Source organism: Schistocerca nitens, chromosome 2 (genome assembly GCF_023898315.1).
Source record: "Schistocerca nitens isolate TAMUIC-IGC-003100 chromosome 2, iqSchNite1.1, whole genome shotgun sequence".
Taxonomy (NCBI): Eukaryota; Metazoa; Arthropoda; class Insecta; order Orthoptera; family Acrididae; genus Schistocerca; species Schistocerca nitens.
The window spans coordinates 585,740,470-585,884,648 of record NC_064615.1 but is presented as its reverse complement, the minus strand read 5'-3'; positions in this window follow the sequence as shown (position 1 = coordinate 585,884,648).

Here is a 144,179-nt window from a genome sequence, read left to right as displayed (position 1 = left end):
CACTGCTGTTACATTCATAGGATACTATGCCTTTTCTGTGACGTGCACAATTTTACATTTTGGATCATTTAATGCGAGATGTCAGTTACTGAACTACTTTTATATCTTTTCAAAGTCTGACAGTATTGGTACAGCTTCCTTCAGACTATCGCGGTTCCGGACTGAAGCGCCTAGAACTACTCGGCCACAGCGGTTGGCTGTGGAGGAGGTCGTTCTGTTCGATTGGGTGAGGGTGAGGAAAGAGATTAGCCGTGTCCTGTCGAAAGGACCATTCTGAAATCACGGAAAATCTATAGCTCGACAGGGAGAGTGTGATTCGAGCAGAAAAAAAAGTGTGTGAATTCCTAAGGGACCAAACTGTCTAGGTTATCGGTCCCTAGACTTACACACTACTTAAACCAACGTAAACTAACCTATGCTAAGAACAACACACACACACCCATCCCCGAGCGGTAACTCGAACCTCCAGTGGGAGGGGCGCGAAATCCGCAACATGACGCCTCAAACCACGCGGCCACTCCTCGCGGCTTCGAACCGCCGTCATCCCGAATATGAGCCCAGTGCCTCACTACCGCACCAGCTCGTTCTGTTGCCAGAGGGGAGTAGGCATGAAGTTTCCTCCACCCCTGTACAGTAGCTAGAGGAATGAGTGTGTAATGTACTAGAAAATTCAGCTACAAATTTCTCCCGAGTATTTTCCGGTCCTCACTGCAGCGTCAAAGCCACTCGTCGCCGGGACGTATACGACAATACATAAATCGATAAGGGAGTGTTGGGAGTGAGTTGTCAGCGGCCAGACTGAACAATGTCGCTGGTGGCGGCACAGAGGGGAGCGGCGCCGCTTTCATCTGCGAGAGGCGGCAGTGAAGCAGGGCTGGCGGCAGAGGCAGACCGGGGCAGGCGGGGCGGCAGCCAGCCGTGAAACCGGCGCGCTCTACCCTGCTCTGCTCTGCTCTGCTCTGGTGTGGCGGCTGTGGCGGTCACGGAAAGAAAACTGCGGGATCGATGGCGGCCGCTCGCCGCTCCAGCCTCGTCTCAGCCAGAGCCGGCCCTCCTCCCGTTGCCTCGGAGACTGACCGAGCCACGCTCACAGGTCTGCGCGACACAAGCGTCCACACCAATACACTGCGTGCCGGTGATCTCCCACAGAGAAACGCTCGCCTAGTCCATGCGAAGTACCGTACACTGTATAGTGGTCACAGAGGGCAGAGCAGCCATTGCACGTGTTTTGCTCCAAACAGTGCTGCTGCGTGTCGACAAGTGGTTAGGACTCACTTCTTTATGTAGTATCATGTACTGATACGTCCAAAAATAAAATTATAGCAAAAATGTTGAACTATAGCTACAACATTATTTGTCTGTGCATTGTTAGGAACTGATTTGGCAAGGTTAGTGGAAAGGGGTGTCTGGATGACCTTCCTGCCGCCACCCCATACCCCCTCGGACGGAATTATTGTATCCCTGCTGTCTGCGTCGAGTGTAATTAATGGAATAGGGCCAGTGTGTTCATATGTCTCCGAGTCGTGCAACTGAGGTGAAACGTGGGGACCAGCCCGGTATTCACCTAGCGGGATGTGGAAAACCGCCTAAAAACCACATCCACGCTGGTCGGCACACCGACCGACGACGGTAATCCGCCGGACGGATTCGATCTGGGGCCGGTGCGTCTACCCGAGTCCAGGAAGCAGCGCATTAGCGCTCTCGGCTAACCTGGCGGGTATGTAATGATACACTTATCTCTTTGTACACCCCTTAAAACTTAACAATATTTTGAGAAGGGTATTTGCTACTTAACATATAGCAGACATGTTGAGTCGCAGACTTGCACAACAAAAAGACTGTCACCAAATAAGCTTTCGGCATGGGCATGGCAACATATTCGCGATATTTTTATGCTGAGAGTGAAGGGCGCAACGGCCTTGCCACAGTGGATACACCGGTTCCCGTGAGATCACCGAAGTTAAGCGCTGTCGGGCGTGGCCGGCGCTTGGATGGGTCACCATCCCGCCGCCACGTGCTGTTGCCATTTTTCGGGGTGCACTCAGCCTCGTGATGCCAATTGAGGAGCTACTCGACCGAATAGTAGCGGCTCCGGTCAAAGAAAACCGTCATAACGACCGGGAGGGCGGTGTGCTGACCCCATGCCCCTCCTATCCGCATCCTCACCTGAGGATGATACGGCGGTCGGATGGTCCCGATGGGTCGCTTGCGGCCTGTAGACGGAGTTAGTTAGTTAGTTAGAGAGTGAAGGGCAGTGGGAAAGAAACGGAAAAGTAATAAGTACTGGAAGATAGTAGACAGTACTTGTGGTATAGAACGGGCGAAGGAGATTCTGGCAGTGTGAGAGAAGGAGATGGACACAGCGGCAGAAGAAAATAGTTGACAGTGACAGAATAGTGAAGGAGACAGTGCCAGGGGGACAGGAATAAAGAGGAGAAAGTGGAAGCGGGTGAGAGCCAGTGATAATGATAGACAAGGTGTATGACAACCACAACGAGGTTAAAAAAAATGGTTCAAATGGCTCTGAGCACTATGGGACTCAACATCTGAGGTCATTAGTCCCCTAGAACTTAGGACTACTTAAACCTAACGAACCTAAGGACATCACACACATCTATTCCCGAGGCAGGATTAAAACCTGTGACTGTAGCAGCAGCTCGGTTCCGAACTGAAGCGCCTAGAACCGCGCGGCCACAACGGCCGACGGCTATGAGACAGGAAAAAGCGACAGTTAGATGGAGACAAAATGACTGAGTTGCGCTGAATGAATGAGTGAGTGAGAATGATTAGGATGATCATGTCGTTTGATTGGTGGGACACTGAACTGTGTGGGTGAGTGAGAATGAGGAAGTTTGAGTGAATGTGTGTGAGCGTCTTACAGCAGTGGACTAGCGATTGTGATCGATTTACAGTCAGTGGAGCTAGTGGGAGGGGGAGGCGTGTTGCATGTTAAAAAGAGCGCGAATACGTTCGAATGCCAAAATTTTGGGAGAAATCTTTAAATGTCCCGAGGAACGTAGAATGAGGTAGCTGCTAACCCGCTTTTCAATCCACCTTTAAACTGGAGTACAATCGCCTTTTTTTCTTTTTTTTCTCAGATAGGAGCATTCTCCGGCTTGTAACTTACTATTTGAAGTCCTCTCGTAGGATGTATGTTTGATGTGATGAATGGCAGCTTGCTCTAAAAGTGGAAAAATGTTAATTAATACAGATGAGTATGAAAAACAATCATAATGTTGGAATATCCTTAGCAGCATGGTGCTTGACACATTCACGGTGATTCAATACCTAGACGTAACGTTGCAAAGTGATATCAACTGGAAAGGGCATGTAACGTCGGCAGTAGGGAAAACGGTTTGCGATTTAGATATATTGGGAGAATTCTATGACAGTATAGCTTCTCTATAACCAGACTGCGTAGAGAATATTGGTGCGACCAACTCTTGAGTACTGCTCGAGTGTTTGGCATTCCCATCAGGATTAAAGCAAGACATGGAAGCAATTCAGAGACGTGCTGCTGAATTTGTTAATGATAGGTTGGATCAACATACGAGTATTACTGAAAGGCTAAGTGAAAAAGATTGAAAAAGTATGGACAGCCAGTATTCGCACATAATGAAGAAAGAAAGTAGTGTGACCAACATACATCTCGTGTAGCGACTGCCAATACAATGTAACAGAAGTAAGGATTCTGACGGAAGCATATTAACCGTCGGTTTTCCCTCGCATCATTTGAAAGTGGAACATAAAACGGATTAACTACCAGCAGTAGATCAGATGGGTGTTTGCGGAGTATCTATGTAGACGTAGATGAAATTTATAGGTGATTTAGGGGTATACAGAGCGCGGAATTGAGTTCACGGACCTGCCACCACTGGCAACAATAATGGCTCGAATCCGGCTGAGCATCGGTTCGAACTTGTCTCGGATGACACAGGTGGGTCCAGAATTCCATGCTGCTTGAATTCTGTGGCATAATTTATCATAGTGGCTGGCGATTGGTGGCGTGCCACCCTCTCGCAACACACGATCAAATGCTGTCGCTCGTAAGAGATCGGAGAACGTGCCACCTTGAACAACGGTCGGAAGCCTTCCACACTGAGGTATTTAAGTTCAACGAGGGCACCATGCGCCCTTGTGTTATCTGCTTGAAAGATAACTTCAGGGAGACTCCGCAGCTGGGACATAGCTACCAGCATTAATACGTCAAGAATGTAACGTCTGCTGTCCAAATGATCGGACACGGGAGCTCCACTGTTAGGCGCGTAATGGGGTCCCTTAGGGATATGGCGGCTAAGGAGGGGAAGAAATATAGTGTGCACTCCGTGTGCATTCCGGGTGGAATCATTCCTCATGTGGAAAGGGTCCTTCCGGATGCCATGAAGAGCACAGGGTGTAGCCAGCTGCAGGTGGTGGCACATGTCGGCACTAATGACGTGTGTCGCTTTGGATCTGAGGAAATTCTCTCTGGATTCCAGCGGCTATCTGATTTGCTGAAGGCTGCGGGTCTTGCTTACGAGATGAAGGCAGAGATCACCATCTGCAGCATCGCTGACAGAACCGACTGCGGATCTTTGGTGCAGAGCCGGGTGGAGGGTCTGAATCAGAGGATCAGACGGTTTTGCAACCGTGTTGGCTACAGATTCCGTACTTGGATCAAGGAACAGTCGGAATTGTAGTTGTAAACTGTTGTAGTTGTGCTGGGAAGGCCCTGAGCTTCAAGCGCTAATAGAAAGCACAGAAGCTGAAATCGTTATAGGTACAGAAAGCTGGCTAAAGCCTGAAATAAGTTGTGCAGAAATTCTTACGAAGTCTCAGACGGTGTTCAGGAAAGGTAGATTAGGCAGAATTGGTGGTGGAGTGTTTGTGTCTGTCAGTAGTGGTTTAATTTGTAGTGAAGTCGAAGTAGATACTCCGTGCGAATTGGTATGGGTGGAGGTTATACTTAACAGCCGAACTAAGTTAATAATTGGCTCCTTCTACGGACCCCCACACTCCGATGATATAGTTGCTGAACAGTTCAGAGAAAATTTGAGCCTCGTAACAAATAAATACCCCGCTCATACGGTTATTGTTGGTGGGGACTTCAAACTTACCTCGATATGTTGGTGAAAACACTTGTTCAAAACCGGTGGTAGGCAGAAAACATCTTCCGAGATTGTCCTAAATGCTTTCTCCGAAAATTATTTCCAGCAGTTAGTCCACGAACCCACGCAAATTGTAAATGGTTGCGAAAACGACCTCTTAGCCACAAACAATCCAGAGCCAATTGAGAGCATCATGACTGATACAGGGATTAGTGATCACAAGGTCGTTGTAGCTAGGCTTATTGCCATTTCCTCCAACTTCACCAGAAACAAACGCAAAATAATTTTATTTAAAAAAGCGGATAAAGTGTCACTAGAAGCCTTCCTAAGAGATAATCTCCATTCCTTTCGAACTGACTATGCAAATGTAGACGAGATGTGGCTCCAATTCAAAGATATAGTAGCAACAGCAATTGAGAGATTCAAACCTCATAAATTGGTAAGAGATGGAACTGATCCCCCGTGGTACACAAAACAGGTCCGAATGCTGTTGCAGAGGCAACGGAGAAAGCATGTGAAATTCAGAAGAACGCGAAATCCCGAAGATTGGCTAAAATTTACAGACGCGCGAAATTTGGCACGGAATTCAATGCGAGATGCCTTTAATAGGTTCCACAACGAAACATTGTCTCAAAATTTGGTAGAAAATCCGAAGAAATTCTGGTCGTATGTAAAGTACACAAGCGGCAAGACGCAGTCAATACCTTCGCTGCGCAGTGCCGATGGTACTGTTACCGACGACTGTGGCGCTAAAGCGGAGTTATTGAACGCAGTTTTCCGGAATTCCTTCACCAGGGAAGACGAATGGAATATTCCAGAATTTGAAACACGAACACCTGCTAGCATGAGTTTCTTAGAAGTAGATACCCTAGGGGTTGCGAAGCAACTGAAATCGCTTGATACGGGCAAGTATTCAGGTCCAGATTGTATACCGATTAGGTTCCTTTCAGATTACACTGATACAATAGCTCCCTAATTAGCAATCATATACAACCGCTCGCTCACCGATAGATCTGTACCTACAGACTGGAAAATTGCGCAGGTCGCAACAGTGTTTAAGAAGGGTAGTAGGAGTAATCCATCGAACTACAGACCTATATCATTGACGTCGGTTTGCAGTAGGGTTTTCGAGCATATACTGTATTCAAACATTATGAATCACCTCGAAGGGAACGATCTATTGATACGTAATCAGCATGGTTTCAGAAAACTTCGTTCCTGTGCAACGCAGCTAGCTCTTTATTCGCACGAAGTAATGGCCGCTATCGACAGGGGATCTCAAGTTAATTCCGTTTTTCTAGATTTCCGGAAAGCTTTTGACACCGTTCCTCAGAAGCGACTCCTAATCAAGCTGCGGGCCTATGACCATCAAAATAAAATAGGAGAAATGAGAGCTCGAACAGAAAGGTTTAGGTGTTCGTTTTTCCCGCACGCTGTTCGGGAGTGGAATGGTAGAGAGATAGTACGATTGTGGTTCGATGAACCCTCTGCCAAGCACTTAAATGTGAATTTCAGAGTAGTCATGTAGATGTAGAAATGTAAACTAGAGGTGTTCGTCTTATTTTTGCGGTGGTACCACTCCAGATGTATGGCCCTTATTACGATGAAGAATCCAAGTGGCATCGTCTGATGTCATCAGTCACGTATGGATGCGTCCCTAGCGATGCTGTGAGCAGAACCTTGACTTGTCTGTAAAGCGGACGTGGTGCTACCACTGACACGGCTTCCTCTCATCAGCGTCTACGAAAACCGCAACAGTGATCATCTTGCTGACTGTCCATCGTGCTTCAGACGACGTCGCGCTGGCTGTGTCTTACTGCATACAAACACATTTCCCCAAAAAAGATACGGGTCGTCGCTGTATGAGTATGCACGATCAAGTGAACAATATGTCTGCCCTGTCGGGCGCTAACTACGTGGGGCGTTTGGAATCGTGAAAGTCGTTGAGTACGCCCTCGTGAATCCATCTGATCCTGTATCTTTTCACGAAAAGCGTATTCTGATGCAGTTTCTGAATTTGAAACTATTCTTGTAATCTTTTCTTACATACAAAATATCTGTAATGTTTCTCCTGTGTACTTTCTACGATTACACTGAAATACAAAGCATTTCAGGTTTGTTGCGTGCGTTTATGACGGTGTTCTTTCATGAGTCTCCGTTCCAATCGAGTTCTAAGCACTAGAAGAATGCCATTGTACGTGCCGTAATTAGACTGACCTTCTGCACTGCAACCAGTCTAATTTTCGCTGTTATTACGGGAGCGATGGCTACGAAGCTGCAGTACATTCCTAAATCCCTTACTTGAAGGTAGTATTTGAATCTTTTCATGTACAATTTCTCGGAATAGTTGACGTCTATTCTAAAGCTCCCGCAAGTGCAGATTTTTCAACATTATCGTGACACTCTCCCGTGGATAAAATGAACTTTCAACGATTCATACTGCGCTTCTTTGTATACATCAAATATCCCCTGTTAGTTATGTTTGGTATGGGCTCCACACGCTTAAGCAACAGTTTAGGGCGGTTCGCGTGAGTGTTTTGTAAACCATCTCCTTTGTAAACTGTTTTTTCCACTGGTTAACGACTGAACCGAAGTCTGCCACCTGCTTTACCTACGGATGAGTCTCAGTGAACGTTTCATTCCATATTCCCACAAATGTTTACCCATATTTTGTGCGAGTTGATTAATTACATCTGTGATTCTTTAAAATATAGTCTTACGATACTATGCTTTTTAGTTATGTGAATAACATATGTTTATATTTCTTTACATTTACAGTGATTTAAAACCATTAATCACATCAAATCTCATCAAAATTTGGCAGTATAAATGTACAGCTTTTTTCAGATAGCACTCAATTAAAAATAACTGTATCAACTACAACAAATCTGAGATTACTGTTAATATTGCTCGCTACATCGTTAATATACAGCATGAAAATCAGTGATTCGAACACACTTCCATGGGGATTGTCTGATGTTATTTCTACATTCTCTGCATCCATGAGATCATGCTCCGTCCATCCTACTAAGACATCTTTAACGCATTCATCAACAATTTTTTGATATCTCATTTGATCATAATTTCATTGATAGGAGTTGCCTTTGTACTAAATTAAAAATTTTCCGGGCGAAACGAAAGGAAAGCGTTAGTTGGGTTTCGAATGGTCGTTCTACTCGGTGTTCGTTTGGGCCCATAATATTCTGTACGATTATGCAAGAAACATATGTCAGTGTCAGCAGATAGGAGTCAATGAAATTGGACGGTAGCTTTGTGAATAAGTTCTGCTACATTTCTTGTAGACAGATGTGACATGCGCTTTCTATCAACTACTGGTCAGTTTTTTTCTTCGAGGTATCTATTATATGTGTAATAATGAATACGGTAATAGGAATGCAGGTACTCTGCTATGAACACCAAAGTGGACGCGTTGTAGTTGAAAGGTAGACACGAAGTAGTACAAGCTTTAATGCCAATTAGCTTACAAAATGTTGAATGGATGTATTATGAGATAAAGGAGAGGGAAATTTGTGATATGGGATCGGAATTCAACAATTGGAAAAGGAAGCGAAGAAAAAATAGCAGAAGAATGTGGACTGGAATAAAACCGTCTGATATAATTTTGTACAGGACGTAATAGAATCATCGCTAACATATGATTGAACAATCATTTAAGAAGACTGTATACACGGAGGAGACCTGGAGGTATTGGAAGGTTTCCGATAAATTATAAAACGTTTACACAGAGATTTCTAAAGAAGATTTTGAACTCTAAGACGTTTCCAGGTGTGACGTTGACTTGAGCCATAATTTATTGGTTATGAACTACAGATTAAAACTGAAGACGTTACACAAACGTACGTAAATAAAGAGATGCGGTCTGCATAAATTGATGGAATCAGAGGTTGCTAAGAGTTTTAGAAGGGCCCCTAGACTGAAACAGGGGAAAACAACACGACAGTAACAGATGGGTAGCTTTTCAATGTAACCTGATGAAGGCAGCAGAGAATCACATACGCAAATCGATAAGGCGTAATACAAATTCCCGGATATATCAGAATAAACTTAATTTAAGTGAAGTAAGAATAAAACATCAAAACACAGAAATTCAAGCTGGTGAAAGGGAATACAGGGGTGTAAGTACCGAGAGTTACAGAAACTGCAAAATGGTTAGGCAGGACCGTCTAGGGACCAAAGACAAGGCTGTACAAGCATGTATCACTAGGGGAAGGAAATATAGTTTCCGGCTATAGCAAAATTCAAGAAACTTTTGAAGGAAAGAGAAGGAGCTGTGTGACTATCAAGAGTTCAGATGTCAAGCCAGTGCTAAGCAAAGAAGTGAAAGCTGAAAGGTGGAAGGAGCATATATGGGTTCTAAACAAGTGAAATGAACTTGAAGGCAATATTATAGAAAGGGAAGAGGAAATATATGAAAATGAAATCAGAGATACAATACTACGAGAAGAATTTAACAGAGCGTTGAAGGTCCTAAGTCGAAACAAGGCCACTGGAGTAGGAGACATCCCTTTAGAAGTGTTATGATCCTTGGGAGAGTCACTCGGAGAAACCTATTCCACCTGCTGGGCAAAACGTATAAGACAGGCGAAATATCCTCATACTTCAAGAGGAAGATAATAATTGCAACTCTGAAGGAGGCAGGTACTAACAGCAGTGAAGGTTACCAACATCAGTTTAATAAATGTTGGTTGCAAAATATTGACACGATTCTTTTACAGAAGAGTGAAAAAACTGGCGGATGCCGATCTTGGGACACATCAGCTTGACTTCGCGAGAAATGTGGGAAGACGTAAGGAAATTTTGCTCCTACGACATACGTTGAACACAGGTTAAAGAAAGTCAAATTTTCTTCGAATTTCTGAAGTTAGCAGGGATAAAATGTAAGAGGCAAAAGATTATTTTCAGTTTGTGTAGTAATCCAAAGGCAGTTACGAGAGTCGAAGAGCAAGAAAGGGAAGCAGTATTGGAGAAGGGAGTGAGGAAGGATTGTTACGTCTTCCTGGTAGTATCGTTACGCAACCGTTTTAACCAAACTGTTCTATAACTTGAATAAAACCAGTAAGAGAGGGTCAAATTAAATCAGAATAAATTAATCTTCATGAGGTGATGAAATATGAATTAGAACTAATAATTGCCAACACATAACTACTTAGACTTTGATGTCCTATGTTAAGTTTCGCGAGTAGCTTGAAACGTCCCCTTTTGAACAATTATACAAGACTGTGCTTAAACTGACACACAATATTTTTGGCGCAACGCAATCTGACTTTCAAAAATCCCTACAAAAGAATGGCCCTGACTATAACATTATCCTATACCTTTCACAAATCACTTACCTCACAATAACCTTCGTTACTCGAACTACTGCAATACAGCGAGCGCCACTACTGCCAGCTAAATAAAAGATTCAAACTACGGAAGGCACTAACTACTGATAGGCATAGTTAGCAAATGAAAGATTTAGATAGAGAACAAACAATGTATTTACCTTAATAGTCATCAAAAGTCGTAATATATATAGGAGTCCATAACATCCATTCTTACAAATATCAATACTCCGCCATTTCTCTCCCCACATCCACCACTGCTGGCGGCTCACCTCCAACTGCGGGAGCGACATTTGTCAACAATCTCAGCGTTGCCTTGGTGCTTCTCCAGAACTCGTTGACGACACCGCGGACGATTCTGAGCTCTTGTAACGACCGCATCTGTAGACTTGTTACAAGCTAAATGAGAAAACACTGAGGATACTGAACGCCACTCATAACAAGGGACACACTGCAGGCCATAAAACACCAGGGAGTCTGCCACCCGCGATGTTCGCAGAATCTCCGCTCACTTTCCTGCATGGTGGGAAACGTGAGGTGAGTAAAATTCGGCCGGGGCTATGAAGAGTTCCATAATAACTGCTATTGTGTAGGGAAACAGAGGGAAGTCAGCCTTCGCCGAAAAACCCGAGCTGTTGAGATAACATCTTAGGAAGTGTAAAAGTGTTCGAACAGAAACTTGGCAAAATGAATATGTGGACAGTGCCGGGTTTGTCAGCTAGTATGTTCTAACACATGTGAGACTGGTTCTGATCTATCGTCTTACCACAGTTGCACAAGGACGCTCTGTGAGTGTTTTAGGAATTTGGTGTTGAACCTACGGCCTGCAAGGTAGGAAGATACAATCTCACACATGCAGAGTTCAGAAGAGTGCAGCAGGACGGACAGTGACGTACTCAGACAATGATCTCAATGTGGGTTCCACTACACTCCCTGTAAAGGAAACGTCATCGATAACAGAAATTAGAGTACGAGATCAGGCGTACTACATGTTAGCAAAAATGAAAATCTTAGATTTTCGTTATTAAGGTTTATTTTTACTCTAAGTATGATTTCATTACATAGCAATGTTAGCAAAATTACTTATAGTATGGTAAAATATTGATACTGGTTGTTCACAACTATGAAGCGAAATTCCTAACTATTATAAGGTTCTTTAATGGTAAGATGGTTGATGATCATGTCTGGGGTTCGATAAAAATTTAAACAAGTTAAATACAATTGGGGACAGAGACATCAATTACGCTAAAATGCACAATGAAAGTAATCGAAATTGAATGGCGGTCAGTAAAGAGCAATCAAAAAGAACTACAAAGCTAAAACAATTCATAACTCTACAGTGGCTGATCAGTCATTTTCATTAGATCGGACATCTCGCGTTTCTGCATCAGTTAAGCCCGACAATCGTGAATATGTTTAACTACAGGTCATGGCTGCATGTACAAAAATTAGGAGAGGCAGAGACGACCGCAGTTCTGAGTGTCAGTTGAATATCACTTGCTGGTGTGACACAGGAGCTTCTGATTACCTTGCATCTGCGGCGGCAGTGGAAGCTGTTGGCGCAAGCTGTGAACCTGAGAATCTATTCTTAATCTCTCTCGACTGTTAAACACCAGTCGGATAAATTTCCTATATCTTCAGTGAAGCCGAGACTTCTAGTTATTTCCTAGCTAAGTTAAGTGGCATGGTACATGCTATTTGGCTTGAATAGTGTGTACGTCGTTGCCCTTAAAGTGTTTGCAAGCATTAACTGTGAGTGCTCGGTGCGATTCTCTGTACTAGGAGACTCTGCAGTTTAACTGCTTATGAGTTAAGACGAGACTATGAACTAGTGTTCACATAATGACTCTCGCAATCGTGCCAGCGCAGCATGAGTCGCCTTGCTCAAACACTCGATGATTTTTTGCAAGAGAAGAAGCCAATGACTTTGTCTGAAATTTGCCGATATCAAAGCTGGTGGTCACGCATTTTCTTTCAGAACAATCAGGAATTCAATGTAAGGTGTATTATAACTCCACCCAAAAGAGTTTTTGTGGCCTATTACAGACGTCGTTTCTTTCATAGGGCAGAGTTTAACTTCTGTTACGTAATACTGAGATAAAAAGCTTTTCCTTTCGTGCGAGTTTTAATGAAAGCGGGTACAGTGAGTCGCCAATGTTTTTAGTTCGGTTTCCCTGGATGTTTATCTGCGATGTCCGGACATGTTCCTGTAGACAGGCTTCCCGAAGGGTCGTCGTTAAAAGCAGGGACAAGGGCTGCTTTTGCCAGAGGCCTATGCAGTGGCTGGGGCACCTCATTGTGTTCGCTGGGCATCCCGTGTCGAGGGTTGCAGCCGCGCGGGGTGGCGTGCCGTCGTAAAATTCTCCTTTCCCTCAGAACTGCATCCTGTAGCTCGGCTCGGGGAAATTACTTCCGTGCAATTATTAGTGTGAGTGTTGGTGGTTTATATTCACGAAATGTCAGTTTGTTTATAGGCTTTCCTTTTCCTATTAATAAAATTCGTACAGTTTTGCCTACCTATGTCGTGTGACATATCGAGTTGGCCGGAATTGTTTCAGGAATTCAATGTAAGATGTGTTATTTGTTTGACACCTTACAATATGTATAAGGAAACATCAATTCTCTCGCGAAAGAGACAATAAAGTGACATCAAGACATGAAATAATGGCTGGTTTAGAGATTCTTTTCTTGTTTGGAACAAGAAAAAGCCATAGTACTAATGTAGTGGAACTGTGGGCAGCAGACGGAACAGGAATGCGCCTCCTTAGCGCTGCAATGACTAACAAAACGTTTCTACTTTTCTACATTGTGTGCATTTTGTTGACAAGCAAACGAGGAGTGACATGAGTTTGCTGCAATTTGTACTGTATTCAAAGCTTTTGTTGCTGACTGTGAAAGCTTCTACACTCTGAGTGAATTCACTGTAATAGATGAAATGTATCAACCTTTCAGAGCCTGCTCTGGATGGATTCAGTATAAGCCCAGCAAACCAGCTAAATAAGTGATGAAAAAACATTTTATTGAGTGATGAAGTTTATTGTGGATGTAACCAGAAGGGCAATATCGACTATGTAATGATTCTGAGGACATATTGAAGTCACTTGTGGTGCCTACAGAAAATTTTTAATGAATCGAACAACTGACGATTGGTCCACAAGTTACCTCCATTCTGAATATTTGCTGCAGAAGAAAATCATCTCTATTGGTACAACGAAGAAAAACAGACATCAAATTGACCCAGAATTTCTTCCAAACAAAGCAAGAGAATTTAGGAAAGCAACGTTTGGATTTCAGAAGGATTGGACCTAGTTTTCCTCATAAAAACCGGCCTGTCTACTTTATCTACGATTCATGACACGGCAGTATTTGATGAAAAAACAAACAAACCTGAAATAATAATTAACTTCAATGCTACAAAAGGTGGAGTTACTGTTGTAGATACAAAGTGTGCCTGTTAGTCCGTTTCTAGAATTACAAGGAGGTTGGCCACCGAATTTTTTTTCACTTTTTAAACATTGTTGGACTTAATTCACTAATATTGTTACCCTTTACAAAGCCAGTGATAACTTCAAGAAGACGTTTATCTCAAGAAGCTAGCAGACGGTCTTATGAAAGAACAACTCATATCTTCGGCTCAATTCAAATCGTTGCCAGCCGATATCACCATATTTATTAGATAGTTTCGTGCTGGATCATCTACTCCTGAAGGTCAGAACTCTGAGCTTCCAGGGAAGAAACTCGGAGTGTATATTCTCTGTGGATGTAAAAAATTCATCCTCTTAAACGTAATGTGATGGATGTAGTAACGTTGCTTGTATACGGCACTATAAAGGACAAATTGTCTGCGAAAGGTGTTATGAAAGTGCATGTGAATCAAGATGACTGACTAATATGTTCTAAAAAGCATTGAAAGAGCGAATGTTTTTGTTACAATAGGTGATGTTAGTGGATGTGAACAGTTGTCTTCAAAATATTTAATAATCTGTTCAGCGCAGGCTTGCGTTTACTTAAAAGTTTTCATGTTGTAAATTTTACAACGCGCGCCCTCTCATGTGACATTAGGCGCGCCTGCCGGAGGGTTAAGAACGAAACGTCAGCTGCGTTCGTATGAAGTCGCTACACCTACCAGTATCCATTCACTTACCACTGCTTCATTCCTCCGCAGCCTGACTACTTACGCAGATATAAGGATAGATAGCGGTAATGCGAAGGTGGATTAGGGATAACATAAATTATGTATACTGCATGTAGAACGCCGCCTTTATTCGGCACTGCATATTCTGACTATGTGTGTGCAAAATTCAGAGTACACTTACTTCCACCCCAGTAAATATGATAAACAATAATGTTCCGATATCGTCTGAGAACACTGATAAGGCTCTCTGACCTAATGCTAAATGTAATAAGGATATGGGTCTAACCACATTTTCTAGGCGCTTCAGTCTGGAACCGCGCGACAGCTACGGTCGTAGGTTCGAATCCTGCCTCGGGCATGGACGTGTGTGATGTCCTTAGGTTAGTTAGATTTAAGTAGTTCTAAGTTCTAGGGGACTGATTACCTCCGATGTTAAGTCCCATAGTGCTCAGAGCCATTTGAACCATTTTCTAACCACATTGTGTTGTTCATTCTGTAAATTGCGGGCGACCGCGAGGATGTATGAACGATTTGGCGTCTGAGCGATGACTACTGACTACCGTTCTCTCAAAAACAATTACAGTCCATAGTACTTCAGATTACATTCGTATACTTCGTATACATTCGTGTATTACCAGTTGACAGTGAGTCTCCATTAGTTTCTACTAGCTCCTCCATTTCGATGTCACTGAATCGTAGTGGCACTTTTGATTAATAAAGAGACTTTCACTGAGATATTAATTTCTGTTAGTTGTGTCGGCTATAATATAAATTTAAGTATACTTAGCTTGATGTCTACTACGCTAGGGGCAAACCGGGACGCGCATAGCGCGTGTGACGCATTTTTGTAACTTAACAGGTACAAAAAGTGCGACCTCACAGATGCGACGCGATGGTATGGCAACACGTGCCTGCGCCAAGTCGCGTGGAGTTGTGGTTGTGGCATTATTTTTCGCGTCGCGAGCCACGCTCGCCCTTCGGGAGAGATGAGACAGGGAAAGGGATAGCAGTTCTCCCATTTATGCTCTTTTCGGCACCGCACATGTTGGCAGTGGTACTGCTGACCGTCCAAAGAATATTGCCTTGCCACTGAACTGTCACTGAGCGGTGTTTCGTTTCCCGCCCTTTCAGCTTTCGATCTTTTCTCAGCAGCGGTGGCTGAGCGGTTCTAGGCGCTTGAGTCCGGAACCGCGCTACTGCTACGGTCGTAGGTTCGAATCCTGCCTCGGGCATGGATGTGTGTGATGTCGTTAGCTTAGTTAGGTTAAGTCTAGGGGACTGATGACCTCAGATGTTAAGTCACATAGTGCTCAGAGCCATTTGAGCCATTTGTCATTAGTACATATCATTTTTCTGTCATTTATATCTATATAGTTTTACTATTTTGTTTAGTTATTGTCTTCCCTTTGTCAAGAGAAACGCACAATTCGATGACTGCTGCGCCATTATCCACTGGGATTATGTTCTGCCTCCACAGTATCTTCGGATCACAATAAGGGACAGACGATTCATCGTGAGGGTAGTGAAGTAGGAAGTTGTTGTGGTCTTTAGTCCAAAAATTGGTTTGATGCAGCTCTCCACCCTACTCTATTCTGTGCAAGCCTCTTCATCTCTGAGTAACTACTGTTACCTATATCCTTGTGAATCAGTTTACTGTATTCGTCTCTTGGCCTACTTCTACGGTTTTTACCCACACGCTTCCCTCCAGTACTAAACTGGTGATCCCTTGATATCTCTGAACCGATCCCTTCTTCTAGTTAGGTTGTGCCACAAATTTCTTTTCTCCCCGATTCTAATCACTACCTCCTCATTAGTTACGTGATCTACCCACCTAATCTTGAGTATTCTTCTGTAGCACCGTATTTCAAAAGCTTCTATTCTTTTCTTGTTTAAACTCTTTATTGTCCATGTTTTACTGTCATACATGGCTACACCCCATAGAAATACTTTTAGAAACGACTTCCTGACACTTAAATATATACTAGATATTAAGAAATTTCACTTCTTCAGAAACTTTTTCTTGTCATTGCCAGTCTATATTTTATATCCTCTCAACTTTTCCATCATTACTTATTTTGCTTCCCATGTAGCAAAAATCATCTACTACTTCAAGTATCTCGTTTCCTAATCTAATTCCCTCTGCATCACCTGATTTAATTCGACTACATTCCATTACCCTCGTTTTAATTTTGTAGATGTTCATTTTATATCCTCCTTTCAAGACACTGTCTAATTCTTTCAACTGCTCTTCCAAGTCCTTTGCTGTCTCTGACAATTAAAATGTCATCAGCAAACCTCAAAGTTTGTGTTTCTTCTCCCCGGGCTTTAATCCCTACTCAATTTTTTCTTTTCTTTCCCTTACTGCTTGCTCAACATATAGATTGAATAACATGGAGGATAGGCTACAACCTGGTCTCACTCCCATCAGAAACACTGTTCCCTTTTGTGACCCTCAATTCTTATAACTGATATCTGGTTTCTATATAAATTGTAACTAGCCTTTCATTCCCTGTATTTACCCCTGCTACCTTCTGATTTTGAAAGAGAGCAGAAAGTCAATATTCTCGTAAGTTTTCTGTAAGTCTAAAAATGCTACGAACGTAGGTTTGCCTTTCCTTAACCTATCTTCTTCGAGAAGACGTATGTTCAGTACTGCCTCGCGTGTTCCTACGTTTCTCCTGAATCCAAACTCGTCTTCCTCGAGGTCAGCTTTACCTGCTTTCTTTGGAATTGGAATTACGATATTCTTGTTAATGACTGAGGATATTGCACCTGTCTCATACGTATTACTCACCAGATGGAAGAGTTTTGTTGCGGTTGGCTCGTCCAAGGCTATCAGTAGCCATAATGGAATGCTGTCAACTCCTGGGGCCTTGTTTCGACTTAAGTCTTTCAGTGCTTTGTTAAATTCTTCATGCAGTATCATATCTCCCTTCTAATCTTCATATTCGTCCTCTTCCATTTCCATACTACTGCCCTCAAGTACCTCTTCCTTGTACAGTCCCACTGTATACTCCTTCCACCTTTCTGCTTTCCCTGCTTTGCTTAGGACAGGCTTTCCATCTGAGCTCTTGACATTTGTACGGGTGGTTCTCTTTTCGCCAAAGCTCTCTTTAATTTTCTTGTAGGCAGCATATATCTTAGCCCTACTGATATATGTTTCTACATCCTTTCATTTGTCCTCTAGCCATTCCTGCTCATCCATTTCGCACTTCCTTCTAGCTAATGATGTGGTCCCACCAATAGCAACAGGGCCCACCCGGATAGCCGCGCGATCCAACGCGCTGCTTCCTTAGCGAGAAGGCATTCCGGTTCCTGGTACGAATCCGCCGGGCGAACTAGTGTGAAGGTCCAGTGTGCCGGCGAGCCTGTGGATGGTTTATAAGGCGGATTTCCACCTGCCTCACCGAATGCGGGCTGGTTCCTCTTATTCCGCATCAGTTACACTGTGTCTGCGATTGGTGCGCAAACACTGTCTCCAAGTATGCGTACAGTATAATTACTCTACCACGAAAACATTGGGGGGTAGAATCAACTGGTATGAAACATGAGACGTTCCCCGGGGGGAGGGGTCCACTGGGGGCAGAACCGCACAATAACTATCGGTTCGGTGTGGGCGGCCGTGGGGTGGCTGGACTGCTGTGGCCTGTTGTGGGGCTGTGAACCACTTAGGTCTATGGCAGGACGAAGCATCTCCATCGTTTCTAGGTCCCCGGTTCAATACACAATAGCAACAGGAGGAATTTTAACCAATCGCTCTTCTCCAGTATATGTGCAGGAAAAATCCCTTTCTAACGAATGACGATACCCCACCAATGGGAGCCTAAGAGTTTTACTCAATACACACACTTCTCCAGCACAAGTATGCCGAAAACTCACCTTTCTAATATTAAGGTGAAGGTATTCTCTGAAACTGCTTCATCAATAGTGGGAACCAGAATATCCTGAAGAACATTCCAGCAGAAGCATCGCACTGTCTATCACTTTCAGGTATATTACACACCTTAACAACATAGAAGATTTCAACTTCAGGCAGAAAATCATGGAGTCTGCCAAAATTGCAATAGAACTGGCGATTTATTTTTAAGTGAACTTGTTCACCTGTTCTTATTCGAAGAAGCATCATCATTTATGAGTAACGGCTACATTTCTCTTGTTAACAGGTTTAATTGCACTTCTTTGGCCAAAACACATTATAATTTGCACAAACTCACCTTCAGCTGCTATTTTCACAGAATTTTGAAACAGTTTCTCATTAAACAAGCAACTGGTGACCAGAGAGGTCAATAGCTTACGGAAAACTTCATTGTGTCGGGTTTTCAGTAGTATAAGAGGAGAAGTTTCATATATATTTTCATAGTAGGAAATTTTCTTTTCACTATCTGTCGATGACTCTTAAAAAATTACGGTACTGGATTGATAAAAAAAATTGCAACTTTTCCTATCTCCCCATTGATAAGTAAGTTCATTGTTTTAACATTTTGGCAATGTACTATCCTTCCTTGTGTGCTATCATTTACCAAAAGCTCTTTACGATGTCTCGGCAGGTATAGGAACAATGTTATGAATATCTCATTCTCGTGCGCGTGTGTTCGAGAGTGAACGCGGTACACATGATCAATTTTGTCGAGATTCACAAATAATAAAAAAAAATCAATATGTTGGTTAAATTTAGTATGCAGCAACACGTGGTGCAATATGCACCAAACGCAAAATCATAGCGACCCCTATCTGTAGTTGCAAACTTCCCGAATTTTGTACAGTGTCTTATATAAATGTGTACATCACAATGAGTATGACCATTAGCGAGATGATGGTCACTTCACCAGGAAGTTCACGTATAAAGATGAAAGTAACGTAAAAATCAATAAATTCTGTAAAATAATTTGAGAAAGATTACAGGGTGTGCACTTCGATTCTGTCAGCGCAGCGCAACTTCAACTGACGTGGGCGAATAAGTCTACACATATGCGCAAGACCTGTCGGCATGTGCGGAATGTGCACATCGCGCTTTCAATGTCGTGCCGATTCACATGTGCTTAGTCTTATATTTGTAAACTTCGTATATGTTCGTGAATTGTCAGTTGAAAGTTTAATATCCGCTAATTCTACTAACATGTCACATGTTCAGATGTTAAAATATGTGTGAATTCGTAAGGGATCAAACTGCTGAGGTCATCGGTCCCTAGACTTCACACTACTGAAACCAACTTAAACAAACTTACGCCAAGAACAACACACACACCCATGCCCGAGGAAGGACTCGAATCTCCGGCGGGAAGGGAAGCGCAATCCGTGACATGGCTCCTCAAACCGCATAGCCACTCCGCGCGGCTCCAAGTCACAGAATCATAGTGGCACTTATAATTAATGCAGAGCCTTTCACTGAGTTTGTGACTAATTTCTGTCAGCTTTTTAGTTTACTGTGTATGGCGACCGTATAGCCATTGTTAACGATTGTGTGTTGCAACGTCTGAACCAGCCATCTGACTCTGTAGTACACCAACAGCGCCTGCTCCGCCTGGTAGCATAGTTAACGTCTCACAGTTACCTACAGCATTTACCTTTGCGTGCCTTTAAATCTTTCCATTACGCTGCAGGCGAATTATACAAATTCAGAATAAATTAAATTCAGCAGCAGGTAAAGAAACTGCGAGTTCTGAAAGAAACTGGAAGGAACACAAAGAATGTTGTGGGGAAGGCTAACCAAAGACTGCATTTTACTGGCAGGACGCTTAGAAAATGTAACAGATCTACTAAGGAGACTGCCCACACTACGCTTGTCCGTCCTCTTTTAGAATACTATTGCGTGATGTTGGATCCTTACCAGATAGAACTGACGGAGTACATGGAAAAAGTTCAAAGAAAGTGTAACACCCCAAATATAGAAACCATAATGACCACCCTTTTATTGCAAAAGAAATAGCACAATTAGTCATCCTGAAAGTGACAGCAGCTACTGACAAAAAAATTTACCCTCTTGTTAGTTTGATTAACAGGGGTATCATATAAATACAAATGATTATCATAAAGAAAGGGCTGAATGAAAGAATACCATGTGATACAAAACAGAAACTTTAAAGAAATAATTCAAAAATTATTATTTACGAAGCTTAAAGCCCAGACCACTAATCGACCAAAGATTAACATTTATCCTAGAACAGAGTTGTAGCCGCATCGAGCTGTATGTTCGATGTGACTACAATGTAACTCGGCAATGGAGATGTTAACTTCACTTCTCTCTTGTACTCGGACAACAGTAGTACGGGTGTTAAGCGCTGCTAGATTGTTTTAAAACTGACTTGAAGTTTAAAGTTTTACGATATAGCCTGGAAATATTAGTCAGAAGTCGGACTAAACTAGGATCATCTGTACCGTGAGACAAATAACGGGACTTTGAGGAATGTAACGAATTGTGAATCGTGTGATTACTGATTCGTGGTACTTCACGAACATCAAAGGACACAGAAAGAAACTGATTGTCGACATAAACTCGATTATTGGACTTGAGTAGGCCACAACTAAACGTAATCATGAAGAGATTTCAATTCCGCCGTATTGTCAGAAGTTATCGTCAAAGTCAGGATTACTGATATTAACGGACATAGTTCCCTAAATGACATATCGATGTGTGTGCTCAGTATAGGGACAGACAATAATTACAAAGGACAATAAACCTTAATTAAACTTAATTCTCCGTGTCGCCTACATCATTACATGGACATTTAAAGTGTATCCGCGGAATTAACTGATTATTCTGATAACATAATAGTTCCAAGTGAATTAGTGTTAATTTAAATATGTACAGCAATAACTTTACACCAAAATTACGACGCATTCTCAACATTGCTCAAGGGTATGTTATCTCTGGAGTTACGTCGTGCAGTTCTTGAATACGCCTTGACGACGGAATAATAATTAACAACTTAATATTCTCGTAAAAGTCATAATGTGGCCTCGGTTTGGCTGTTGGAATGATGACTCAAGACGCTATTTGCTAACGTTTGAATAGCCATTCTCAAACCGGGCATAAGAACTATAGTCAGCAAGTTCGCGTAGACTGAAGGGTCTGCCGCGAACACGCAAGTGACTTTTGACTATTTCAGGTCAATAGAGCGATCACGTTGAGAGGCACCCACATGTCTTCCTCATACTGTGGCATCAAGCAGTCAGGCCTGCAAGATGAGTGGTCTGCCTAGCGAGTGGATTCATTCTTATCTGTCGAGTAACATGAACTCTAGTACTCACAATAAAGTTACAAATTATCCTCCTGTATGAATAATGCGCAACGGAAACGCATATCTGACTATCAGTGATTTACTGAACTCTGACTGTTCACTACGCACTGGCAATACCACATTTTCTTTTTGTCTTTTATTTAACGGCTTTTATCAACACGTGGCCACCGCACTGAATATGAATGGCGCACACATTATAAATTCGGGACATCATGACAACATACAATTAGAAGGAAAAGTCCACCAATCTTTTTCTTTTCACTATCTTATTTATTCCGATAAATTCTATAACCTAAACACACAAATTCTATAACCTACAACAATAACACATGAGAAATTCCGCCCAGTGGGCATGGCTTTACATTGGTGAATCTCTATATTATGGTCTCGTAATTATTTAACGCTACAGTGCACTTTCTGGATAGGATGGTGGATCTTTTATTATACCTCACACTTCGACTCTCACAATCATCATCACGAAACTTTCCTCCAGACCGAGCGGTACCGAAGGAACAAGCATAACCCACTAATCTTTTGAAACTACCTTGCTACTCTCCCATGAAAACCACACATACCCAAATTACATGACATACACCACACTACGACATGGAATACAAAACACTAAATAGTCACAACACTATCACTTTCAGCTTTCCCACTTCAATTAGTATTTATCCCAGTTTCACACGACACTGCCCCACTTTGTAATTCCACTTTCCTACTATGAACTCTGGAGATATTTGCACGTCTTCCTGTGCAATGCAAGCCAAGTGGCGTTGCTGGATAGACGGCCGACTCACCTTGATTCTCTCTCAGAGTTTAAATCTAGAGTCACACGGAATCATATCACGCAATTTAACATTAAGAACATAATCATCACACACGCGAGTCCTCAACTGATACCATGGACGAGTACTTCTCTTTATCCTTTGTCTCATACACAGATTGAGACTTACACAGTACTCACCACGTGGAAGTACTCGTCTCTAATTTCAAGTCCTGCACACGCCATTTCTTAAATATTTCAACTTATGGTACAAACGCTATTTCTTAAATATTTCAACTTATTGTACACACGCTAGTAATTCAGCTTAACTTTAGCACACGGAAGTATTTCAACTTATTGCTACACGTGGTTTCATTGCGACCGTTGGTCACTTCCGAAGATTACTACAATCCCATTAATATTACCTGTCTGACATTTAATTCTCCCCACAAAAGTTACTGAAATAGAGAAATTATTATTTCAAACTACTCTTAAGTATTCCACATGCATACCACGTCTCCACTCTTTTGTCATTACGGAGCACAACTAAAACAGGTCTTAACAGCACAAGATCCAGCGGCAGAGTGCTGAAACATGGCCGTTCTCGAGGTCCTCTCACACCTCTGCTGAAGTGGGGGAGCACCTTGTTACCGTATTGGTCAGCCACATTTCAGGCGCTCAAAGCTCAGGTAAATTTCATCTCTTTGGTCCCACCAAAGGTGGCCAAAGGATCGACTCAAAGATGATCATATATTCACATTCACTATCTGCGGTTAGCAGACGACCATGCATTCATTCATTTCACAGATCTCACCAAACTGGATGTAGGGATTTATTTTGTGGGAGTGCACATGTGATCAATTATTGTCATTCTTTCCCACACTGGTATCCGGCTTCGCTGTATTAATTGAAATTGAGTTATTTTACAAAAAAAATGTGTTGTTCTGACAAAAATAATGAAGTATGTTGTACCTATTTTCAATGTCGGGCGGTACTGTACCCTTTCAACGTTATCGAGTGATGCAGTCGCGACATTCATAAGCGAAGAAGATCGACAGACAACGAACACATTTGCTTTCATTACAAGCAATGGCGGCGCACACACACTGGCGTGCTGCTCCATCGAGACAGTGATATCATTTTCGAGATACAGCATCTGAAAGAAACCAAACCGCGCGAGGAGTTTCTTTTTTCTTAATAGTTACAAATGTTCAAATGTGTGTGAAATCTTATGGGACTTAACTGCTAAGGTCATCAGTCCCCAAGCTTACACACTATTTAACCTAAATTATCCTGAGGACAAACACACATACCCATGCCCGAGGGAGGACTCGAACCTCCGCCGGGACCAGTCGCACAAATAGTTACATATTGGTGTTGTCGTGATCGACGGACGGCGTTCCACGTCATCTCGACTGGGACACCCACCACCATCGAGCCGAGAGAGAACAGCGCCACAAACGTTCAAATGGCTCTGATCGCTATGGGACTTAAAATCTGAGGTCATCAGTCCCCTAGAACTTAGAACTACTTAAACCTAACTAACCTAACGACATCACACAAATTCATGCCCGAGGCAGGATTCGAACCTGCGACCGTAGCAGTCGCGCGGTTCCGGACTGAAGTGCCTGTGACCGTTCAGCCATAGCGGCCGGCGCACCACAAAGGGCAGCACGTTCTCTATTACCGCAAAATATGGGAGAGAGTGTAACAGAAATGATACGGGATTTGGGCTGTATATCATTAAAAGAAAGGCGTTTTTCGTTGCGACGGAATCTTCTCTTCAGAATGCGAAAATATTTTGTTGACACCGACCTAAATAGGGAGAAACAATCACCACGATGAAATAAGGGAAATCAGAGCTTGTACGGGAAGATGTATGTGTTCGTTCTTTCGGCGCGCAATATTGTACTGAGCAAGCAGTAAAGGAAACAAAAGAAAATTCGGAGTAGGTATTAAAATCCATGGAGAAGAAATAAAAACTTTGAGGTTCACCGATGACATTGTAATTCTGTCAGAGACAGCAAAGGACCTGGAAGAGCAGTTGAACGGAATGGACAGTGTCTTGAAAGGAGGATACAAGATGAACATCAACAAAAGCAAAACGAGGATAATGGAATGTCGTCGAATTAAATCGGGTGATGCTGCCGGAATTACATTAGGAAATGGGACACTTAAAGTAGTAAAGGAGTTTTGCTATTTAGGGAGTAAAATAACTGATGATGGTCGAAGTAGAGAGGATATAAAATGTAGACTGGCAATAGCAAGGAAAGTGTTTTTTGAAGAAGAAAAATTTATTAACATCGAGTATAGATTTAAGTGTCAGGAAGTCGTTTCTGAAAGCATTTGTATGTAGTGTGGCCATGTTGGAAGTGAAACGTGGACGATAAATGGTATGGACAAGAAGAGAATAGAAGCTTTCGAAATGTGGTGCTACAGAAGAATGCTGAAGATTAGGTGGGTAGAACACATAACTAATGACGAGGTATTGAATAGAATTGGGGAGAAGAGGGCCTGTCCAGAGTGGCCCGGCGGTTCTAGGCGCTACAGTCTGGAACCGCGGCACCGCTACGGTCGCAGGTTCCAATCCTACCTCGGGCATGGATGTGTGTGATGTCCTTAGGTTAGTTAGGTTTAAGTAGTTCTAAGTTCTAGGGGACTGCTGACCTCAGCAGTTAAGTCCCATAGTGCTCAGAGCCATTTGCACCATTTTGGGAGGAGTTTGTGGCACAGCTTGACTAGAAGAAGGGATCGGTTGGTAGGGCATATTCCTAGGCATCAAGGGATTACCAATTTAGTATTGGAGGGCAGCGTGGAGGGTAAAGATCGTAGAGGGAGACCAAGAGATGAATACACTAAACAGATTCAGAAGGATGTAGGTTGCTGTAGGTACTGGGAGATGAAGAGGCTTGCACAGGATAGGGTAGCATGGAGAGCTGCATCAAACCAGTCTCTGGACTGAAGATCACAACAACAACATACGAGATTGGAATAATAGAGAATTGTGAAGGTGGTTCGATGAACCCTCTGCCAGGCATTTAAATGTTATTTGCAGAGTATCCATGTGGATGTAGATGTAGATGTAGAAATGTCATACGCGTTTCCATCTTTCCGAGTCAGCGTTGGATGTCCCAACTGGAAGAGCATTACCGACTATACGCAAGTATTCGATTTAGAGTCAGGCTTGTGAACAGGCCTTCGCGCAAGCTTAGTGTCTGACTTGTTTACTGTCAGATTAGGAGTGCGTTCTGGAATGCATGAGACGAGGTCGGCGGATCCGTTTGATTCTTTGCAGAGCAACACAACTCGGCCAGCGAGAGTGGCAGCGCGACGAACAACAAATGCAAAGTATGGGGTCCGCCGGTTCACAGGGGCCGGACGGCCGCTAATGGAGCACGTATGAATAATGAAGGCGGCGCCACGCGTCGCTGCCCAGGCGCGCACAAACACACACACACACAAACACACGCAGTGCGCCCGCCGGAACATCCGCCCTCGTATCCGTAGCGTCTACTGTACTGCATGGTATTGTTAGCGCGCCGGGCTGCCTTGAGCGAAAACATACCGACATCCTAGTTCCCACATCAGCCAACTATCTCCGGTATGAATTTTCGCTCTGCAGAGGAGTGTGAGCTGTTCTGAAGCTTCAAGGCAGATTAAAACTGTGCCCCGGACCGGGACTAGAACTTTGAACCTTTGCAACGTTTCTGTGTTCCAGTACCACTCCGGCAGTCAGTTTTAATCTGTGCGAAAGTTTCGAATGACTATACGTTAACGTGGTCCTCAAGTTTAAGGTAGGGAATGAGTACTAAGACCGACAAGCTGTCGGCGTGGCATGGTTCCCGAGGGAACAATTGAGACTCTGTGAGAAAGAAAACTAAAAGTAAAAATTCGCTAGTCTGCCTTATACTGGTGTAATCTCCGGAAACATCGGTACACTCCAACGGAAACATGACATCCAAAGTGTTTCGCTCCTGTCGACAAAATTAAGTAATACTCTTTGTAATGGGTTGATTTGGGGAGGAGAACAAAGTCCGAGGTCATCAATGTCATCAGATTATGGAAGGATGGGAAAGGTAGTCGGCAGCGCCCTTTCAAAGGAACCATCCCGTCATTTGCCTGAAACGATTTAGGGAAATCATGTAAAACCTAAATCAGGACGGCCGGACGTGGGAGTAACTGTATAAACTTCTGACTACTCTTCCCAATCAGCAGACCTGCAGAACGCTGAGGGAACGTGCGTTTCACGTAATAATAATGGGATTTCTGAAAACCAGATGAGCGTTAAAGGGTGTGACAGATGTTGGGAATCAAACTCAGCTACAAACAGTGGCGGGACACCAACAATAGTTCACAGTCTGATTGGAGCCTGGACGACTGGGTCGCTTGTCGGAATGTTGTGCAAGAAAGCGGTCCGGAAATTCATCGGTAACTATAGACAACTGTCCAGAAGGAACAATTTTGCTGCTCTTATCCCTTAATCCTGTTCCAATCAAAAACAAAAACTTTCTGTGTAAAATTTCTGCTCTTGGAGTAACTGCCCGGCGACCCAAAAAATCTTGTACTTTGAACGCAGTAAAAGTATAGATTAATTTCGTTCAAAACTCGTATACTCTTTCCCTTCGCCATGATTTCCTTTTTTATTCTAAGAGAAATCTGTTGAGACACATCAAGGCCACCATAGTACTTACAGAACGTTATGATCCAAACATTCCATAAAAACATTTTCTAAAATTTCTTGGAAAATGCGACAACTTATGCTTTCGTAAATAACTCACACTACTTTTATATGAGAAACACGTTATTTGAAGCTTCTGCTGAACCCAAACACGACGTGTGAGAACAGACGTAGAATATTATTTTTGTTCTAAGGGGTTATGCTAACCGTTGTTGGATTTCCACACTTTCCAGTAACGTTTTGTAAATACAATTGTTTCACTATTTGTGAAAATGAAGTCGTAGATGAGTTTTATACCTCTTTCTGCACACAGTAAATGCCTTCTTATTTTTTACATTCTACTTCTGTAACGACGATCATCTTTCCACGTTGATGTGTCTTTCACGGAAAGTTCGAGCAGATAAAAATTCTGTCGCACAATGCGTTTTCTGTTGATAATTGCAAAAGACGAGAATTCAGTGTACCTCTTCGATTGATTTTATTCGGTTTTCTTTCCTTCACCGTCATATTCTTACAACTCCAATGAATGGAACATTTTGATTTGGTGGTTTAATTGCTTCTGATGACAGAAGTGAGGCTCGTACGTATACTCCAGCAAGATAAATAGATATTCCTCTTAAAGAACGAGGTAACTGCCATTGATCTTGAAAGAGGTATATTTTGAATAAAACAACTGCCTTTGTCGTCCATGTGGCATGACGTATAGTTTCTGATACGTTTGGAATGACGTTACCGAAAGTTCTCGGTAACGATCGAGCTATTGCTTTTGGGTGGAAAGGCTGTGTTAACAGAAATTCGATCTTAGAACAGATATCTTCAGGACTTAAATTGCCACCACACAACATCGTTGTCGAGTTGCATCCAGGTGTATCTGAATCTTTTGAAGGGTGTCACGTCTGTGTCAAGGTTCGCAACATTAGTGAGTAGAAACAGCTACAAAAAAGTAGCTGAAAATATGATAACGGCAAGCGAGGTACGACAGATCACTGTTTAACAATGTTTCCTTCGGTCTCTACAGGCACCATTTAGTTAACCTGTGTTGTATATAGCCGTATCACAACAAAGTGCACGTATTGTGTAGTTTGTACCTCAATGTAACACAAATTCTTGTCAGTCATTTAGTTTAATTGTGTCTCATTTCTGCGAGTTTCATTAATTTTTTTCTCAGACCCTGAAAAGAAAATTGTTTATCACAAAGTTTTAGGTATCATACTTCCGGTTAACAGTAAATTACGAGTAATTTTAAAGCGTGCTACTTGTATATGTCGAGATACAACAATCAAACAATAAGGCGCAAATGAAATCCCCCGCTAGCAGTGCCATCTCTTAAAATACTGACTATACTGTGCGCCTGACCACTGGGATGTCTCGCAGGCAGTCACATTTCTAGTGACTGGAGAACATGGGGGGTGTCACCAACATCTAACCAAGAACTTCATGTTTATGACGAAAACGAATTAGTAATTTTAAATAAAAAACAAGTCGGTGTGGTAATAAAGTCATTCGATGTCACTTAACCTGAACGAGTCAACAGCATTTTTATGAACAGACTGAACTGCTGAAGGCAGGTGTGTTTTCAAAAGTTTACATAGTACTGTGAAATAAATAAGTATATTCGTAAATCGTCTTCAGTTGAGTATATTTACAGAGATCTTAATCTGCATAAAAATACACGCATGCCAAGGCGACAAAGTATTTAAAAGTGTGAATACGGCCTAAACAATACCTAGTTATGTGGGCAGTTTGTGGGTTTGCTAACTTTCGAGTTGCAAACAAAAGATAAGAACTATGAATTTCCAGGAACAGCATGAGAATACAAGCGAAAATTAGTGGAGACAAAGAAAAAATGAAATAACTTCAAGGCGCGTTGTTTCTGTTTTAATATGACACATAAAATATTAAATTATTTTCCCATGAATTTTTAACTGGAACAAAATAATTTCAAAAATAACCGTCATTAAAACGAATATTTTATTGAAAGTGGTAATTTTCCTCTAAGATTCTGTTGGTGCACCGCACTTACTTTTATAGTGTTCGGTAGAAATTTTATACATAATGCATTTATTTCAGTATTTAGAAGACAAATTAACAAAAAAAACTATATATTTTGGTTTAAATGTGTTAATGGACGTATATTAACCTGTATCTTTTCATCGAACGCATAAATCAAATTACAGAAGAAATTGTACTGTTATTCTAATACAAAAAAGCAAGATCTGAACATTTGAGTGTCTATTACACAGAGACATGTACGACTGTTAACTTTCCATAAATTATAAATAGTTTAACTGCTAAAAATTTATGGTGTAAGAGAACAGTAAATGTTTTTTGGTGGTCATTCTAGTGCTTCGACGCATTTCCAAACTAATGGTCTCATCAACCTGAATGTCTGTTACAAACCCATAGTGCTTCAGCAAACATCTATCTATCTACATCTACATCTAGGTGATTACTCTGCTATTTACAATCAAGTGTGTGGCAGAAGGTTCAATGAACCACCTTCAAGCTGTCTCTCTACCGTTCCACTCTCGAACGGCGCGCGGGAAAAACGAGCACTTAAATTTTTCGGGGCGAGCCCTGATTTCTCTTATTTTATCGTGATGATGATTTCTCCCTATGTAGGTGGGTGCCAACAGAATGTTTTCACAATCGGAGGAGAAAATTGGTGATTGAAATTTCGTGAGAAGTTCCCGTCGCAACGAAAAACGCCTTTAATGACTGCCACTCCTATTCACGTATCATGTCTGTGGCACTGTCTCCCCTACTTCGCGATAATACAAAACGAGCTGCCCTTCTTTGTACTTTCTCAATGCCATCCGTCAGTCCCATGTGATGCAGATCCCACACCGCACAGCAATACTCCAGAATAAAGCGGACAAGTGTAGTGTAAGCAGTCTCTTTAATTGACCTGTTGCACCTTCTAAGTGTTCTGCCAATGAATCGCAATCTGTGGTTGGCTCTACCCACAATATTATCTGTGTGATCGTTCAAATTTAGGGTATTTGTAATTGTAATCGCTGAGTATTTAGTTGATTTGTGTGACTTCTCGTGTAATCGAAATTTAGCGGATTTCTTTTAGCACTCATGTGAATAACTTTACACTTTTCTTTATTCAGAGTCAAAAAAATGTTCAAATGTGTGTGAAATCTTATGGGAGTTATCTGCTAAGGTCCTCAGTCCCTAAGCTTACACACTACTTAACCTAAATTATCCTAAGGACAAACACAGACACCCATGCCCGAGGGAGGACTCGAACCTCCGCCGGGACCAGCCGCACTGTCCATGACTGCAGCGCCTGAGACCGCTCGGCTAATCCCGTATTAAGGGTCAACTGCCACTTTTCGCACCGTACAAATATCTCATCTAAATCATTTTGCAATTCGTTTTGGTCATCTGATGACTTTACAAGACGGTAAATGACACCATCGTCTGCAAACAATCTAAGTGGGCTACTGTGATTGTCTCCTATGTCGTTAATATAGATCAGGAACAACAGAGGGCCTACAACACTTCCTTGGGGAACGCCGGATATTATTTCTGTTTTATTCGATGACTTTCCGTCTATAAGTACGAACTGTGACCTTCCTGACAGAAAAATCACGAATACAGTCGCACAAATGAGGCGATATGCCATAGGCATGCAGTTTTCTCAGAAGACGCTTGTGAGGAACGATGTCTAAAGCCTTCTGAAAATCTAAAAATATGGAGTCAATCTGACATCTCCGGTCGATAGCACTCACTACTTCATGAGTATAAAGAGCTATTTGTGTTTCACAAGAACGGTATTTTCTGGATCCGTGCTGACTACGTGTCAAAAAATCGTTTTCTACGAGGTACTTCATAATGTTCGAATAATGTTCCAAAATCCTACTGCAAATCGACGTTAGTGATATGTATCGACTGCAGCATTCTTCCAATTTGTGAATTTACTTACCTGTCTGATTCATACGTGAAGTGCTTCGATATGAAATCGAAAGCACGGTATAATCTCTTTGCCTGTATAGCTAAACTATCTCAAACACTTGGGTGCCATGTCTGTTTCGCAAAGCTTTCAGCCGCAGCAGGGCGATGGCGCCTACTTGCCTGGGAGCATTGCTTGCTCCTGGACTCAGCCTGTGGTTTATTAGCAGGGGAACGTGAGACGGCCAGTGGGCAGGAGCTGCCGAGTTGTGTGGTCTGCGGAAGGGCTGTAGGGCTTCCTTGACCGCCAGGGCGGCCCTCGGTAGGGGTCCAATAGCAGCCAAGCAGCCTCCTCAGGGCCGCCCCTGCTCACCGCTCCTCTCCCAAGTTGGACGTCTCACTCTGTGGCTGCCCTGCTTGCTGCAATGACAGCGCAGTTTCAACAAACGTTCACCTCTGTAATGCAACGCCCTATGTCCACTCAGTGTCTCTTTGACATGAAGCTACATAAATAAAAAATAGCTCCAGATAACAGATATTTTATTAAATAATTGAAATTGTGGTGTCACCGCCAGACACCACACTTGCTAGGTGGTAGCTTAAATCGGCCGCGGTCCATTAGTACATGTCGGACCCGCGTGTCGCCACTGTCAGGATCGCAGACCGAGCGCCACCACAAGGCAGGTCTCGAGAGACGTACTAGCACTCGCCCCAGTTGTACGACGACGTTGCTAGCGACTACACTGACGAAGCCTTTCTCTCATTTGCCGAGAGACAGTTGGAATAGCCTTCAGCTAAGTTAATGGCTACGACCTAGCAAGGCGCCATTTGTACCATTGCATGTATCTCAAGATAGAGTCTCACTTGTATCATCCAGAATGCTGTATACCAAAGGACAATATAAAAGTTAAGTGTTCTAGTAGCTACGTTCTTTTCTTTATCACATTCATTACGAATCCTGTTCCAGACTTAACGCCAGACGGCGTGAGTTGACGCGTGCCCTTTCGGCTACTTCACAGTGGACTGGCTGCCTTAACAGTCCACCACAGAAATAATATGTGTGTCGTCGTTTGACTAGGGTCTCCCGTCGGCTAGACCGTTAGCCTGGTGCAAGTCTTTCGATTTCACGCTACTTCGGCGAATTCTGCGTCGATGGGGATGATGATGGTTAGGACAACACAACACCCAGTATCTGGGCGGAGAAAATCTCCGACCCAGCCGGGAATCGAACCCGGGCCCTTAGGATTGACATTCTCTAGCGCTGACCTCTCAGCTACCGGGGGCGGACATTGAAACAATTAAATGCAGTGAAATGAAGTCAATGAATCGATTCGGATGAAGATATTGAATAGTGCAATGATATGAAATAAGTCCAACTTCTCGATTGTCCCTATATATTCATTGTACAAAGGGCACTCACGTGGAATATTCCCGCTTCAGCTCCCAACATTTTCAGGAAGTTCCGACTGGTGGCGGCGCTATATGTAGCACTCAAAATGGCGTCTGTAACGGAGGAGCGTTCCAAGAGAGAGCTGTCACGCTCTTTTCCAGAGCATCGCAGACAATCATAGGCGCTTGCAGAATGTCTAAGGAGATCTAACAGCGAACAAAAGCACGGTGGGTCAATGTGTGAAGCGTCTGTCATCCCTGCAACAACGTCGCGCCAAACGGTCCGATCTCTCATGTGCCGGCGGTCACACACTGCTGTGGCTCCTGTAATGTTGGAACGTGCAGACTCATTTACGGTCATCCACCTTGCGGTAGCGTACGCCTTCGCCAGCACACCTGTCGGCAATAGGAAACGTTGTAAAGCAAGCGCTGAGCTAAGCGCGCCTATGACTACAGAAGACCAAGACACCCCCCCAGGCTACCCGCCCATAACATCCCCTGGGCAGCACGCATATAGGCCGCCACCGCCGACCGCCCTGTCTCAATCGCTCAATCGCCGTACCTCAGCACGTCGCATCGGGACTCAGTTCGCATTGCACCTCAACGAGTCGCACTGTCCTCTACTCTTCCACAGTGATAGTCGTCGCCTGGCATCTTAGCTAGCTGTGAGGGAACGTTAGTCCATGTAGTTTTGATATGGACACGTACAAGATTAAGAATTAGTACATGATGTTTGATTGCTATTAAACACAGAACTTCAGATTGGACATCATTGAAGATAAGTACTCAATTGGTTCCTGTAATAAAGTGTACAGGGTGATTCAAAAAGAATACCACAAATTTAGGAATTTAAAACTCTGCAACGACAAAAGGCAGAGCTAAGCACTATCTGTCGGCGAATTAAGGGAGCTATAAAGTTTCATTTAGTTGTACATTTGTTCGCTTGAGGCGCTGTTGACTAGGCGTCAGCGTCAGTTGATCCTAAGATGGCGACCGCTCAACAGAAAGCTTTTTGTGTTATTGAGTACGGCAGAAGTGAATCGACGACAGTTGTTCAGCGTGCATTTCGAACGAAGTATGGTGTTAAACCTTCTGATAGGTGGTGTATTAAACGTTGGTATAAACAGTTTACAGAGAATGGGTGTTTGTGCAAAGGGAAAAGTTCTGGACGGCCGAGAACGAGTGATGAAAATGTAGCACGCATCCAGCAAGCATTTGTTCGCAGCCCAGGAAAATCGACTTGCAGAGCTAGCAGAGAACTGCAAATTCCACAATCAACTGTATGGAGAGTCCTACGAAAAAGGTTAGTTATGAAACCTGAACGCCAACTACCCGAGGCGATGGATCGGCCGCCAGGCAGCCCGTGACAGAGCACTTCATCACTGGCCTCCAAGAAGCCCTGATCTTACCCCATGCGATTTTTTCTTATGGGGGTATGTTAAGGATATGGTGTTTCGGCCACCTCTCCCAGCCACCATTGATGATTTGAAACGAGAAATAACAGCAGCTATCCAAACTGTTACGCCTGATATGCTACAGAGAGTCTGGAACGAGTTGGAGTATCGGGTTGATATTGCTCGAGTGTCTGGAGGGGGCCATATTGAACATCTGTGAACTTGTTTTTGAGTGAAAAAAAACCTTTTTAAATACTCTTTGTAATGATGCATAACAGAAGGTTATATTATGTTTCTTTCATTAAATACACATTTTTAAAGTTGTGGTATTCTTTTTGAATCACCCTGTACTTTAACCACATGTGCATTTGTATTGTTGCAGAGGAGCTCGACCACCCACCCATCATACTAACCCCTCCTCATTCAGTGTGGAACCACAAAACGTTACAAGAAGGCACAGCCGCAATAGACGGATCACAGTCAAACACCTCGCTGCACAGCTGCACGTCTCTGTTGGTAGTGCTGACACACACCAGTTGTGATACTCAAGGCTGTGTGCCCGCTGAGTTCCTTATCGGCTAACAGAAGACCAAACTGAGCAACGAAGCATCATCTGTGCAGAGTTGCTTGCAAGCTACGAGACTGATCTCCACAATTTTTTTATCGAACATCGTGATACTCGATGAAACATGGCTTGATTACTGCAAACAGGAAACACAATGTGCAAATGCGTCATACCACCTCTCATCTGGAGTTCAAAGCTGCACTCTCACATGCTAGTCATGCCGACCGTCCCTGAGGGGGCTATTCTGTTTGATGTTCTCCCTCGTGGTGCAACGATCGACTTGGAAGTGTGCTGCACTACCCTCAGAAAACTGAAGAAACGGTTTCAGCGTGTTCGTCGCCACAAAAATGCAAACGAACATCGCTTTCGCCATGACAACGCAGGGCCTTACAAACGTCTGTGCACTCGAGAGGAGTTGAGAAGTCCTCGTAGGACTACTCGCAGCCCGGATCTCGCATCTTCCATCTGTCTGGTGCAATGAATTATGCACTCTACAGGAAGCAGCACGCGGATGATGGGCAGGTTATTGGTGCAGGAGATTGTTGGCGAGATGTTGGCTCCGACGTCGACCGGTAAAGTCCGCAGCTCGTGGTCTCGCGGTCGCGTCCTCGCTCCCCGAGCACGGGGTCCCGGGTTCGATTCCCAGTGGGGTCACGAATTTTCACCTGCCTCGAGATGACCAGATGTTTGTGTTGTCCTCATCATTTCATCCTCTTTCATGAAAGTAGCGAGATTAGGCTGAGCAAAGGTTGGGAATTTGTAAGGGGGCTGATAACCACGCAGGTGAGCGCCCCACAAACCAAACATCATCATCGACCAGTAAAGTGGTATCATCCGGGCCTACAAGCTCTCGCAGTGAGATGGCGCAGGGGCGGCGCACTGAACAGATATTATGTTGAAAAATAGCGTTTAGTAGCGAAAAGTGTGGGGGAATAACATGATGTATTGCAATACTGAATAAAACCAACTTGCTTTCAGAAAAAAAGTGTTGCTTTACTTATTGAATGCGTCTCGCAGGTTCGGCGTATCTGAATCGTTCACACTCATTTCACTTCAGTGATTTCATCCCCATCGATCCGTCAGTTTCATTTTCGTGCCTTATCTTTCTGTCTGACAAACAAAATGAAGCACCCAGAGGAGAAAGAGGAAATGAACTGAAACTTTGTGGGTTGAAACAAAATCGATTGATATTTTCAAAGAACTTGTCAGCATGACTGCACCACCTTTGGCTTGGATGCATCCAGTTATTCGGTTGTGAAGAGTACCATAATGGCATCGAAATCTCTCCTAAGGCGAGATGACCTACAACTGTTGTAACTAGTGCTTGATATCCTGAATCCTAGCACTGGGTTGTAGTTGACGCCACAGCTGGACACACCCATGTTCTGTCGATGACAAATCTGATGATCCTGCTGGCTGCAGAAGTACCTCATCATCACGCAAAATGTTCGTAGATAAATAGCATGCGTGTGGCCAAGCATTGTCCTGTTCATAAATGATACCTCGAGATTGTCATGCCGCAGATGACGATCGGGCTGCAGTGCTGGGACCGTTTACACTTTGTACACAAAAAGGCGTAACGGCTTACGCAAAATTTTATGCATAGTTGATCTTGCTTCCCACAGGTCGCGGGATACGCGATGGTATATCTTGGGAGGGTTGCGTTGAAATGCAGCTTGCACTGTGTTAACACGTGATTGAGACACAGGGGAGGTCCACGTCAAGGAATATATTTGACTCTGCGTATCTCTTTAAAGTTTTTGAACCTTCTCATTATGCTTGTTTCTGTTGGTGATGTCGTCCCATGCTGTCGTCGATAATTCCGCTGTACCGTTGTTGCAGATTCGGTTTCTGTATACCCGGAGAAAAATTTTTGCCTTCTCCTAGTCTCTCGCCCTTTTACTCTATCCAAGTTAAATCTGCAAAAAAGAACAAATGGAAAGAACTTTTAAAGGTGCTAAATATTTTACAACAAACCACAATTCTTTCCAGGTATACAGTATGTAGATGCTGCATGAAGGCTGTAAACTACCGTTTGTTAAGCAAGAGTTTCTTGTATTTACGTTAAATTATGGCCCTACAGACATCAGAAGGGTGGTGAAATAGTGAAACTGTAATGTAATTTTTTGTTACCAGGTGAGATATGTATGTAGTGAAAGTCAAAGTTACTATTAACGCTACATTGAGGCCCTACAGACTTCAAAAGGCTGGTGGAATAGTAATACTGTAACTAAATTTTGTTATCAGATGAGATACATATGCAGTGAAAGTCCAAGTTATCCTAAGTTCTACTGTTTGTTATAAATCCTCGAGCAAAACGAGTGCAGCGGTTGCACTGAAGTATAACACAAACATGCTTAATAACATCCTATTCAATGATAATTTTCACAAGTACATGGAACAGTTAGAAGTAAATAGTGGTGGTGCAAATTCAGGACAAGGAAGCGACAGGTAGGTGACTACATGAATAGCACACTGATCCGTTTCTGCAAGCGGATGACAGTGATTGCAAAATTTTGAGCTGGGAAAATTATGCATGCCAGAACGGCGTCTTCCGCCTATTCATTAACACTTCAACGTTTACTGAGTACATTGCGACCTTTACGTCCTGAAAACGATTGCAGGTCTTACTATTTTTGTAAAAGCATCGTTGTTTTGTTCGCCAGTGCTGCTGTTGGTGGGCACTGTGTTGGACAATGCCTGTGAATCCCTAAAAGCTACCTAAAACAAACTTTACATAAAGCTCTAGTTGGAGCTGCCAACTGAACTAACTAATTCTCACACCGAATTCTGCGAGCATAATTCGAAATGGTTCTCTCACTATCAGCAGACCTAGTGCCTCTGCCTTCCGTCGTAACATTCGCCCCTTCTTCAAGAGCCATTCGTAGCCTCTCACAAACAGTCATTCAGTGACGAGTGTCATTTCTCATATGGTGTCCTCCCACTTGTTGATCATTTTCCAAAAATACTACATCAAATCATGATGGCCAATGAAATTCCCACACTGTTGCGTCCGTAGGCCTACCGCTAAAGACGGGAATTTATTTTGGCTCTGTCCTGTCGGTGACTCAAAGAAGCGCGTTATTGTGTAACAGCATGTTTCCTATGACCGTCTTAATATTCCTACCTGCTTTACATACATGAGGGGCCACTTACAGGTATTTTTGGGATGAAAAAGATGATGTCTCACACTTAATAGGCTCCTCACATTTCGCCTGCCACGTTCAGCCATGAGCATACAGCCATAAATACCTGCAGCTTTCACGCAGCCTGCATAGTTTCCAGTGGTATATTGCTCTCCTATATGCAGACGGGCGCCGTTTTCCCCGCATTCTCCGTCCAAGACTCATTGTTGCCAGCCTTCCAGGACCTTTACTGTGCTTCACAATGCCCTTACTACAGGAAAGCTCTTTAGGATCATAGGGGCGGCGGTCTTATAATGCAGAATTCCACTGACTCCTCTGCCGCTTTCGGACAGGCGCAGCGTTACGTCCTATCGGCGTTGTGTCGACTCGTGGCGGGCGTCCCCTCGTGCTGTCCAGTACACACGCCAGCTTTCTGAAAACGCTGTCCTACGTGCTGCTGGCGTCAGTTTTTACGATCTGTGTGGTTCCTGCAGCCCGTCGGCCCGCTTTCATCTCCTGCCTGTCTGTGAAATTGCCAGCCCAGCCAAACGTAATTCTCAAGAAATAAAACGCCTACAAGTACTTCTTGTATTGGCAATCACTATTGGATAATCTTTAATAAAATTATGGAATACACTATTTTCAAATCGGATTAATTTCATCTACGTATCACTATATAATTTTCATCTCAAATATCGATCATGTGAAAGTCGACGAAACTGTCATTTTTGCAGCCTTTCAGTTTTAACAATACGTACATTGGACAGTTATGTATCATATGTGTGTAAAATTAACTTCCAGGTGCGCAGAAAGTACCAAAGATATGCAAGCACTGACCACAGGTGCCCTAAGAATTTAGTTGCTATTGACAGCTCAATGCACCATTTTAACTGTTTCTGAATGTTAAATAAATTACGATGACTTCAGAGAATTCAGCATGTATTTTTTACATCGTTATCCAGGCATCTGACTCGGTCGGCAACGCCTATATAAGACAAGTGTCTGGCGCAGTTGTTAGATCGGTTACCGCTGCCACCATAGCAGATTATCAAGATTTGACTCTTCATAGTCGGCGCACGAGCGATGGGACACAGCATCTCCGAAGTTGCTATGAAGTGGGGATTTTCCCATACGACTATTTCACGAGTGTACCGTGAATATCAGGATTACGGTAAAACATCTAGACATCGCTGCGGCCGGAAAAAGATCGTGCAAGAACAGGACCTATTACGACTGAAGAGAATCTTTCAAAGTGACAGAAGTGCAACCCTTCCGCATATTGTTGCACATTTCAATGCTGGGCCATCAACAATCGTCTGCGTTCGTATCATTCAATGATACTTCATCGATATGGGCTTTCGGAGCCGAAGGCCCACTTTTGTACCCTTGATGACTGCACGACACAAAGCTTTACACCTCGCCTGGGCCCATCAACACCGACGTTGGACTGTTGATGAATGGAAACATGTTATCTGGTCGGCCGAGTCTCGTTCCAGATTTTATCGAGTGGATGGATGTGTGTGGTTATGGAGACAACCTCATGAATCCGTGAACCCTGAATGTCATCAGGGGACTGTTCAAGCTTGTGGAGTCTCCGTAGTGGTGTGGAGCGTGTGCAGTTGGAGTGATGTGGCACCACTGATACGTCTAGGTACGACTCTGACAGGTGACACGTACTTAAGCATCCTGTCTGATCACCTGCATCCATTCATGTCCATTGTGCATTCCGTTAGCAGGACCAGAATTGCTACAGAGTGGCTCCAGGAACACTCTTCTGAGTTTAAACACCTCTGCTGCCACAAAATTCCCCAGACATGAACGTTATGGGCCATATGTGGTATGTCTTGCAACTTGCTGTTAAGAAGAGATCTCCATCCCTTCGTACCCTTATGGATTTATGAACAGCCCTGCAGTATTCATGATATCAGTTTCCTCCGGCACAGCTTCAGACATTAGTCGAGTGCATGCAACGCCGTGTTGCGGCACTTATGAGTTCTCGCGGGCGCCCTACACGGTATTAGGCAGGTTTACCAGTTTCTTTGCCTCTTCAGTCTGCATGATCCATTCTACAAATCACTTCAGTATTACGATAAGAGGATTCTTTATGCAGTCGTTGTTATTGAGATTTTCTTTCATTCTCTTCTCCCATGTAATCGACAATTTGGTAATTGCGGTCACCATCACTTGAAGAAACATGTTAGTACCATAATGCAAATTACATGAGTTATCAAGGCAGATTAAGTATTCAGTGGCTGGGCAAGTTCTTTAATCTTCAGCGCGTCTACCAGTCTCGTAAATTAATATACGAGGTATATTCAAGTGATAACACTCCCAGTTTATTTTTTCTGTTCTAGAAAGGTTTAGAAAGATGAGGTTTGTTTTAAAACACGCATGTATTTGTCGTGAATGCGTGACAAACATGGCAGCACTGCACAGCACACAGAACTTCAAAAATGGTTCAAATGGCTCTGAGCACTATGGGACTCAACTGCTGAGGTCATTAGTCCCCTAGAACTTAGAACTAGTTAAACCTAACTAACCTAAGGACATCACAAACATCCATGCCCGAGGCAGGATTCGAACCTGCGACCGTAGCGGTCTTGCGGTTCCAGACTGCAGCGGCTTTAACCGCACGGCCACTTCGGCCGGCCACAGAACTCTAGCGGCAACAGTGAGCACTGCTTTTTACTTAAAATGGCGCCGTTGCCACCAATACAAGAACAGAATGCAATCACTTGTTACCTTCATTTTCGTGGTGTGCCACCGACTGAAATTCATCGCCAATTGAGTGAGACGTATGGTGATGGTGTCATGGATGTGTCTAATGTGTGTTCGTAAGTGCGACAGTTCAAAGATAGCATAACATCGAGTGGCAACACACCAAGATAATCTCGGCCTCCCACCAGACGGTGTGACGACATAATCAACGAGTGGAGAAAGTTGTTTTGGAGGATTTCTTAATGAGTGTACAATACATTGCCTTCAGAGTTGGCATTTCCGTGACATCTGTGCATACAGTCCTGTATGAAGACCCTAAAATACGAGAAGTGTTCTCCAGGTGAGTGCTAATTATACCACCGGACGACCACAAGGCTGCGCGTGTGGCGTGTCACCAGGAAATGTTGACGCGTGCTGAAGCCATGAATGGGACTGTGACACTGGATGAGAGCTGGATGCCGTTTTTAAATCCTGAAACGAAGCTACAGTGAGCTCAATAGAAGCACGTACACTCATCACCACGTAAAATATTTCGGCTAAGCGCCAGTGCTCAAAAAAGATGGTGGCTGGCTACTGGGATTGCGATGGTGTAATGCTACTCATTGCATCCGAAAGAGCACTACGGTGTCAGATGTATCCAATCAAGATGCTACGAAGAACAAGATTCTTTCAGGATTACGCGAAAAATTCACATAGTCAAAGCACCAGCGCATCGGGTGAACGCGACGCTGCAGTTTCTTCCCGAGAACAAGTGATTTCTCAAGCTCTCTATTCACTTGACCTAGCTGTTTGCAACGATGAAAGGTTAGCCGCGCCGCTATTGCATCAGCGGTTATTCACTGGTCAAACCAAACTGCTAAGATCGTGCTCGCAAATGTCATGGAATCATGGTGTAGACGTTGTGAAAAATGTGCATGGCTGAAGGAAGACTAATCCAAAACGTGACATAAGTTTCACAGTTTTCGCTTGCTTAATTGTGATAAAAATATCGGAGGTGTTACAACTTGGATACACCTCGTAGGTGCTGACTACATTCGTTGCAAGCTAGAAGCATTCCACAATTCTTGCAACTTTTACTCGCTTTGCTGTACATTAAAAAAAGAAGTACAAATGTGCACTCATTCCAACAAATACTATTGTTATTGTATTGAAGAGTCTCTCTAGGATGACTGAAGAAACGCCCGAACAGTGATTCGGCGCCAGAGTCTTTTAGTTCATTCATACATTTTTATTCTAGTAGAAATTGTGCTGTCAAATTTTCTTTTACATTGGTTTGGTGCAGAAGTTCGTAGCGTTTTTTGGAACTTACAAACACAACAGAAACACGTATCAGAGATTTTAGTCATCAATAATATATTCTCCTTCACTATATACAACATTATACCAATGGTGGGGTAACTTTTCGATTTGCGACTGCAGAAACCACGTGGTTTTGAGGCGAAGAGCTCGTAGATCCATTACCGAAGTGGATTTTCACCAGGAAAGGAAATTCCTTGAAAGCTGTTTGATAGATGGAAAAGGTGAAAATCTAAGGGCGGGCGATCGGGTGAAAACGGTGGGTGGGGGATGACTTCCCAACGCATCTCCGGTGTGGTGTTTTTTGTCAGTCTAGCAGAAAGTGGACTGGCGTTATCATGGAGTAGCATCACTTCGCGCAATGTTCGTGCTCGTTGATCCTGGACTGTGTCTGCAAGACGTCTCAGTTCCTGACAATAAATGTCAATAATGACGGTAAAACTTCGGGGAAGCGATTAGTAGCACACCACACTGTCGCTGTTTCACCAGATGCCTAACATTATATGTTTATGGAGGCGTGAAGGTCTTCGTATTGGGAGTTGCTACTTTGTTTGGGCTCAGTCGTTTCTTTCCTTTCCTTATGTTAGCATAAAGACGTCATTTCTCGTCACCAGTAACGACACAGCTGTAGTTCACAAGCTATTTGATGACGAGCAAGCAAAGATGTACATATGGCCATTCGCTGATTTTTGTGGTTTTGGCTTAGAGCATGCGGTATAGATACACCAAATTTTTTGAACCTTCCTCATTACATGTAAATGTCTCATAATGGTGGAATGATGACAGTTCGTCATATTTTTCAGTTCTCGAGTACAATGACGTGGATCACTGTGGATTAATAGGTTAAAACGATCTTCAACTCCCGAAGGTCCTCATGAAAGTGGAGAGTCTCTAATGTGAAAACGATCCCACTTAAAATGAGAAAACTACTTTCTTGCCCTGCTCTAAAATGGTTCAAATGGCTCTGTTCGACAGAGTGGAAAGGGTAAAAATCTAAGGGCGCACGATCGGGTGAAAAGGTGGGTGCGGAATAACTTCCCAACCGATCTCCTGTGTGGTGTTTATTCTCAGTCTAGCAGAATCCCTATTAATGAGAACAAGTTAGTGAGTTCCCTAGAACTTGGTGTGTTGGTGTGGTCTTCAGTCCTAAGACTGGTTTGATGCAACTCTTCATGTTACTCTATCCTGTGCAAGCTTCTTCATCTCCCAGTACCTACTGCAGCTTACATCCTTCTGAATCTGCTTAGTGTACTCATCTCTTGGTCTCCCTCTACGATTTTTACCCTCCATGCCGCCCTCCAGTACTAAATTGGTGATCCCTTGATGCCTCGGAACATGTCCTACCAAGCGATCCCTTCTTCTAGTCAAATTGTGCCACAAAGTCCTCTTCACCCCAATTCTATTCAATACCGCCTCATTAGTTATGTGATCTACCCATCTAATCTTCAGCATTCTTCTGTAGCACCAAATTTCGAAAGCTTCTATTCTCCTCTTGTCTAAACTATTTATCGTCCAAGTTCCACTTACATACATGGCTACACTCCATACAAATACTTTCAGAAACGACTTCCTAACACTTAAATCTATACTCGATGTTAACAAATTTCTCTTCTTCAGAAACGTTTTCCTTGCCATTGCTAGTCTACATTTTATATCCTCTCTTCTTCGACCATCATCAGTTATTTTACTCCCCAAATAGCAAAACTCCTTTACTACTTTAAGTGTCTCATTTCCTAATCTAATTCCCTCAGCATTACCCGACTTAATTCGACTACATTCCATTATCCTTGTTTTGCTTTTGTTGATGTTCATCTTATACCCTCCTTTAAAGACACTGTCCATTCCATTCAACTGCGCTTCCAAGTCCTTTGCTGTTTCTGACAGAATTACAATGTCATCGGCGAACCTCGAAGTTATTATTTCTTCTCCATGGATTTTAATACCTACTCCGAAATTTTCTTTTGTTTCCTTTATTGCTTGCTCAATATACAGATTGAATAGCATCGGGGAAAGGCTACAACCCTGTCTCACTCCCTTCCCAACCACTGCTTCCCTTTCATGTCTCTCGACTCTTATAACTGCCATCTGGTTTCTGTACAAATTGTAAATAGCCTTTCGATCCCTTTATTTTACCCCTGCCACCTTCAGAATTTGAAAGAGAGTATTCCAGTCAACATTTTCAAAAGCTTTCTCTAAGTCTGCAAATACTAGAAACGTAGGTTTGCTTTTTCTTAATCTTTCTTCTAAGATAAGTCGTAGGGTCAGTATTGCCGTACGTGTTCCAGTATTTCTACGGAATCCAAACAGATCTTCCCCGAGGTCGGCTTCTACCAGTTTTTCCATTCGTCTGTAAAGAATTCGCGTTAGTATTTTGCAGCAGTGACTTATTAAACTGATAGTTCGGTAATTTTCACATCTGTCAACACCTGCTTTCTTTGGGATTGGAGTTATTATATTCTTCTTTAAGTCTGAGGGAATTTCGCTTGTCTCATACGTCTTGCTCACCAGATGGTAGAGTTTTGTCAGGACAGGCTCTCCCAAGACTGTCAGTAGTTCTAATAGAATGTTGTCTACTCCCAGAGCCTTGTTTCAACTTAGGTCTTTCAGTGCTCTGTCCAACTCTTCACGCAGTATCATAACTCTCATTTCATCTTCATCTACATCCTCTTCCATTTCCATGATATTGTCCTCAAGAACATCGCCCCTGTATAGACCCTCTATATACTCCTTCCACCTTTCTGCTTTCCCTTCTTTGCTTAGAACTGGGTTTCCATCTGAGCTCTTGATATTCATACAAGGGGCCCTCTTTTCTCCAAAGGTTTCTTTAATTTTCCTGTAGGTAGTATTTATCTTACCCCTCGTGAGATAAGCCTCTACATCCTTACGTTTGTCATCTAGCCATCCCTGCTTAGCCATTTTGCACTTCCTGTCGATCTCATTTTTGAGACGTTTGTATTCCTTTCTGCCTGCTCCACTTACTGCATTATTATATTTTCTCCTTTCATCAATTAAATTCAGTATCTCTTCTGTTACCCAAGGATTTCTACTAGCCCTCGTCTTTTTACCTACTTGATCCTCTGCTGCCTTCACTATTTCATTCCTCAAAGCTACCCACATTCCTGTCAATTGTTCCCTTATGCTCTCCCTGAAACTCTGTACAACCTCAGGTTCTTTCAGTCTATCCAGGTCCCATCTCCTTAAATTCCCACCTTTTTGCAGTTTCTTCAATTTCAATCTACAGTTCATAACCAATAGATTGTGGTCAGAGTCCACATCTGCCCCTGGAAATAACTTACAATTTAAAACCTGGTTCCTAAATCTCTGTCTTACAATTTTAGTATCTCCAGTGTTCTTGCATGTATACAACCTTCTTTCATGAATCTTGAACCAAGTGTTAGCTATGATTAAGTCATGCTCAGTGCAAAATTCTACCAGGCATCTTCCTCTTTCATTTCTTAGCCCCTATCCATATTCACCTACTACGTTTCCTTCTCTTCCTTTTCCTACTGTCGAATTCCAGTCACCCAAGAATATTAAATTTTCGTCTCCCTTCACTACCTGAATAATTTCTTTTATCTCATCATACATTTCATCAATTTCTTCATCATCTGCAGAGCTAGTTGGCATATAGACTTGTACTACTGTCGTAGGCATGGGCTTCGTGTCTATCTTGGCCACAATAATGCGTTCACTATGCTGTTTGTAGTAGCTTACCCACACTCCTATTTTTTATTCATTATTAAACCTACTCCTGCATTACCCCTATTTGATTTTGTATTTATAACCCTGTATTCACCTGACAAAAGTCTTGTTCCTCCTGCCACCGAACTTCACTAATTCCTACTATATCTAATTTTAAACTATCCATTTCCCTTTTTAAATTTCTAACCTACCTGCCCGATTAAGGGATCTGACATTCCACGCTCCGATCCGTAGAACGCCAGTTTTTTTCTCCTGATAACGACGTCCTCCTGAGTAGTCCCCGCCCGGAGATCCGAATGGGGGCTATTTTACCTCCGGAATATCTTACCCAAGAGGACGCCATCATCATTTAATCATACAGTAAAGCTGCATGCCCTCGGCTGTAGTTTCCCCTTGCTTTCAGCCTTTCGCAGTACCTGCACATCTAGGCTGATTTGGTTAGTGTTACAAGGCCAGATCAGTCAATCATCCAGACTGTTGCCCCTGCATCTACTCTAGAACTTAGAACTACTTAAACCTAACTACCCTAAGGACATCACGCACATCCATGCCCGAGTCATGATTCGCACTTGCGATCGCGCGGTTCCAGACTGAAACGCCTAGAACCTCTCGTCCACAGCGGCCGGCTTGCCGTGTTCTACCTAATGGCACAATCCTCATACACGACGCAAATATTTTTGGCTGCCTCCTCTGCTGTCACCCGTCTGCTGAACTCAAAGAGAAGAAACTGTCGGAAATGTTCTCAATTTTCCACTTGGCACCCCATTTTCTAGCGCTCACAGGTCCACTCACTATCTCCAAAAGACAGAATGACAATATGTAAACTCAAATGGTACCATTGAACTACAAATAAAAAATGACAATCGATAAACAAACCCAAAGCAATCAGGATACCAACATGCAAAAGGAAAACGCTGCGAACGTATGCACAAACCAAATATTTGGTGAAGACGAGGTATTTTTGTGAGTGAAGTGGAGTTTACAGCACGCAGCATTAGCAGGAATAGTTCACAAGAGAATCGTAAGCTAGACCGTTACTATGAAGCTGGTCGCAGACAGACAGACTTTCCGACCAGCCGCAGATCACTCGCAGACTCCACCCTGAGAGTCGCATTATCTCGAAACTCCGGCTCTGGGACAACGAGAAGTTCTGGGGGGATACATCCTCGGGCCCGTGACGTCACAATACTTAGGCGCAGAATAATTCCGCGTAAACGACCCAGCTTGAATCCCTGTTAATGAGAACAAGTTAATGAGCTGTCGTAGTCCGTGAAGAGCCAATTACGTAGCGTAATGATCCGGAGAGCGCCGTGCAGTCTGCAGAGGCGGAGCATTAATTCCGGCTCTGGCAGAGGCGGCTGAATATCGACGCAAAAAATTGCCGTCGCAGCATCACCTGATTATTTTCCTTGCAAGGGTGGCCGTCGTGGTACAGTAGCAGAATGCTGCCTTAATTCTGGTCATTACGAAATTATTCTTTTCGGTTATATTGTCTCCCATGGAACGTTATGCAGAATTTTCTTAGGAAACTGTTTGGAAGTTAATGCACTGCAATTCACTAGTATTCTCTCGAACTGAATGAAGAGCCTCGTTAATTAAGTGAGTGAATGAATGTGAATACCAAAACAACTGACGATAAGTCATGAAAGAATGTGTCTGTTGTAACAGCACAGAGATATAACTTAGCGTATGGTGGTTTGATCAGTATTCGCCCATACAGCTTCTAAAACGATTACTGCACTCTATCCTGAAAATCACTCGATGAACAATAAGGATTTGCTTTCCTGTTAAAAATCTTAATCATGGCTACGAAACAGCAACTGTATACATCTGGAGCCGGCAGCTGTGGCCGAACGGTTCTAGACGCTTCAGTCCGGAACCGCGTTGCTGCTGTGGGCGCAGGTCCGAATCCTGCTTCGGGCATGGATGTGTGAGATGTCCTTAGATTAGTTAGGTTTAAGTACTTCTAAGTCTAGGGGGACTGATGACCTCAGATGTTAAGTGCTTAGAGCCATTTGAACCATTTGTAAATCTGAAGAGATTTAAAAATCAGCCAAACAGTTGCAAATAAAGCTTTACTAGCCCTTGACCTAGGTTTCGATATTTGTAAAGATATCTTCTTTAGAAGTAGTAAGCTTCTTACATCACATGATGGTACATTAGATTAGATAAAGACGAGCAGTTAGCATTAGTCTGTGGCATGATGTACACATAACTTATCCAAATATTTTATCCTGTAATGCCTTTTACAATTTTATGTTGGCAAGAGCCTCTACTTATGCGCATTTACTAGTGAGCATTCATTCTAACATACGATACATGTAATTTGGCTGCTGTCTAAAGCGTTGGCTTGGAATAATTCTTGTTTTGTCAAGTTTTTATATGACACGAGCCGCTCTGCTTTATCGAATCAAATATACCATCATCTGATGTTACAAGGCCCACTACTTCTGAAGAAGATATTTTTACAAATATCGAATCCTAGGTCAACGGCTAATAAACCCTAATTTGCAACTGGTTGGCTGTTTTTTCAACCTCTTCTTTCCTATTATTTTTTAGACACGTGATAAATGAGAATTCTTTACAGCTATATTTCAATTCCTATTGTTCAACTGAAACCAAAACTTAAGACTCTGATGTCTACGAATGACATCCAGTTGTCGATTATTTCCTGATAATAAGCAGCTTCCAAATATGAGGGCTCAAATTCATTAAGATCGGTATTTTAAGCTGAGGTGACAAAAGTCATAGGATACCTCCTAATATCATCTAGGACCTCCTTTTTCTCGACCTAATGCAGCAGCTCGACGAGGCACGGACTGAACAAATCCGTGGAAGTCCACTGCAGAACTATTGAGCCATGGTGCCTCGATAGCCGTCCATAATTCCGAAAGTCTTGCCGGTGCAAAATTTTATCCAGTAAGTGACCTATCGGTTACGTCCCATAAATGTTTGATGTTACTCATGTCGGAAGATCTGAGTGGTCCAAGCATTCGCTCGAATCGTCCAGCAAGTTCTTCAGACCAGTTGTGAACAACTGTAGCTCTGTGACACGGTGCATTGTCATCCGTAAGATTCCCATAGTGTTTGGGAACATGACGTCCACGAATGGATGCAAATGGTCTCCAAGTAACCGAACATAATCATTTCCACTCAGTGATTGATTCAGGTGGACCAGAGGACTTATTGCATTCCATGTGAACACAGCCTACTGTATTATGGAGCCAGCACCAGCTTACACAGTGCTTTGTTACAACGTGGGTCTGTGCCACGATGAATCCTACCATCAGCTCGTACCAAATGAAATCGGGACTCATCTTACCCGATCACAGTTTTTCAGTTGTCTAGGGTCCGTCCAATCGACATGGTCAGGAGCCGAAGGAGGGGCGCTGCAGGCAATGTGGTGCAGTCAACAAAAGCACCCACTACGGTCGCCTACTGCCATAGCCCATTAACACCAAATTTCCCCGCACAGTCCTGACGGATACGCACGTCTTACGACCCACATCAGTTTCTACGTTTATTTCACGTAGTGTTGGTTGTCTGTTAGCGCTGAACTCTACGTAAACGCCGCTGCTCTCGGCTGTTAAGTGAAGTCCATCGGCCACCGCGTTGTCCGTAGTGAGAGGTAATGCCTGAAATTTGGTATTCTCGCCACACTCTTGACACTGTGGATCTCGTATTTGAGTGTGTGTGTGTGTGTGTGTGTGTGTGTGTGTGTGTGTGTGTGTCTGACTGAAGTCCGACCGTCGTTAATAGCCGTTTCTATTTCTAGGATGAAAAGTAAAAGAGATTTTCTCTTTCTTACAGCACTTTCAACGGCGACTGGACACTCAATGAATTCTTCTCACCTCTGAATTAGTAAATGTAAATTAATAAAACACTGACATTACAAGGGATACACAAGAAAAGAAAAAGAAGATGAGGGGTACCCTGGCCTAACGACCCAATTATGTTGCAACAGACACCTGCAGAAGTCCTTCAATGAGGCTCAGTACACTCGCAAGTTTTTGGTGGAGCAGGTGCAACAGGTTCGTAACATCAGGGAGAGCAAGCGTAATAGGTCCCATGAAAGAAATAAAAGCGTCGTCAGATTAAAGTTTGATTTCCTGTTAGTCACTCTGGTACGTGGCATTAATTACACGCCACCCTAACTAATTCAATCAAGGAACGGTGTTAATTTCAATAATATCCAATTAATTCGATGAGACCTTTTGTGCAAATGTAACTTGGCGTGGACGAGAGGTGCCACCACTTGCTGTACAGCTTTAGTTAGTTTAGGGTATAATGTATGAATGTGTTGTGTGCTTTGTGGAATGCTTGTGCTAAATTTTCTTCAATTTACAGTCAAATTTGTAACTTCATTCACACGGACTTATTAGCCCGTACTCTGGTGCACCACGTGTGTTTCTTTGCACACCATGAGGCTCCAGTTCGACATAAGCACCCCCCGGGTTCGAACTGAAGCCTCAGTTTCATGAAAGAATAGATGTGTTCTTCGTTTGTGAACTTACTTACAAAGTAACGGAATTGTACGGAATTTTAGAAGTGGACTTTGTTTTCTGAAATTGACCTTTAAGGGCAGTCGCGCTATGACTCAATGAGCTTACATGTGAAATAGGGAAGTTTCTTTTCTAAATTCTATCTTTCGTTGTGTGAGTGACCAATGTGAACGTGGTGTGTGTGATCTTGACAAATCGTATTCAGTAATTTAGCAGTCTTGCTCCACATGTGTCGGTCCAGATGCTGCGCTGTATAATGTGCCATGTGTCGATGCACGCGCTAGCATCCCAAGTAACTCTATTTTAACTCCTGTGTGTGTGTGTGTGTGTGTGTGTGTGTGTTACTGTTAGTGAGAACATAAATGTGTATTCTTGTTAAATTCTTTGCTATTACATCTCACAGCGCCATTCCGCTCCCTATTCAGGATCCTTAAAATCAGTCAGTTTGCATCTCCTCTTAGCAATGTTTCAATAAAATTTATCGTGACTATTGGGTTGGTATGTTATTAAATAGTCAAATGATCTGTGAGGTGGCGCCTTTTTTTCAGTTTAATCAATTAATATTTAAATAAATTTGGCCCACCAAACAGAAATTTTTTGTATGGTACCTGTTGCAGGCAAGGAAACAGCTTCTACTTGCAGAGTCATTCTTGGGAATTAGGGAATCGGTGAAGAGATATTTTGCGTAGCTGATCTTACCAGTACCTAGCAGTAGTAAACGAATAATTCAACGTACACGATTTGTTCCGATTGTAGCTTTAATTGCTCTAATGTTGTCTTGTACGTAAATATGTTGAAAATTTGCCTCAGTGAATTGTAAAATCACGCAACGAGAACAGAGAAGTGTAGAACGGTGCTAGCTGGCTTGAGATCGTAGGGCCCCATGCTCCTGAGAGACAGAAACTATAGTAAAGGTCGTTACATGTTGATATCCGTGTTATTCGACGCTAGGCATTCTAGGTGGACGCACACATGTTCCGCCCATAACAGACTGAGACTATAAGTTAACATTACGAACTCCGACAAAAGAAACTCCCTGGTAAAACGGCGGCTTATATGCTTCTGCTAGGTTATCAAGAAGCTGAAGAGATTAGTCTACCACAGCTGGAAGGAAGATTTTACGTTGCGCGCGCGCACACACACACACACACACACACACACACACACGACAGTACAAAGAATTCAAAATTTCACTCTGAAGAATCAATACAAACATTTTAGGATTGTTTTGAAGGGCAAAACATCTTGCTATCTTCGGCTTTTTGAAGTGCTTGAAATGAATGTTTGCTTCACAATATCGCAAAACGTTAAGTGTGAACTCATACTAACCTCATCAGCCACACACGGCAAGTGACGAAACGTTTTGTTTCTATTGTTATTATTATCTTTTTATCGTAAGCATCGATTTATTGTGCTGTGTTCCCTGCTTTATGCTCAGCGTGCATGACGGCAGCCGAGCGCCTTGCATCCGGAGCGATCTGCAGCCAACCTACGGAACTGGTTGCGTATCAAGTCTGCGATCGCAACTTGGAGTGTCGGCCGACTATGTCATTGGCGAAGATGTTACAACAATGAAAAATTTGAAAAGCTATTTGTATTTGAAATCAAATGTATTAACTGCGTTTGAGACGTTCTTGAGCTTGTAAGTTGTATGTTAACCGGGGACCTAAAAACGACAGAGAGACTCTGTCCCCACCGCAGCCACACTGGTCCACAACCCCAGGACGACTAGCGCAGTCCACCACTTCACCCCTCCGCCGCCCCACACCGAAACCAGGGTTACTGTGCGGTTCGGCCCCCGGTGGCTCCTGCCGTTGGAGGTTCGAGTCCTCCCTCGGGCATGGGTGTGTGTGTTGTTCCTAGCATAAGTTAGTTTAAGTTAGTTTAAAGCACCGGGTAAGTCTAGGAGGCGATAACCTCAGCAGTTTGTCCCCTTAGGAATTAAAACACAGTTGTCTAGGACTCAGTTTCCGTGGGCAACCAAATTTTGATTTTCATTGCTTCATATAAGTATTCCTCGGATATAAGAATTTAAAATACTGGCACAGTCCACTCATTAAGATGTTTAACCTCGTCTTAAAGTTAGAACACAAAAAGACAAATACTACATTTAGAAACTGTGTATAGCTTGAGCCATCGTATTTCATCATGTTCAAATACCGAGACTACACTTGTCCAGCGCTTGATAAAAAGAGCAATTAGTGACTTCCAACAAACTTTAAACCTTTCATAAACCTTTTCTCGCTTACATGCTTAGCATGAAATATATAACACATTAACTCATTTACAAAGTAATCAAAAGTTTGAAATTGTTTTATTCGTTTGAGTTCTAGTTTTTAAAGAAACTGGTGTGCTACTGTGTACTAAAACGGTGGAAGCCTGGAAATGGTTACAGTTTAATGCCCCAGCCATGTCTCCGCTGTTCGATAAAGAGTTGAGAGAGAAACTGCCCCTGAGTTTGATGAAGGAATCATAACCAGTATTCGCAAACTGGAAAAGTGCCATCAGCATCACCAGACACGGATTAAAAGCACGCACAACAGTGTCTCAGTCCCTATGCCATATCACTCCATAAGCTCATTATGATTTCGCCACAGCCAGTGCCATGGGATTTAGCGTCAGTAACGAGTTATCGTTGTAGCCATCTTCCTTTCTTTTTTAAGAAAATAGCGTGTCAAATGGCAAGGAAAATTGATTCCTCCCGTCTCATTTAGCCTGCACCATGGTTTACGGTAAAACGATTGCTTAGTTTTTATCAGTGTGCTATCGTTGTTATGATGCTACGTGTTAGCGTTCCAATCAGGATTAAGTTTTCAAGACATACAGACATCCATTCATAATAAGAAACACACACACACACACACACACACACACACACACACACACACTCATACACGCCCGTGCACACGCGCGCACCCACACACATTGTGTCATTAGCAAAATTTAAGGGCGAAGTTAACTTTCGAATGATGTTTCTCTGTCATGTAACATGGCTCGATAGAACGTATCTGAAAGAAATACGCAGTGAGACGATCAGAAATGTGATGGTTCCCCGGACATTACAGAAGGTGGGACATTGTCGTTAGGGTAACTTCCCTATGAATACCTGGAAAAATACTAACAATTTTCATAAAGATTACGTGGCTCTAAATAAAAACCTGAATTCTTAGTGGGATGACATTTTTATGCATTTTTGTAGTTCTCATATGGCCCTTATTACAACGTTTTTGTGAAGCTCAGTGAATTACATGTTCTGCTTCCCGATCAATACTCGGGATCTATGCAATGACTATCTTACTTACGTGCTTGAAACTTTACGTATGTATTAACAACATGTCATTTCAGTCAGAAATTTTTATTACAGAAATATTTACATCTTATAATAAAAGTTGAGGTTTGTGTTCTACAATTAGTCAGTATTTATTTTTCTTCCTGTTGGTAGTACGTTAGAGTCTATAGTCTAACTCACTACAAAGTGTATCCTGAAACATCTAAAAAAATTCAAATCTCTAGTGCAAACAAATTTTTTGTGGGTTAAATAAATATGTCAGAAAATGTAATCCTCAATAAATTCAATTCAGAGTTGTATTTCAAGTTTGGAACACCTCTGTAGTTCCTTGTAAATTCTAGCTGCATGATCTCTCTTCCTTTTCTTGTTTCTCCTTATTACTCGTGCCTGTTGAGTCGCCTCACGGACAACTTTTCTGCTTTGGCCACCCACATGAAATCATCTGCCACCAGTGATCACCTCACATTGAACCCAGAATATATTAATAGCAACTCTATAACCTCAAACCATTAACACAACAGCCTTTTGAAGGCATAATAATTTTCGAGAATCACTAAATATCAAATACGCAAACTGCAGGAATGTTTATAAGCTAAACAACTCTCGAAAACCAAAGACATACAATGGAAAACAAAAGACCATTGCAAAACCTACCTCCTATCAGCACTGTCAACTCGAGAAACAATTGTTTTAATGTACCTTTCTCGAATGGGACTGTAATGATATGTGAAAGCAGCGGAAACATGGGTGTGGCTGCAATGTTGAGATCCTTAACTTGGTTTTAAAGTACTCCCCGCTGTCCAATTAAATTCTTTTAATTACTATTTTGTTCAAAAAACTCCAAGCACAGTTTTAGCATGAGAAACAGAAATCGATTTTTTGAAACCGATTCACGAGCAAGTGACCTTAATCGGGTGTGTGATCACTATGGATGGCCGTGCATGCTGTGCAATACCCTCCCATGTTCGTCATGAACGACATTGTGCATTAAGTGTCACGATGACAGCGCATTAAATATAATGTGCTCTTATTGTCACTATTCAAACAACACTTAAGAGCTTCCGTAGTTTCGTATCCACATTTGTTTCTCTAAAATTTTGTAAAATAAGTATGTAACAAACTAATTCCTAAATCCCATTTATGTATCCGTATTTAACGCCCTACATTTAATGTAAAATCCGTCTCCAGTTTAACGTAACAGTAATCTACGCTTCCTTTACCAAAATTCCTTTTGTTTGTGTCATTGTATTGCAGTGTCTTCGTCACTCGTATAATTTGTAAACTCAGTGTTTGTTTCCACATGTTATGAGTCAAAAGACTTTGTGCGCATTGGAAAATAGTCTTGTGAGTAAACGAAGGAGTAGTTTAGTAATGAAAACTTTAGAATATTTTAAGCAATTTGTGGCTGGTTGCTGTACACCATCAACTTTAGAAACCTACCTTTCCAGCCGGTCGGAGTGGCCGTGCGGTTCTCGGTGCTACAGTCTGGAGCTGAGCAACCGCTACGGTCGCAGGTTCGAATGCTGCCTCGGGCATGGATGTATGTGATGTCCTTAGGTTAGTTAGGTTTAATTAGTTCTAACTTCTAGGCTACTGATGACCTCAGCAGTTAAGTCGCATAGTGCTCAGCGCCATTTCAACCATTTTGAACTACCTTTCCATCAAAGACAGCCTTGTTGCCTGTTGCCAGGGCCGCTAAACCCTCCCAGCATGGGCTGAATAGGCTGCAGCAATTGAGGCGTCTGTTTTTGGTCCCTTTTAATGCCTTACTGCGAAAAATTACTAAACTTTTCATAAAATTCTACGACGAAACATAATCGTTTCAATAAGTGAACATAGATATTAAAAAGCATCAAAGAGAAGTTCCTTTATCGTCATAAGCCAACATTTGTTGTTACTTTAACATTCTCTTTTCCGGCAGTGGAAATTTTGGACAAATACACTTACAAAGAAATTTTTAAAAAGTACAAGGTTCGCTAAGGGTTTTTTCCCCCTCAACAGTAATGTACGAGGGTCACTCCAAAAGAAATGCACACTATTTTTGTAAAAATACAGTTTTCATTCTGCATGTGTGAAAGTTTTACAGTGTGTAAATACATCATTCCCGCTTATTTTCAAACTTAGTTCAACCCGTTCCCGTGAGTGACGCCGTCACAGCATGTATTCAAGATGGCTGTTACACTTGACGTTCGTCAGAAGCACCGTGCGGTCATAGAATTCCTGCGCTGTGAAAACGAGACTGTGGGAAACATCGACAAGAGGTTGAAAAAGGTGTATGGAGATGCTGCTGTCGATCGCAGTACAGTTAGTATGTGGGCAAGCAGGTTACGTGATGAAAGCGGGCACGGCAGCATTGAGGATTGTCCTAGCAGCGGCAGGTCTCGTACTGCACACCCTCCGAACAATGTGCTTGTGGATATCATGCCAGGTGGAACCACCATAAATTCTGATGTATATGTGACGACACTGAAGAAACTTCAACCTCGACTGAATCGTGTTCGACCACATCGGCAAAAGGAGGACGTTTTGCTGTTGCAATACAATGCACGGCCACGTGTCAGTCAAAAAACAGCCGAACAGTGGCTCCAACAGGTTGGTTCAGAATTTTACCTTGCGGGGACACAGGCGCTGTTTCCAAGATGGCATAAGGCAGTTGAGAGGGATGGAACTTATGTGGAGAAATGAAAGTATTGTTCCTAAAGGATGTATCTACACACAGTAAAACTTTGAAACATGTAGACTAAAAGAAGTAATAGAAACCAGTACATCGTCCTCGATGGTGAGTGTTGATCATAGGTGGGGGTACCATCTGGAGTGCCCCAGGGAAGTGTGGTAGGTCCGCTGTTGTTTTGCATCTACATAAACGATCTTTTGGATAGGATGGATAGTAATGTCCGGCTGTTTGCTGATGATGCTGTGGTGTACTGGAAGGTGTCATCGTTGAGTGACTGTAGGAGGATACAAGATGACTTGGACAGGATTTGTGATTGGTGTATAGAATGGCAGCTAACTCTAAATATAGTTAAATGTAAATTAATGCAGATGAATAGGAAAAAGAACCCCGTAATGTTTGAATACTCCATTAGTAGTGTAGCGCTTGACACACTCACTTCGATTAAATATTTGGACGTAACATTGCAGAGCGATATGAAGTGGGACAAGTATGTAATGGCAGTTGTGGGGAAGGCGGATGGTCGTCTTCGGTTCATTGGTAGAATTTTGGGAAGATGTGGTTCATCTGCAAAGGAGACCGCTTATAAAATACTAATACGACCTATTCTTGACTACTGCTCGAGCGTTTGGGGTCCCTATCAGGTCGGATTGAGGGTGGACGTAGAAGCAATTCAGCTAGAAGCTGCTAGATTTGTTACTGGTAGGTTTGATCATCCCACGAGTGTTACGGAAATGCTTCAGGAACTCGGGTGGGAGTCTCTAGAGGAAAGGAGGCGTTCTTTTCGTGAATCGCTACTGAGAATATTTAGAGAACCAGCATTTGAGGCTGACTGCAGTACAATTTTACTGCCACCAACTTACATTTCGCGGAAAGACCACAAAGATAAGATAAGGGAGATTAGGGGTCGTACAGAGGCATATAGGCAGTCATTTTTCCCTCGTCCTGTTTGGGAGTGGAACAGGGAGAGAAGATGCTAGTTGTGGTACGAGGTACCCTCCGCCACGCACCGTATGGTGGATTGCGGAGTATGTATGTAGATGTAGATAGATTAAAAGAAAATAGTGTCCATTTCTTCTGGAGTGACCCTCGTTTATGTACTGTGGAGCCCACCCCGGCATGGGAGGTTTGTTGTTGCTGCAGGAGTGTGTTGTCGTGCGACGTCCGCCGGCCGCCTATCGAGCGCCCCGCTGCGGCTACGGCGGCGGCGCCGGGTCGCGAGCCGCGGGCCACGTGGACGGCCTGGCCTCGCCTCGCCTCGCTTCGGCGCCCACGCCGGACACCGCCGCTCGTGCGGTGCCGGGCAGCGCCGCCAGCCAACGACCTCTCACCTCACCTCACCTCACCTCGGCACACGTAAGCCGGCGCCTGTGGGGGGCCGTCCCGTCTCGGGTCGATTCGTCACCTGCGACCCGCGCCGCCTTACCGCTGCGTTTCTCGCCAGTGGAGCAACACGTGGCAACTCTGACGCCTTGTACCCCACCCCCACCCCCCCCCCATCCCAGTTTGGCGTACGACGGTCTACGAGGTAAAATTTCCTAAATTCCTTGCACATCGCTTAAAGACAATAAACTGAGACGACAAAAGTCATGGGATAGCGAAACACATACAGATGGTGGTAGTATCGCGTATCGCGTACACAGTGTACACTACTGGCCATTACAATTGCTACACCAAGAAGAATTGCAGATGATAAACGGGTATTCATTGGACAAATGTATTATACTAGAACTGACTTGTGATTACATTGTCAGGCAATTTGTATACATAGATCCTGAGAAATCAGTACCCAGAACAGCCGCCTCTGGCCGTAATAACGGCCTTGATACGTCTAGGCATAAAGTCAAATAGAGCTTGGATGGCGTGTACAGTTACAGCTGCCCACGCGGCTTCAACACGATACCATAGTTCATCAAGAGTAGTGACTGGCTTATTGTGTCGAGCCAGTTGCTCGGCCACCATTGACCAGACGTCTTCAATTAGTAAGAGATTTGGAGAATGTGCTAGCCAGGGCAGCAGTCAACCATTTTCTGTATCCAGAAAGGCCCGTACAGGACTTGCAACATGCGGTCGTGCATTATCTTGCTGAAATGTAGGGTTTCGCAGGGTACGAATGAAGGGTAGAGCCACGGGTCGTAACACATCTGAAATGTAGCGTCCACTGTTCAAAGTGCCGTCAATGTGAACAAGAGGTGACCGAGACGTGTAAGCAATGGCACCCCATACCATCACGCCGGGTGATACGTCAGTGTGGCGATGTCGAATACACGCTTCCAATGTGCGTTCACCGCGGTGTCGCCAAACACGGATGCGACCACCATGATGCTGTAAATAAAACCTGGATTCGTCCGAAAATATGATGTTTTGCCATTCGTGCACCCAGGTTCGTCGTTGAGTACACCATCGCAGGCACTCCTGTCTGTGATGTAGCGTCAATGGTAACCGCAGCCATGGTCTCCGAGCTGATAGTCCATACTGCTGCAAACGTCGTCGAACTGTTCGTGCAGTTGGTTGTTGTCTTGAAAACGTCCCCATCTGTTGACTCAGGGATCGAGATGTGGCTGCACGATCCACTACAGCCATTCGAATAAGATGCCTGTCATCTCGACTGCTAGTGATACAAGGCCGTTCTGATCCAGCACGGCGTTCCATATTACCCTCCTGAACCGACCGATTCCATACTCTGCTAACAGTCATAGGATCTCGACCAACGCGAGCAGCAATGTCGCGATACGATAAACCGCAATCGCGATTGGCTACATATCGACCTTCATCAAAGTCGGAAAAGTGATGGTACGCACTTCTCCTCCTTACACGAGGCATCACAACAACGTTTCACCAGGTAACGCCGGTCAACTGTTGTTTGTGTAAGAGAAATCGGTTGGAAACGTTCCTCATGTCAGCACGTTGTAGGTGTCGCCACCGGCGCCGCCAGCCTTGTGTGAATGCTCTGAAAAGCTAATCATTTGCATATCACAGCATCTTCTTCCTGTCGCTTAAATTTCGCGTCTGTAGCACGTCATCTTCGTGGTGTAGCAATTTCAATGGCCAGTAGTGTATAAAAGAACAGTGCAATGGCGGAGCTGTCATTCCTACTCATGTTGTCATGTAGAAAAATTTCCGACGTGATAATCGCCGCACAACGGGAATCAACAGACTTAGAATGCGAAATGGTAGTTGGAGCTAGACGCATCAGGTATTTCATCTCGGGAGTCGTTGAGGAATTCAAATTTCCGTAATGCACAGTCAAGAGTGTGCCGAGAAAACGCCGAGATTTCAGGTATCACCTCTTGCCACTCACAAAGGAACGGCCGACGGCGTGTAGGGAAGCAGCATACTCACGCCTTATAAAATTCACATCAGTCTTTCCATTGTGTGCCAGCTTAGTCCGCTGACGTCATAAATATTGCGCAATAGTTTAAAATGAAGTAAATAACCTGAAACGTTTCTAGCGTGTCAGGAGTAATACAAAATCAATATGTGTTGGATATCAGTTCAATAACTTTAACCATTTTCGAAATTTGGATGTTTTTCTGTAAAAATCATTAGCGCAACAGAAAAGAGCTAGAAACTTAAAAATTAATATTTAGATTCCTTTTGCATCATAATTTAGTAGAAACAGTATTCTGGATCTCACAAATTAAAATTTTAGTTGAAATTCATGATTTTCTGGTTTTTATCTTAAAAATTAAGGAAGCAAGATAGATTAAGTAGGCGAATAAATAAAGCTAGGATGTTTAAATTTAAGTAGAAGAAAGATCGGCTATAATCATAAAGATCTGAGAAGTTTCAACTGAATAACTATAAAACTACAGCGATAGCGTATCTCCAAAGGGCAAGTTCAGAGCTCGTCCATTGCGTGTAGTGTAATTAAATTAATTATCTCGCCAAAAATATTTGACTTAGCCACGTCAGACTTTTATTATGATTACTTACCTGTGTGCCGATTGCACATTTAAATTGAGAGCTTCATCGGCCATCAGTAAAGGAAGCAATGATTTATTCGATAACTTAAAGTGGTGCATTACTAGCCCAGCGGCTAGTCGGGAGAGCAGATTTGATCAGGCGTTCCCTCAGCCATCCGCACCGCGGTTTTATATGTAAGAATGCTGCGCGAGAAAGGAAGGCCCCAGTTTTCTCCAGACGCTGATTAGCGCACCGCCTGTGCCGGGAGTCGCGTCGCGTCGGTATCGTTGATATAAACAGCCTCAGATGCAGTAAGAAGTTACTCGGGATACGCAGAACCATGAAATCGTTTTCGAGTGAAGTGTTAATTTTGGGATGACGTTAATGATCTATCTTTAGTTTGCGTATGTCGTATTTTCACGTGCCGCCGCAGGACAGACATTCTACCATTATTAGTGTACGTTTGATGAACATTATCATCAAATTATGGCAAGCATTCACTTAAACATTTAATTTGAACAGTTATAGTTGCATAAGCATTAGACTCTGAACTGCTCTGGTAGTTGGATTGAGTAGATCCTTTTTGGTCTGTTACTTTCAGAATATAGTGATCATTTTAGAGAGAATGGTTTTTGATTATGAATCCCAGACAATCTCCTAATTCCTCAGAGCTATAAGCTGTAGTAGCTATAAATGTATTTCTCAGATGAAGTGGGCACTAGGAATTCTAATTACAGGCTTCATGTTTTGCTAATCACTTTCTGGTTGCTAATATTGTAGTTAGAGAGCCAGTGATAGAGAACGGCAAACAACAGCATAAATACAAAACATTTATTCTATAATTCCATCCGCCGCTTCACATATGTTGCCAATCGGCCAGGAAAGAAACTGAGTAAAAGTGAAAGTATTTTTAAATATTCGGATTCGGGAGTGAAATGCGACACGCAACTGAGTAATAGAACAGAGATAGTGTTATGTGTGCATGTGGACAACGCAATTGGATTAACAACGCATCTGGATTGACGGAGCTGGCACTGAGTCTAGCGGCGCTGCCGGCATCGCGAGAAGCCAGTTTCGCCTCACCGCAGTCGTCCGCCGGAGCAACCGGAGGCGCGCCTGCAGTTGCGGGCCACGCAAACACACAGCAGCTATCGAAGTGCCGTCTGCAGTTCAACACGCGGCGTCGCATCAGTAATCGTGGTACGCCGCACTGGCAACGCCATACGCCGTGCAGAAGGAACTAAGTTAAGTGAAAAGCTGTTAAAATTTTTACTAACCTGCACTAAAAGACTGTCGGCGATGGAACCGCCAGAAGAATCTGAGGTTAAACTTTAATCAGAACCTATGTCTGTTGAGGGAACTGTAAATCCAGACAACGGTTCAAGTGTAAATATGCATGAAAATAGTAATGTTAAAGTGAAATATGAAGTATTGTCTCCTGACAGTACTGTGAAAAGGGGCAATGATTCAATAATAGAGACCCCTGTAGTGAAACAGAAATCAGAAATTGTTAATTTATTGGATGATAGTTTATCTGATGAGTTAAAAACGAAACAGTCATCAGAGGTGGTAGAGTTTAAAAAGGATAAGTTAGATATGACTGGTCAATCATATGGTTCATTTCATTTTGATGATTCTGGTATTGGAGCTAGTATTTCGTCACCTGAGTGTGATAAAAAATCAGCTAGTGAGCAACCCAAATATACTGGGACTATTGATTTACATGTCATATCACAAGCAATAGCTACCAGTAATGCTAAAATGACAGCTGAAATAAAGTCTGAAATAACTGAGGTCAAAAGCAGTAATGCTGAATTAAAGTATGAGATTGTGGCCAGCCAAACTAATTTTAATAAACGATTGGAGGTAATGGACAATACCTTCAAGGCTGGTTGCAATAAGTTGAAAGAGGATCTGGACAGTTTGAATTATAAAATTGATTACAATCATGAGGATATTAAGAAAAAGGTTGCTCAACAATTTTCTGAAGTGTATTAAAACAGTAAAATCCGAAGTTGCTGAGGTTCGCAAAGACTTCCAAATGGAAGATGCGAAGCTGGAGCACAAGTTAAGAGAAAAGATCGAGGCGGAATCTGAACTGTGCTCAGATAGGTTTAAAGATGTTAATATAAAAGTAAATATATGCCAAGCAGAAGTAGATGCAATCAAAACTGATACTACTCATATTGTGCAAAGAGTAGATAATGTTGAAATGAGAGTAGAAAATATTAGTACTAACATTGCTAACATTGAGAGTAAAGTAGCTTCAGTAACTTCTGGTAATGGTAGTATAGAACAAGTTGTAGCTGCAAACGCCGCATTTATCTGATGTCGGCAGTTCTTGCGGTTCGATCCACATAAAAATATCCACCCGCTAGATTTCTGGAACGATTTTGAAGATGTGATTCCACCAACTTGGTCTGAACGAAAGAAAATCTCATTTATTAGAAGCTATTTAGCAGGTGACGCCATGCGTTGGTCAGCTGATGTTATGTTGAACTGTAAAACATTAGCGGAATTTAAAATAGCTTTCATGAATGAGTATTGGTCTAGCAATAAGCAAAACGAAGTGTTGAGAGAATTTTGGAGTGGAAAACGCTTCAATGCAGGCAAGGAATCTATTAAAGAGTTTGCTAGGTCATGGATCTCACGTTTATCACATTTGGCCGAAAAGCTGAAACCTGAAATGATAATATTAGGTCTTGAAGCCAAACTGCCATGGTATTGGCAAACTAGAATTATATCTGCCCCTAGAGACAATCTGGATCGTTTCATTGAATATTTGGAACGTGTAGAGCGTGTGGCTGCCAATGAGGAGCAAGCACGTAATAACAGAACTGGTAATAACACTAGTAGTAATTTTAAGAACGAGCAGAATGGCAATGTAAACATCAGAACAGTAGGTGTTCGCCATCCTAAGAGAGGTAGGAATTGGAGAAATAATTATCAGAACCAACAATGGCATCCAAATGATAGTAATTTTGTTCCGAACAAAATTATGCTGGTAAACAACAGTGCGGAAAGCAATGCTGTGCCAGTTAACTATAATGGAAATAAAGGAAACAGTAGTAGGCTGAGGCAGGAAAACTAGTTCCCGTCTATGAGGACACTGGCGCTCACCAGGGGGTTACTTTTCCTAAGCCAGTAATTACAGTAATTGGTAAGACAGATCAGAATACTCAGACTGAACATGTGGATGAGGGGTCGGTAGCATCTAAGGATACAGCAGAAATATTAGATCACTCATAGTATTTAATAGATACCATGTTAGAGACGCTTTCTAAGTGGGAAGAGAAAGAGAAAGCGAAGCAGTGTATCGGTAGGAAAGAGCTACAAAATACTGAATTGTCAGGTGAAGAAGCATAAGAAATTCATGCTTATATTTACGATAAGGATGATGTGCTCTTATCTAAAGTGCCTGTGCAGGATGTTGATACTGTACTAATAGATGTGGAGAATAGCCTGTTGTGGGTCGATGAACCCAATAGCTGTGACCAGTTGTCACTTGAGAAGGAACTCGACAATAATAGTGAAAGTGGTTTAGCTGTAACTAGTGTTATGCTCAGACTACAGTAATTTGGGTCATGTTCAGCAAACTAAATGTAATGAAGTCATGCGGTGTTTCGATTTAAAATTAATAGACAGGCAGCTAAAAATGTGATTCAGGAAACCCCTACACACTTTGACCTAAATGTAATGAAAACAGATGTCGATCACTTTAGTTGGAGACAAATCCAAAAGGAACTATTGTATGAGTTTGAGGAACCACCTGTACAACTTAGAATAAGCCACCCTATAATAATAGTGAATATGTTGGGTATCCATGTACGTTGTCTCTTAGACAGTGGAAGTGAGGTGAGTGCGATATCTCAGTCCTTCTTTGATGCATTACCTAGTAAAGACAAGCTTACCGTAATGAGGGTATCAGGACTAAGAATAATTGGTGCTACTGGCAAGGTGTCAAAAACGGTAAAACAAGAAGCTTTGCTGCCCTTTAACATTAATGGTAATTTAATTGATCATCCATGCTTAATTGTAAATAATCTCTGTATTGAGGTTTAAATTGGCATAGATTTCTTGTCAAAATATCAGAGTGTTGTTGACTTTGAGAGAAGCCAGTTGAAAATGGTCTTGCCGATAACCGGAGTAATTACAGTACCTTTTATTGATAAACATGTAGTAACTAATGATGAAACTTGGGAGCTGCCTATACGAGTTCTGAAAAATAGGAGATATTGGGACAAAGGTGTTAATCTTAGTAAAAGTAAGGTAAACACAGAAGAAGAAGCAATTATTTTGGACAAGATAGAGGCTAAATTGCAGGAGATCTATATAATTTCAGCTAATCAGAAGGAAGAACTGAGACAGGTTTTAAAAAGGCATCATAAGGTATTTTCAAATCGACCTGGCGTGGTCAAAGGTTATGAATGTCAATTAAAGGTGAAACCTGGCCAAGTGTTTTTCAGGAAGCCATACCAAATACATGTAGCTAGGAAGGAGGCGGTTCGAAAGGAGATACAGAGAATGCTAGAGTGGGGTGTGATTGAAAAAGCGGTCAGTGAGTACAATAATCCTCTTGTTGTTGTACCAAAAAGAGACGGGAGTGTCAGATTGGTCTTGGACGCTTGTTGGTTGAATGAAATAGTGTTTAGGGAAAGTGATAGACCGCAGAACATGGACGAGTTATTGCAAAAGTTCCGGGGGGTAAAATTCTTAACTTCTATGGACATCACGTGTGGATATTGGAATTTGCCACTGGCGGAAAGCTCAAGGAAGTACACAGCTTTCTTGTACGAAGGAGTTTGTTACCAATACCGTGTGGTACCTTTCGGACTTAATATCTCTGTTTGTGCCTTCGTACGTGTGATGTGCCATGTTTTAGGACCAGCCTTAATTAATAAAATCACAGTCTACGTAGATGATCTGTTAAAAGCAACTCCTACCTGGGAAGAACACATAGTTTTATTAGAGGAAGTGTTAGAGGCTATTGAGAGAGGTGGCATGAAACTAAAGATTGAAAAGACAGAGTGCATTAAAGAGGAAATAGGTTTCTTGGGATATATGATAAGTGGAAAACGTATTCTGCCTGACCCAGGCAAGCTAGCAGTCATTGAAAAATTTGAGGCTCCCAGAAACAAGAAGCAGTTGAGATCGATGTTCGGTCTTTTCGGCTTCTATAGGTCTCGGGCATGGATACGTGTGATGTCCTTAGGTTAGTTAGGTTTAAGTAGGTCTAAGTCTAGGGGACTGATGACCTCAGAAGTTAAGTCCCATAGTGCCCAGAGCCATTTGAACCAGAATAACACAGGGACTGCAGATTGATATTTATCTGCCGATACCGGAAAAGCGACTTTCAAGTGAAACGTCTGACCTGCACGGGAATATACGTAATGGATGTACCGGTACAGGTCGTAGACGCATGGTTGAGGACATATGGAAGTTTGTGTCTAGCCGTGAGTCTTTGCAAGTATAGCCAAATGGTGAGGCGAACTCTCGCAAGAAGAGGGAAATCTGGGTTTGGGTTCCAGTCCTACACAAATTTTCATTATCGTCATTCCACTGTACAGCTGATGGTTGTCTCTATTCACAATTGCGAATCCATTTAAAGTATTCGAGCGAATCGTTGGGTCACCCAGATCGCCCGACATGAATCCCCTCGAAAATTTATGGAACGTAATTGTGAGGTATGTTCGTCCACACAACACTCCACGTTCAACACTTTCGGACTTATTAGGGCCTATAGAGGTAGAGTGGTTCAGTATTGTTGCAGGGAACATCCAACGACTTGTTGTGTCCACGCCACGTCGAGTTTCTGAACTACGCCGCGCAAAAGGAGGTCCGACATGATATTAGGAGGTATCCCATGACTTCTGTCACATCTGTGTAAATGCCTGGTAATGAAATCTAACTTGTGCAAGAGACTCCGCCTTAACAAAAGACTGTCGGTATAGGCGTGGGGTTTTGTGTGGTCCAGTGAAGTGGAGGGATGAACCTGTTGTGCTCTAACTACCTGGATCCAGGCAAAGAATGTCTCACAGCTTCATGTCTCGTTATCCATTCCCTTTGCCCCCTCTGAATCTATGGCAGCAGGCAATGTCCGCTAATGTGGCTGCGGAAGGTCCTTGGTAGACAGGACAACTGTTATACACACAGGCGTTACTGTGGAGGGATGGTTAACGATTTGTAGTCGATGTGACGACAAGCTAATGGGTAAGTCGCAGATACAAAATCTTGGCAATTGTCCAGTACGTTATCTGGCAACCCCACCAGGACACTCGAGGTCTCTGAGCCGATAGCCCGCCCACCAAAAAATTGAATCACAGAGACTAACAACATTTGGTATAATCAAACTGGGGCACGACGTTCGCACATGTCTACGCTTACCACAGAAACACAGGACACTGCAGAGACGCTCCTCTTGGCCCGTCCACGGCGTCGACGCAGAACTCCAGCGGAAAGGAAAAACAGGAAAACTAGGGACCACCTGCAGATCGCAGATCTTGGCGACTGCATTCAGTATTTGACGTTTTAATCAACCTTTCCGTTTTGTGCTGGAGAAATTCTGTGTATTTAACAAGGACGTTTCTCTTCATACTTGCTTACTTTCTTTTTTATAATTGTATACGAGGTGCTACGATAAAGTAATGAGACTGACGTGAAATAACAAAATGTTGCTTACCGTTTTAATCAAGTTTAGTGTTGTCTCCTTCAAAGTAGTTCCCTTCTGATTGCACACACTTTTTCCAGCGCTTCTGTCATTGATCTAACATTTCTGGAACTCATCTTCTGTAATATCCTCCAAGTCCCTCATCACAGCTTTTTGGGCATCTTGTGTTGTTTGAAAATGGTGTCCCTTGACTGCCGTTTTGACTCTTGTAAATAGAAAAAAGTGGCACAGAGCGATATCCGGTGGATAAGGAGGCTGTGGTAGTACTGAAATTTGTTTTGAGGTTAAAAATTGCTGTACTGACAGAGCAGTATGGGATGTCGCATTATCTTGATGCAGAATCCAATTATCAACAATGTTGGCACGGACACGAAGAACTCTTTTACGAAGTCTTTCTAAAATTTCTTTGTAGTAATATCGGTTAACTGTTTGCCCAGGAGGCACCCACTCTTTACGAACAATTCCCTTGGAATCAAAGAAGCACACAAGCATACATTTCACTATTGACTTTGACATGCGAGCTTTTTTTGATTAGGTGATCCCTTTGAGCACCATTCCGAACTTTGGCGTTTTGTTTCTGGGTCGTACTGAAAAAACAACTTTCATCACTAGTGATAGCACTTCTAAACAATTCTGGATTGATTTCCGTTTGCTCTAACAGATCGGCTGCCACATTTTTCCGTGTTTCTCGCTGTTGTGCCGTCAGATTTTTGGGGACCATTATTGCACAAGCAAGATATTCAGTTATTACTAGACGAACCGTTTCTCGATTGATGTTCAGTTGTTCTGGAATCATTTTCATGGATAATCTCCGATCAGATCGCACGAGTTCACGCACCCTGGCCAAGTTGACAGCCGTCCGTGAGGTTGATGGTCGTCTACTGCGGTCTTCATCTTCAGTATTCGTTCTGCCTTCACTAAACATTTTATGCCAACGAAAAACTTGAGCTCTTGACATATCCTCCTCTCCAAAAGCCTTCTGAAGCTTACCGTAATTTGTCTTCGCATTTTCACCCATTTTAACGCAGAAAGAAATGGCATACCGTTGCGCAATATTATGCGGTTCCGCTTTCATGACGAGAGAGACAAACACTTAATAACTTATTACTGCACAACTCACGACTGAGCAGTTGCATCGATGTGCCGCTTGGACTAGAAGCAGCTTATAGACCAAGGTCAAAGATATTGTGCCTATGCAATCCTGCAGGGTTGTCACATCTTGCAAAGAAAATCAATCTCATTACTTTATTGTCGCACCTCGTATGTTACCTAATTAAAATAACGAACAAATGGTTTCTTTCGGTTTTTCCTTCGGGTGGTCTTGGTTATATTACTTTTAATGTTCTAAATTGTGGCTGATTACGTTCCAAAAAACGAAGAACATACTCGCACGCCACGTAACTGCATCTATAAGATAAAGCATATGAGACGACTCCGAAATTGATTTTAAATGACCACAAGTGATGACGACGTGAGGGCTAACTTTCGCAACATTATACTGGGTAAATTCTTATTTTTTCTCTTTGTCTTGCAGTTTTTAATATTATTAGAATTGCTTGTATTCATATAAATTTGCATTTTTGTCTCCTCTGTATTTTTAGTTCTGATTATTACTCATTAGAACCGAAACTGATTAATTATCATAAATCCACGAAACGGAACAGATACATTTCAGATTTAAAAAAAAAAAAAAACTCGTATGGGTTAATGTTGTCGACTCGAATTTCCACCACAGAAGTGGCGTATTAAATTATGTCGCGATAGCCCTGCCTGGTAGCCTGTTTGCGGCATCTGTTCGTAACAGGCGTGTACAAGTTTGTCAGTGCAGTACCTGCTAGTGCTGCAGGTCTGTAAGACTGCTGCTCGAATTATGTGTAGACACTATTTGCTGGCTGAAATGCCCTGGATGCCCTTAGTGTACGACGTTCTGTTAATGGATCCTTTAATGACATCATGTTGTTTATAGAGTGCGGCAAGAAATTTTAAATAGCAGCTCGACATCCAGACGATTTAAGGGATCCTTCTAAACCTGCTGTGTTTAATTTAAGGAATATTTTCGTACACCATATGCACTACAAAGATAATTTTTTGAAGTATTACAGTGAGTATGGTTGACATTTCTGCTTGGAAGTATCTTGGGCATGCAGCCGAACTCATTGATCCATGTAGAATGAATTTTCGACAGCGTAAGCGGCGGTCATCATCAGGTTACTCCTGTTGGCTGACAAGCTGGACCAATAGATAAGATATATATACCGGTCGCCTCTACCCTCCACTAACCCCATGTACGGATCTTGCGACGTTCTGGACGCATTTGTGGGTGTAGCTAACGCTCGGAAGTCGAATAGCGGTCCCGAGTCAGCAGTCCGCCTTCGCCGTGCTCGGTATTTCGTTTCCGCTACGTTTCGAGAATTTTCAGTGTCAGAGCTCATGCTTCGCTAAATACAAATCCCTTTTCCCTGTTGATGAGGTTCTCATACAGCCGGATTTCGATCGTCTCCCTGTACACGCAGTCCCAAGGCTCTAGCGACTGCCAAATTCGACGCAGCTCCAAGCAAAAGACCACATCACAGCCAGCATCCGATGAAGACCAACCGTAAAAGACAGTCTACATTCCATATGCGGGCAAGGTATCTGGAAAAATCCATAGAATTTTACGACGACAAAGTATCAGATGTGTGTACCGCACGCTGAAAGACTAAATCCCTTCTAGGGACAGTAAAAGACGATCTCAGTCTCAGGAAATGTGGAGTGTATTATATACCATGCGAGTATGGAAAAGCATATGTCTAACGAACCATTCGCACTGTGACCTCAAGCAGCCTACAAAATCAGCAGTTCCTGGATATTGCTTGGAACCAACCACAAAGTGAAGCACGAAGACACAAAAATTCTGCAAAACACATTCCACTGTTGGGACAGTGTATGCAGGGAGGCTATCGGAATCGGCAGTAGTAGAACCTCATCAACAAGGACAATGAATTTGAACTTAAAGTCAGATAGCAGGAGTAACCTGATGATGATGACCCGTTACGCCGTCGAAAATCCATTGTCCAATGATCAATCATCAATCACTCCAGCTGCATGCCTGAGAGACTTTCAAGTGGCTTATTCGCCGGTAAAACCAAGGAAAATAAATTTCAATAGATAAATAATTATGTTACAGATAAGAACTTTCTATTATCTGGAAAATTTCTGTTGGTATTGAGCTTTCATTTTTAACATACACTATGTGATCAAAAGTATACGGACACCTGGCTGATAATGGTTTGCTAGTTCGTGGCGCCCTCCGTCGGTAATGCTGGAAGTCGGTATGGTTTGGCCGTCCCTTAGCTTTGATGACAGCTTCCAGTCTCGCTAGCATACGTTCAATCAGATGCTGGAGGGTTTCTTGGGGAATGGCAGCCCATTCTTCACGGAGTACTGCAATGAGGAGAGGTATCGATGTAGGTCGGTGAGGTTTGGAACTAAGTCGGCCTTCCAAAACATCCCAAAGGTGTTCTTATGGTTCAAGTGAGGCCCCTGTACAGACCAGTCCATTTCAGGGATGTTATTGTCGTGTAACCACTCCGCCATAGGCCGTGCATTATGAACAGGTGCTCGATCATGTTGAAAGATGCAATAGCCATCCCTGAATTGCTATTCAACAGTGCGAAACAACAACGTGCTTAAAACATCAATGTAGGCCTCTGCTATGGTAGTGCAACGCAAAGCAATAAGCGGTGAAAGCCCCCTCGATGAAAAACACGACCACACAATAACACCACCGTTATTACTGTTGGCACTACACACGCTGATGACGTCCACCGGGCATCCGCCATACCCACTCCCTGCCATCGGATCGCCACATTGTGCACCGTGATTTGTCACTCCACACAACGTTTTACCACAGTTCAGTAGTCCAATGTTTACGCTCCTTACACCAAGCGAGGCGTCGTTTGTCATTTACGCGCCTGATGTGTGGCTTATGAGCAGCCGCTCGACCATGAAATCCAAGTTTTCTCACTTCTTTCTGTCATAGTACGTACAGTGGATCCGGATGCATTTGGAATTCCTGTGTGATGGTCTGTCTGTTACACATTACGACCCTCTTCAACAGACGAGGTTGGCCTGTACGCTTTTGTGCTGTACGTGTCCCTTCACGTTTCCACTTCACTATCACATCGGAAAAAGTGGACCTAGGGATGTTTCGGAGTGTGGAAATCTCGCATACAGACGTATGACACAAGTGACTCCCAATCACCCGATCACGTTGGAAGTCCGTGAGTTCGGCGGAGCGCCCCATTCTGCTCTCTCACGATGCCCAATGACTACTGAGGTCGCTGATATGGAGTACCTGGCAGTAGGTGGAGGCACAATGCTCCTAAATGTGCATAACGTATGTTTTTGCAGGTGTTCGGATACTTTTGATCACGTAACGTATTTTGAAAAGTTTATGAAAAATTTTATAAATTGATATGCTGAAGTAACACTGAAAAATCATGTGTCTTTATATCGAAAACTACTCTGTAAAATATTCCTTACATCGCAAAACCGTTTTGCGATGTCCGAGACTTAACAAAGAATTTATGAGTCGCTGGTAGACAACTCTCCATGCTTGTTTCTGCAGCTTTCGACTTTGTGTAACTACCCCTCCTAAATACTTTTGTTTTCTCTCAGCATTCTCCTTTCTTTCTTTGTATGTGAAAGACTTAGCACAAAATATGTACGTTTCAGCGAGCAGGACACTTCATAATATTACCTTTATTGTATATTACGGTGCTTGAAAATGTAGGGTATAACACAGTCTGCTCGCAGACCTTGAACCTTTACATGGATTATGTCTGAAGAGTCCAGACATTTGATGCACCACTTGGTAAACAGAATTGATATCAACGATCAGATCGTGTTTGTACACAAAACCACGTCAACCAAAAGCTGTCGTGGACAAATGCCAGTTCACAGAAATCTGCCTGGTATTGAGTAATGGGAGAAACGCTTTCATGGTCGTACACAGAACCAGAAAGACTGTGAGAACAATGATATTTGCTAGAGAGTTTTGGTTCCTACATTCACTACTGCTAGTAACATTGTGTTGATTATCACAAAAAATTGTCATTAATATTCTGTTTATGTGAGTTCCTGGCGTATTCTTCTTTGTAAAAACATTGCGAAAGACGCCGTGTTTCCACTGAACTCACAACACAATTCGCGATGCAGATATTAAGTAATTCGTGACACGAAAATAGTTGCCAGTGTCCGCCAACCGTAGGAATATGGTGTGTGAATGTATCGTCTGCAGAATTACTGAAAAGTTTGGAAGACTTTTTTTCATTAAAGAATAGTTCCGGATATTGCTGTGTTTGTTTGATCGTTCGTCTGAGGTACACGCAAATAGCTTCAATACTTGCAGCGAATCTGCATGTGTAGTGATAACCTTCTTGTAGTTATTGAACTACTTTCTTCCAATGCTATTGTTGCCGATTCTGTCTTTAAGACAATAAGAAGGTTCCATACAGGACCTACCTTACGCATTAAAATCTCAGGCTGCATGCTCTTGCAACCCATAGATCTCTTTCCCAGCTCTATCACTCTACGATTCTCAGCCTATTGAAATCACAAACACCAACGTCAACGTAAGAACATAATAATACGTGGTGCATCGTGGCTTGGGGCTAATGTATTTCATATTAAAGCTACTTGAGTGGTACCAGACTGAAGTATCTCGAACATGTTGAAACGCTGAACGAAATTCTTTGCTTTGAACTAAGTTTCGTGTCATGTCTGTATCATGTTGTTAGTTCACTTTCTGGTTACGATTTACAACATTTAATGCATAACATCTTAAGACATTTCTTGTGATGCGTCTCTGTTTTAAGGGAACTAGTGTAATTCAAGATTTTCGATGCGACATGCGAGATGTCCTGCTCACAGAAGCTGTGAGGGCTTTAGGTCTGACAGCGATCGCCAAGTTAAAGATTTCAGCATAGTGTATGATCTTCACAATCAGAGACTAAGTGTTGTGGCAGGAAAATAAAGAATACATGGATGTAACACAAAAGTGTTCTGATTATCGTACCGCGTCGTAATGCAAAAAACTATATTTATGGAGTATTTCGTCGGTTCTTAGAGGAACGTAGACATATTAATAATTTGAGTACTCAGTATTAGCCGGCCGGTGTGGCCGTGCGGTTCTAGGCGCTTCAGTCTGGAACGGCGTGACCGCTACAGTCGTAGGTTCGAATCCTGCCTCGGGCATGGATGTGCGTGATGTCCTTAGGTTAGTTAGGTTTAAGTAGTTATAAGTTCTAGGGGACTGATGACCATAATGCTCAGAGCCATTTGAACTCAGTATTAATGTTCCACAATAATACATCTTCGTTAATTCGTTGTGAACCAACTTTCGGCTTCTCAGGCCATCGGCAGATAACTTAATACCAAACAGATAGTCCACGGAACTTCAGCAGGAAATCATAGCTCTACAAAGGTTGTTGCACAAAGATACGAAACATTTTATGACTATATCGATGCAAAATAGACGTGTAATGTAATACCTAAGGAAGCTCGGACCAAGTAAATCTTACGTTACAGTATATTAAAATATTAAAACTACTTGAATATATTATCAGAAAATGTTGTACAAGTGAGTAATGTCACAGCCTATGGTTTCTTCTGCGTAGGTTTCTATATTGTGGCGCGGCACGTTATTCAACAAACCATTCTGTCAAGTAATTCTGGCCGCGGAAGCCTACGCAGTTATAAGAAATAGATGTCTACCCGGGAAATGTGTGTGTCCCCAGTGACTGCATGAAAGTTAATAAAGCTTAATCTGTGGTGGCGGAGCACCATGACGAACAATTTGTTGATCAGTCACATCCCGTACGTGTCCAATGGGTAACATGACATGCGAATGTAAGCCCAGAGAAGCAGTTACACAGGTCTCCTGTCAAAAGATAGCTTGCATGTGTCTCTCAACATGTGATCGGAAATTACTGAAATATGCCACGCAAAGTGGCTTGCAGAAACACTGCTGTTAGTACAAAGGAATCGAGACTGTGTGTTGTAAGCAGCACTGTCCCGTGCTATTGCACTTGGCCTTTGTTCTCTACGACACACAACAATGTCGGCAGATCCACTGTTTTTAAAGTGATAGGCTCCAAACCACCACTGCAAGTATGGTTGAAGGGTTCTGAGTACATATGTATTCCATATATGCAGCTTCAATTGTCTAGTCCTGGGAAACTGTTCTGCTTATCCCCAAAATTTTTGTTAATTTGGACTGATCATACTGGTACCTTTATTTACTTGTCTTCATTTCAAGTTGTAATTGATATTACTGGTTTCTATAGTTGTACAATCATTTTCAAATGCTAAAAGGATAAAAACGGATAATTTCTAATTGCGAACTCGTTTAAATACACATATACAGAATAAAGTGACGTGACCAGCACGGCACAGTTTAGTTTGTAGCTTGATAGGCACGTCATCGTTCAACTTCGATTTGCAGCGTTGCTGTCGTGCGAAACAATTGGGCAAAACAGAGCGCGATGGTGTCATTCGCTTTGCCCGAGGCGGATGGAGACGGGAGTTTTCTTCCGCAGGAGTTGGTGTGGATAGTAACCAGCAGGATGGGCTGCCACCCTGGACGTGACTGCGTTGGTACACTGATCTGAGACTGTGTACTTCGATGTGTCAGCGTTGCGGACGTAGACCGTTAGTGCGTTCCTTCTGTGACTGTTACATTTCGGGCTGTTTGCTCGAAATAGTCAGAGTAATTAACTCAGTTCCGGTGTGTCAACAGTCACCGGTTACAGTGTAACCCTAAGTGACGATTTTCATTTTAGTATGCTGTTGGTAGAATCTTTTTCATGTCTCTGCTAAGGTTTTTTTAATAGCATTTGTACCTAAGCTGTTGCTCTAGCGTGCCAACAGTATTTTTCTGGCGTAAATGTGTAAATTACCTTTCATAGAGTTTAATGTTTAATAAATCATATTTGGATTATTGTATAATATACTGCATGCAGTCAGCCTAATTCTCTCACTTCCCTCTTGCCCAGTATCAAATATAAATTAATTAAAAGTGAACATATAATTATAATCTTGGTTACACTAGTTAACGCGTCTTAACCATAGTATGACACATCATAACAACTGACGTGCGTGGCTTCTAATATTATTGGGCTTTCCGTCGTATGAATGCAGTGAGTACCCTTGAAAAGGCATTCACCTAGCTGTGTATTAAATGATCAACTTATGGGATGAGACCTATTCTTTGAGAGACATTTGTTTTATATAATTTACGTAACTGTAAAGATGCGCATCTAGCGCGAACGCTAATACATCGATTGCGCAGTCAAAGAAACATTTTAACAGAAGCTGAACTGAGCGTTCCGCTTTGATCTAAATAAATTACAACGGTAAAACTTTTGCAGTGCTTCAGATTTTATCGTACATCTTCTTGTAATGTGATAGCGTAAAAGAAGGTCGTCTTTCAGCCATAATAGTGAGCGGTCTTGCGAGGGTGCAGACAACAGTTATTAATTAATAAAATTCAAAAATGGTTCAGACCACTATGGGACTTCCCTTAGACTTAGAACTACTTAAACCTAACTAACCGAAGGACATTACACACATCCATGCGGGAGGCAGGATTCGAACCTGTGACTGTAGCAGCAGCGCGGTTCCGGACTGAAGCTCCTAGAACCGCTCTGCCACAACGGCCGGTTATAAAATTGTAGTAATTTATGTTCGATACTGTAAATCGGCATGTTATTGTTATGAAGGTGCTGAACGGTACAAGAATGGTCTCGCAGGAAGGAGAAAAGTAATGAGTCTAATTTGTAATAAAGACGTGAACCAAGAAGCGAGCACAGGACAGGCTGAAATCTGATCGCACCAACACAGTCAGAAAACTACTTATGTAAGTTATACTGTTTACAAATAAGCCGTAATTGCTTGTGAGAATTATTGAAATATATTTAGTGTTTACCAGAGTTCTTATTCTATTATTTTCCTTTTTTTAACTCCATGTCATATTATTTTTATAAATGTCAAACAGCCTTTACTACAGTGTAGAGTACTGCGGCATCCCGGTCGTAGACAGAAGGCCGCTCCTTGTTTTCTATACGACTCACAGCCGTCCCTTTTATTAATGATTTCATTTGAGAATGTAATTTTTTATTGTTCATTGATAAAGGTCCCTTAGATAATTATAAAATTCATACTGATTACGTAAAGGATCAGGGCTGTTCTTTTCCAAATAATGGAAGCCTTTGCGTAATCATAAACTAGCCTCCTTCTGACAAAGATCAGGAGCCGACCAGAAGACGGACGTCTTCGACCTCTTTCGTGTGTCCTGTGGCAAAGCTGTGCCAAACTGGGAGCACGACATGAAACGCAATACGTATATAATTATCAGATTAAAACTGAAAAAATTGAAATACATCTAATTTAATTTAGTTTTTATTTTATCATACTAGAGGCTCTCGTCATTCCCTATAAGACGTATAGATTGAAAAATGAGCATTTTGTAATTTTTACACTACTTCCTCCGACTTTAGCGTATCTGCTTTCGCTGGTATTGCTACTTCATAACATTTGTCGGTGTTTCTGCCAAATGATGTTAGTTTATTTGCTGCAACAGTGTCACACGCTTCCGCACTTTCTTCGGACTGTACTAATGAAATTAAGTCCTCCAGTAATAAGAGTGGAAGACACTTTCTACTAGTCTGACATAATTTGTTTCATTACAAGCCGCTTGCCACTAATGGCCTGCATCCTCTTCCGTCTTGAACGAATCTACAGCTTCCGCTGCTTCGGGGCGTTGAACAGCTGCCCGCCTACGCCGTTTGGAGTCTCTGCTCTGCTCTCCAGCGTCCTCTGGGAACGGACGTTGACTGTTCTCACCCCCGTGGATAATTCAGAACGGTTTGTCCGGTCAACGTACCGGAAACCTTGTTTAGCGATGGCAATTGTTTTTAAACTGTGTTTAAGAGTATTGGTTAAAAACAGTCTTGGTTGCAATTTTAGTTTTTTAGTTTTTAACTACGCGTTGCGCCTTTTTTAGGTAACTTCAGGTTATCTTAGTGTGGTATTTCTTAGAAGAATCCTTTAGTCAGTGTAACCAAAGGGCAGCGTCGAACATATCAGGCCAACATCGCCTTCGTTAAACTCAATAAAAACTTTTCTAGATGGACCCGAGTGACACCAAGATCTGCATAACGCGTTCTCCTTCACAGGAGCGAGCAACAGAATAAGATGGGGGCTCAGGTAGTAAGAATTTCTATTTCTATGTTTAAGAATTAATTTTAGATAAAGTTCAGCACAAGTCTCCTGATATAACTCCAAAATTTGGTTCACTTTCTACATCTTCCACATAAAAGTCAAACAACAGGGATGGAGTGATGTCAAGATTTCCAACAGAACTTGCCTTCTTCATGTCGATGCATCTGCTAATACAAACAAGAAATCGGACCTCCGAACTTGGTGTGATTTACTGTAGCTTTACATACCTTAAAAGATCAAGTTTGAAACTTGTAGTAGCCGTGAGGCGATTCACATTTAGTTATAAAACATTAAAATTGTGTACGTCTCTTCACTTGCTTTTAGTAGCACCAGGAAAATGATTTGCCTTCAGGAGAATGCACAGTACATATTGTAGACGATGGAATTCAAATCGAAATTACTGACGTGAGCTGAAAGTAGTTTTTAAATTCCCTCCTTTCGCAAGAGTATCCTGCTGTAGGGCAACAATTTTAGTGGACCGAAATTTCTGAGTCACGACCTGTAAAGTATCGAAACCACGAGTCACATCCAGTACGGAAGAAAGGCGGATTAGAACAAAAAACAGCTCAATATACTGCAACCTACAATTCATATCATGTACTTTTGCCCCATTGCGCTTAAAACGGGTTATCCGCAATAACATTTGAGAATAATGCGACATTTCATGTTTGTGATAAAGTGAATAGGTGGAACTGCAAAGATCATGAAAATTTAATCGCGTGTATCATGAGTGAATACTAACCTGTTATCCTAAGCCGGCCGGAGTGGCCGTGCGGTTCTAGGCGCTACAGTCTGGAACCGAGCGACCGCTACGGTCGCAGGTTCGAGTCCTGCCTCGGGCATGGATGTGTGTGATGTCCTTAGGTTAGTTAGATTTAAGTAGTTCTAAGTTCTAGGCGACTGATGACCTCAGAAGTTAAGTCGCATAGTGCTCAGACCCATTTGAACCATTTTGTTATCCTAAAGACTGACGTTCCTTACTGAAACTGGTCTCTGCAATTTATCAGATTCACTCAGAACTATATCACACGCTGTTCAAATACTTTATCTAGCTAGACTTTACCTCTTCACGCTACCACCGTATGTTAGGCATCTTTATTTATGAACATTTTTCTAACAGGATTTACGCCATAGACACCATAATTTCCATAATGGGTGGACTCATAAGATAGGGAATGAGGGGGTTCTCCGTAGAATTGGCATGGAAAGGAACAGATGGAAAATACTCACAAGAAGAAGGGAGAGAATGATAGGACATCCGTTAAGTGCACTGCACCCATATGGATTGTCGTTGAAGCTACGTGCGACTGTTATGGAAGGACTAGCCACATGAGTGATACTTCAGACTGTGTGGAAAGAAGTCCATTGTCACACATTCATAATCCGTCCAATGGAACTCACATCACTGTCAATTAAATGCATTTTCCAATCCCCATCAACCATAACGCGGTTATCGTGTGACTATGGGCCTCCCCTCGGGTAGACCGGTCGCCTGGTGCAAGTCTTTCGATTTGACGCCACTTCGGTGACTTACGCGTCGATGGGGATGAAATGATAATGATTAGGACAACACAACACGCATTCCCTGAACGGAGAAAATTTACGACTGAACCGGGAATCGAACCCGGGCCCTTAGGATTGACATTCTGTTGCGCTGACCACTTTTTTTTTTTTTTTTTTTTTTTTTTTTTTGAGGCCTGGCCACGGTGTCCCCGTCTCCTGACAGGATAAGGGAGAGGCAGCAGGAAGGAAACATTGATTTTGTATTTTTTTTTAGTAACAATAATATTTTATTTATTCATTTAATTTTAATGTCCCAAAAGAAAAATCATATATAAAAAGAAGGGAAGTAAATATAGGGCCGAAGTGACATCCTCGTCACTTCACTGGGAGTAAATCCCATCCCTCGAAACAACGTAAACATGGGACTCCCCACCGCTTCGGGGGGTTATGAAACATGCTGCCTAGAAAGTTCGCAAAATGCGTTTTATATTTAGAGTGGCGTCTGATGATTTCGTGTTGTTCTAGTAGATAATGCCAATAGTCCATGACCGATATCAAGGTCCGCGAGAGCACGTAGTGCGATGCGTGTCCTCCAATCCATCGGATTGCCGATGTTTTTTGTGAGGGGAAAAAGACAGGGTCAGGGAAAAATAAAGCGTCCGTCGTGATCGTTGATTCGTCGGTGTGTCGGAGGAGGGCCATGATGCGTTGCGTCAGCCGCCAAACATCCTTTGCCTCACCGCACTGCAGAGAGTGTTCGTCGGTGTCCTGCATGCCACATCTAAGGCAGAGCGGGGAATCCATCATGCGAATGTCGTACAATCGTTGGCGGTTGACCGTCTTTCGGTTGATTAATGTATACCATGACGATCGCGCTGCTGTGGTGAGGAGTGGTGTGTGGACAGTTCGCCAAATCTGTCGCCAGTTTCGTGTTGGGTATTTAAGTTCGACAACATTGCTGCCATGATGACGCCGCAAGTATCGATATATCTCACGGGTAGTGGGGATTCTGGTAGAAGGTATCTGTAACTGAACATAACTAAAATCAACAAAAAATCGCGCGACGTGAGAAAACGAGGGCGAGATGGTGCCTACTGCTACCGGTGGTTCAAAGGACGTTGGAAGAAGCACATCCAGGATAGCCGACGTGATGGCGTGTTGCCGCTGGTGCCAAGTTCGTAGCGTCGCTCGCAGGTATAGAGCTAGAGCCTTGTTCCGCACATCCGTGAGATTAAGTCCTCCAGAATGGTGTGGGAGAGTTAAAGTCTCGTATTTGATCTTAAACAACATTCCTTGGCTGACATAGTATCCAAAGGCCGCCATTAATCTGTCAGCGATACCATGTGGCATTGGCAGTACCTGTGCCAAGTGCGGCAGTCGCGAGGCCAGGTGAACATTAGTGTAGTCCACCCTTTGGAGCAGGTCATGCGTTCGGAGTGAATTGTTGCGTATGTGCAGTCGGACGTTCTGGAGGAGACGTCGATAGCTCGCCGCCGCTGATTGCCGTAGCGATCGGGTGAACAAGACACCTCCACTCAGCCACCGGGGGCGGACGTGAGCACAGTAGTATCAGAGCTACGGGTCCTTGGTTTTTCGCCACTTGATTTCAGGCACTCTGATCAAAACTATTCGCCTCTTTTTGAAGCTTGTATGCATTCTCGGCCGGATTTTTTACATTTTCTACAGTCTTCTTTAACAACACTGAATGTAATAGACGGGATAACGAAGTAGTTACCACTGCAGCTGTCATTGCCGCGTATGCGGACATAATACACTGAGCCAAAACACTATGATCACTAAACACAGGCAAAAAGGGCGTTCGTGGCCAACAGAAGTCTGCTAGTATCAAACACAGGTCACAATATGAGGAAGAAATTTCTGAGAATGTACTTTTGGAGCACAGCATTTTATAGTAGAGAGACATAGATTGCGGTAAAACGAAACAGCATTGAATGTAAGGCTTGAGATGTACTGCTACAGAACAATACTGAAAATTGGGTGGGCTCATAAGATAAGGAATGAGGGGGTTCTCCGCAGAATTCGCATGGAAAGGACAGATGGAAAATACTCACAAGAAGAAGGGAGAGAATGATAGGACATCTGTTAAGGCATCATTGAATAACTTCAGTGGTGCCAGAGGGAGATATAGAGGAAGACAGAGATTGGAATCCATCGAGAAAATAATTGAGGACGTAGCTTGTAAAAGCTACTCTGAGATGAAAAGGTTAGCGCAGGAGAGGAATTTGTAGTGGGCTGCGTCAAACCAATCAGAGGACTGATAACGGGAAAAAATGCTGAAAATGAGGGAAATCCATTCACATCTACTAATTCGACAAAGGGCATTTTGTTATGGCCAGCCGTCCGAAAACGAGTGTCTCGGAAATCCCGCAGTTTATCCATTGATAACGTGCCGCTGTCGTGAATATCTACGAAAAGGACTGACGGACGAGGAATCACTAGGGCACATAAGTGTCGGACGTCCCCGCCTCATCGCGGAATGTGCAGGTCGGAGGCTTGCCCGCTCTATAAAACACTGCAGGTGGCGGTAAATGAGAGACCTGACGACAGAGTACAAAGCTGCAGCATCCGCAAGTGTCCAGGAGCACGTCGTTCAGCACATACTGTTGAACACAGGGGGTCCGCAAGCAGATTACCCTTATATGTGCCCATGCCGACTAAGCGAGATCGTCAATAACGGTTGCAATTGGAGCGGGATCGTCGAATTGGATCGTGGACCAATGAAAATGTGTCCTGATGTCGGGTGACACCAGGTCAATGGTCATAAGGCGTCATCCAGGCTACCGGCTGCTCAGAAAATGCACCACGTCACAGGCACAGGAGGGGTGTTGTGTGATGTCCTTTGGTTAGTTAGGTTTAAGTAGTTCTGAGTTCTAGGGGACTGATGACCATAGATGTTAAGTCCCATAGTGCTCAGAGCCATTATTCTATAGGGAAAAGTCTCCTGCGCTTCCATAGCACCTGTAGGGTAACCGAAGCACAATGGTAGCTTTGTGGTAATTGAACATTATTGAGGACTACATGTGCCCCGTTATGCGTGATGTTTTCTCCAATGCCGGCTACGGCCTTGCCGCAGTGGATACACCGGTTCCCGTGAGATTACTGAAGTTAAGCGCTGTCGGGCGTGGTCAGCATATATATATCTATATATATATATATATATATATATATATATATATATATATATATATTCCCGGCAATCAGTTGCAACAATTATGCATATAATAAGTTGTTGAAAGTCGTTTGTCGTGGAAAAACTGGCGACTTCGAACATGATTATGTTTTCCGCAAAGTTGTATTTCACAAATGTTATTAATTATCTTCATAATGTTTACACGTGTAGTTAAAGGAAGACGTAGAAACGATATTCCGAAACGAATACGTATAGTGTAAGTCAAACGTTCGAATTAGAGACCCCAATATATATGTGTGAATTACAAATACTAAAAAAAAAGGTTGCATGGCGCGAGATTCGACCCGGCGACCTTCGGATTACGAACCCGAGCGCTTACCGCTGCGCCACGACGCTGTAGGAAATTATAAATCGTAGAGAGTATTTCACCGCAACGGTTTCTTTTAACTGTCGATTTTCTCGACAACGGCTGAGAAGTGCATCTTGGTGCTTTGCCACATTACACCTCTGGCCATGAGCTTTTATTATGCGCAGTATGAATCGAATCTGAATTTCACAATTGGCGGCCTCCCCTTGTAAGTATTTCTGCGGGGGCTTCCAACGTCTTGTTCAGTGTATGCCACGTCGATTTGCTGCACTACACCGGGCAAAAGGACTTCCGACACTGTGTTAGAAGGTATCCCACGACTTTAATACCGCGGTGTATGTGCTTCAGCGGTGTGAAAAAGTGGGAAAAATTATCGCTGTTCATTACTGCAAGCGAAATCTATTCCATTGGGCCGTCGCCATTGTTTTGAAGCCAGCTCAGTATCGTTCAGTGGACGTCTGAAGTGAACGCTTATCCTGCATGCACGGAGGATAGCCACGGGCTGATTGTCTCTCTCTCCCCTCCCTTTCTCTCTCTCTCTCTCTCTCTCTCTCTCTCTCTCTGTGTGTGTGTGTGTGTGTGTGTGTGTGTGTGCGTGTGTGTGTGTGTTTGCGCGCTGTGAAATCAGATGTGACAGCTGGCTAGTCAGGAGCAGGGTCCAGGCTATTCATCCCGTGACGTGTGGGCGGTACAGCCGCAGGAATCAATTCATTCTGCTCTCCTTCTTCAGCTGGCATACTCTTCCCAAGAGGGACTGACAAGCAACGTGAGCGCCGTATCAAACACTATGTCATTGGCTTTGTGTCTGGCAATCCACCAAAGAAACGACGTCCAGCTTGGATTAGCAACCTCCACTTCTCGAGTACTGCTTCTTCTATCTTCTCTTTTCACCCTTCACACTTCTACCTTTCTTCCTAAGAGCAGTATTTAAAGCGCGTACAATCTCCTTGCTCGTAAAACGGGCAATAACGCTCGCTTTTGTGGACGGGCAGTGTCTGTTACCGAACCCTGCGCGAACATGTTTGCCGGCAATAAAGGTCGCTTTCAATGAGCGCGCAGCCGTATATCTCTTGGCGCAGCCTAGCCGGCCTGCCGGGAAAATAAACTTTTTAATATTCATCGCGGCCGCCGCTAGTTACGCCCTCGCAGGAGGGACGGCTCCGGATTTATGCTTCCCCCAGCAGCTGCTGCTAAGAACAGCCTCCGCTGCTAGTGTATACAAATAGCAGGCCACAAAGGATTTTATCTCAGGCGTCTCCAACAAAAAAAGGATTTTAAGTGGGAGCTCGAGAGACTACGAACCTCCCGGCATTCGGCGTTTTCTCGCGTCCAGGACAGATCTTCCGGCGCCGATAGCCGACACGCGCGTTGCGCAGAAGCCTCCTGGAATGCGTCCCAACCCAAACTGGTATATCGGAGGAAGTTCCTGTGGAGCCCCACGAAAACACAATACGTTGAGGCACCTAACTTTAGGCGTTTATCGCTTGACATCAGTGTGTTGTAGAGTTGCGAAACATGTTCTGTGCTAAGGTGTTCTGACGTACATAAAGAACAAAAATCACTTCTATAAAAACGAACATTGATTCCTTAAACTGGGGTCTTGCGAAACACAGCTCCCTCTGTTCGTCCATGAAATTCAGAACGCCTCAAACGAAAGCGGCCAGGCTTACTCCGTGTTCCTTGACTATCGGAATTCATTCATACAGTTCCGCATTCTCGTTTAGAGAGCGCAAAACGGACTTGAGATAGAGCTTTATCCTTCATTGTTAACGGGATGAAATCGACAGATGTAGAGGTAATTTCTCGAGTACCTCAAGGAAGTGTTTGAGGGCATTTATTGTTACAATGTACAAAGGAAGATTAGGTTTAACGTCCCGTCGACATGGAGGTCATTAGAGATGGAGCATAATCTCGCACTGTGTCAAAGAGGGGGAAGGAAATCGGCTGTGCCCTTTCAAACAGACCTTCTCGGTATTCGCTTGGAGCGATTTAGGCAAATCACGGAAAAATGTCCAATACTTTGAGAAGTGGTAATACTCATCGAAACAAGAAAAATAACTCCAATGAAAATGGGTCCGGAAATGCATAGGTACTGCAGTAAACACGTGTTTTCACGAGCTGTTCAAAGTGGCGTCCGTTCATCACTGTCTACCCCTCTGCCCTCCGGCGCAAGGGTTGACGCACCCTTTAGAGTATACGTCGTTGTTGTTGTACCTGATGGCATGCATTGAAGACGCGACCCTCTTCAGTGTCCGCACATCGTTGATTGGCGTGGTATAGATCAATTCCTTCAAGTCTCCCCATAACCAAAAGTCTAGGGTACTGAGGTCTGGGGAACGAGCAGGCCAAGGTGAGGGGCATCCTGACCCATCCAGTGGTCCTGAAATGTTTGAGTCAGATGTTCACGCAAATTATGACTAAAGTGTGCGGGTGCGCCATCATACATAAAACACATTTGTATTCGTTGCTGTGGTGGTACAGCCTCTTGCAAGGTAGGAAATACGTTATTGAGAAAGTCCACATAATGCGCCCCAGTTAACCTTCGTGGTAGCACGTATGACTCTATTAATCTATCGTCAAGTACGCTTGGCCATATATTGATTGAGAATCGGTGTTTATGTCATCTTTCCTGAATTGCTTGGGGTTTCACATCTGTCTATACGTGCTGGCTATAAAAATTCACAACATTGTCTCTTGTGAACGCTGCCTTATCAGTAAAAGAAATCTTTGATAAGAACAGTGGATCTGCGGCAAACTTTTGGAACAGCAGTTGGCAGAGCCGTCGTCTGCCATGATGATCCTGTGCCGTGTGGCCTGTGGCTCTGTAGATGACATGGGTACAGCAATTGCTCATGAAGTATCTCCCAGATAAGAGAGTGAGACACGCCTTTGGCTGCTGCTAATCGTGACACACTGGTTCCTGGGTTCCTTCCACAGAGCGTAGCACGCGGTCCTCCGTGTCAGACTGGTCTTCCACTGCTAATCTTCCAAGGTGTAAGGGTACCTCCATCCCTCAGATGCTCGAAAAGTCTGCCGAACAGCTTTTCAGAGGGCACTGTGCACTATGGATGTTTTTCAGCGTAAAGGTCACGGGCTAGCAGACTACTTCCATTTGCTAAAGCATAGCAAGATATCATATCCGCCGTTTCACTTGTCGAGTAGAAGGCTTCCGCTGCTAACAAGCGGTGGAAGGGAGAATATGTAAAGGTACTACACCATCTGTACGTACGAACAGCGCAATAACAATAAACACATTACTAAATCCGCGTTAGGATTACCCATTAGAATAAGGCACACAAATACAACGAAAACTAACGTAGCTAACAACACGATTCGAATCACACAAGTGATTGCAATTCGCCTAATGGTAGGTACAGTACTATGAGTAAGACATCACAATCCCCTGACGATACATATGACGGAGCGGCAACTGTGCTAATATCCGCAGGCAAGCATCGCGCAGCCTTTCCTGTAAAAACGTGTTTATCTCGGAAAGTATGTGTTTCCTGACCCATGTTTATAGGACTTATTGTACTTGTTTCGATGAGTACTAGCACCTCTCAAAGAATTAACAACATTTTTAACATATATATTTATATATATATATATATATACAGGGTGGTCCCGAATTCATGGTACAAACTTTAATGGTAGGTGCAGGACATTGTAACAAGGATATATTGTATAGGAATGTATAGTCCCAGGTGACGCGGTGAGGCGTAAACAGGGGAAATAACGGCCGAAAGGAAAACGAAAGATTTTATTGAAATCGTTGTTGACAAGTGTCATGTTTACAGTAAGTGTTCAAAATTGCGTCCACCATGAGCGATACATGCTTGACAGCGTCGGTGCAGCGATTGGCGTACACGTTCAAAGATGCCTGGTATTTCACGCACACCTGCAGCAGCTACAGATATGCGAGCAACGAGATCCTCATCTGAGTCAACTGGAGTCTCATAAACAAGGCTCTTAAGATGGCCCCATAAAAAGTAATCGAGGCAAGAGAAATCAGGAGATCGGGGTGGCCAAGGGACTGGTCCACCACGCCCAATCCATCTAGCACCAAACGTGGCATTCAGGTAATTCCGTACAGCAGTGCTGAAGTGTGCTGGCGCTCCATCGTGCTGAAACCACATGCGGTTACGAATGGCGAGCGGAACATCTTGCAGCAGTTCTGGTAACACTTCTTGCAGAAAAATAAGATAGCTTTCGCCACAGAGTCGCGTGGGTAGTAAGTATGGCCCAATCAAAAAGTCGTTCACAATACCAGCCCACACATTAATACCGAAACGTTGTTGATACGCATGTGGACGCGTTGCATGTGGATTATCTGTTGCCCACACATGGGAATTGTGCGCATTAAAGACACCCTCGCGTGAAAATGTCGCTTCATCTGTAAATAGCACATGACCTACGAAATCCGGCTGCAACGCACATTGCTGCAACAACCACTGGCAGAAGTTCACGCGAAGAGGATAATCTGCCGGATTCAATGCTTGTACTTTTTGAAAATGGAAGGGGTGTAAGCGATTTTCATTTAACACTCTGCATACAGTCTGATGACTCACATGTACGTCACGCGCAACAGTTCTTGTGCTTGACTCGGGTCTATCAGCCACTATGTTCAAGATGCGTTCTTCCAGTCGTGGAGTGCGTACAGCTCTTAATCGACCAGCGTCATGTCTGTTGACGTCGAACGTACCTGTTTCACAAAGTTGACGATGTAACCGTTGAAAAATTCTATGATCCGGCATTCGTCGATTAGGATACTCCGCGCGATACATTCGTAACGCAGCTCTGGCGTTACCATTTGCACGGCCGTACATGTAATGCATGTCTGCTTTTTCTGCATACGTAAAGTCACCCATCGTCTACGGCAGCACAATTGTGAATGGCGCTTGTCCCTACTGCGATACATCATGTTCATCTACTGCCCTCTACCGGCAGTGACACCAACCGATCACTCCATTTCTCTTTCCCCTGTTTACGCCTCACCGCGTCACCTGCGACTATACATTCCTATACAATAAATCCTTGTTACAATGTCCTGTACCTACCATTAAAGTTTGTACCATGAATTCGGGACCACCCTGTATAGCGCTGTGATTAAAGAGGTATACAGTAGCCGTACTATATTTTTATCTGTTCTAGGACCTTTTTTGTACTTTTTTCAGATTTTAAGACAATAATGGCTGCTAATTTAAGCAATGACCAGTGGAAGTGGATAATTAAAAATTAATGAAAGACAGAGAATGATGAACTGGTCCGACGTAAATGGACAGAAGAATTCAATACACCAGCACCGAGCAAACTCTCAATCTACAGGCTGCGCGCCGAATTTTATCGAACAGGCTCTATCTGTAGCGCGCCAGTGAGTGGTCACCAGTGGGTGTTTCTGCCTATGAAAATGAAATGGTAGTTGCGCAGGCATTTATCCGAAGCCTACAGAAATCCAAAAGGAGAGTCTGTGTCAGCTGAACTATTTCCCATAAACCCTGAGGCTGTCTAATGTACCGTTTAAATTTGGAAGTGTATCGGTCAAGATTATCCCATAGATTAGTAGAGGATGATGCAGATCGCCGTTCAGAATTCTGCGAAATTCTTATGGATGAAGAAATGTAATGGGTGTTTTGTGATGTCCTTAGGTTAGTTAGGTTTAAGTAGTTCTAAGTTCTAGGGGACTGATGACCATAGATGTTAAGTCCCATAGTGCTCAGAGCCATTTGAACCATTTGAAGAAATGTAAGTTGACGTAGTTCGAATTTTAAGCTGTAGGGCGCTGTCAATGGACATAACTCTATTCTACAGGAAACACATGTACTGTAGTTCAAAAACAACTGAATCAACCTTGGGTAGTAATTTGGGAGTGCGTTTTATGTCAAGTAATCATTAGCCCTGTTTTTTCCCGTACACTTTTTTCCCACGACTCCTGTCTTAACATGCTGCGGGAGACTGGTATTTCACAACTACGTCTACAACAGGCTAATGAAGAGATCTACTTCCACGAAGATTGAGCTCTTCCGCACTATGCTTTAAATGTGTGTAGGTCTCTTGACAAATAGCTACCCAATACGTGGACAGGCCCAAGAGCACCAATTGAATGGCCTCCACGATCACAGGGGACATTTTCTTTTGTGATGTGATCAAAGATAAAATATTTGCAAGAAAGCCATGTACTGTTGATAACATGTGTCAGTTCTTCAGTCCTTAGGAGAAGTGTGCCAAGACATTCATAATAATAAAGAACTCTGTGCCGAAGTATGTATGAGTGCACAGACAAGACTACAGGCATGTGTAAATGTTAAGGACTGGTAAGTTGAGCATTGAAGACGTTGATTGCTAACGACGTTGCACTTAGTGTGACTTCATAAATCCATTTTCTGTAATTTTCTCTAATATATTTTTCATACATAGTGGACAATGTCGGAAGCTGTACGATCCCTTTGCAGGCGCGGAAGTTTTCTATAGGAAGGTTGTAAAGCCAGGAGACTGCAGAGAAATACAGGAAGACCTGCAGAGTATCGACGCTTTGCTACAGCGATTGGTAGTTGACCGTGAACGTAAATAAATGTGGCATATTGCGCGTAAATGGCTCTGAGGACTATGGAACTTAACTTCTGAGGTCAACAGTCCCCTAGAACTTAGAACTACTTAATCCTAACTAACCTAAGGACATCACACACATCCATACCCGAGGCAGGATTCGAACCTGCGACCGTAGCGGTCGCACGGCTCCAGAATGTAGCGCCTAGAACCGCTCGGCCACTCCGGCCGGCTGCGCGTAAATACTCGAAGATATCCAGTACTGCTCCATTAAGGTATTGGAGAAAGATCACTGGATACAGTGGCTACGTAAAATACATAGCAGTAAACATGCAAAGCGACCTACAGCTGAACGACCACGTAAAATAAATAAAGGCAAAACCAGATTCCAGGTTGACATTCATTCAATGGAACAATCACAAGGAAATTTAATTCATCCACAAAAAAGTGACTTACAAAACATATGTTCTACCTATTTTTGAGTAGACTACTAATCATCAGAAAAGGAGCAGGGGAAAAAAGGGAGGAAGAAGGAAGAAAGGGAGCCGCAACAGTGGTTGTTTGGGTATGAAGTGTCCCAAAATGTCAAGCTTTCGTTTACATGGTGGGAGAAAATATGGATCGACCATACTGCAAAATTTAGAAGTATAAATGATAATTTTCTGTTGCAACAGGACTATGCACGATAAAAGACGATTTGTCTGGGAGTCTTAGCACTTACGATTAACAGGACAGAGGAATATTCAGAGAGCTGCACCTTACGTCACGGGATCGTTCAGCAACCGTGAGAGCGTTACGGATATGCGCAACGAACGGCAGTGGCAGACGTTACAAGAGAGGCGTTGTGGATCACGAGAGCGTACGTTCGAAGAAGTATCGTGAAGTGACCACGACGAAAAAATCACATTAACTAGACTCGTACGGAAGTTCAGCGAGAGCGGATCTTCGCGCGCACCATTACGAATGGAACAGAGGAGGGGGAACCGGGTAGAGTTGCACGGTGGCCCCTCCGCCGCATACCGCGAGCTGGCAGCCAAAGTACACAGAGTTACAATTTCACACAGCTATCGGTGAGGGCCCAGTTGGCGGTTGCGAGCATCAGAGCCAATATGTGGTATCATGGCAGCACGAGAGTCATATGAAAACTTTTTCAAATACACTTACAGAAGACGTAGTCGACATATTGATGAAAACAGTTGAGCTTTAAGGAGTACCGTTGCCACAGGCTGTCGGAGCACTGCCTGTAAAGTAATTGCTGAGCTTAGTATTCATCCCTATAGAATCAAAACCAGTGCCGCAGGAACAACTACATAAACAAAACATACGTGATAGATCTTTTAGCGGTGAACCTTGAACATCTTGTGAATAAAATGAATGTAAAGAAAAACAGTGGTACAAGTAACACAAAATCAATTTAAACATGTCATACGCTCCGAAGACTTTTTCTCTAGAAACACACACACACACACACACACACACACACACATATATATATATATATATATATATATATATATATATATATATATATATATATATATATATTTTGTAACCTAAAGTTGACGCTTGAGTACCACTCCTCCGCTGTTCGATCGTGTGTATCGGAGAGCACCGAATTACGCAGGGATCCAAAGGGAACGGTGATGGACCTTAGGTACAGAAGAGACTGGAACAGCACATTACGTCCGCATGCTAACACCTTTTTATTGGTCATTTTCACTGACGCACATGTACATTACCATGAGGGATGAGGTACACGTACACACGTGGTTTCCGGTTTCAATTACAGAGTGGAATAGAGTGTGTCCCGACATGTCAGGCCAATAGATGTTCAATGTGGTGGCCATCATTTGCTGCACACAATTGCAATCTCTGGCGTAATGAATGTCGTACACGCCGCAGTACATCTGGTGTAATGTCGCCGCAGGCTGCCACAATACGTTGTTTCATATCCTCTGGGGTTGTAGGCACATCACGGTACACATTCTCCTTTAACATACCCCACAGAAAGAAGTCCAGAAGTGTAAGATCAGGAGAACGGTCTGGCCAATTTATGCGTCCTCCACGTCCTATGTAACGCCCGTCGAACATCCTGTCAAGGGCCAGTCTAGTGTTAATTGCGGAATGTGCAGGTGCACCATCATGCTGATACCACATACGTCGATGCGTTTCCAGTGGGATATTTTCGAGCAACGTTGGCAGATCATTCTGTAGAAACGCGATGTATGTTGCAGCTGTTTGGGTCCCTGCAATGAAGTGAGGACCAATGAGGTGGTCGCCAATGATTCCGCACCATACATTTACAGTCCACGGTCGCTGTCGCACTACCTGTCTGAGCCAGCGAGGATTGTCCACGGACCAGTAATGCATGTTCCGTAGATTCACTGCCCCGTGGTTTGTGAAACCCGCTTCATCGGTAAACAGGTAGAACTACAACTCTGTTAATGCCCATTGACAGAATAGCACTCGATGATTAAAGTCATCACCATGTAATTGCTGATGTAGCGACACATGAAACGGGTGAAAGCGGTGACGATGCAGTATGCGCATGACACTACTTTGACTCAGTCCACCGGCTCTCGCAGTGTCCCGTGTACTCATGTGTGGGTTCATGGCAACAGCAGCTAACACACCAACTGTACCCGCTTCTCCTGTGACGGGCCTGTTACGGACCCGTTTGCGTGCTACGACCATACCTGTTGCATACAGTTGACGGTAGATGTTTTGCAATGTGCGGCACGCTGGATGCTCTCTGTCCGGGTACCGTTCTGCATACACCCTGCAGGCTTCAGCTGCATTTCGTCGACATTCGCCATAGATGAGTATCATCTCCGACTTTTCAGAGTTCGAATACACCATGGTCACAGTTCCTAAAACAGACGTCTGGTAACACGGTGTACTACAGTTGGTCTGCGTGCGGAGACGAATGCAGAATAACAATAGCAGCAAGCGCTACATTCGGACACTGCGACAGCTAGACCAAACCACAACAGTGCACTACAGCCACACTCGTAAACACGGTCGTCATCGTAAACATGTCCCTGCAGATGCCGCTCGCCGACCGTGGCCCGTGTTTGTTACAACACGCAACTGAACGTCGGAGGTTTCAAGCGTCAACTTTAGGTTACAATATCTCCGGATGTAATTAACATTTTACAATGCAAGAAACGGCACTGATTACGTATTTGTCTATATGTTCAGATGTGCTAACAAAACTAACGTGGTTCCATTTAAAAAAACGTAGGTTTGTGTTAAAAAACATACTTCCGTTCATTTTTGTATGGTTTGTATTAAACAATTACACTAGCCCCTCACCTCACGTTCGGTCTGTGGAATCGGTTCATCAGTATTTGATGTGGTTTACGAAATATATCCAGCGGTAACGTTAGGTGACTCACCATATATATATATATATATATATATATATATATATATATATATATATATTGACCATTGGAAAACACAAGAAGGAGAAGTTTCGATGCCAGTTGTATTCTCTATTTCATGAAACGTTATAACATTATGCTAGAAGGCAGTGGATGCTGAACTGGTTCGACGTAAATGGATAGAAGAATTCAATACATCTGCACCAAGCAGGCTACAAGTTGCGTAGACATTTATCCAAAGTCCAAAGACATCGAAAAGTAGGGTCTGTGTTAGCTGGATCATTTCCCGTGGATCCCTGGATTGTCTAATGTAACGTTAAGGTTGGCATATGTATCAGGCAAGATTACTTCATGAGTAACTAGAATAAGTATGAAGAAGAGATCAGTGACATCGTCTCCGAACACGCCGTCTTCCGTGTGCCCGCAGCCCAGTCGTCACCTGAGTGAGTTGTCGGGTACACAAGTGTACTCGACTCGATCAGAAGGGAGAGCGAGTACAGGCGTTCGCGCTACATACGCTACCGTTTTGAAAGAAATTTCCGTCATTAAACTGTAAATTATTGTTTACTTATTTCACACAACCATGATTTCGCCTTTATAGCCATTCTCAAGTCCAAGTTGAAATGTCACAAAATGTACTACCTGCCTGAATGACACAAGCAAATTATATACCAATATAACCACTGATCGGTTAGCAGTGAATATTGTCCTATTTATACATACATATATATTGTTGAAACTCTTCCGAAGACTGCTGTAAATTTATTTTAATTTCTATTCAGAGAATGTCTAACAATGTCGTTGACGTACACGCACTTGCGAGGTGTTACAACATGTGTAACGACAGTGGCGGCAAACATTACATTAGGATGAAGTTCAATCTCTAAGTAGTGATTAATTATTAAAATAAGCTACAGAAATGAATGATAAGCTACAAAACTCGCTGTTAGCCCTTAAATGCATGTCGTCATGACCAAGCGATACAGGAATAGCGAGCTTCTTTGTCGCAGGGGTATAGCTGTGACGTTACTCTGCCCGCAGTTTTTGTTTGAAGCAGCACGTTCACTTATAGGCCAAAACACTATGACCATTGCTCATCGAGACGTCGGATATCGTCTGATGGCGTTGTGGGCACATGAGGCGTTAGATCCCGCTAGTGAAGATATGGGCTGAAAATGGGGAAATATCTTGAAATAAGCGACTTTGACTAAGGGTAGATTATTATCACGCAGAGCCTGTGAAAGAGTATCTCGAAAACGGCGAATCTGGTCGAATTTTCACGCGCTACTCTCGTGAGCAACTGCGGAAAGTGGTAGAAGGGCAGTGAAACTATTACTAGGCTCTAAATGGTTAGACTTCCAGGGCTCTTCACAGAACCTGGGGTTCGAAGGCTTGTCTGCTCTGTTACGTAGGATAGACGGTGATCTGAGGCATCTCTGCCGAAAGAGCACACAGCTGGTGCACGCACAAGTGTTTCGGAGACCATCGTTCATCGTACATTGTTGAACATGGTGCTCCGCAGCAGACCACCCCTACGTGTTCAGATGTTGACCCAACGACATCGTTAGTTACGATTGCAATGAACTCGGGACAATCGTGATTCGACCGTCGATCAATGGAAAAGAGCCGACTTCGGGTGAATCACATTTTTGCTAGGTCGATGGTCGCCTCAACGAAAGCCGTCATCAAAGTGAACGGCGGCTCGAAGCATGCAGTGCGCCACGGGCGCAGGCTGGTGGAATCAGTATTATGCTATGGGAGACGTTATGGTAGCATGGGACCAGTGGTGGAGATCGAAGACACGCTGACAGCTGCGAACCAACTGAATCCCTTCATGCTTAATGTTTTCCCCCTATGTCGATCTCATCTTTCAGTAGCATAATTGTCCGCGTCTCGGAGCCACAACCGTGGTACAGTGGATTGGGAAGCATTATAGTGAAATGGCGTTGATATGTCCGTGACCAAATTCGCCTGATGTAAATCCTATATTACCCATCTGGTTCGTTATCAAGCGGCATCACCTCGTACGCAAATCAGTGACCCGTTATTTACGCAAATTACATGACTTGTTTATAGCCGCGCGGGATTAGCCGAGCGGTCTTAGGCGCTGCAGTCATGGACTGTGCGGCTAGTCTCGGCAGAGGTTCGAGTCCTCCCTCGGGCATGGGTGCGTGTGTTTGTCCTTAGGATAATTTAGGTTAAGTCGTGTGTAAGCTTAGAAACTGATGACCTTAGCAGTTAAGTCCCAAGATTTCACACACATTTGAACTTGTGTAAAGACAACTAATATCACATACCTCCACAAACCTACCAACAAACTGTCGGATCCCTGATACGCAGAATCAGTTATGTATTTCATCTACATCTACATCTACATCTATACTCCGCGAGCCACCTTACGGTGTGTGGCGGAGGGTACTTATTGTACCACTATCTGATCCCCCCTTCCCTGTTCCATTCACGAATTGTGCGTGGGAAGAACGACTGCTTGTAAGTCTCCGTATTTGCTCTAATTTCTCGGATCTTTTCGTTGTGATCATTACGCGAGATATATGTGGGCGGTAGTAATATGTTGCCCATCTCTTCCCGGAATGTGCTCTCTCGTAATTTCGATAATAAACCTCTCCGTATTGCGTAACGCCTTTCTTGAAGTGTCCGCCACTGGAGCTTGTTCAGCATCTCCGTAACGCTCTCGCGCTGACTAAATGTCCCCATGACGAATCGCGCTGCTTTTCGCTGGATCATGTCTATCTCTTCTATTAATCCAACCTGGTAAGGGTCCCATACTGATGAGCAATACTCAAGAATCGGACGAACAAGCGTTTTGTAAGCTACTTCTTTCGTCGATGAGTCACATTTTCTTAGAATTCTTCCTATGAATCTCAACCTGGCGCCTGCTTTTCCCACTATTTGTTTTATGTGATCATTCCACTTCAGATCGCTCCGGATAGTAACTCCTAAGTATTTTACGGTCGTTACCGCTTCCAATGATTTACCACCTATGGCATAATCGTACTGGAATGGATTTCTGCCCCTATGTATGCGCATTATATTACATTTATCTACGTTTAGGGAAAGCTGCCAGCTGTCGCACCATTCATTAATCCTCTGCAGGTCTTCCTGGAGTACGTACGAGTCTTCTGATGTTGCTACTTTCTTGTAGACAACCGTGTCATCTGCAAATAGCCTCACGGAGCTACCGATGTTGTCAACTAAGTCATTTATGTATATTGTAAACAATAAAGGTCCTATCACGCTTCCTTGCGGTACTCCCGAAATTACCTCTACATCTGCAGATTTTGAACCGTTAAGAATGACATGTTGTGTTCTTTCTTCTAGGAAATTCTGAATCCAATCACAAACCTGGTCCGATATTCCGTAAGCACGTATTTTTTTCACTAAACGTAAGTGCGGAACCGTATCAAATGCCTTCCTGAAGTCCAGGAATACGGCATCAATCTGCTCGCCAGTGTCTACGGCACTGTGAATTTCTTGGGCAAATAGGGCGAGCTGGGTTTCACATGATCTCTGTTTGCGGAATCCATGTTGGTTATGATGAAGGAGATTTGTATTATCTAAGAACGTCATAATACGAGAACACAAAACATGTTCCATTATTTCGTTTTAAAGAGTGACAAACATACTACTCAGCAGGTAGTCATAACGTTTTGGCTCATCATTGTAAGTTTTCTCATGGCGGAGGTACAAAAAACAAGAATACAACCATATTGTTCCATTGGACGAAATCTGTACGCTTTTCGTTTGAATTATGGTCTACAGTGTGAAACTTATTCCAAATATCGCACCTGCTTAATGGAAGGCGTTTTTAAGTGTGTAGTTTGCATCAGTTAATTTTCGTGTCTCACCTTCCAAAATCTCACAAAACACAGCTTCGTTATAGGCCTTGTGATCCTGACAATCGATCATTTCGCCTTGTCAGTGTTACTCTACAACAGCAACATCATGAATTCATCTTCTGTACTAACAAGAAGTCGCGATTAGCGCTACACTGCTGCATGCCTCATTAAAGAGCGAACGAGTCGATGAGTACGAAGCGACCGCAGCGCCACAGTTCTCAGACTCGACATTTTCGTCCAACTACAGCGGGAGCCTGATATAACAGCGGCTCCTTGTTTTGAGAAGTATGCAGCCCGAAAGTCAGATTAGTAATCGCTCCGTTTTGATCTCTGCCATGGAGCATGTTTGGAATATAAAGATTTTTATAGTGTTTTGGGAGGTAATATCACATTTTGTGCGGGCCCTGCGGCTTTAACCCATTCAGAGTTGATTTTTTTCTGGAGGAAAGAGAATATTTATTTATGTGTTAATGCTTTTAGGTGACTTTTTAATGATTTTATGCACCCCTTTAGAAAATATACTTTGTACACTTGGCTTCATTTTATGGACTAAACTATTTACGAAATATTCTCTATTGTAATAAATAGTTAAGTGATAATTCAATAATTACAGTGCTAAATAACGGAAACAGTATTCAGTTATACAGTGTAATACTATAAGCAACCAACCATAGCGGTGTACTGTGGCGGTCACGAGCTGCAGCGCACTGTGCGCATTGCTATACTGCTATATTGACTTGCTGAATTTTCATAGTGATGCTCAACAGTTGGCAGTATCTGCGCATGAAAAAAAGGCTGGGGATTAATGGTACGGTCATTCAGCGGTACCATCAGGGGACGGATATATATCTCCACCCAGCAAGCTTGATATGTAAAAGATTCATTGATGAGTGTAACAGTTCAGTAAGACGCCTTCCCTTGTGAATATTTGAATGTCAACAACCCTTTAAACCAATGAAGAGCCCCTTGCTCTCCTGCAGCATTTCCCTTGGAACCTTGGATTGGAAGAGTTTCCCCGTTGTCATCCAAAGGTTGCATGTGCGTCAATTCCTTGGTCATGCCTGCTTCTTTCGGATAAAAACTAATTTCCTATCCCTGCCTTAGGTAGGCGTTGTTGTTATTTTGTCTGTGTTATCTTGCCTTTTAAGTGCACTGAATGACGTATTATCAGGTGTACAACTTTGCTCCCACCGTTTGCCGATAGGTGGTGACAATGGTAAGTAGAGGTCGAAATAAACAGATCGCAGACGTCAGGCAGTTAGCTTGGACCTCGGTCAACATAAACCTCATTCAAACATTAGCCGATTTGCGTTTGTATCATAAAGTTGTTCTTGATTGAAAATGTCAGATTACCATCCTAATTCTCGGCATTTGTGGGAGGTGTTACTGTTTTGTCTCAATATGAAGAAAACAGCGGCTGTCTCATCGAATGCTCTCAAGTACGTATGGTAAGGACGCTATTAGTGAAAGAAAGTGTCGTGAGTGGTTTCAAAGCTTCAAGAACGGTGATTTTAACGTCGTAGACCGGCATAGTGGTGGAAGAGACAATGTTTTCGAAGATACATAACTGCAGACATTTCTGACTGAAGACTCGCGTCAAACTCAAGAAGAATTGGCACGATTAGTGGGAGTGACACAGCAAGCCATTTCAAAACGTCTCAAAGCTATGGGCATGATTCAGGAAGATGAAACTTGTGTCCAGTGCGAGCTTAAACCAAGAGACGTTGAACGGCGTTTGCGTGTTTGTGAACAGTTGCTTCAGAGGCAAAAACGGAAGGGATTTCTGCATCGCATTGTGACCGGGGACGAAAAATGGGTTCATTACGATAACCCTAAACGCAAAAATTATGTGGATATCCGGGCCATGCTTCCACGTCGACGGCCAAACCAAATATTCGCGGATCCAAAATCATGCTCTGCGTTTGGTGGGACCAGCTCGGCGTCGTGTACTATGAGGTGTTGAAACCAAGTGAAATAATCACAGGTGCTCGTTATCGAACGCAACTAATGCATTTGAGCAGAGCATTGAAAGACAAATGGCCGCAATACAGCGAGATAAAGCACGATAATGTGATTTTGCAGCACGACAACGCTCGACCCTACGTTGCAAAAGAGGTCAAAACGTACTTGTGAACGTTAAAATGGGAAGTCCTACCCCACCGACCGTATTCTCCAGACATTGCTCCCTCTGACTATCACCTGTTTAGATCAATGTAGCATGGCCTCGCTGATAAACACTTTCGATCTCATGAATAAGTCACAAATTGGATCGATTCGTGGATCGTTTCAAAAGATGAACAATTTTTTCGACACAGTATTCGTACACTGCCCGAAAGATGGGAGAATGCAGCGGTCAGCTATGGAAAATACTTTGAATGATACATGTGTAACCAATTTGTTTCATTAAAGCCTCTAATGTTGGGGAGAAACGTCGGAAGCAAAGTTGTACACTTTGTAAAATGTTTCTTGAAAACGTACAACGACATATTTTCTAAAAGAGTCATTATCTGAAAGTTGCATCGTCAAGATCTGTGTGCATAGATGACTCAGTGTCGAATTACGCTTGTAAGATGTGTATATTTCTATTGTCTATTGTCAAACCACAATTTATGAAAGATGTTTATATTTTATTAATAGGATTAAGTAGGAATAATTAATATCTGTCATGTTGGAAATAATTGTGGTAGCAGGGAATGTCTGCACCAAAGTATTGTTGGCAAGAGAGACCCCAAATTGATATAATTTTAAAAAGGCAGGAGAGACCGCGTATGGATACATTTTAAGAAAAGAGCGGGAAAGACCACGCATTGATACATGTTGTAATGGTAGCAGGGATTTTCTGCGCCAGAAAGCATTGTTGGCAGAAGAGACCGCAGTTTAGCGTTTGTAGGAAGTCAGTAGTAAGCGAGATGTGAAGCAAGTTGGTAGCAGGTCTGAAGCGAGAGCGTGAGAGGAGCGGTGCGCCTGCCAGTCACCAGCTATGATTTACAAGAGATTATAAACGGATGTACAGAGACATCAACTAACTACTATCATAAGAGGAACAAATATTATTGAATTATTTTCCTTGCGAAACTCAACACTACTGAAGGTATGTTTGCGCAATGCTAGTTGTAAGATTATTGTAAAAAGTAAGTCCCATTTGAACGTTTGTAAAATCATTTCATTACCAGCAGTAAATATTTGAAGCGTTTTCAGAATATAATTAATTTTTGCCAGCAATGTTGCATTACTGATTATAATCCATCCCTAAAACCTTCAAGAAAAAGTGTAAATATGAATTACGTAACTTCAGTCAAATCAATTAAAGAATAACGTCAGCTTTGCTATTGAAGAATAACGTCAGCTTTGGTAATAAATACAGCCACTTATTATGACAGCCCACCAGCAGTTAATAGATTATAGCAAACCAGAGTAAGTATATTCATGTCGTAGTTCGATGTAGCAGTCAGATGGCGATCCAGTAACAGTAAAAAAGGTAAGGAACAGTTTTGGGTTATTGCAGATAACGACTGAGGGTCAGGACGACGACACATTCTATGTTTCGTCGAAATAATCAGAAAATCACTTTTAATAAGCTGCAATTAAATTTGTATGCGAAGATTGAGAAAGAGAATAAATTTCAAAGAGAAGATTTCATTTGTTATTATTAAGCAAGAGATAGAAATCCAAAGGAAAGGTTTCACAGGTTATTGTAGAAAGGAAGGTTGCGTAAAAAAAAAGAGATATAGAGGAGAAGGGAAGGTTTTACGCTATTCATTGGTACGTCAACTTCGGAGTATACGGGGTGAGGCATCTAAGACAGACAACCCCAAATGCAGGACTATTCAAAAAGAAGGAACTGATTTCAAACATTTATTGCTGCTAAACTACAAAAGATACAAACACAGTTCCAATGTTGCTTGAAATATAAAAGTTGAAATATCAAAACGGCGGCTCATTTCCTGCCACACACAAAGCAGCGGGTCTCTCGTTGCTGAATTCACAGTTCCAAGAATGCGATGTCGCAGTTTTTCAAGAGTTTGAGGCATATTGAGGGGGGAGGGATAAGATTTCGGTCTTTTAGGTGACCCCACAGATAAAAGTCACAAGGTGTCAGGTCTGGAGACCTGGGAGGCCACCGGCGATGAAGCTCATCTTCTGCTCCTTCTCTTCAACGTCCTGGAATTGTGCCATTCAGGTGACGTCGGACGTGCTTAGAGAAATTATATCTTTTCTTGTTTGGAAGCAATAAATGTTTGAAAAGCCATGTGTATCCAGAATGAATAAATATGTTGAAGCGCAGTTTTCTCTTGTTGCGGACAATATGGTGAATTTCCTGATATTGGCAAGTATTTTCTATCTTTTAGGGTAAAACAGGGATTGTTGGCCATACGGGAGAGATGGCCAACAGCCGTAGTTCTGCAACTGCCGCTTTACTGCTATGCCGGTCAGGTGACAGTGAGTCTTTGGCGAGAGTGAAAAGTTTATACTTTCCTTGACTCTTTATTTCAACAAAAAGTGACTGTTTTTCAGAGATTTTAGTTTTTAATACACCTTAATATTACATATTAGCATGTCAACAATTTTCCATTTTCCGCAAATCAGACTACGAGCAGTTACGGAAGCTTATGTTTCAAGGCCGTGTAAGTCTAGCTGCATACCGTCATATTGATTCGCTTTGCGTTTCTGTCCACAATGTCTGATGACACGCTATGGCTTTGTCTCCTGCCGATTAGGAGGGATGGCCGTATCACCCTTGGGATAGTTAGCCGCTTCGTAAAACATTGTTAATTTTTTTGCTCTGACGAGAATTCATCTTTTTGTATGTGCAGATACCAAATAAACAGGTTTCCAGCACAGGCACTATTTGAGGCATATTTAGAGAAGAAGGCCTTAAATTGCAGTTAGCAGAGTAAAAACTGATGGTTACCCAGTCAATAAAATGTCAACAGAGTTTGATAATCCAAGGAGAACCCTAAAGCGAAAAATAAAAATCTTTTGTGATTCAAAAACTGCGATGGATCCAGGTTCCTTTTTGGGTTTAACCAATGAGGAACGACTTGTCCGTCATACATGCAAGCCCACAGGTACCCCGTAACAAGAGTAAAACTACAGATTTTAGTTTATAATTTTGCAGTATAGCATCATCTAAAACAAGTTTAATGTTGTAACGACTGGTTACACCTTTTTTTGTCTAGAGATCCTGATCTACCTATGCGGAAATCTGAAGATGTATCTCATGTCAGAGTCCAAGGAATAAGTCGTAATAAAATCAAGGAATATTTTGATTTACTTTTCGACCTAATGGACAAGAACGAATTGCTCTAAAAACCAGGAAGTATATTTAATATGGATGAGACGGGAGTTTATTTAAGCAACAGATCCGTCGCAGTTATATCTGAGAGAGGATCAAAGTTAGTGCCTATAGTTACAGCGTCTTAAAAGGGAGAAACTATTAGCGTGCTGGCATGCTCCAATGCTGAAGGGATGTTTCTTCCTCCTTATGTTGTCATGAAGGGAGTTAACAGGAAAACAGAGTCTTAGGACAACATTTCACCGGGTAGTAAAATAGAGACGTCAACGAAATCAGCCCACTTGAACCCTGAGATCTTTTTCCAATGGCCAGCAAAGGGATCATTTCCTGCCTCGTAAACCCCTTGGAAATGTTCTGCTAATTCTGGATGGCCCACGATCTGTACAGATGTTGCCGTTTGCTAAAATGAAGATTATGACTTTTGCTTTCAAAGTCACGCTACACATTATCTGCAGCTGTGGGACCGATCTGTATTTAAATGTGTAAAACAATATCTCTACAGTGCCACAGCAAAATGATAAAAAGATCATCCAGGTCGGAAGCTCGGGACATTGCAAATTGGCGAGATTCTTAGTAAGTATTGGGGGAAAGCAGCAACCCAAGCGAATGCCATATCTGGGGTCAAAGACCCCTTTAATCCAGATACAGTTCCAGACTACGTCTTTACAAGTGATTCAGCTGGACTTACAGCAATGAAACCAACAACCCATCAGACGAAACATCCGATGAAAGAACTTTGTTATCTCAGCGTCATTACACTGCTGGAGGAGACACTCCGACTTCAGAAGACAAATGTGATGAAACATTCTCTGAAAGAAGAACCCTGTCACCTTTACTACCTATACCTTCTAATGGACAAAACCAAATCATGCCAATCGAAGTACTGTACAATATGTCTCCTATATCGGCTAGACTCTGTTACGGCTTCTGCACCACTTGTTAGCAGTGGACACAGTGGCTGCGCCAAAGACTGAGACGGCGTGGAGTTTTACAATTATTTATTGAACTTTCTTTACAGTTTCTCCCTCGTCGTCGCTGCCCAGCCCTGCGGATCCCTCCGCCTGGCTGCTGCTGTGTAGATTCTCCATGTGTCGGGTGCCAGCTTTGGCTACACGAATCCTGCGCATCGTATATAGGTGTGTGCCATCGAAGTGGTAGTGTCATTTGTAAAATAGCACTTTAGGCCTGTATGAAGTATATAAATCTTGGGTATAATAGTTTAAATTTCAGTTTCATTTAAAACTTACCTGTGCCAAGTACTTAAATAAAAAGATTATTGGATCATTTTTAATACGCTTTCCTCTTTGTTTTTATAGTATTTTGACAGCTGGCCATCTATCCGTTGCGTGTCTGACTACCTAACCCTGATACACAGGTGAAATGGCCAGGCGTTACAATTTTTGTAAAAAAATTCGTAGTTAGTATGAAATTTGGACTGACTTTGTTAACGAAGTCTTACTTTGTTTTTTATGAATATATAATGCAGTATCAGTTTTCCAGTGCTTTGTGTGCTTTATGGTTTGATATGGAAATATAAAAAAAATCATGGCCATCTATCATTACAGTCGCCGAATTACGAAACGACAATTTTTTCTAACGCACTCTGTACTTTTTTCTGTGGCTGAAGATAACATCGCAGCAAACCACTCTCCCGCCGTCAGGAGAAGAAGTTCCACAAACGTCTGCCTTGTTGTACTACCTGCTCGAAATCTTGTTCTTCAGCACTGCTAAACGCTATAAAGTAAACCTGGATAGATTTTACTGCACGTTGAATTTCATCTCGAGTTAATTGTAGCACAAGTCCGTTTTATAAGGCCTTCGTGAGTCTTTGGTGTTTCCTAATAGAAATCTTGTTTTAATTTCCACCATAGACAAAAGTATGAAAGGATTAAGTTTGGTGACTGTGCCGAATATTTATCGTTTTCTGAACGATCGTTCCAATAATTTCCAACATATCTTATGACATCGAGATATTTAAGTGTATTTAGATCTACATCCAGAAAACAGGGACCAATAATGTGGGTCCTGAACAACATGCACCAAACGTTGGAATATCAAGAACTTTGTTTCTATCCATTTCTTTGAGTCATCTCGGATCTTCAACTGACGATTGATGCATTTTGTGATGATTTACTTGCTCATGGTTTGTGAACGAAGCTTCTTCATCAAACAAAATTTTGTAAAGGTAGACTTCATCACTTTTCACTTTTTGCAGATGAAATTCAGAGAACTGTAAGCAGTTTTTGAAGTCATTACTATTAATTACCAAATTACACATCTCTACTGCTATATGAAGACAAGGCTTTAATTAACGTTGTTACCAAAAAATCTCAAAAAGTGTTTGACCAATTACTTCAAATTTGTAAACAATACGCTAATGAACATTCACACGATCACAAGATATGCTGTGCTCTGCTGTGAAAATGTGTTTTTTTTTTAATCGTAGTCAATTTTACCTGCGACACCAGGGCATTTAACCCCTTAGACAACCTCTTTCTTCCATACATTGCAATACAATAAACAATGCTCCAAATCAGAGATAGTGGGAAAGAGGACGTGGACATAGGAGGGGCGGGGGGGGGGGGGGGGAGGGGGAGGATATGGGCATAGACCAGGGAAGGAAGGGCTGGGCAGGGTAGGAAAGAGGATGAGATGGAGTCTTAGAAGGAGGAGAGAGAAAGAGAGAGGGGGAGACGGCATTGACAGAGAGAGGGGAGAGGGGGTATCAAGTGGAGATGGACACAGGGATGGGGAGGAAGAGATGGACTCAGAGAGTGTGGAGAAGGTGATGTCTTATTTGTGCCATGCCACAGTATGAACCAGTTATCTCACTGTCAATCTGTAGGAAGACAGGACTATAAAAGTTGAAGATATTCTGAAGGTCCTTCGATGAATACTCTGTCAGGAACTTAATTGTGATTTACAGAGTATCCATGTAGATGTAGATATACAAATCTCTTTTTGTATACAGAATTAACGCCTGAGAAAGTTATCTCCGTAACTACCATGGTCGTAAGACACCTTTATTAAGGCCACCATCAGGTGCTGCTTTTTCCATACAAATATAAGATGTTATACCATTACTGGTTTTCACCATGCCAGAAGAAATCGAAGTACATTGAAAATGCAAAGGTGGTGAAATTAGCTAATAGCTCAAGCAGGAAGTAGTGTTTATTTGAAAAAATACATTCTACGCAGAAAATGACTTCCCTCGTGTTATGGCTGATTAGGTATCCCCAGATGCCACACACCTGGGGACTGATTCGCATATATCTACCCAGGCAGTACGCAACCGTCCTCTCACGACCAGTGTGGCCTCTAGGTTCCAACAACAGCCACCTCTTCCCCCTCCACTCAACCCCGCACCGTTGTGTGCGAAGACAGTGGGCAATGGTACGTTGCCGAGTGTCAGCTTCACAACAAAGTGGCTGATCTCAGGATGGTCGCCGTCAAAGATTCGACGAACATCATTCGCAATGTCTACGCCACATGTGGACAACATGCCAAGGAAGATCCGAGTGCGTAACATTGCATAGGATCATAGGATCGAGCAACACACGCTTTCAGATGTTACCTAGTAACAGATTACGACTACATAGATGTGCAAAGTTGTTCTCTTCTGAGCACACCGCCTTTATTTTTACTGTTATCTTGTTTCATTAATAAAGTTTGTTTTAGTTTGAAAAAGTTTATTCATTCATTTGCTGCTCCCCTTCAATTTAATTCCAAGCATGTTTGCAAGTGGTGAAATTATTTTCAGCAGTATATGTGCGAGCGGCGATCAAAAGGTTTCCGTCTGAAGGCGTTACGGCAGCGTTTATGCAATGCGTGTATGTAAGCACCGACACGTAGCCAAGGTATTAGTGTGGCATTCGTTTCTAACCGACGTGCTTGCCGTAAACGCGATGACGTGAACTATGACGACGTTATTACTAAATTTGTCCAAACATGACCAACGCACTTTTATTTTTTTTCTTGGTTGCCGAAAGACAAATAACAGCTGACATCCAACGAACAACGCAGAATGAGTATCGGGCAGCATGTCTGTCCAGAACCATCGTTGAGGAATGGTACACCAAGGGAAGCTGCTGCTTCATAATAAAGCACGCCGCAGTATTGAAAATTTCGTAATGCAGAAGTTACACGAGCCCAAGTGGAAGACACTCGAGCACATATGTCCTGATCTCACCCTATACCATTATCACACCTTCGGTCCCTTAAAAAGGGCATTGAAGGGTCAAAGACACTTGTCAGGCAAAGATGTGCAGCAGGCAGTTACAGATCTTCACGCAGCACGACTCGGTGTTTTACCAAACGGGTATCTCCAACCTGGTGCGTCAGTAGGATGGTTGCCTTAATGCTCCCATCGATTTTGCCTAATTGGCATACCAATTCAGGACTGTACGGCTTCCGAACAGAAACTTTTTATTGCCTATTCTAATATACAAATTCCTTCTGTAGCCAAAAGGAATGCATTAGCCTGTTGTGCAGATCTTAGATCACTCCATTTTACAGCCACCCGGTTGCTGCCTTCAGAAGGCCTATGACAGTGTCTGGTACCCTGGGCTCCTCTAACAACTTCAGACCTACGCTCTTCCCGTCAAATTCGTCCATCTCGTTGCATTCTTCCTCTTCCATCTTCCCTCCTATATCACTATCCACAATACTAACTCCCGTACTGTCCATCCCACCACCGCCATGCCCCAAGGCCCCATCCCCTCTCCTTTATCTCCTATATATTGCAGATATGTCCAAACATCACCCAACTATTCACCTCCTCCAATTTGCTGATGACGTCGCCTTCCTGGTCCTATACCCTACCCTTCAACGGCCCCAACGTATCCTTCAAACCCACCTCGACCAGGTCATAGCCTGGTGCAACCAGTGGCTCCTTCACATGAACCCCTCCAAGACCCAGGCAGTCATCATTGGTCGTACTACCCACTCCTTCTGGCTCCATGATTTTTAACTCACCATTTTTGGCTGTCCCGTCCTCACTCCTAGACTGAAATACCTTTGCCTCACCCTCCACTGTCACCTCACCTGGACCTCCCATCTGCATATGATCCAACACAAAGCCCACAATATTCTCCGCCTCCTGAAAGCTCTGTCTGGCAAGATATGGACTCTGCATCCTTCCACCATCCTTCACACCTACAAATCCTTGATCTGTCCCATCCTTTGCTATGCAAGGGTCTCCTTGATTTCTGCTCCACTGAGGTTCTATAAAGCCCTCCAAATCCTTGGATGCCATGCACAATGTCTCACCTTTCGTATCCACCTCCCAACCCCCCACGGATCCTCTATGACCTCATACCTTTCCCACATCTTCTCCTTTTCCTCAAACACATCCACACCCTGTACATCAATTCCCACCATTCCCTGGTGTCTTCTATCCTCCCTACCTCCAGCCTGTTGCAGTGCCTTTATCGTGGTGTCCCACCTTCTCTCCATCACCACACCCTCCAACTTCTTTCCCAACACAACTTCCAGTGCCTACCCCTCCTGGATGATGAGCTTCACCCTGATATCTACCACTCCTACCACCTCTAACCCCACCTTCCTCCTCTCCCACCTCATGGGTCTCTATCCCCTCCTCTTCCCTTCCCCTGAGCAGTTTTTCCTCCTTTCTCTGCTCCCTCCCTTTCCAGTGCACCCCTTCTGCATCTCTACACTCCCTCCTGGCTTGCCTTCCCTCTCCATCTCCTACCCCACCCGTCTCCTGCCCCATAGTGCAGCCCCCATGACCTCTTTGCTTTTCCTCCAACCCTCTCCAGCCCCCCCCCCCTCCCTTTCTGCCCCCTCCTGTCCCCTCTTTTCCCTTCTCTCAGGCCTTCCCTACCTCAGCAGGTCCCTACCGGCAGTTTTTACTCTTTGTTGTGTGTGCTCTATCTCATGCAGTGGTTTGAGAGTGCCATCATTCTGGTGCATTTTAATACTATGGACAACCTTTTAAGTTGTGTGTGTGACTTCAGTGTTTTTTACATGCTACCTAAATCACCAACTTCGTTTTTTAACTTTATATGGACCTTTTTTAGCTGTCCCACAATGAATGTCTCCATGTACAAGTATATTTTAAGCCCCACTGTCCCCTCTTATTATGTTCTTATGTCCCCCTTTATCGCCTTTTATATGTATCGTTTTCAATTTTTATTAAATGTATCACTCGACTGAAGAGCAGCGGATTGTGCCACTGGCAGCTCTCCCCTGCCCATATGGGGCAGGGGAATAAAATCACAATAAAAGAAAAAAATATACCATTCTCTGTCTTCCTCTACGGTTTATGCCATCTACAGCTTCCTCTAATACTGTGGGAGTTATTCCTCAATGTCTTAACAAATGTCCTGCCATCCTGTCCTGCTTAAAGTCAGTGTTTTCCACATATTCCTTTCCTCACCGATTCTCCGGAGAACTTTCACATATCTTACGTAATAAGTACACCTACTTTCAACATTCTTCTGTAGCACCACATCTCCAGTGCTTCTTTTCTCTTCTATTCCGTTTTTCCTCGGTCCATGTTTCACTACTATACAGTGCTGTGCTCCAAAAGTACATTCTCAGAAAGTTTTTGTTCAAGTTAGGGCCTATTTTTGACATTAGTAGACTCCTCTTGGCCATGAATGCCCTTTTTCCCATCTGCTTTTTATGTTCACCTTGCTCCATCTGTCATGGGTTATCTTGGTGCGTAGATAGCAGAATTCCTTAACTTAATTTACTTCGTGATCATCAGTCCTGATAAGTTTTTCGCTGTTCTCATGAACTATTAAGCTGGGATAAATCTCGCACTTGTCAGCTCTTGTAGTCTTCGGAATTAAGTGGATGATATTTTTCCGAAATCAGATGGTATATCGCGTCTTAAATATCCTACACACCAACGTCAATAGTCGGTTTGTTCCACTTCTCCCAATGATTTTAGAAATTCCTATGGAATATTATCTACCCTTTCTGCCTTAGTTGATCTTATATCATTCAAAGCTCTTTTAAATTCTGATTCTAACACGGTGTTCTCTATCTCTCCCATATCGGCTCCTGTTTCTTGTTCTGTCGTGTCATAGAGACTTTCAGTGTGCTCTTTACAACTTTCAGCTCTCTTCTCTGCATTTAACAGTGGAATTCCCATTCCTTTCTTAATGTTACCAGCCTTGCTTCTAATTTCGCCGAAGGTTGTTTTGACTTTTGTATACGCTGAGTTAGTCCTTCAGACAGTCATTCACTTTTCAATTTCCTCACATTCGTCATGCAACCACTTCGCCTTCCCTGCACTTCCTATTTGCTTCATTCCTAAGTGACTTGCATTTCTGTATTCCTGAATTTCCCTGAACATTTTTGTACTACCTTCTTTCATCGAACAACTGAAGTATTTCTTCTCTTACCCATAGTTTCTTCGCAGTCACCTTCTTAATGCCTATGTTTTTCTTTCTAAATTCTGTTATTGCCTTTTTAAAAGATATTCATTCCTCTTCAACTGAACTCCCTACTGTGGCTATCCATTATCACAGTATCTATTGCCTCAGAGAACATCAAGCGTTTCTCTTCATCCTGCCTACTTCAGTATCCCACCTATTCCTGGTTACTCTCCTAAACTTCAACCTATTCTTTATCACCAATCAATTGTGACCTGAATCTGTATCTGCTGCTGGGTGCCTGTTACAATCCAGTATCTGATGTCGGAATCTCTGCCTGACCATGATGTAATCCAACTGAAATCTTTTCGCATCTCCTGGCCTTTTCCAAGTATACCTTCTCCTCTTGTGATTATAGAACAGAGTATTCGCTGTTACTAACCGAAATTTATAGCAGAACTCAGTTAGTTTTTCTTCCCTTTTATTCCAGATACCAATCCATACTGTCCCGTAATCCTTTCTTTTACGCTTTCCCCTGCAATCACATTCCAGTCCCCCATGACAATTAAATGTTCATCTCTCTTTGCGTACTGAATTATCCGTTCAGTATCCTCATATACACTGCTGGCCACCGTAAATGCAACACCAAGAAAGACAAGAAGTAGCACAACAAAATTTATTTTGTAGATAACATGTTGACCAAGTATCAAATGATTACGTTTACAGACGTCTGTGACATGTGGTTCCTGCCAGAATCAGTAGCCAGAGTAGCCGCCATTGTTGGAGATCACCGCTGCCACACGTCTCGGCATTGAGTCAAAGAGACGTTGGATGTGTTCCTGGGGTACAGCAGCCCAAGCAGCTTCCACACGTTGCCAAAGATCATCTGGTGTGGCAGCTGGGGATGTAATCTGGGTCACTCGTTGAGCAACCATGGACCACATGTTTTCTATCGGCGAAAGATCCGGAGAGCGAGGCGGCCAGGGAAGCACTTCAATCTGGTTATTGACGAAGAACCTTTGGACAATGCGTGCCACGTGTGGTCGCGCATTATCCTGTTGAAATATGGCTGTGGCCGAGCCCTGAAGGTAAGGAAGGACAACTGGCTCCAGCACCTCGGATATGTAGCGCCGGCTATTAAAAGTACCGGCAATGCGTACTAGAGGCGTGCGAGAGTAATATCCAATACCGCCCCATACCATAATATACCCGGTGCAAGACCAGTGTGGCGGTGCATAATGCAGCTGTCCAGCATCCTCTCTCCACGGTGTCTCCACAATCGAATCCGACCATCGTGGTGCTGCAGACAGAAGCGTGCCTCGTCAGTAAAGACAACGTCATTCCATTCTGCCGTCCACATCCGTCTGTCATCACACCAATGGCGACGGAGACGTCTGTGGTTCTGCGTCAATGGTAGACGAAACAATGGACGTCTTGCGGACAGACCACTCTGCTGTAAACGGCGTCGAATGGTAAGCGCAGACACTGGAAGATGCGTTACAGACGAAATGTGCTGTGCTATGGTTCGGGATGTCACTGAGCGATCCGTCACTGCCATGCGCACAATTTGCCTATCAGCACGTGCAGTGGTGCACCGAGGTGAATGCGATCGACCACGTCGGTCCGTCGTACCCTCCTGCATCCAACGGTCACATATCCGCATTACAGTTGTTTGGTTTCGTCCAACACGACTAGCGATTTCTCTGTATGATAATCCACAATCTCGGTAAGCCACTATCCTTCCTCTGTCGAACTCGGATACTTGATCAAACGATGTTCGCTGTTGTCTACGAGGCATAACTGATCGTCTTGTGAAACAACCACAAGGTAAACACACGTGCCGAACGTACACTCGTCGAAATCGCCAAGCCTTAAATGGCGCTATGAGGTGGCGCCACAGGCGCGCGTGATGTGCGTCTGCGCTGAAATTCTAATCAGTTGCATATCTCATCGCTGCAAACCCATGGTGTAAATTTCACTTGATTCGGATGCTTCCTTCAGGGTGTTGCATTTACGGTGGCCAGCAGTGAACTTTCTCTATCTATTCATCTTCTGCTTGCAACGTTGGCATGTATTCCTGAACTATTGTTGTTGTTATTAATTTGCTATCCACTGTGATGAGAACAACCCTTTCACTAAACTGTTCACAGTAACTCACACTCTGCCCTGTCTTCCTACTCATAACGAATCCTAATCCCCTCATACCATTTTCTGCTGCTCTTGATATTACCCTATATTCGTCTGACCAGAAATTCTTGTCTTCTTCCCATTTCGCTTCACAGACCCTCAGATTATCTAGCACTAGACTTAAAATTTCCCTTTTGAGATTTTCTAACTTCTCTTCTATCTTCAGACTCCTTACATTCTACGTCCCAGCTCGTAGAACGTTATCTCTTCGTTGGTTATTCAATGTCATTCTCATGGTCAGCTCCCCCTTGGCAGTCCTCTCGCGGAGATCAGAATGGAGGACTATCCTGGTATCTTTTGAGAATGGAGAGAACATCATGACACTTTTTCAGTTACAGACCATTTCTCTTGCGGATACTCATTATGTTTTTTAATGCAGTGGTTTCCATTGCCTTCTGCAGCCTCATGCCGTTGATCACAGCTGATTATTCGATCCTTAGGGGCAGTTTCCCATCCATCTCCTTCGCCCTCGTTGACAAGGGCGTTGGTGGAATGTGGGTGACTTTTTATAACGGAAACTTCGGCCGCCATTACTTATGATTTTTATTCAAAATTGAAACTGTGGCGGATGTAGAACTCGGGGCCGAGGACGTTTTGATTAGCAATCAGAGGTGCTACCCCTAGACAGGCGTCAAATCTTGGAACTGGGCCAGGCAAGGCGTCCAATCCAACGATTTGCAAAATAAATCGTGAAAACATGCTGTAGTATTTCGTGCATTATGGACTGGACAGCCATCATGTTAGTACCACAGATTCCGTCCAGTTTGCAGACGTATGTGTCCTGTCATCCGTGGAAGATGGTCTGTTAGGAAGCTGCGATACTCGTGCGCTTTCAGTGTTCCGTCTCAGAAAAACGGGTCTACGAGTGATGGTTCATTGTCCCGCATCACACCTTTAGACTCCGTGGGCGCTGACGTTCCACCTGATGAAGCCAATGGGTATTGTCAACAGACCAATAGTGCATGTTTCGGCACTTTACCTGGCCGTGATTGGTAGATGTGGTTTCATCACTAAGTCTTAATGCCATGTACCGAAATTAATACGATTCTCAAAATCGTTTCCATGCCGCAGTTGATGGAGAGAGATGTGACAGAGATGGAAACTCTGTCGATAGAGAATGAGGAGGAAATTTGCCTCATTCATGACACTTCCTCGTGCGACTGCTTGAGAGCTAACGTGCGGATCAACTACAACAGCAGAAAGGCCATTTCCCCCGCTCCCCTTGTGTCGTCACTTGTCTCCTTCTGTTACGGTGCCTAAGTGTCACAATACACCTTCACGTAACTGGCTGAAGAGGTTGATAATTAATTGCTCTGATGGTTGACGTCTATTGGAATATCTTTCCGCATACGCCGTCCAAGAACAAACTGCATTCTTCTTAGAATCTCCATACACTACAAGCATGTCAGCTTTTTCTGCACCGATAAATACGATCGTAAACTCACGAGCTACTGCTTTACCTGTCATACATTAACTGACTAGCATGTCACAATGCACTCAAGGAACACACAAGCACTCTGCAAGCAAACATAACAACGTCGTACCTAGAAACTATGTAGGTTGAATGGCATAAACAAGTGCCGGTGCGGAAAATTTGCACAGTTAGCTACTTGCTACTCGCACTATAATCCTGCTACAAACGCCCACGGACATTCTAATTTATCATTCTTTTAGTTTGTTAATGTTAACAGGCATTGTTCCGTTTAAAAAAGTGTGTGTTTGAACAAAAAATACATTTTCTAAGTTTCATTACAATCTGTTGAATATACAACAATACTAGCCGCTGACTACCAAAGCATTATGTGAAAACCGCACATCAGAAGCACTTTTCATTCCAGTTACACTTGTGGTGGAAGTTTTAGGTGATTCACCCTGTTTAATTTTGTAGGTATATTCAGTGGCATGTGGGGATACTGTCTGAAAAATGTGTTTCGAATAGAGTTAGTTGCAAAGAAGTAATAAATTTAAACTTCATGCACAATGTGCCAGTTTTTAAGGTATCTCAGTGTTTATGAAATCATGTCTCCTGATCATACAATTACATAATTTTGTATATACTTCAGTGGCATGTGTGCATACTGTCTGCAAAACATGTAAATAGAGTTAGTAGCACACGAGTAAAATATTTAAAAGTCATGCATTATCTGCAGTTTTTCACTTTTCTCATTGTTTATGATGTCATATCTGGTTCTTACTCCCACGGCGATTGGTGACTGATAGTAAGGGATATGTTACCATGTTTGGTTGAAATTGGTCCACTGATTTAGATGTGGAACATACACACATACATACACACACACACACACACACACACACACATATATATATATATATATATATATATATATATATATATATATATATATATATATATATATATATATATATATATATTAAGGATATAGAAATTATAATTTTGTACTGACCCCAATTCTGGGCTTGCTCACAGGTGGTTACGTGAAATCCAGCCCAGGGGTGCAAGACGCGCTGGATACGGTGGCCAATGGGCAGTGACCAGTTTTCATCCAAAGAACTGGACGAGTTTATTCGTTTGATCAGAATGGGAGGCTAGCAAGCGTTTGCCACCTTCAGGCCGGTCGGCGATGACAAAATGGACGAGCACGCCCTGCAGTCTTTCCCAAACGAGTTTACAGAAACTATTCGGTAAAAAAAATTAGTTTTTGCTTTACCTGTAGATTTATATGCAAGGTTGATTTTGATGTGCCCGTCATTGTTATTGTGATATTTACTTGGAAGTAAGACACTGCACGAAATTTGAAAAAGTTGGCAATGGAGAATAGGTGTGGCTATGATTTTGTGTCTGGCCCATATTACATAATGTTTCTGCATATTATATTTAGCTAGCATATTGAATTTTTCTTTAGACTTGGTTGAAGGTCTCTATCTGTCACCAATTTTGAAAAAATTGATCTGTGAGTGAAATATCTGCAACAGCCCGCATTTTTCATAAAAGGTTTGAAATATCGAAATGAGATTTCGGCAAATGATAGGACACAAAGAAGAGAGTATTTAGCGATATGGCTATTATGCAAAATTTTATTATCTTCCGTGTTATTCCATTAACTACACACTTTTCCTATGAAATAACATAATTTTTATGGGCCATCGATAGCTGGTGAAACGAGAAATGCTGTGGGCTTTGGAACAACGTAAGTGAACTCATTAGACATTTATTTTGTACCAAAGATGTGCTTTTCCATAAGATGCTGACCTTACTTTTCCTCAGTTTCTCACATAATAAACATAAAAATCACTGTTTAAGAATTCTCTCGCAATTGCGTCTGCACAACAAGCTAGTGAGGTGAGACTGCAAACTCCGCTGAGTTTTGGATAAAGAAGCTACTTTTAACATGGGAACAAGAGAAATATGTAGGTTTTACTCAAATTCAGCACTCGTGACTCTTCTCTGAAAATTACAAATGGTTCACAAACCAGGCTAAAATATGCATTTTCGGCGGGATTCGTTTTAGATACTACCCAAAGAAGAGGTGACAGACTTTTTGGAATGGTAATCGGGCAATTGTGGACACTGAGGGGCTCCGCTTGGTACTTATCTAAAATGTGAGTCTAGGCTTCATTTGAAAACGGCCTTCCCTTCCTGCGTTCGGCATTTCCCCCTACAGTACTCAGAGCGAGACCCACAACTGCCGGTCTCCCCACACTTCCCCAGATGACTGCACATCTAGCGGCCACGCCATTTTGCACGCAATATACACACACCAAAAAGAGTTTCACATCACCACGGATTCCAAAACTGCTGAAGATAGACGCTGAACGTGGATATTGTATCACAGACACAGTCCCTTTGACTGTTCGTAGATGTCACTAACTCCACCCAAACACGTAAACAACCACGCATGACCAGCGCCTATTAGACGGAGACGGTCCGACAGCCTATCAGTTCCAGTCATTCCACCAGGAAGGAGGTAAACGGCTCTTGTTGTCTGTAGTTCAACCATGCCTAGACGGTCAATACTGCGGTTCCATCGCGTCCGCATTGTTACCTTGTGCCAGGAAGGGCTCTCAACAAGGTGTCCAGGCGTCTCGGAGTGAACCAAAGCGATGTTGTTCGGCCATGGAGGAGATACAGAGAGACAGGAACTGGCGATGGCATGCCACGCTCAGGCCGCACAAGGGCTAAAACTGCAGTGGATGACCGCTACATGCGGATTATGGCTCGGAGGAACCCTGACAGTAACGCCACCATGTTGAATAATGCTTTTCGTGCAGCCACAGGACGTCGTTTTACGACTGAAACTGCGCGCAATTGGCTACATGATGGGCAACTTCTCTCCCGACGTGCACGGCGAAGTCTGTTTTTGCAACCAGGACACCATGCAGTCCAGTACAGATGGGCCCTACAACATTCCAAATGGACCGTTCAGGATTGGCATCATGTTCTCTTCATTTCCTGCATCATTTCAAGAGGACGTGCTACTGGGTGTTAGAGGCACCGGTGTGTACAGCAATCTGGATCACCACCTCTGAAGGTCTCACTGTATGGTGGTACAATATGCAACGTGTGGTTTTCATGAGCAATAAAAAGAGCGGAAATTATGTTTATTACAGTTTTCTGTACAAGTTCCGAAACTCTCGGAACCAAAGTGCTGCAAAACTTTATTTATGTGAGTATGTAAGGGCCGGCTTGCTGCTGCAGAATGGGGATGACATCTAGCAAGACAGCGGACCGATTGGACGTGCTGACTCACCTTGTGCGGCTGGTAGCAGTGGACTGAAGCAACGAAAGTGGCAGATATAGATCAGCATCAGAAGGAAAAAAAGCAGTAACAGCTCGACTAGATCTTAATATAAAATCTTGTTGACACATTCTCAACGCTCACGAAGATACCAATCTTTGACAAAACTCCCCCATCTTCACGTCAATTACCTAGTGGGATTCTCCCGTACTTTATTAGGGAATTTCAGTGGCGGCGGTCCGTTCACGTTTGATTACTTCACTTACTGTAGGCATTTCTCTTCCTCCCGCTTACGTTTGCGATGTCAGATATTTGATGTTTTACCAGACTCCTGATATTCACGGTACACTTGTGAAATGGTCGTACGGGAAAATCCCCATTTCATCGCTACCTCTGAAATGCTGCATCCCAAAGCTCTTGCGCCGACTGTATCACCACGTTCAAACGCAGTTAAATCTTGATAACTTGCCATTGTAGCAGCAGTAACTAATGTAACAACTGCAGCAGTCACTTGTTGTCTTATGTAGGCATTGCCGTCCGCGGCCCCGTATTCTACCTGTTTACAAACCTCTGTATTCGAATACGCATGCCTACAGCAGTTTCTTTGGCGGTACAGTGTATATCATTCTATATGCACACACAGACTTCCCTCCACAGGAAGACTTTGGCGAATGCCGACTCTAAGACAACCACTGACAAAGCAGAGAAATGTGTGATACGGAGGTCAGCCCACATGCTCATCTGCTGTTAAGCACCCACTCAACTAGCACCAGCAGAATGGCCGCACAAAACAAGACAAATAGTGCAGTGGCAGCACCAGTCATATTAGGCATAGTTGATTCGTAGCCCACGACAACAACGACTAGACTCCTACCACGGGTCTTAAAATTAACGACTAGACTCCTACCATGGGTCTTAGAATTAACGACTAGACTCCTGCCATGGGTCTTAGAATTCGTGTAGCCGGTGGCACCGGTCGAGCGACTTTCAGTTAGAAAATGTCTCCCCTGTATGCGTTGTTCATAATGGATGTACGAGTGCAGGTTACGGACACACAGTTGACGACGTACGGAATTACGAGTCTCGCCGTGAACTCTGCTCCGATAACCCAATGCTAAGCCGATCGCTCGCTATAGGTGGAAAATACGGGTTCGAGTCCCGGCCCGGCACAAAGTTTCACCGTCGGCATTGCACTATGCAGTTGATGGTTGTCCATTTTCGTAAATGGGAATACATTTCATGTACATGCGGTTCATGGCGCCTGAACAATGAAAGGTCGTTAAAAACGAAGTACATCCTCGGATTAACGAAGGATGGGGAAGGAAATCGGCCGTACTCTGTCAAAGGACAGTCTAAACATTTTCCTCAGGGGCTTAAGGAGGTAGCGGAAAACCTGAAACAGGACAGACGGACGTGGATTTGAACCGTCGTCCTCCCGATCCTAAACAAAACATTTCACGGAATGTGTAACCCACAGGACAACTACACAAAACAAACTGGAGAATTTACTGCACGAATATACTTAATCTCCTGAAAGAAAAGAAAATGGAATGTCACATGTACAGAACCCGCGAAGAACATTTCGTAGTCAAAGGATTACATACACGATCCCTCCCCACATCAGTACAACAGGATCTCCTAGACACTGGTTCGGAGTATAAAAGCGTGAGCCACTTGGGGCTTCTCTCACAAGTCACTCACACGCCGTCTTGTGCAGTTGGCCGACTGGTCTAAATCGATGTCCTTCCTGACGTCGACCCGTCTCCTCCATATTATCGTCAAGCTAAAAATCCTTCAGATGACCCCCTATAATTGACACCGACACCGGTTTGGACACTCGACCACATGCTGTGGTTTGCCACTTCGCTGCGGCAAATGTTGTGGCAGCCACGTCCCACAATAGTATAAGCTTTCCATGACAGATAGGCGCAGTACATCAACTGTGGAGGGTTGTACCTGGCCAAATACAGGGCGTCATAACACACAAGGAGACGTACAGAGTTAACAGGAAACAGTACTTGGGCCGTGTCCTGTGTGAGAAATGGGGCGCGAATCGACACTGGAACCCGCGACCAAAAGCTGCCACGCACATACACAACTAAACGCGCTCATGTAAGAGAAGCCAAGATCCCCAAGGAAGGAGGACATAACCAGCGTACTGGGGAACTCAGGAGCACCGCAGTTGAGAATCCAGCAACAGCACAGCGAAACAGTCACACAACTGTGGCTGCGAAATCATTAGTCACACTACACACACACACACACACACACACTACACCCTGCCCTACAGACGCCAACAGTAACAATTCCTGCAACTACCAAGCACTGCAGAGAGAAAAAAAAGTACTTGTGGCCTCACGCGTGGAAGACTATTGGCGACATTACTCTCCAGTCTCACAATGTATGTGCTTCTTATGAAGTTTGCATCCTTGGTAATTCAGTCTCCTTTGGCCGGGACAGGCCAGGAGTATCAGAGAACGCTTCTCAGAACACGTTTGACAACAGACAATCACAAAATATGTTACACGCGCTCCACCAAGCAAAAAACGACACAGACATAGATCTTGTTTTGAATGCCAACGGGATCTCAAACAAAAGCAGTGAAATAGTAGCGCTCATGGAACGACAGATTTTGGATATGGGGCAGCCATCATCGTTTTCAGAGACCAATGAGCACATCAGCAAAAACTCTATACTCTATGCTGGTTCGAAACTACACTTTAAAGCACCCGACGTCCCAACGCATGTGCCCAACGATAGGAGTCAGAGGCTAGACATACTAGACATAGCGCCCGTAAAGAGAGAATCATAGGAACACTCGACGTTGCTGGTGAACACAATCTAGCCTCCGACCACCTACCAGTTATAGTGTACACAAAAGAGACAAAGCTGAACTGCACCGAATGCTAAACTACAAGCGCGTGAATTGGACCACGTTCAAGGAAACATTTGATAGACGTACCCCAAAAAACGTAACAACCTTTACAGGACAAACAGATGAGACCATAGAGGCACTGACCACTGTAGTCCAAGATGCAACAGCTGACGCCATTCTAATTATCGCACCTCAATAGCACTTAGCAGGACTGCGCCAGAAGGACTTCCGCCTCATCTGTACGAGATGCTGACAGGTGGTATCCACAGCGCACAAAGAACCCGTTGAATAAACATCCCGTCGGCAGTCTACAGAGTACGATACGGGATATAATATGAACATTCCGAAACGGACAGTGGGAACAGAAACTCGGCGAGCTGGACATCTCACGCACTGTCGTATGGAAACTAGCTGATCACTTCACCAGGCAACAAGACAAAACACCTGCATCACAGGGACCTGACGGAACCACCTGCTCTGCTGAGGAGAAGGCGGAGATAATGACCAGAACACTATTAGCGTCCTTCATGCCGAATCTGGATCTCTCCCATACAGCATTTACTTCAGACAGATCGGGAGGTTTCACGACTTGCTGCCCTATCGGCGCGCGACGACGTCAGAGATACTGCCACACATGAAATCACATAGGCTATTAAGCAAACCACAACTGAATGGCCAAATCCGCGTCCGGCCATCCATTCCGTGATTTCCCTAAATCGCTCCATGTAGGATGGTTCCTTTGAAAGGGCACGGCTGACTTCCTTCCCCATCCTTCCCTAATTCGATGGGACCGATGACCTTGCTGCTTGGTCCCCTCTCCCAAACCAATCAATCAATCAACTGAACGGTTCCTTATCCATATGACATTCAAAGGAGTGTCCTCGAGGAGTTCATGGACAGTGCAATGGATATCTGACACGCATCACTAATGTCATTCTCCATAACTAACAATACCCTGTCATCATTTGGTTTTACTGTTCTTGCGGTGGCCGTGTTTGCAAATAAAATTATAGGATATGAGGTCCTCCAGATATGCACAAATATTTTTTCGTATAACTTTGCCACAAACACACTGATGATTTTGTTGTGCCGTGCCCAGTGGAAGTTGTCATTAACTTGTTGTGACCTGCACGGATATTGATTCCGGCTTTTCACCTATTGTTCTACATAAACCCATGTAATATCTTAAGCCACTTGAAATTCAATACGACGTCAAAGTGTTGATCAAAGCAGGATCGAGTACGTGTAGCCCTGTGAAGACGGCTGTTGTCTTCTTGGAAGACGAGAATGATCACAGCACACTCATCATGAAGATGTACAAGAAATTTCAATGTGCGACAAGGCCGAAATACGTATCTTTGTTTGCATTCATGGTAACCTGAAAGTCTGATGGTTCAGATGGCTCTAAGCACTATGGGACTTAACATCTGAGGTCATCAGCCCCCTAGACTTAGAACTACTTAAACCTAACTGACCTAAGGACATCACACACATTCATGCCAGAGGCAGGATTCGAACCTGCGACCGTAGCAGGCCCGCGGTTGCGGACGGAAATTAAATGAACGAGTTTGGGACGAGCTACAGAGGACAGGCTCTCCGTCAGGGCCGTTTCACTGCCGCAGCTGCGTTTGCAGCCCAGCAGTCTGCCTGAGAACGTGACCGCGCACGGTTGCGGCCAGGTGTGCTAGTATGCGAAACGCATTCCGGGCGCCGCCCCCTCCGTGACTGGTAAATATTTGAAGGGCGGCGCGAACACAATGGCAGCTCGCACGCCCAGCAATAGCGTATTTGTCGGCATACAACTGCTGGCGCTCATTGCGGTTGTGTGAGGCTGTGCCGGATTCAAGGAAAAGTCAAGGTCGCTTACCTTCTCCGCTCTGGCGGTCCATAGTTACTTGTGCAACTAAAGTACGTGACAAAACGAGCCACAAAACCTAAGTCCGCTGATGAGGTAGTTACGTGTGACATCATGAGCAGTCAAATCTTCCAAGGAGGTTTGCTAGTCGTCCCTGCCGGTGTGCTTGGCACTGTTTTATGAAATGACTAGCTTAAGGCTCGCTGCTTCGCTCGCGTAGTCTCTATGGATTGCACTGATGTTTTTACTTTTCTTTAATCGATTTTTTATGTTGTTAACGAACTGCAACACGTTCTTGAACTTTCGCGCTAGTTAAGGCTGTAGAAGCATGGTCTTTTCCGAATGTATTTCTGATCAAAATGCGATTCTGGTAGGCAGAGTCCAAGGTTTTTGTAAATCACGCCGTTTGCATTCTGCTGGTGATATTTCCATATAAACTTCATCCCCTAAGACATATTTGCTTACATTTAACTGAAAAGTGAAATATCAGTTGACACAGACTTAGTTGGCTTTAAATTTTTTTAGTATAATGAAATATTTTCTTCAGTATTTGAATCCCTTATTTCCCCCCCTTAGGGACTGAATTTTCAAAAACACTGAAACATATATTTTTTTATTTCTAACAGAGAAGCCAAACAAAGAATGTCATAGATTTAGGTTTAAAAATGCTTGCATAACGAAATATTTCAATAAAAACTTACATCCCCGGAGTCGTCGAGTTTAAGAAAACAATGCAATTAGCAATGTTTTATTTCTAACTGAGAAGCCAAACTAATATTTTCATACTTTTATTTTAAAAATGCTTTCACGATTAAATATATTCATAAGACATTTCACCCCCTATTTTTCCCCCTTAGGAGTTGAATTTCAAAAAACACTTAAACACGAATTTTTTAATTAGTTACCTAGAAACCAAATGTCAGTTTTCATAGAGGTAGTTCAGAAATATTTTAGAAGTTTTTGAAAAATCTTCTATCTCTATTTCCACTCCCCGCTCCCCCCCCCCCCCCCCTCCTCCGCCCACCACACTTAGAGGTGGAATTTTGGAATTTCGAAAAATCCCTTTTTAAACGACGACTACAATATGTGTAGGATAAACAGCATCTGCAAACTTCAAGTTCCTGTTCTTAAGGGTTTGGGTTGGGCGATGAAGAGTCGGTGAATCACTCAATCCGGACATTGACTTTTATACGTAGAGACACTGACACGTTTCATTGGCAGGACACAGACTAAGTACAATGACACGGAAAAATAAGAAAGAAAGCCTGCCAGAAAATTGCGACTCATGCGACATCATTAGTATTGCCGAAACATGTTTTCAATGCCTTGGTGACCGAATGTTGACTTTTACAGACGAAAATTTCTTGAGAGATGGCACAGCAGAGGAAACGTAACGTTGTTTCTTATAGTAAACGTAGACGCCACTCACAGAGCCAAACGTCATTTGATAACGAAAGCTTCTAACCGTAGATTTTCAGGGTTATGAGTTCATGTCTTGTATTCTACTACTACTCTAGTAAAAGGGCGTGTATGGCAACAGAACTTTTCAATGAGTGATTGCTGAGCCCAGACAATGGTGAGAGGTAATTCAGAATTTTTGAACAATTTACCGCAGTTAAACTGTAATGGCGGTATGTGTAGCATTGAAAATGTTCCGTGTTCGAACAATTATGTTCTGTCAGCAATGTCCTTGCCTGATGATACGTGGAAGAATGTTACCTAGCCGATGATTTTGAACTGTTTAAATAACTGTGGATTCAGCAATGAGATACAGAATGAACTGGAACAATAAGAGAAGAGCGGAGGAATGGACCCGAGTTTCCACGGTACCTGAGATGTTCTTCATGACTTTCGACAGTATTTGACATTTCGCGATTGTGTAAATTTTGACGTTCATGTGGAAGTCTGTGGTCTGCTGACTGACGTTCAAATTCTGGCTTTCCTGTGATAAGAGTAAAGACTATGACGGGGCAGATGAAGAAGGAGAGAAGAAGTTAAGAAGAAGAAAACTCCAAAACAGGCAAAGTGCACTTTTACCACCGATCTCCTTAAAAATGATTTTTTTGAAAGAAAATTTATGAGCCACCCTTATTATCAGTTAACCCTTGAATGACCATACTAACAGAGAATGATTTTTCGTCAAGTATACATCCTGTGATGAGGACGATTTGTCCTCTACATTGATTAAGCCAATTCAGTAAGCATTCTTCAAGACCTGGAATCTCACTTTGCGTGAGCCGCTTCCTCCCACAGTATGACACTTTTTCAGCAGACTGAACGTTCTGCTTACGGACTGTCAGCAGCGTGAATTACGAAAACTCGAAATTTTTTAGACAAAATGGTTCAAATGGCTCTGAGCACTATGGGACTCAACTGCTGTGGTCATAAGTCCCCTAGAACTTAGAACTACTTAAACCTAACTAACCTAAGGACAGCACACAACACCCAGCCATCACGAGGCAGAGAAAATCCCTGACCCCGCCGGGAATCGAACCCGGGAACCCGGGCGTGGGAAGCGAGAACGCTACCGCACGACCACGAGATGCGGGCAATTTTTTTTTTTTAGACAATCAAATACTTTTACATCATTGAAGTCTTTTTCACAACTGATTTATATACTGTAGTATTGAGATGAGTACTGTCGAGTTAATGTAAGGAGTTGAATTGCGTAACAATTACCAAAACAGTTCCAGTTATTGGTTCCGAATACTCAGTTTTCGCACATCAAGACATGTCATTACCCGCTCTCCTTGACAACTGCGGGATTACGAAGTTTCGTACACGGGTTTCTGATTACAGTTTCACATACTGTGACTCACTATTTCCAAGTCAATTTCTCACTTTGTTTTAGCTTTGTAACACAACGGGTTGAGCCAAACGCAAGTTCCTGGAAACCAAACACGTTAAAATTTGGCAGCTCTTGAAGGGCTGCCACGATGGACTTAATATTAACTGATTCAAATAGGTGACAATGCTCACGAAAAGAGTAGACCGGAATAGGACGATTTCACCCACGGATTTATTCCGTAATTCTAAAAGATCGATTTACATCACTCAAGTAATCAACGTAACGACTTTAAGTCAGATTCGCTTACCCTAAATCTACGACGAATTAACGAAATCGTCATTGCTACGCTTGCTGTATGTGGTACGTCAGCAATCAATTATATTTAGCAACTATCCTGATCCATAACTCACCAATCACATATATACACTATCCAGTCACATTAATACCACCACCACATATTTTCGACGTCAGTGTGAAGTAACATCTCATAGACGACAGGTAGCAGCAGTAGCAGTGAATGATGTACAAAGCGTGTCCAGGGAACGCGGAAAACAGTGCAGTCGTTATCGTAATGCGGAAACGGAGCTGTTTCTCTGACGTCCCAAAGGACACGATCAGTGGCTTTCGGGCCAGGGGTGGGAGCATTTCCGAAACGGCTGCGTTTATAAACTGTTCGAGTGCTGCCGTGGTTAAAGTGTACCATGAACGGCAAAATGGTGCTATCCAAAATCAGCGCCGAGGCAACTGTGGTGAACCAAGAGCCGTAGATAGCGGTTGTGAACGACGGCTGCACAGGTGTGCAAGCGCGAACAGACGTGCAAGTGTTGAGCGGCTGACGTCCAGACGAAGAAGGGATTACCAACTGTGTCCCCTCGACGACCTTTCACTGAACGTTGCTGCATATGGGCTCCCGCAGCAGGTGCCTAATTCATTCACCCACGCTAACCGTTCGTCGGTGACGAAGGCTGGAATTTGCATGCCAATACCGCAACTGGACGTGCGCTGTGTGTTGACAAGTGATCTTCTCAGATGAAGCACATTTTATGCTCCATCGGCGTCAAACACCCTGCAACAATGGTCGGCAGAGTCCAGGCCGGAGGATGGAGCGTTATGGTCTGCGGAATGTTTTCATGGCATTCCCTGGGTGATCTCGTCACTCTGGGAGACACAGTAGACCAACGTAAGTGTGAAGCTATCACTGAGGATCATATCCACTCATATATGCAATTTGTTTTCTTCTGCACGATGGCATCTACCTGCAGGACGATGTTACATGTCACACAGCTCACAGTGTAAGTGCGTGGTTCGAAGAGCACCGGGATGAATTTACCATACACCCCTTGCCACCAAACTTCCCAGATTTAAACCCAATGGGAATCCATAGTACCACCTCGATCGGATTGTTCGCGCCATGGATCCTCATCTGAGAAGCTTAGCTCAGCTGGCCACAGCAGTCCACACTCACATCTTCCAGAACCTCACCGACTGGCTCTCTCCACCTCGCCGGCCGCGGTGGTCTCGCGGTTCTAGGCGCGCAGTCCGGAACCGTGGGACTGCTACGGTCGCAGGTTCGAATCCAGCCTCGGGCATGGATGTGTGTGATGTCCTTAGGTTAGTTAGGTTTAAGTAGTTCTAAGTTCTAGGGGACTGATAACCACAGTAGTTGAGTCCCATAGTTCTCAGAGCCATTTCTCTCCACCTCCGCGCTGCAAAAGGCGGTTACTGAGGTTAATAACAGGTGGCCACATTAGTGTCATAGAACAGTGTAGTTTACCATAGGCGACTACTAGCAAAACGTCCGCTTCCTTGCTTCGTCTTTCACGTATTACGAAATCTTAAGTTGCTATGAGCATTCCCTCGCTGTTGTACAAGGTAAAGATGTTCTGTGATGGTCTTTCAAGCTTCGGTAGTAGTGTTCGACCTATTTGCATGGAACTTCTTCGCGCGCTTGCGTCGTTCGAGAGCAGAAAAGGGCTGAAACCTCTTCTACATCTACATCATACTCCGCAAGCCACTTAATGATGTGTGGCGGAAGGTACTTTCGGTACTACTATCTAATTCCTCGAACTCTGCTCCATTCGCGAATAGTGTGTTTGAAGAATGATTGTCTGTAAGCCTCTGCATCGGCTCTAATTTCTCGAATTTTCCCCTTGTGGTCAGTACGCGAGATGTATGTGGGAGGAAGTAATATTTTGTGCGACTCGTCCTGGAAAGTACTGTCCCGAAATTTCAATAGTAACTCTCTCCGTAATCCACAACGCCTCGTCTGGTCCCTTTAATTCCCCAAACCAACCAACCAACCACATCGCCTTTCTTGTAACGCTGCCAGTGGCGTTTGTTTCGCATCTCCGTAACGCTCTCTCGCCATCTAAACGATCCCGTGATGAAAAGCGCCGCTCTTCATTGGATCGTCTCTATCTCTAGCAGTCCTACCTGACAGGGATCCCAGATTGATGAACAATACTAAGGAATCGGGCAAACAAGCGTCTTATAAGCTACTTCTTTTATAGATGAGTTACATTTCCTTGAGATTCTTCCGATGAACCTGCCTCTGGTGTCTGCTTTTCCCACTATCTCTTTTATATGGTCATTCCACTTCAGGTCGGTCTGAATAGTTACGCCTAGATATTTTACGGCAGACGCTGCTTCTAGCTGTTTGTCATGTCTTTTCCTATGTATGCGCAATATGTTACATTGATTTACGTTCAGGGTCAGCTGCCAGAGCCTGCACCAATCATTAGTACTCTGCAGGTCGTTCTGCAAACTCTTACTATCTTCTGGCGTTCCTTAAAGTGCATCCGACGCTTTGTACTAAATCATTTATATACATTGTAAACAGCAACGGTCCTATCACACTTCCCTGTGGTACCTCGAATATTATCATTACATCCGTCCATTTTGTTTCTTGTGCTGTGGTGTTAGAAAACTTTACACCATTTCTACAACTACATCTACATTTATACTCCGCAAGCCACCCAACGGTGTGTGGTTGAGGGCACTTTGCGTGCCATTCTCATTACCCCCCTTCCCTTTTGCAGTCGTGTATGGTAAGCGGGAAGAACGACTGCCGGAAAGCCTCCGTGCGCGCTCGAATCTCTCTAATTTTACATTCGTGATCTCCTCGGGAGGTGTAAGTAGGGGGGACCAATATATTCGATATTTCATCCAGAAACGCACCCTCTCGAAACCTGGCGAGCAAGCTACACCGCGTTGCAAAGCGCCTCTCTTGCAGAGTCTGCCACTTGAGTTGGCTAAACATGTCCGTAACGCTATCACGCTTACCAAATAACCCTGTGACGAAACGCGCAGCTCTTCTCTGGATCTTCTCTATCTCATCCGTCAACCCGATCTGGTACGGATCCCACACTGATGAGCAATACTCAAGTATAGGTCGAACGAGTGTTTTGTAAGCCACCTCTTTTGTTGATGGACTACATTTTCTAAGTACTCTCCCAATGAATCTGGTACCCGCCTTACCAACAATTAATTTTATATGATCATCCCACTTAAAATCGTTCCGCACGCACACTCCCAGATATTTTACAGAAGTAACTGCTACCAGTGTTTGTTCCGCTATCTTTCTATGTATTCGCTGTACATTACATTCGTCCATGTTAAGGGCCAGTTGCCACTCCCTGCACCAAGTGCCTATCCGCTGCAGATCTTCCTGCATTTCACTACAATTTTCTAATGCTGCAACTTCTCTGTGTACTACAGCATCATCCGCGAAAAGCTGCATGGAACTTCCGACACTATCTACTAGGTCATTTATATATATTGTGAAAGGCAATGGTCCCATAACACTCCCCTGTGGCACGCCAGAGGTTACTTTAACGTCTGTAGACGTCTCTCCATTGAGAACAACATGCTGTGTTCTGTTTGCTAAAAACTCTTCAATCCAGCTACACAGCTGGTCTGATATTCCGTAGGCTCTTACTTTGTTTATCAGGCGACAGTGCGGAACTGTATCGAACGCCTTCCGGAAGTCAAGGAAAATAGCATCTACCTGGGAGCCTGTATCTAATATTTTCTTGGTCTCATGAACAAATAAAGCGAGATGGGTCTCACACGATCGCTGTTTCCGGAATCCATGTTGATTCCTACACAGTAGATACTGGGTTTCCAGAGCATGATACACCAGCAAAAAACATGTTCTAAAATTCTACAACAGATCGACGTCAGAGATATAGGTCTATAGTTTTGCGCATCTGCTCGACGACCCTTCTTGAAGACTGGGACTACCTGTGCTCCTTTCCAATCATTTGGAACCTTCCGTTCCTCTATCGACTTGCGCAAGTCCGTAGTGCTACTCCTACTGTGCCCTTAATAAATGACGTGGGCACTCATAACCCTTCTGCATATAGCAGACAACCGGTGTCAGAATACTGTGCCTATATCAGACGCTAAACTGCAGCACAGGAGCCACACTGAGATGGGCTAAAGTAGCGCCTCCTTTGGAATTCTTTCATTGTGAATCAAGAAACGCAGGGAAGCAACAAGTGGGAGGTATTTGAGAGACCGGACCTAGTTAGCGAAACAAATTCCTCTGACTGCAGTCCGGCGGCCGGCCGGAGGCGGGCACCCACGTTCGCGGAACGTGGTCGCCGCTCAGTGCTGCTGAGGCCGGCATCGATCACTGGCTTATCTGATGCGGCGCCGAATGAATTAGTCGCCGTCGCTACAAATCGGCCAGCGAGATCGCAATCGACCGTGCACGCGTTCCCGTCTGAAGGGACACCGCATGTCGAGCAGTGCGGGCGCTGCAGGCGCTTGGGTGGCGGCTTGCTCTGCCCACTGGGTCCACCCACAACAGCACAGCACGGATCGCATTCCAGTACCTTCAGCTGCTGCGAGGGGCAGGTGACTCCAAAGTCGTAAGATAACAACGACAGTACTCAGGGTCCCACGTTGGAAGGAATCTGTTTCACTTCTTTCATCCGTATTTAACATCCATTCTTCCCCCCGCCACCATCCTTTCTCTCTCTCTCTCTCTCTCTCTCTCTCTCTCTCTCTCTCTCTCGCTCTCTCTTTGTCTGTCTGTATGTGAAAGTGCACGGCTGTGCAGTACAGTACAGTACAGTACAGAATGTAACTGAAAGCAATGCGCGATGACGAACAGAATTGACACTTCCATTGAAAGACAATAATCACGCTGATTTCACAAAGATTCATGATAGTCCCCTGGTCATTACAAATGACGGGACATGAGTTTTAATAGGGTGTGTAATTACGACGGAAAGGCCGCGCATTCTCTGCAACGGTAAAGAGGTAAAGAGTGCTTGTGGTAGTGCATTCCATTCCCCCACCAGCATTAAGGGCAGCTTATACCGAATTTTTACTTACTATGTGTGTACAGTACAATAGGAAGCGTATATGACTAAATTTGTAGGTAATTTACGTGATTTGGGAGTATGTAGCATACAGAGCATCTCGGCCAACAACAACGGCTCTAATTCGGTCGGTTCTCAAGTTGAAATGAGCTCGGATGTCAGGTATGGCCACGTTATTCCATGTTACTTCAACCTATGCTAGATTTCGTTACCCAGCATGTAGAGTAGTTTCGTCTTCCGGCAACCCATTCGACAAGGCACTAACTATAACAACAGTCGAGCACCCTACGTTCTGAGGTGGGTCAGGACAGCGGCCCCCCGTTATCTTGTGGTAAAGTCACGTTACAGATAAGACACGACACTTCCATCGGTCACAGAATGTCAGAAATGTATCAGCTGCTGTACAAAGTAATGGCTATGCAAACCAACGTGGCAGTGTTGTGACCGGCCGCTGTGACCGAGCGGTTCTAGATGATTCAGTCCGGAACCACGCTGCTGCTTCGGTCGCAGGTTCGAATCCTGCCTCGGCCACGGATGTATGTGATGTCCTTAGGTCAGTTAGGTTTAAGCAGTTATAAGTCTAGGGGACTGATGACCTCTCCCATAGCGCTTGGAGCCATTTGAACACTGTTGTGTACACGATGGCGCTATACATCGTCACGTCAGTGTTCCTGCTCCTAGGAATCTCCACACAGAGATACGTTCAATGTGATGCTATAAGCAAAACCATAACTTCGCAAAACGAGGTGGTGTCACTGCCTGAATCAAGGTACGAGACATTGCTGTACGACCGTGCAAGGCCGATCAACCAATATGTATCTCCTCACGAGCGCTAGTCGCAAAGGGCCATTGAAATTATACACTATGTGATCAAAAGTATCCGGACACCTGGCAGAAAATGATTTACAAGTTCGTGGAGCCCTCGATCATTAACGCTGGAATTTAATTTGGTGTTGGCCCACCCTTAACTTCCACTCTCGCAGGCATACGTTTAATCAGGCGCTGGGAGGTTTCTTGGGGAATGGCAGCCCGTTCTTCACGGAGTGCTCCACTGAGGAGAGATATCGAAGTCGGTCGGGGAGGCCTTGCACGGCGCTCTAAAACATTCCAAAGGTGTTCTATAGGGATCAGGTCAGGACTCTGTGCAGGCCAGTTCATTACAGGGATGTTATTATTGTGTAACCACTCCGTCACAGGCCGTGGATTATGAACAGGTGCTCGATCGTGTTGAAAGATGCAGTCACCATCCCCGAATTGCTCTTCAACAGTGGGAAGCATGAAGGTGCTTAAAGCATCAATGTAGGACTGTGCTGTGATAGTGCCACGCAAAACAACAAGGGGTGTAAGCCCCCTCCATGGAAAAGACGACCACACCATAACATCACCGCCTTCGAATTTTACTGTTGACACTACACACGCTGACAGATAAAGATCACCGGGTATTCGCCATACCCACACCCTGCCATCGGATCGCCACGTCGTGTATCGTGGTTCGTCACTCCACACAACGTTATTCCACTGTTCAATCGTCCTTACACCAAGCGAAGCGTCTTTCGGCATATACCAGTCAGATGTGCAGCCGCTCGACTATGAAATCCAAGTTTTCTCACCTCCCACCTAACTGTCATAGTACTAGCCGTGGATCCTGATGCAGTTTGGAGTTCCTGTGTACGACCCTCTACGACTGTCGGCGGTCTCTGTCAGTCAACAGACGAGGTCAGACTGTAGGATTTGTGCTGTACGTGTCCCTTCACGTTTCCAATTGACTATCACATAGGAAACAGTGGACCTAGGGAATCTCGCGTACAGGCGTATGGCACAAGTGACACCCAATCACCTGACCACGTTCGAAGTCCGAGGGCTCCGTGGAGCGCCCCAGTCTGCTCTCTCACGATGTCTAATGACTATTCAGGTCTCTGATATGGAGTACCGTGGAAGTAGGTGGCAGCACAATACACCTAATATGAAAATCGTATGTTTTTGGGGCTATCCGGATACTTCTGATCACATTGTGTATGTGGCGTTGAGCCTTCTTCAAATAACTGATTCCGTATTCACTTAAGAGTCGTGAGACACCGACTACTACAATCAACTTTGTCGCGGGACAATAACCGTAGTCCTGCTGTAACGATCATGCTACTGTCAATTTCCGACACGTGCTCGTAGACGTTTGTCTTTCGTTATCGGAGGCACAACATGACTTCCTTAAAAGCAAGCAACACTCTACCCGATGTGTAATATTTCATTATCTGGAGAACACAAACTGCGCAACACGAAGTCTCACATTTTCGAAAGTCCACAACTGTCTCAGATTTCGAGTCATAAGTTTGAAATTTGACTCAAAGGTGCCTACTACGTTCGCCTGTAATGGTGCAAAAGTGCAGCGCGCTACGACATCACCCTCCGTGTCGATGTAAAAAAAGGCCTGAGCTCCTAAGTTCATATGAGATGAAGATGATTAAATGGTGTCACATTCGCACAAAGTTTCACAATTCTACGAACGCCATCGTGGACGTATCACACGATGGGGAAGGTCGTCACGCCCCCCTCTTACTCACGTTCCACCCCTTCTTTTGATGGCTCTATGATGGCGTATAAAGCGGTTTTCTTATGGACGACCGAGGAAAATATTTCAGACACACTGCCGCGCAGAATCGTCGCGAAAGGGCTTTAGGGGGTGGCGTAAAGTGCGTCAATGAAACACCCCTTCCCCTGGTACAATGATTTCCACATATTTCATAGTCGAAAACTGCTGACACCCCCTCCCCCTGCCCGATGATTCTATCTTCTGTAAGGACATCGTCACCAACTCGGAATGCAGTGCAACCGCAACATTTGCTCTGGGGTACAGGGTGGAATCACTACGTACCGTTCTAAAGCATTCGACGAAATCTGAATGTGATCCGAAGCAGCAAGAGGTAGTTCATGCTTTTTCTGCCTCCTGTTTTGCGCCCTATTGTGGTAGGGGTGACAGAGGGCTTCGACATTGACACGTGCATAAATAAAACAACCAAAAATTCCTCTAACAACACTTAGTTCAGTAACACCCTATGTGCCACCCGCCTACCTGTTTTGAGCAACTTAAAAAAGAACCCATATAGGCAGAAATCATAACGAGAGTCCTAGGCGCTTGCAGGCAGACTACGATGCTGTTCTTGCGCCTTTCAGTAAGCCATAGGGCTCAGCGGGGTATTGAAGGGGTTGCCCGTTTGAAAGCGCCTAGGACTTCGTCACATGATGTCTCTGTTCACATACATTTTTGAAGTACTCAACAAATGCCTGTCTGAGAGCGCCTAGGAATTTTTGTCACAGGTTGTCTCTGTTCAGATGCATTTTAAAGTACTGAAGAAATGCAGGTGTTGCGAGCTGAGGAGCCGTACAAGGTTCCTTTGTCGCTTCGGGTCAAACTCATATTTCGTCGAATAGTTTTGAGCGGCCACAAATGGCTCCACCCTGTACACCAGAGCAAAAATTGTTGTTGCACTGCACTCCAAAGGGGTGCGATCAAGTTCAGTGGTGCTGCTGGCTCGCAATGTCCTTAAAGGAGAGCTGATTCGTCAGGGAGCGTCAAAAGTGTAGAGGGTTGTCAAAAGCACCGTTCTGTTGCTCATTACAACGCGAACTGTCGTTTTCTTCCTAGAAATGCGCGGGAATCAACTCCCCAAGGAAGGGATGGTTTCACTGGCGCCCTTTTTGCCGCCCCTAAGTCCTTTTCGTGTCGATTCTGAGCGGCAGTGTGTCTGAAGTGCGTGATCACAACGATGGGCGTCATGGCTCTGACTTCCATCAGAGAGGCGTCACAAGAAAGTGTTTATTTTGGGTAGTAAGGAGTGTGACGACATCCCATCGTGTGATACTTCCACGATGGGCAGGATTGTGATAGTATTTCTTGCCAATGTGACATTATGAACCCATCTTACAGTTCACATGGACCGAGCTGCGGCGTTTCCTCCATTGTTTGAAGCGTCGCAGAGCCCGAGAGTGGCGTCAGTGGACGCCAGGCTTTTGCACCGTTACAGAGGAAGGCTTTAGGCACCTTTCAACCAATTTTCAAGCTAAATTTGTGAAACGGAGACAATTGCGGTTGAGAGGTGGCATGAGCCCCCTCTCATATTTCTATCTTACTCTGAGTAATTCGATTTTCCTCTCTAATTGCATGCGGTGAAAAGTCGCTATTCCTTCACACGCGGACTTCCCATGCAGCATCTCTCGTCACCCGGGTGGTCCGGTGACAGGCGGGTTCCGCTGATCTTGAAAGGGTTAAGCCGACGGGTGTGAGGGAGTCGAGTGGATGCTTTCCAGACGCCGACAATGTCATAAGAGCGACAGCGACACGCCCACAAGGGCCTGACGGAGCGGCTGGGCTAGAGATTCCGTTACTTTGCAGAAACTTTCTGGCGGGCTACCAGCGAGGCTTGGGAATGACTTGTGTTCCCAGGCTGTCTTGGCGGGCAAATTACCACGTTTTCTGCCAAATCGTAACTGTGATTGGCTTGCTCAGGGCATAGCTCCGTGACGTAGCAAAATCGGCGCAGAAACTGGTGCCAAGAATCTCCATTGGTGGAATGGTAGTTCTTCGGCAATAGAGTGGAATTTTCCGCCGGTTTCCGATTTGCTGATTGGAACGTTTAACCACGGCCACTGTTGTGGGGGCGGGAATGTTCTGTGTTCAGCTTGTACGGGTGTTCTTGAGAGGGTCGGCTCTCGGTTTTTGGTCACAGTAGGTTACAAGACTGAGCTCTCGCTGTTCTGGACAGCCTGCCTTCTGTTGGCTGTCAAATATACTTTCATTTAATTGTAACTGTTTGACGAAGTTGCTGAGGTTTCAACTTCAACTTAACTTTCCGAGTTGTTGTTGTTGTGGTCTTCAGTCCTGAGACTGGTTTGATGCAGCTCTCCATGCTACTCTATCCTGTGCCAGCTTCTTCATCTCCCAGTACCTACTGCAACCTACATCCCTCTGAATCTGCTTAGTGTATTCATCTCTTGGTCTCCCCCTACGATTTTTACCCTCCACACTGCCCTCCAATACTAAATTGGTGATACCTTCTTCTGGTCAAGTTGTGCCACAAACTCCTCTTCTCCCCAATCCTATTCAGTACCTCCTCATTAGTTATGTGATCTACCCATCTAATCTTCAGCATTCTTCTGTAGCACCCATTTCGAAAGCTTCTATTCTCTTCTTGTCCAAACTATTTACCGTCCATGTTTCACTTCCATACATGGCTACACTCCATACAAATACTTTCAGAAATGACTTCCTGACACTTAAATCTATATTCGATGTTAACATATTTCTCTTCTTCAGAAACGCTTTCCTTGCCATTGTCAGTCTACATTTTATATCCTCTCTACTTCTACCATCATCAGTTATTTTGCTCCCCAAATAGCAAAACTCCTTTACTACTTTAAGTGTCTCATTTCCTAATCTAATACCCTCAACATCACCCGACTTAATTCGACTACATTCCATTATCCTCGTTTTGCTTTTGTTGATGTTCATCTTATATCCTCCCTTCAAGACACCATCCATTCCGTTCAACTGCTCTTCCAAGTCCTTTGCTGTCTCTGACAGAATTACAATGTCGTCGGCGAACCTCAAGGTTTTTATTTCTTCTCCCTGGATTTTAATACCTATTCCGAATTTTTCTTTTGTTTCCTTTACTGCTTGCTCAATATACTTTCCGAGTACAGTTGCCAATTGAGCGTTCTGCTTACAAGTGGCCTATGTTGTCCGTCTTGAGCAGTTTTGGCTAAAGTTGACTGTACCGAAGTTACTGTGTGACTTCTCTTGTTAAAATCACTCAGTGTACCGTCAGTGACTGTGTAGTGAGCCTTCTTCGTCTCCCTCAGAGGCGTTTTTGTGTTGCTAGGAAGTCTTTAGTCTGGAACAACCAGACCAGGAGATTTTGTTTCAGCCTATACTCACGTCATTATCATCACCACGACGGGACATCGAAGCAACCAGCCATCGCCTCCGGTATGCCAGATCGTGTCCTTGCAGTTAAGAAGACAGCTTGGTAATGTACGTGCACAGCACCGGCAAATCAGGGAATTTTGCTAGGTGATAATCAGAGCTCAGCAGAGCGCGCCTGTTCGTCTTTTCTAACTTTGTTCTGTTTTGTGTGTTCAGTGTCTGAGTTATCACTACTGTAGCAGCAAATACATTGCTAGCCCCGGCACCTCGCACAGTGTTTCGAAAAACTGATCTTTGGTACACCCGCTAAACCCACTGGGCAGAACATGCAATAGGATTGTGGAAAGGACCAAAGGTTGAGGTCAGTTTCTCCTTCTAATTGTCATTTATTGTAATTTAATAGCCTTTACAACCAAAGCGGCACATAGACGAACCCTTACCGAATGCAACTCCTTCACGGCTGAAGGCCTCCAAACAAGAAATCTTAACAAATGAACAAGATAAAAATCCAATGAAGATAGCAATAAAATAATTAAAAAAACAGCAAACACATGCAAAGTGCAATACAGATGGCTGATGGCCACAATTAAATTTCAAAATTTTAGAATATATTACCATAAACTTTTAAATGCAGGAGGCCAGAATGTTAAATAACAATAAATCTTAAAAATCAACAAGATTAAAAATGCAATTAAAGAGGAAAATCAAATAAATTTAAAGAGACGTATCACGCCTACGTGGAAAGCCTTAAGGCTAAGCAGATAGAACATACATATACAAGGAGCAATACCAATGGCTGAAGACCACAATTAAGTTTCAAAATTTTAAAATATATTACCATAATATTTTAGAGGCAGAAGGCCGTGACGTTTAAGCTTGAAAGACAAATTTATATTTTAATTTTGCAAAATTTTTTTAAGAAAATAAAAAAATAACCATAAGTCTTGAATTTAAAGTAGCTGACAACACATAATTAAACACTGGTGGCACTCAGAAGCCTCCAGGAAGATCGGTCTGACCTTGTTCACTTAGGCGACACAGGTGGTGAGCCCAACTACACATGATCCATCGGAACCCAACCAGGGGACAACCACAGACCCACCGACAGAATGACTTACTTCCCGTCAATCAGTGCATGACACCTCAAACCGGAAAGGCTACAAACGTGATAATCCACAATGGAGTATGTATTAGCTGTCAAAATTACACCCCATGTTGGACAGTGCCAACAGATGAGGAAAGGACAAAAGGACACTGCCTGAAATTACGCTAGTGGCCAGGTCAGGTAACCGGAAGACTTAACGGCCACTAGGCAGAAAATTCCGCTTGTATACTTGAATTTGAAATCTGGTAATATAGTTAACTTCACTCTAAAGAACACTGCATGAATTTACGTCAGTGCCCAGGGCATGTAACCAGGAAACTAAACGGCCACAAGATAGAAAATTCCACGGGTGCACTCAAATTGAAGTCGACCAAAATATTTAACTTCACCGCATGGCGGCTAAAGTTCAGCAGTAGAAACACTCGGTGTTGCTTACAGGGAAACCTCCCCAACAGCAAACCATCGAAACGAACCACCACAACATGAATGGACGTGGCTTGGGTAGCTGAAACCACTACTCAACTTTGACGTCCTGAGTGGGTGAACCACGAAGGTCATAGCGATCGGACAGCTCCACACATGCTCCAACACTGCGTAGGGGCTGCCAGCGGCCCCAGCCGACTGCACCATGCGGAGATAACTTCCCTCGTCCGCAACATCCGACCGACTGCTTCCGGACCCCCTAGCCGGAAACTATATACACTGTAAGATGGCAAGAACTATGCCCCTTACATGAAGTCATTAAAGATCACCTAACTCACGTAGAGCGAACGGTGGGGCTGAACAAAAATGATTGAGAAGGCGCAGTGCATCTCTTAGAGGGTACAGTATGGTCGTATTGGAATAATTAATGTCGGGTGATGGTTTTAAAGTAATTCACACGACATGAAAACTTTGTGGAAACGCGTCGATTTACTAGAGGCTAGTTTATCCCAGGGAAGTATTCAGAATTGACCGTGGCCGGCGGGGGAGCGGCGAAGGGAAGCGACAATAGGCAGCTTAGGGCGGCTCAGGCTCTGAGAAAGCAGTAATGGGGTGTGGCCTCCAGCTGCCTTAAGATGAGTGACAGTGAGTGGGTGGTTGACCCCATGCTGGTGTACCGGGAAGCAGAAGTAGAACTTGTACGCCTGTTGATAAATGTCTGTCGTCCCATTTTCAGTGAAACATGCGAGAAAGCCGCGCAAACCTACGGTGGAGCGGTCAACAGAGGTCAAAATATGCGTGTTCATGACTATAGCAACTTCACATTGAATTCACGGTCCGCAGAGTCTGAAGTAAATCAGGTGAAGAGCGACAGAATGAAATACACTGGCCTCCGATGGGAACGTAGGACCGAGGAATTTGAAGTACTCTTGTGGGAGTCAGAATTCCGGAAAAATTGGTGTTTGTGCAGACGTTAACCTTGATGGGTGGCCTGAAATTGAGAGGAAGGGAAATTTTGTGGGAATTTCTTCACTTCCCAGAGCAGGTATTGGTCGGCGCTGGGAAGCAACGCATAATTAACGCGACTTGCGCTGCAATTGGCGTAAGTGATTTTGCTGGAGGGGAAATCGAGGCGAAGAGCGGACTGGGAGAAGTCTCTGTAGTGGTCTTCCGTTTCCAGATTGCCTAGTGTGTGGACGTGGCTCCTTTACTCAGCTTGCCTGAGAGAGAGTGAGCATCTCTCCAGTTTAGGACTTAGCAAACGGAACGATTGAGCTTGAAGATAGAAAGTTTTCGTTCAGCTATGTACTGAGCAAGATAGCTAGGGGTGAATAGACGAGCGCAGCCTTGCAGCACCATGAGGTCAGCCGACGTCCGCAAAACGACGCCGCCCAGCCACGCTGAATTCGGTGATATTGCGCCCGCTCCGGCCGCTGATTAATTTGTTGGATCACATCGGCAAAGTTTCCACGAGGGTTTCATGGGCCGTGTGTTGTAGAATTCTTCTCGCACTTCGCATTACGCCTGGGTCAGTCGATTGGGATTACTTTTGACTTATCGCGCTTTACTCCACGCAAACGCAATTTACTTCCACTGCCTGTTAGGAGAGTCATGTAATGTGATGATCGAAGGTCGTGAGTTAAAACAAATTTGTGCTAATCGGCTGCATCTGTTTTCAATCAAGTAGTTGAAATCGCAAGTCAGTTTTTTTTTTTTTTTTTTTTTTTTTTTTTTTTTTTTTTTTTTTTTTTTTTTTTTACGGGGCTCCTTCAACGCCCATGGTGTTTTAAGATGCCACATTTACCGACCAACTTTCATACAGTTGCCTCTGACTGTCTCCTATTATTCAGTATCAAATTATCTTATGGAATCCTTGTCTTCTGACTGTATGGATACGGGTGAAGTATAGATGCAGGACAACATTTCAACATACCGGTTCCACATGTTTGACTGATACTCTCTGAGAAGTAAAATAGATAGACAGCATTAGAAAGAAGGAAATTTGAATGAATCAAATGCTGCTGTTGTCGCCTACTGTTCACAATTATGATAGACACAAGCATCAGAGACAGGACATCATATAGAAACGTAAAATGATAATACGTAAAATTTGATGGCACCATCATCATACTTACAAAATGTCTTTCAGCAAAAATATATAGTATAACTGCATATGCAGTTGTTCATGCTGCAGTATGTCTTCTGAAGGGCAGCTGCTTGTTTAATACAATTTGACACCACCAGTTTCATTTCAGGCCTAAATTTTCATTCCATATAATGTACAGCAGTGCAAAGCAATAGTAATTTCTTGCAGATGTCAAATTTTGTTGAATGCAGAGTGGTATGTACGTGGGTACATAGGGCCAGAACAGCAGCAGGGCGGTACGTAAAGTACAGTCAGATTTAGCTTGGCAAACGAAGGAGGATCCGAGGGTAGTAGCTATATAGATAAGGAGATAGAGCGATAAAAACCTTTGTAAACGAATTTCTGCAACATAAGAATAAGTGATGGGAGAATAATTAAACGCATGCCTCAGTATAACACAGAAAGTAAAGGTTTTCGAAGAATCGTATTATACAAAAAGTAAGTTAATGCCTTCCTCCTTTCAGCTTTGGTTCACTGTACCGAAAATACAAAGGAATCTCATTTTGTTCCTCCAACTTCTGCATCTCCCTCAGCCCACACCCTTGTTACTGTTATCATATTTCAGTATGTTGTGAAACGATTGCTGTGAGGAACAAGGAAGACCAGCCTTCAGATCTATCGGGAAACCTTTATTAATTACATTCGTCTGTGATTCTGCATGTAAACGTCCAACATTAACAGCGTGTGCCTGACATGAAGTAAGGAATCAGGCCGGCTTCAGTCAAACAGTTGGCTACTGTCTGGCAATTTGCTTCGTCGATTTTGAGCAAGCAAATAAAACAACATTCAAGAAAGTAAAAATTAAACCGATACATGTTCATCACATGCCGGCACTGAATGAATTAAAATCACTTGATGCTCTTGATGGTGTAGAGGAAGGTCATTCTCGCACGGCGATTCGACTCTCCTATTCTTACATTAGTTTTGGTGCATTTTGTTCAGGTCACTTCTCCTTTGCACTAACCGATGAACTGACGCTTATAATTAGTATTTCACCAACAAATTTCATCTACTTCCAAACTGCCCATAGATTGCTGCACAAATTACAAGAATTGTTTTTGGTACGAAAATAAAGTTGAATCCGCAGAAATCTTTCACTTTTCGAGGGTGATGAAGTTCGATTTTTTTTTCATGAGTGCAGTATGTCGATATTCTAAATTTTCTACTTTAATTATTTTGTATCTTGAACAAGACATTTCAGAATGACTATAACAGTGCAGCTAAAGGTCATGGCAAAAATAATGAAGTTCGCTTATTTCTTGAAAGAGGGATTTTAAGTTTTTCCAGAGAAGTCGGAAGCACATTTCTTTTAGCAGCAATCCTCATATGTAAATATTTGATGGCAAGCGAGCAGGAAGACGGTGGTACTCTTAGCCTGAGCTGCCACGGTCCCCCCCGTTTTCCATCTCGTGATGAATCCTAAAGGATTCCGCTACATCCTGTCTGTCGATAAATGTCTGTGTTTCCGAAGGAAACTTCCTTCGGTTTATGCGGCGACGACTGCATAGACTGAGCGAACTGGTTCATCCCATATACTGTATTTCCATGGTCTCAAATAAACTTACGAGATCTGCAATACTACATACTGAAGCGCCAAAGAAACTGCTATAGGCATGCGTATTCAGCTACAGAGACGTGTAAACAGACAGAATACGGCGCTGCGCTCGGTAACGCCTATATAAGACAACAAGTGTCCGGCGCAATCTTTACATGGATTACTGTTGCTACAATGGCAGGTTATCAAGATTTAAGTGAGTTTGAACGTGCTGTTATAGTCGACGCACGACCAGTGGGACACAACATCACCGAGGTAGCGATGAAGTGGGGATTTTCCCGTACCAGTGTACAGTGAATGTCAGGAATCCGGTAAAACATAAAATCTCCGACATCGCTGCAGCCGGAAAAAGATCCTGCAAGAACGGGATCAACGACGACTGAAGAGAATCGCTCAATGGGACAGAAGTGCAACACTTCCGCAAGCTTTTGCAGAGTTCAATGCTGATCCATCAACAAGTGTGTCTGCATACGAACCATTCAATGATACATCATCGATATAGGCATTCGGAGCAGAAGACTCACTCCTGTGCCCCTGATGACTGCACGACACAAATCTTTACGCCTCGCCTGGGCCCGTCAACACCGACAATGAACTGTTGATGACAGGAAAAAACATGTTGCCTGGTCGGAGGAGTCTCGTTTCAAATTGTATCGAGCGGATGGACGTGTACGGGTATAGAGGCACCCTTATGACTCCATGAACCCTGCATGTCTGCAGGGACTGTTCAAGTTGGTGGAAGCTCTATAATGCTGTGGGGTGTGTGCAGTTGGACTAATATGGGACCCCTGATAAGTCTAGATACGACTCGATGACAGGTGACACGTACGTCAACATCCTGTCTGATCAGGTGCATCCATTCATGTCCATTGTGCATTCCGACAAACTTGGGCAATTCCAGAAGGACAATGCGACACCCCACACCTCCAGAATTGCTACAGAGTGGTTCCAGGAGCACTCCTCTGAGTTTAAACACGTTCGCTGGCCACCAAACTCCCCAGACACGAACATTATTGAGCATATCTGCGACGCCTTGCAACGTGCTGTTCAGGAGAGTTCTTTATTCCCTCGTATCTTACGGATTTATGAACAGGAGTGCAAGATTCATGGTGCCAATTCCCTCTAGTGCTACTTCAGACATTAGTCGAGTTCATACCACGTCGAGTTGCGGCACTTCTGCGTGTTCGCGGGGACGCAGCGCGATACCAGGCAGGTGTACCAGTTTCTCTGGCTCATCATTGTATATACTGCTGTCGCTTGTCGACGTCTTCACTAGATAAGCATTTTAGCAGTACTTATGTTACAATAAAAATAGTGTTCTAATACAAACAAGAAAACTAATATGAATTCGTTTAACTTGGTCTACACAACGTTTTCTTTTATGAAGTTTGCCTGTTGCTCTTTGTGCTTTGTCTTGTTTATTATATGTATTGTAATCGGCCTAGAAATACTTTTGCCCTCTTCCTTACAGTTCTTTCTTGTTCGAGCCTCACAGTGTCTACTACCTCAGGGAAAGAAAATATGATACAAAAAAAAAACAGTGGCGTCGATGTGCGTCTTTGACAACGAGGCAGAGTAGTGTAGCTTCCTATCGTCAAAATGGAGATAGTTTGTAATGTAGCGACGATACTGCGTCGACGAAGGTATTTTAGAGTTTTTGTCTTTACATGTTAACGAATATGTTAAATAGTGTGGGGTGCCTGACAGTGTTCTGTAAAGAAGGGGCAAGAAAATCCGAACGAGCACACTCGGCTTATTTTTTTAAAATATTTTTTAAAGGAAATCCTAAGTCGAATTACAAAGAATAAACTGCTAACAATAATTAAGCATAAACGTTTACCTACTTTGATTTCAGGTAAGAATGAAACGTTAGAGGGAAGCGCCCGATCATTATCTGCAAAAATTAACTAACAAGGCACAGCATCTTAAACATCTGAATACTACTCCCAGACAGGGATAAAATTGACTTTGGCCGATGACCTCAGGTGAAATATGTCTCCCCTGGCTGCTTCACAAAATGAATGCAGTTGGTACAAGAAATGCCAAGGTAACACAATTTTATTCGTTTTAAACTGTGGCCGCCGTAATAACAATTATTTAGATTTCTGGTGAATGTTATTCGTCTGCGACTCTTTTTGACGGGTTGTATGTCCGATTCTGCATAGTTTTCGGTATGCACAGCAGCTCGATGAACCATCTCTACATATTATAAAGGAGCTTCTACTCTTAAGATGGTCGCTTGGATTGAAACCGGTTACCACAATTAGTAAGTAAATAGATGTTCCTATTTGGACTCACGTTTTGTTATTTAACTAGAATTACAATAAAAATGAAGCACTGAATGTAGTGTAAGAGTTCTTCCATTTGTGTTGCTGACTGCAGAACAAAAAGTGATTTCATATGTACGCTTGCATTATAAAGAAAACCTTTTCTTACAGAAGAATATCTTAATACTGAATTTATATGTGTTAGGTAGTATTTTCCGAAAGTATTTGTGTGGATGGTAGCCTTATTATGGAAGAAAAATGTGGACGACGAATGGTGCAGACAAGGAAGGAAATCGAATCTTATGAAAACTGGTGCTACAGAATAATACTATAGATTTCAGGACTAGCTCGAGTAATTTATAAAAAGCCACTGGATGGAACTTAGAAAAAAGAGTTCTATGGCACGCTTTTATTAAAAGAAGGAGGAAGTTAATAATGCCAATCATGAGATATCAAGAAATAAAGATTGTGAAAGGGATACTTCAGTGTAAAAACTGTAGACGGAGACCGAGGCTTGAATACAGTAAGCATTACAAATTGACGTAGGTTTGAACAGTTATGCGGGGACGAGCACACTAAAATGGAGTAGCGTGGAGAGCTATAACAAAGCAGTCTACGGATTGAAGACCACGGCAAACAACATAACAGCAAAAGATTTTAAATTCTTCCAGTGTTTATCTCTCCGGTTTTCCACACAGTCCATCTTTCACATTCACACAACATTATTTTCCTCACGCACACATTATGAAACGTGTTCCTCAGTTTGCGGTTTCACCGACGAGCTTATGTACTCTTGGTTTCTAATTACAGAATCCATCTGCTTCTTCTGACAAGGCTTCACCTATTGCGAGAGTTGGAGGAAGTACCTATTTGGTAAATCAAATCGTCTTTTAAAACTTATTCGCTTCCAAACCTCTATGAGACCAACGTCCATGTAGACAACAGTAATTACTGGGATAGTGTTTCAATAGCGAAGATTTGTTTAATTTTTTAAACATGTGCCAGACAGTGATTCCTTGTGTACATCCTCGACATTTGCAAGTCAAGGAAATTGAAATATGATAGGAAGTCGTGAAACGTGGTGTCGATGTGAATCACATACAGAAGCTGTGTTAGTTTACAGGAATTAGATGCTTGACGGTCAGCTTTTGGTCACGTATTTCAGATTCGACCATTCACTACGTCAACAGCACAATACACTTCACCCTTTTTCTACACACATAGCTTCATTTTACAGTTTCACATCTCCAAAAACATGACATCAGTTGTAGACGTACGATCTCGAAAAGGTTATTTTTGTATCTTGAGGGTATTTATAATACTAGAAATAGCACAGAATGTCAAATGGTGTATTGAAACAGTACCACACGTACAGACAGGCACAAGGAAACTTCACAACATACACGGCTTTGAATTAAACTAACTTTCGTCATTGCGAAAGTGGTAAATCAACTTCAAGAAGACACATAATGTGGATATGAATCAGTGGTTAAGACTTTGAACAAATACATCAGGTTCCACAGCGCTTATTACGGAACTCTATCAGAACGATTTCATGGAGACGGGGAATCTGTCGTACAGCCATACACAGCGTCTGCTTCTGGACCCGTATCGACTGTTGTTGCTGAAGGAAAATAAACCTGGGGCTGCAATGAGACGCCTACTATACGCTAAGAAGATTCTTCCAGGCTGTAGTTTCCTTGGTCCTGCCTGTGTCATCTGGTTTCCCTGCACCATTTCACACACTTTACCTTCTCTTGTGTTTGGTGGAGCTGTCATTATTCGATTAACAACTTCTCATTTTTAAGTAATAAACGAGAAATGTAACAATATCGGAACTAACAATGACGTTACTTGTGTGGATATAGTGCGTTGCATGTGGGCATAAGTTGAGTGCAGAAAAAATACCATGTGACGTCAAATACGTGCACATGATGATCTGGACCGATAGCGGAAAACCGTTTAGGCCTGGTGTACCGTATAAGTCACTGTTCATTCTTTTACAATTGTCTTCAGTGCCAGAAATTGGTTTCATTCAATTCTCCAAGTTGGTCTGTCATGTGCAAGTCTCTTCAACTCTCCAATACTAATGAAAGCCTAGTACGTTCTTGGTCCCTAACTACAATTTTTACCCCTTTCTAAATCTCCCAGTCATGAGAAACTGATGATTCCTTGAAGACTCATGATTGTCCTATCAATCGGATTCCTTCTTTTAGTCAACTTGTGCCACAAACTTCTTTTTCCTCCAGTTAGATTCAGTACCTCTGCCTTAGACATTCGATCTTCCCATCCAATCTTTAACATGTTTACACTGCACGAAATTTGGAAAGCTTCATTTCTCTCCTTCTCTGAACTGTGAATCGTCCACGTTTCACTTCCGTACGAAAGTGCACCATAGAAAAAAACCTTCAAAAAAGACTCCCTAACGGGTAAATTTATATCAGATATTAACAAATTTCTCTTTTTCAGAAATGCTTTTCTTCAAATTGCCAGTAACTGTTTCACAGGATGTTCGGAAATTCCGGTTATAAACTTCTAGGACTTGAAGAGGCGTGTGAGTACATACATCTTCAATAGAAACCCACGTTCGGAAACGTCATCCAAAGATGCTACAGAGCATCAAAGTTATAGGCGTGGGTGCCAGTAAATGCATGCATATATAGAGTGATTCCGTTATGATGTTGCAAACTTTCATTGATAATGCATCAATTTGAAGTAAGGATCCCTGTACAGGAAACGAACGATTTGAAAGTTATTAGCGAAAACCGTTCTGATACTTCTGACAGTGGACTACATTTACTGGTACTGTTTCTGCTAATATTGTAGGTTAGACGACTTTCAAAGGTGGTACAAAAAAAATCCAGTAAACATTGACCACGAAATGCAAAAGAGCTATGAGCATTTGTTCAATAGAGGAAGATGTGTTTCACA